This window comes from Pinus tabuliformis, chromosome 9 (assembly GCF_031772625.1).
Source record: "Pinus tabuliformis cultivar Carrire ecotype Pingquan chromosome 9, CPIR1, whole genome shotgun sequence".
Lineage (NCBI taxonomy): Eukaryota > Viridiplantae > Streptophyta > Pinopsida > Pinales > Pinaceae > Pinus > Pinus tabuliformis.
Window position 1 is genome coordinate 513,589,495 of NC_142307.1, and position 140,345 is coordinate 513,729,839.

Genomic DNA, 140,345 nt, shown 5'->3' on the forward strand with positions numbered 1-140,345 from the left:
TTCCCTATGTACAACACAGTTATAACAAAGCTCTCCATAGCTCGGCCATAGCCCCTTTCAAGTAGGCATGGGATTTCAACCATTGTGTCTCATTGATGTTGCAATGTCTCTTACAACTACATAGACACAATCTACACATGTTCAGTCCAAAGTTGATAAAGCCACCATGTTTATTGAACACATCCAGCACATCCGCCAGCGAGTTCATGATATTCTGGATAAAACCAATGCCAAGTGAGAACATCATGATCAGAGTTTCAAGTGGGCAACAAAGTTTGGTTGCATTTGCAGAAGGAACTCCTTATCGGAGCCCATCAGAAGCTTCAACCACTTCAATATGGTCCGTACACCATCACCAAGGATGTGGGTGACAATGCTTTCGAGCTTAATGTTCCCCCATTGCTTGGCTTGCACCTAATGTTCAATGTGGATCGCCTTTGTCCATACTTTCCACCATTGTTGGACACATCAGACATTGTTGAGCAACTAACACCAATAGAGCTAAACCCATATTGCATGGAACAAGCCATGATTGATCGGAGCATGGACACACAAATTAAGAACACTCACCAATATAGGATCCCACTGTATTGGGTTGTCAAAGTCGGCTAGCTCCTGCACCAAGGCAAGTGGCTCACTGAGGACCAAGTTCAGCAGAAGTTTCCACATTTCATGGAGGCACTCAACACAATTGGGACCATTGCTGCCTAAGGGGGTAGGACTGATCCAGGTGGATATTGGTGGCCACCCACCTATTCCACTTGGACCGCCAACACTATTTCCTTTCAATTTCCTAATTTCTAGCACAATTTACAATTTTTAACAACTTTTTTGGGTCCTGAATTTCTTAAGCCGTTTTGAGGCCCTAAACGGCATTTTTTGGAAAACAGGCAAAACCCATAGTCTATGATAAGGGTTTGTAGTTGAAAATTGTTATCTTTAGACAAATATTTCTAACAAGGTATCGTGCGCACCAAATGGAGATCGTATGCCAAAGTTACAATCTCGAGAAGTTGATGTTCTAACTAACCCCAACGAGGCCCACAAACTTTTGATGCTTCATCTCCTAGGTTAGGTTTTGGATGTTTAGGGTTTTCCCTTGTTTCTTGATGATAAAAAATCTTGTGATCCCCATTTTAACACAAATCAAAAGGCATGTAGTCGTCACATCCTTTCTCAGAGATAAACTACCATTGCCCAAGCTAGTTTTTTTCTCTTATATATGCAAACAATTTTCAGTAGTTGTTATTTATTAATTGAAGTTTCGTTTTGCTATATCTTTGTGTTTTGGTTTGAATCTATATTTCAATTCGGTTCTTCATAAGTCAGGATCAGTTGCATCCATAGAGGCTATGTTTGACTCAATAACGAATGTTAACTCTATAGATTCAATTGTGGGACTCCCATTCATGTGGTCACTTACGAGGGTTGTAAGGATATGATTGCTCTACTTCTCAGTAGAGGAGCCAACATCAAACCCCAAGATCAATGTGGAAACACGAAAAACACTAAGTGAACAAAGACCTTGAGTCATCATTATATTAGTCGAAGCCCCCATTGTGGACCCCTAGGATTAATATTGAGTTTATAGAGTCATTGTAGATTCGAAGAGACCCTTCATGGGTTTTCGGTTCATGTAAAAAGGTTTTGTGTCAAGTCAAATATGAAGTATGTGTCCTCCACATCATGTCAGCCTAAGGAAGATCAAGTCGGCATAAGGAACCCCATTCGACCCACAAGAAGCCTATATATTGAAGGAGGCCAAAGCCATTTGGAGCACTCACTCTCTCAAACAATTTGATATCTCTAGAAGAGTTGGGAAGTGCAAAGTTTACTACCGGGAGGAGAAAATGAGTGTGAGTTTGGGGGAATCTCTAGAGAAGAAGAAAATCAAGATTTTGGCGTCTCTCTCTCTCTATTTCGTGGTTTGGTTTGGAAGATCAGAGTCTCCTAGGGTTTTGTTGTTGTCGGACGCTGCATATTGCTGGAAACTACTGCTAGTTGAAGTTATTGGAAGGGGTCGAAGATCTTGGAGGCTAACATGGTGTGGAAGGAAATTATGGTCTTGGTCTAGGGTGAAGAGTCTCAAAGAATATTATTGAAAGGAAGAATTATTTTGACAGGGTTTTCCCCTCAAGGGGGGTTTTTCCCCAGCACGTGCCTATATATTGTGTCTCTTATTTTGTGATCTTCATGTATGTATAATTGCTTGATGAAAGATAAGATAATAAATTAAAAGAAGCCAACACACTCACAAGTAATTATTAAGAAAGGAGAATCAAACCCTAATATAATATCTTTGATTTTCCAACAATGACTACGATGGTGGTGGCTGCATAAGTGGTAGAAGGCCAATCCCTACTTTTTCGTGCTCCTATGCCCTCAACCCTTGTCTCCTAAATTATCTTTTTAGATCTTTCTCAAGCTTCTCTAGGGGCATTCGCTACTCCTTGGGGTCTACTCCACAAATTTGGTATGGGACTTCAAGCTTTCCCTAGGACTCCAAGTGGGTATTGCCTCTATAATGCAACTACTTTTTGAAGGTAAGCAGTCGGACAATTCTTCCTCTCTTTCAGTCAATAATATTGGAAAATATGCCACTGTTGTTTTGGCCCTTTGTTTATGAGGGGGTTGGGTGCAAGCCTTCGACCTCTTAGGATTTTTCTTATAAAGATGTTGTGCATGGACAACCCTCTCCATAGGCAACTAAATCCCAGGTGGCTCCTAGGTCGTTTTTGGTTGAAAAATCTGAGGAAGTTCACTTTATAGAAATATTTCACCATGCTCTTGACAACCTCCAACAGATCTATGTAGAGGCAATGCTTGTCATTTTAATGGTTTATGGTCTCGCTTGGTCGATCTTTACTAATGAATCCATTCTTCATGGACCAAGAATTGCAAGTTATTTTCTACTCAAAAGTCTTCATTATGGTGTATGTTGAACAAGAAAACTACCAAGACGGGAAAACTACCAAAAAAAATTCTCTAAAGAGCCTTGGTTCTGGGTCAATGTTGGATTGTTCCTAACCCCCTAGTTTCCAGATTTTAACCCTTATACAATAGTCATTACCAAGCTACCAATATGGTTTCGGCTTCCTAATATTTCTACTCACTTGTGGCACTACTCAATCTTTCAAGGCATTGGAAACTCCCTGGGCCATTTCCTTGTAATAAATATTTCTCATGGGCAACTAAGTGTCTACACCTATGGCCGAATTTGTGTTGAAATCAACATCAACAAAGGGTTTCCATATAAAAACAATTTTAAAATAGGTGATTTCATTGGACCCAAGCTCTAGACTATGAGAATATCGCTTTTTGTTGCCACTTATACTAGCGAACGAGCCATTTACAAAATTATGTTCCTGTCTTCAATCTCGCCAAAAGAAAAAAATTCGAAATTATAAAGCTAAAAGATGGAAGCCCTGCAACCCACCTCCTATGGAGGACGAGACTTTCTCTATTTCAAACAATGATGATGAAGGATCTAATGATGAAATGCATTCAGTGGTCAATGTCCAAACTTCATATCCTCAAAAGTCTTCTTAGGATCATGTTGTGAACCATGCTCCTTCGGCAAGCACGGAGATATTGAATAACAACGCTTCTTTGGGTGCACTAAAGCTAGCTCATGAGTCGGCTTTTTCGTAATCTAAAAAGGATTCTCCTTCAACAACCAATGATAATCTTCAAATTGCCTTGATAAACTTGCCCTCAAAAGGCAGGGTCAAGGTTTTGAAAAATAGAAGAAAGAAAGGTCGCTCCAAGGATCAGCCCCAATTTGGATGATTCTCTTTTCTAACCGTTTCTTTTGTTCCTCTATGCCTCTTGTGCTATTTTTAGTCTCATACATCTCAGCAATGTTCATGTTAGTAAGAAAGAGTCATGATTTTATATGTGATGTATTTCATTTTTTATTGATCAACAGAATTCAACTTACGAAAAATTATTGTTTTTACATTCCATTTGTCAACTCCATATTAAGAAGTGAAGGAATTAAATATCTCCCTCATACTAAAAAATAAATTAATTATTTTTATTTCAATTACTTTATTTCTCTATATAAAGTTTGATGTAAAATTATGTTGGAAATTAAAGTATTTTATGTATGGTCAACATTAATTTTTTTATTAATATTTTTTTAATTTGTTAATGTAAGTATTATTTTATTATTTTTAAATGTAATGTTACGAAACAACATCTCCCTCATATTAGGTTGTAGAGCACCTCTGAGTGCAAAAAACATACATGTTGAATATAGCTTAGTCATGGATTGTTATAACTTGACTTGATGATTATGTCACGCATTTCTTTAAAATGGTTGGAGATCTATGTAGCACGTTAACATTATGCACACAAAGAGGACTTGGCTCCTTGCTTGGGAGGAGGACCCACTTGAAAGAGGACCCTTAGGCATTTAAAAGGAGGGCATTCAACCCTAGGTAGCATGGGGACACTTCATTACTTATGTGGAGGATTGTGCTTGAGTTGAGAATCCTTGAGTTGAGGAGTGTTCGTGGAAACATGATGAACTCAGATGAGTATGTGGCTTAGGAGGTAGCATCAGAGAAGTAGTGGATGTTTTTTTCTAAAGTGTGTGTCTCAAGACCCTTGCTTGATGGACATGTTTCCATTGTAGTTTAACAAGCGACAACCTAGATTTGGAGCTTTGCACATCCAAGCTACCTAGTGAGTAATTAAGTTGATTGCTTATGGACTTTGTCCCCTTTATTATAAGTGGCCTCCTACATCTAACATATATAAAGAGGCAAGAGAGTCTTTTCACCCATTTATCAAATCACTAATTAATGTGAGAGAACAAAATCACATGTTTTGTTTGATTGTTTATTCATTTGCCAAATGCATTATGGTTCTTCTTTTGATGTAAAGGAAGGCATTTGAATTAGGGCATGTCATAATAAGACAAGGGAAGTTGGAGCTAAGGCGAAACCTTAAAGAAGCGAAGGGTATATTTGTTATGTGGTTTTGTGTGAGAACAACACTAGTGTTTATGTAAATAAGATAGTGGAAAATTGTGCTTTACTCTTTTGTGAGTAAAGTATAGGTGCCAAAGAGGACTTGTCAATGGGTACACTCGTTAGTTGTGAATCTTTGGTGGTGCATCTAAGTTTAGTTTGGAATGATTCCTAGCTAGGAAGAGTTGGTCGCAAGGATTTAAAAATTGGTGTGATTGAGGTTGCCATAACTAGGGTTTGGACAACTAGTAATAGTGCATTATCGTGGTTCATAGTTAAGCCACCCCCGTCTTAATGTTCCGAGAAAAAGTGGGTGATCCCATCAAGGTTTCCTTGGAAACGAAATAGTAAATAACTTTGTATTTGTCTTGAGAAATGAAAAGAATCGCCTTCAATCAGCTTAAGGGAACCAAGTTCATGTGTATTATATACCCATGATTCAAGATCATTAAACAAATATTTGATATTTGTGTCAAGTTGGTCTTTCCAATGAATTGCCACATAATGTATTTTGTCATGAGCTCTAAATTTACTTATCTCAATTACTTTTGTTCACCAATATAAGGCTCTATCTGATTAGAGGAACCAAATTAAAAAGTATCATATTCCTAGCAGACAAAGTTGTCAAAGAAATATTTGTGTCAAGTTGGTCTTTCCAATGAATTGCCACATAACACACTATATTTCATGAGCTCTAAATTTACTTATCTCAGTTACTTCTGTTCACCAATGTAAGGCTCTATCTGATTAGAGGAACCAAATTAAAAAGTATCATATTCCCAGGAGACAAAGTTGTTAAAGAAATATTTGTGTCAAGTTGGTCTTTCCAATGAATTGCCACATAACACACTATATTTCATGAGCTCTAAATTTACTTATCTCAGTTACTTTTGTTCACCAATTTAAGGCTCTATCTGATTATAGGAACAGAATTAAAAAGTATCATATTCCCAGGAGACAAAGTTGTTAAAGAAATATTTGTTTAGATATTAGGGAAAATGAGGTGCCTATATGATCAAATGCTTGTAGATTGCTAGACTATGAACAAAAAGAGTCGTTAAAAAAACAAAAATACAGAGAGTGATTACACAATTTTAGATTTCAATTATGCAATTAATGATCAACTTAACATAAATTATCATTTAAAGTAATGTATAACACTTCATTAATGTCCCCCAACCGAAGTGATAGCAATATTAAACTGCCAAGGATGGATACTCGTCCCCCGAGGCATGCAGTGGGGGATCCTTGTACTGCAGCCATCTGGCAACCAGTGGAGGTTTTAATGAACATTAAGTTAGAAAAGGAGATATTTTCTGCATGTGCCACCCGGTTATTGTCGAGAGCAAGTTTCCTGTGTTGCACTAGGAAAGCTAGAGGTTGAGACCTTTGCATTGTTGAAGTTTCCGTCTTGTTTTCTGGGGAGTGCCTTAGTCCTCTAGACCAGGTCTCCCTATGCTCCTTTGTTTGCAATTATTGATAGCAGTGCAGGTTGGCGCTCATCTACTTTGTCAAGACTACTTCGGTTGCTAAGCATCTTTCAGTGTTTCTTATCAAGATAAACTCATGACTCAATTTTGGTCACGCTAGGTATTTTTTTGAACAAAGACTATATATTTCCGCTTATAGTCTAGTTTCCCAAGTGGCAGACCATACTGAACTCTCTATGATTTAATCTGATTTATGATTAATGCAATGTTCGTGTAACTTTAAAACAAAATACTTCATTGATGAAATAAATGTTGTACTTATATGCCCAAATACTTGTAAATTAGAAAGAGCAAAGAGTAGCGAAAATATATCATAAGAAAAACAAACAAACAAATGTATTATAAATAGTAAGAATATGAAACTTGGAAAAGATTTTAAGAAATCAATGTTGGTTGTCTTGTCTTAACAAATAATACGTTTCAATGCTGGGCTTCTTGTGTTTCCACCGTATCATCTGCCTTTTCAATATGTTCTTTACATTTTCTTTTCTTATATAGCATTAAAGGATATATTCTTGATGGCATTCTAGTTTATTATGAAAAACACATACGTGAATTAATTAATTTACATAATTAGTGAACAGGTATAAGATCGAACTCTAAAGTGTTAAATAATTGGATTGTTGTGTGCCCAAAGTCAACTTTAACCTAAAACTAACGAAACATTTAATCCAGGTTCAATTAACAAAATATTTAATCCACGTTCAATTAACTCTTGCATTGCTAATAACAAGGTTGGGATATGAGCTAGTTTTACCAAACAAAATGATTGGAAAATCATAATGGGAAATAATTACCAGGGCTTAATTTACATCTCTCGCATTACTAATTAAAAGAATGGAATATCCAGTACTTCGCCGAAAAAGGATTGAATAGTCATAATAAAAAATTTACCTCTCTGCGATCTAACAATTCAACAGGTTAGACAGACCTACTTTCTAATGAGCAAATTTTGTTTATAATTTATATTCTATATTAATAAACAATGCAATTTACATTACTGACTTCGCCATCCTTAAGTAATTCAACACAAAAAAGGAGTGTTTTTAATGTGCACATTTTAAACGTCAAAAAATGTTTTTAAATTCAAATCAGTCGATAAAAGGTCCAGCCTCATCTTTTCTACAAAATTCCTTAAATGTAAATCCAAACCTTACCCTATGTAACAAAGATCATAACGTCTTTCAAACACAACGAAATGGAAACAGATCACTTTCCTGGAAACAGCTTGGAAAGCAGCTATGATACCACCCTTCCAGGCACAAGTTCAACATTAAACAGATTCATTCTTGTGTAACAGCTTTAGAATTTTCAGTATAATTGAGAATGAAATTACTTTTGTACTAAACTAATTTCTTGAATGCTTTTCACGTAATTTGGCATTTTTCCTGCTGGACTGAATTCCAGTTTCTTAAGTGTTAACTGAAAATGCAGTCATATAAGTTGTTGAAGAGTGTAACTAGGTTCGGTCTTCATAATGACATGTAATTGTGATTTTATGTAAGAGATGTAAAGAAGAAAAATAAAATTATTGTAATACTTGCATGATGGGTTTCATTAGCAAGAGATTTTATTTTTAGTTAAGGCTCCCACTGTGAGCCCTTAGGGAATTGGGCATCTAGTCATAAAAGTCTAAAGAGTCATTGTCATGTAATGAAGGCATGTTACACATTGTAAAGAGTCAAATTTGTTTTGTAAGTCACCCTCCAAGACCTTGTCATTAGCCCTCACTCAAGTCGGCCTACAACGAAGGGATAATTCTGCAAGATGAAGTCAGCCTACTCTAGAGATCATGTCGACCTAATGGACATGGACAAATGACTATATATAGCAGTGCTCAGCCTCATTTGGAGAACATCAATTCGGTGAAGCAAGTCTCCAAGAAAAAGTGCGAAAATCATACTAAGAAAGAGCCACAAGATCAGCGAAGTAAGACGGAAGGATAGCGAAGGAAGTAACATTGTTGGAGGACTGTTTATGGGCTATTCCACCCTCACACATGCGAAGATCACAGATCCGAAGGAGGCCGAAGATTGCAGTCATACATAGGTGTTCTTGTTTGGGTGGAAATATTCGCTGAAGCAAGCCAAGTAAGATAGAGAAAGAGTCTCTCTCTTGAAGAAACTATTCAAGGAACAAATCTGATCTAGGGTTTCTGTTGTTAAGAAGAGGGACTGCAGACCTTCAAGAAGAGGCCGAAATTCTAAAGGAAGCCGAGAAGAGGAAGAGGAAGAGCAACGTTGATCTAGGGGAGAAGTGGAGACTTGAGACTTGGTCTTGGAAGGGCTCTAGTGTCAAGGGTCTTTGTCATGGTCTTGGTATTCATCAATTGAATGTTCTACAAGAAGAATTTTTTTGGGTTTTCCTCCCAAAGAGTGAGAGGTTTTGGCCCTGGCTGACAGCCTATATACTGTCTCTTGTTTCTTTATTGTTCATGATTTGGTAATTGTCTTGATGAAAAGAACACAACAATAACTCAAGAAGAGGATCGTAATCAAGAAGTAAAAAGACTATCACAAGCAATTATCATAAGTAGAGAAATCACCTAACTGTTGATGCCCTAGATTTCTCAACATAAGTGCCCTAAATTGAGATTACTCCAATAACATCCTTGAGTCAATAGAAAAGGGTGAACAGGAATCATCAAAGGGTAGTTGTGCACAATTAACATTACCCCCATATTTTAGATTGCTCATGTTGCATGCAAATATAGAGTGGGGAAAACTTGAAAAGTCTACCAGCGATATTTTCTGTGGTATGTGTGGGGTTGCAGCTTGCAGATTACATTCAATACCTAGATAGAACATACTAGACTGGACAGTGAATTGCATGATGTTACGTAATCAATTTTAGTTTCACTAAATGAACAAATATCTCAATACAGCCGTTGGGGAAGAGTCAAAATGAAGCGGGCATGCATGCAAATTGGACTTGAACCATTCCTTATCAAACAGCTCTTTTATAATATAGTACCATATAAACAAATCTGCCTCTGGAAATAATGTCAACCATTAGAGTCTCGATGACATAGACCTATTGAAATAAAGTATTATGAAAGTCGGTCAATCATACAGGAATTGGAGAAGCAGGAGTTGGAGAAGGCAATGGTTGAAGTGCCTTAAGAGGATTTGCAATGACACCATCAATAAGGCCATAGTCTTTTGCCTCCTTTGCACTCATAAAGAAGTCCCGATCAGTATCTTCAACAATCTTCTGTATGGACTGCCCTGTGTGGTATGCTAGATAACCATTCAGATTAGCCTTATGATACAATATTTCATTTGCCTGCAACCATAAAGCACCATCTGATCATTACCCACCACTCTGTGAGATGAAAGCGATTGCAAACAAATAAGTTTCCAAATGTCTAAGGTTTTAAAAGAGACTCCAGAAAACGTATGGAACTATCTGACAATTACTACCTGAATTTCAAGGTCTGTCTGTTGACCCTGACCACCTCCAAGAGGTTGATGAATCATAATCCTGGAGTTTGGTAAGCTGTATCTTTTACCTTACCAATTCATAAATCAATTATCAGTTAAAAGACACTAGATAAAAATAACTTGCAGGAAACAAAGGTTGCTGCTCTTTAGCTTTTTCAGGGAAGCAGGCTGAGTCGATCAGTCAAGTACCTTTTGTACCAGAACTGAGTAGAAAAGCGCCCATACTGTTAAGAAAGCAAACATTACTTTGGGTGTCAGTGACAATCACTTCCGATAGCACGTATTACAAGGAATTTTCATCTTCAATGTCTACAAAATACTTTAGGTATGTAAACAGACCTTAAAGAATATATGCTTCTTATGAAGCATGGTCAACTGCAAGAAATAATGAATGTACACATCAAATAACCAGTGAATTAACCAGACAACTGAATGGCAATGAACGTTGCAAGATCAGCGGAATTATTTTTCTCAACAAAATGATTTTAAATTTGAATTGCAAAGCATCTTACTGGATTCTGGAAAGATGGAAACTTATATTTGTTTATAAATAATTACAGTAATTTGTCATTTATCAACAGGCTAGATGACTCTAGTTTTGATTAGAATATTTTGTAACCAACCAGTAACAACCTTTCTATGTGCAATTAAAAGGATCAAACTTAACCTGACATGTGCATTTTCAGCCGACATTTCTATGTCATCATCTGAAGAAAAGCTTCCTTCATATTCAGAAAATAAATTCCAGATGCATTAAATGACAGCAGCAATCCTCACTTTTTTTGCAAAATTAAGCTGACACTCAAAGAAGATACGAGTAAATTCCTCCAAGAGATACCTTTCTAAGTGCTCAAACCCCAGCAGCTTTTTGATTTTATATTTTAATCTTTACTAAATCAAACAGATAGACAATCCCATCAACACCAATGGTAACATATAACAAGAAGGTATAAGCCCTAAACTGAACTAAATTCACATAGGGCCTCTGGGATACCTTTCTAACTGCTCAAACTGCGCCATCTTTTTTATTTTATATTTTAATCTTTACTAAATCAAACAGATAGACAATCCCATCAAAATCAATGGTAACACATTACAAGAAGGTGTAAGCCCTAAACTAAAATAGTAAAATAAATCAACATGGGACCTTTTGGACACTTTCCAGCGGTGAACAGACTAATATAAAACCAACATAGCTTTGGTCTATTATTTAGTATCTTTGCACTGCGATTCAGAGAGAGATGCTTGCGTGTGATTTCAATTATATTAATCATTAAGCATTACTCAAGTAAACTCATAAAGTACTTTAAAAGAATTTACAGGCCTGTGGGTGAGATGGTTCTCCCAGCCTCTCCTGCTCCTCTGGGGCTCCAGAAGGCCATAAGCAATGTTATCGGAACCGAACTTGTGATTGAACCGGGAACCGGTTGGAATTGAACCAAAACCAGTAAAAAAAAGGGCCAAAAAACCGGTTGACCAAAAACACATAAAATACTCAAATTTTAAAGAAAAACATATATATTCATGTGCATCCATATGAATCCAAACCATTTATACACAAATAAACAAAAGTTCTCATTCATATAGCATGTAAGGGTGCACATAACCAAAATAGCACTGAGTGCCAGCCTACTTGCTAGAACAAGGGAAGAGACCAACACGTCAGGTGCTAGATTACTGTAATGGTAAGTTGTAACACTCCTGATAGACATCCTTCACCAAATCCCTGCCCTCATGCAAAAAAATCATCACTAAGAATATAACCTTTCAGTAAATTATCTGCAAATAAATTTTTGGAACAATTGTCACTCTAGACAGCATCATCAGGTTGATATAGGAAGATTCTCCCTGCGGGATGTAAACACCGGCTTTGTTAACGATGCAACCTATTGTCTATGATGCCCTCCTCGATATTCATATGAGAGGCCTCTGATACCATAAAATATCTTGGCATGAACATAAGTATATAACATTCCTCTAGCCAAAGTCCATCTAAGAGGAAGTACCAATTGACCGAAGAGAATTATGAGTCATAATTATCTATGAATGGGCAAGTTACATAAAGGTAGGAATATCCAAGGATATTCTCATTATAAAATCGTTATAGTATTGCTGATGTGATTCACTATATGAGAATATCTAGAAAATTCACATATAAAATACCAACAATAAGCATGAATAAGGATAAAGCCAACATATAAGGCTTAATAAATTGTCACGAATAGGGATGTCAACCATATCCATTCCTATAAGTACCAAGAGCCACAACTCATAACAATACCAGCAAGGTCCACATATAAGAATGCCACGAATAAGCACTGTAAAAGTGCCAAGAGTCTACACATATGAGTTTCCTCAGTTGCCACATATAAAACAAATCAAGAGTTACAATACAAGAGACATTTATGGTAGGAAAATCCTCGTGTATGGGGAACCTCCACTGTCATCGGTCTCTTTTAGTAATCACTAAACCCTCTTATGGTGAAGTTTACAGAACCCATCTTGCACAAAGCTCTACAATGATCCACAAGGCACGATTCTAGATTAAGCTACCTTGGGCAAGACTCTACATTATTCCATCTTCATGGATGATCCACACCAATGGACAGATAATATACCAATAACATGAAGCCTGTGGATCATCCATTATGGAACAAGAGTCTTATATAGCAGCAACAAAAGCCTGACATACCAATAACATGAAGCCTGTGGAAAAGTAACTCCCTTGGAACTGAGTCAATGGCCTTTCCTAAAGTCAACAGAGCAACATAGGACCTTTGAATTTTGAAAAGCGTTGTCTCACCTGCTTGATCATAGCTCAGAGAGTGATTAAATGATGAATGGTTTGGTATTCGCTCTGAAAAACTTGTATCCCTTAGCTCTGTACTTCTTCCTCTCCAAGCGATCAGAAAGCTACATGTTAAGCACCATGGCATAAAGATTGGCAAAGGCATATCCAATTTTCATAGTTTGGTAATTGTTAGGATATTAAGCCTCACCTAATTTGAAGATGGGGTGAATGATATGTTCAACCATAAAGTAGGAAACCCAATGCAAACTTGATTAAAAATATCAGAACTGTAAAATTCTAGGGAGCACTTATCGTGCCTCAGTAATTCTGTCTGAAATCCTTCCTCATTGGCCACTTTGCTGGTGCTCATAATCCAGACTGCTCTCCTAATGCCTTCAAGCAAAGAATAAATGACTGGAGGGTGGGGAGGGGATACAGACTGAAGATCGAACTACTAAATCATAATGAGAGGTGGTATGTAGGAACAAGGACTGTTGATGTCAAAAAGTAGGGTGTATTTCATGGATGATCCACACCAATGGACAGATAATATACCAATAATATGAAGCCTGTGGATCATCCATTATGGAACAAGAGTCTTATATAGCAACAACAAGAGTCTTATATACCAATAACATGAAGCCTGTGGAAAAGTAACTCCTTTGGAACCGAGTCAAAGGCCTTTCTTAAAGTCAACAGAGCAACATAGTGACCTTTGAAAAGCATTGTCTCACCTGGTTGAATAATCAATGGTTTGGTATTTGCTATGAAAACCTTGTTCCCTTAGCTCTGTGGTTCTTCATCTCCAAGTGATCAGAAAGCCACATGTTAAGCACCATGGCATAAATATTGGCAAAGGTGTGTCCAATTTTCATAGTTTGGTAATTGTTAGGATATTAAGCCTCACCTGACTTGAGGATGGGGTGAATGATATGTTTTACCATAATTAAGGAAACCCAATGCCAACATGATTAAAAATATCAGAAATATAAAATTCTAGGGAGCACTTATCGTGCCTCAGTAATTCTGTCTGAAATCCTTCCTCATTGGCCACTTTGCTGGTGCTCATAATCCAAACTGCTCTCTTAATGTCTTCAAGCAAAGAATCAGTGACTGGAGGGTGGAGAGGGGATATAGACTGAAGATAAACCACTAAATGATAAAGAGAGGTGGTATGTAGGATCAAGGCCTGTTGATCAAAAAGCAGGGTGTATTTCATGTATGATCCACACCAATGGACAGATAATATACCAATAACATGAAGCCTGTGGATCATCCATTATGGAACAAGAGTCTTATATAGCAGCAACAAGAGTCTTACATACCAATAACATGAAGCCTGCGGAAAAGTAACTCCCTTGGAACTGAATCAAAGGCCATTCCTAAAGTCAACATAGCAACATAGTGACCTTTGAAAAGCATTGTCTCACCTGCTTGATCATAGCTCAGAAAGTGAATAAATGATCAATGGTTTGGTATTGGCTATGAAAACCTTGTATCCCTTAGCTCTGTGGTTCTTCCTCTCCAAGTGATCAGAACCACATGTTAAGCACCATGGCATAAAGATTGGCAAAGGTCTGTCCAATTTTCATAGTTTAGTAATTGTTAGGATATCAAGTCTCACCCTAAGTCACCTGACACGGGGACACGGGGCACGCAAGACACGAGGATTCGAGTGTCCGACCCCCCAGAACAAGACACGTTAAGACACGTCATATATATATATATATATATATATTAAAAATTAGATATTTCTTACACAAATTCTCATTCATGATACAAATTCAAACATAGATCTAGATTCTACATTGTAAATTTAAAATTTGTAAGTTTTACAAAGTAACATTATGCATACAAATACAATTGTGACAGATTCATCAATGATCCAATAGGAGAAAGACAAGAAACTGCAGTTTTCTCATTAAGTCATCAAAATCAAAATGTGTTACATAGGTAGTAGCAATGCCAATGGCAAATAGAAATAGCAAATACAAAACAACTACAAGCCTCAAGGCAGTAGGTAGCTCATGAGTCATCAATCATCATCATCAAAATCAGCATCACTGTCATCATCATGGTCACCACTGCTCTCCTTTGTTGCATCCTATTCCTTTACATCCAATGTCATCTTTGCCCCTGCTAGTGTGGTGGATGACCCCTCAACAGTATCACCATCATCAAAAGTGACAGGCTCTAGCACTGGCTCATTCAGATCCAAGTTGGCCAATGCCAACTCAGCACTATTGTCCGAACCCATATCATCAGAAAAGACATCCTACATCTTTGTCTTTCCCTTCAACCACTCATCTCTCTACCTATAAATAAGACGAAGGTTGGTGTGCACATACACCATTGTCTCTGCCCTAGACTGCTCAAGCCTGCTCTTCTTGACACTATACAAATTCCCATATGTGCTCCAATTCCTCTCGCAGTAAGAGGATGAAGTCAGCTGAGAGATGAGCCTCATGGCTAACTGTTGTAGAGGAGGGCTTGTTGCCCCATGAGTTGCCAACCAACAATAGGGCTTCTTAGCCCCCTAACTCTAATCACATCATAACCTGCAAATCAACCAGTGCCAATGGAAAACTCTGCAAAGGCATCCTCCACCTCATCAAAGGATGCTCTATCCTGAAAAATCCACCTCAATGCATCTTTCCTCCCCTGTGAAATTTCACCATCCATGTGAGGAAGGAATCTACAGGAAGGTCCACCATTTAACCACTCATGGTTGTAGTATTTTGGGTTCAATGAGTGAGCCGAAAAATGCAAAGGTGTGCAATTATTGTCCCATCTACTAACAAGAATATCCTGTATGGTGGTGAAGAAGGCCTCTGATGATGTTTCATACTCAGGGCACTCACTTTGTAAGATAATGGTCCTCACTGACTCAACCATGGAATCCCATCCCTCATAAACCTCTCCTAGGATGGGTGGGTCTGGATCTACAAATCGTAGCAAAACAACGATAGGGTCCACGACCTTAATAAGCGTATCTACCTCCTCCCACCAAGCATCATCTAACATTGTGTCCTTAACTCTTTTTGAGGCTGCTTGATCTGTCTTCCTCCAAAAAGACCAAAACTCTAAAATAACCATGGCTCCAAGAGCGGTCTTGACCTCCCTCAACCTCTTCAACATGATGAAGGAAGACGCAAACTTTGTATCTGCAATCTTCAACAATGATAGATTGGTGTACTCCTTGTAGACTGTGAGGGCATTTGTATGATTTTGTATAAAGTTGTGGATATGACGTGCATCCTCAATAATACTTCCAATCCAAAACACATCAAAAGCAATAAATTTATGTGCAAAATTCAAGGAATGGACAATGCAAGGTGCCCAAAATACTTGTGGATATTTAGCTTCCACAATCATGCCAACAACCTTGCAAACAGGGGCATTATCTGTAATGATTTGCACACAAGAATCAACCCCTACATCTTCAGTAACTTTAATGAACAACTCACCCATATATTGTGCATCCTTGTATTGCCCAAGTACATCCACTCATTCCAATAAAACTGGACCATTCAAGGAAGACACTATAAAGTTGATGAGTGCGTGGTGTGCTAGATCTGTCCATCCATCAGAAACAATATTGTTGGAAAATGTAACTAGGTTTGGTCTTCATTAATGTATTTGAGTCTTCATAAAATGTACTTGTCAAAAGAATAAAGAAAATATTTTTTATTATTATATCAATGACTTATTAAAGCATGGGTTTCATGCTTGGGTCATCATTATATTAGTCAAAGTCCCCATTATGGACTCCTAGGATTAATATTGAGTTTATAGAGTCATTGTGCATTCAAAGAGACCCTTCTTGGGCTTTTGAATCATGTAAAAAGGTTTACTAATGAGTCAAATATAACTTATGTAACCTCCACACCAAGTCAGCCTAGAAGAGATCAAGTCGGCCTATGGACACCAATTCGACCTCACTTGGAGCCTATAAATAAAAGGAAGTCGAATTCATTGGAGCATCTCTTCTCAAGATAGTTCGATATCCCTAAGGAAGATGGAGACGTGCAAAGTGGGTATAAGGAAGTGCAAGTTGGGTCAAGTCTAAGTTGAAGAAGAAAATTGAAATTTTGGAGCCTCTCTCTTTGTCTCGTGCCCTAGTTTGGGAGATCGAAGTCTTCCAAGTTTTGTTGTTGCATAATGTCGGAAGTTGCTGCATAGTCGAAGTTGTTGGGAAGGAAGTGTTGCTGGAAAGAGGTCGAAGATCTGGGAGGCTGACTTGGTGTGGAGGGAAGGTTTGGTCTTTGTCTAGGGTGAAGAGTCTCAAAGAATACTATTGAAAGGAAGAGAAATTTTGACTGGGTTTTCCCCTCGAGGGGGGTTTTTCCCTGGCATAGTGCCTACACCTTGTGTCTCTTGTTTTGTGATCTTCATACACACATAATATGATAATTGCTTGATGAAAGATAAGATAATAAAGAAGTAAAAGAAGCCAACATAACTTGCAAGTAATTATCAAATAAGGAGAATCAAACCCTAATCTCTTTGCATTGATTTTCCAAAATGGTATCAGAGCTAAGGTCAGGAAAAGTTGAAGATCACTTTGTTGGCATGGATTCTTCGTCTTAATGAACTACATAAGAATAGGTATCAACATTGTTGGAAGCTGGATCAAGAAGGTCGTCCATTACTTATTCAACAAGGTCAAAAGTCAAGGATCCTTGGTTGCTCTTACAGGTTCTCTTAATGATGACAATGCATGGATCATTGATAGTGGAGCATCAAGACACATGACAGGAGAAAGTAAACAACTTCATACACTATCAAAGGAGCCATCTTCTCATGCAGTGGAATTGGGTGACAACAAAAGCTATGTTGTTAGAGGCTTGGGATCAACATCAATGAAGCTAGAATATGGAAAGAAGTTGCACCTCAACAACATTCTATATGTTCCAGGTTTGAAAAAGAATTTGCTTTCTATTTCTCGTTTATAAGATAAAGGGGAAAGAGTTGCTTTTGTTGATGGAAATGTATTGGTTCAGGGAAAAGACTCTAGCATTGATAAAGTTAGGGTTATTGGAGTTCATGAAGGAAGCATGTATAAAGTCATTACACCACCTCCTCAAGCTTTGGTTCATGTGGAAATCAATCCCATTGAGCTATGGCATAGGAGGTATGGTCATCTACATTATAAGGTCATCCCTACTCTTAGTCAATTGGTTCATGGAATCTGAAGCAGAAAATTTCTGATACGCAGAATAGATATATAAATATTTTATTAAAAATATGAATAGATAGGTGATGATTGATTACAATGGGGTTTCTGGCTTATATACCGCCATGGCACCCTTTGGGAAAGGGCATGATCTTATGATCGTGCCCTTTCGTCTAACTAAACCTAAAATTAACTAATTTTTTACATAACATTGCCTTCCTCTCGAAAGAATGCTTTGTCCTCAAAGCATACGCAACGACGGATGTTGTTGACAAAATGCTTCATTCTCCCAAGAAGCGTCTTCTTCGGTAAGTCCTTCCACTTGATTATATATTCCAAGATGATCAAGGTCCCACACTTTAAAAGGTCTTGGATTAATCTCTCAATTTCCGTTTTTTGGTGATGTGAATATCAGTATGGCTTGATGTTGACGGGGTCTGATCTTGCCTTGACTTCTATTGTATGCTCAATTTCCCTATTAGGCGACATCTTCATAGGTAGGTCTTGAAATACTTTTTCATGCTTCCGAATCAGATCTTGTATCTCTGGTGACTCTTCTCTGGTCATATTTGCAGATAACATTTCTAATTGGTGACATTGTATTGCATAAGCAGGTGCTCTTCTTCGACTCAGCTTCATCATTTGAGATGATGATACAACTTGATTTTCTGGTGCTGGGAATCCGTGTAGCTTGTACTTCTGACCTCCCCATTTGAATTTTATAAATTGTACTTGATGGTTGGCGGCATAAGTACCTAAAGTTCGTAACCATTGGATACCTAAGACTACATCTACTCATCCTAACGGTACTGTGAAGAATGGAGACTCTAGATTAAAGTCTTGAATCTGCAAATTGACCTTATGGCATTTCCCTACCTTTTCAATCTTCTTACAATTAGCTACCATCACTTTCATGTTTGGTAAGGGAAATGAAAAGATATTGAGTCTCTTTGCCACGGTTGCATCTAAAAAGTTGTGTGTGCTTCCAGAGTCGATGAGAACCACTACGTTGTTCTTCTTTATGTGTCCTTTTAACTTTAAAGTCTGATGTTGTGATATACCTGTCATAGCTGATAATGACACTTGCGGAATACTTCCGTCATCTAATTCTGGTGAGAATTTTGGGGCGTCTTCTGTGTCTTCTATGTCATAATCTTCACTGTTTGAATCATTGGTTGCTTCAAAATTATATAGGTTCTTTGGTTCTTTTCCTTTAGCACATCTATGTTTGGGGTCCCATTTCTCACCACAGCGTTTACATTTACCCTCTTTTATCCTTTGCATTTCCACATTAGATTTTTCATCTTCACGACGATGCGGTGGAACGTATCTTGTATTATTTGAGTCCACATACTGGGGTATCCTTCGTCTTGCATAAGTTTTTTCTGCTTTTGACCAAAATATTGGTTCGGATTTCTTTTCGGTTGTTTTTGCTTTTCGTCTTGCTACTTCTATAGATGTAATGTCATGCATCTCAAGTTCTGCTTGTAAATGGGTTTTGAGTCCCAAGATGTATGACTGAATTAGACGAGATTCTGATAACCCAGGTACTCGTGTTACTAAGGTCTCCCATTCTTGAGTGTATTCATCCACACTTCCTTTTTGTCATAACTTGATGAGTTTTGAAAAGAACTCTTTTTCTCTTACACCTTGGAATCTTTTAAAGAATGCATCTTTAAATTTTCTCCAACTAATGACGTGTGTTGTTTTTTTCCACCACATATACCAGTTATATGCTTCTCCCTCCATTTTCATGGATGCATGCATGAGCTTTTCGTCATCGTCATTGATGTCATATATCTCAAAGTATTCTTCTGCTTTATTTATCCATGCAACATTGTTTTTTTCGTTTCCATCGAATTTAGGCATCTCGACTTTTGCCCTTCGTTGGTATGTTGCTAATGGTTGAGCGAAAAAAGGGTGTTGATTGGTAAAGTTATCCCAGAGTTGCTTGTTTGTAAAGGCTGTGTTACTCGCTTCTTGGTGGGGTGTCGCTGATTTTTTTGTAGATTCAACCTTTTCATGAGAGTCTGTTGACTTTGTTGAATCTGACGAGATGTGTTCTTGATTCTCTCCACCTTCTTTTAGTAGTTGTTCAGGTGTACAATTCGACCTTTTACACAGAGTTTTCAGCATTGTTAAGACCTCTCTGATGCCTGCTTCTGTCTGAACATGGTAATTTTCCATCTTTATTTCTATTCGATTTGTCGTATCGTGAAGATTTTTTATTTCATCAGCTTGCTCCCCAAGCTTGATTTGGAATTCATTTAATCTTTTATTTACCTCATCGTGGTTGCTATTTATCTTATGCTCTGCATCCTACAATTTTTTTTGGAAATCCGCCATTGTCATTGTCGACATTGAGCGAGTTTGCGGGGGCGTGTATTTATTTGCCAGTGAAAATATTTTTCCTCCCTCTTTCTTTTTTTTTTAATTAGCTAAAATAAATTTTATACATAATTAAAATAAATTTAATTAATTAAATTAACATATACATATATAATTTTAATTAATTAAATTAACTATTTATATATATAAAACTTATAACTAAATTAAATTATGTATTATATATAACATATATATATAATTATATTATTTATTATATATATATATATATATATATATTTATATGTATATTTTTGATGTTAATATTATATATATATATATATAATATACGTCACGTTATATCTATTTCAAGTCTTTGCCGACCGTCACGTCCGCCTGTGGGGTCACCTCCGGCAGCAAATGACACTTACAGCAGACCGATTAATATAATCGTGGTGGCAGAGCTCCCACAGAGGTTATTCCACGCAGCTACAGGTCACCCTCGCTGAATCACTGCAGAGATTTATTCCGCGCAGCCGCGGGTTCACCACACGGAACCACCGCAGCTGGTTTGTATGAGGTTTTGGTCACCCGGAAACCAAGTGTGAGCCGCAGAACTGAGACCGTGTACGAAAAGAATGACAAACAGCGGAAGTTTGAATAGGAATGAAGACAGGGACGTGGGTACGGGCAACGTTGGGGTGGACGGGTTTGTGTGGAGAATTGTATGGCGGAAGAAAAATTGGCGTGAACTGCAGAGATGGACTATAAGCACAGCAGAAGTGGGGGATAACTAACCCGCTCTAATACCAATGAAGCAGAAAATTTCTGATACGCAGAATAGATATATAAATATTTTATTAAAAAGATGAATAGATAGATGATGATTGATTACAATGGGGTTTCTGGCTTATATACCGCCATGGCACCCTTTGGGAAAGGGCATGATCTTATGATCGTGCCCTTTCATCTAACTAAACCTAAAATTAAACAATAAACCTAAAATTAACTAATTTTTTACATAACAGAATCCCCAATATGAAGTTAGATCATGAAGGTGTGTGCAAGGGATGCTCTTTGGGAAAACATATAAGAAAGCCATTTCTGAATAGTGAAACTAGGTCTACAGAATATTAGCCTCATCCATTTTGATGTTTGTGGGACCATGTCTGACAAATCACTTGGAGGTCATCTCTATTATGTAACATTCATTGATAACCATTCTGGAAAGACATGGCTCTACCTTCTCAAAACAAAAGATGAAGTATTTGATAAGTTCAAGGAGTTTAGGTCCGAAGTGGAAACACTAACCGAAAGAAAGATAAAAACTCTAAGGTCTGACAATGGTGGCGAATACACTTCTAAGGAATTGATTGCATATTGTAAGGAAGCGGGTATGAAGAGGGGGCTCATTGTTCCCTATTATCCTAAACAAAATGAATTAGCCGAAAGGAAGAATAGGTCAATTGAAGAAGGCATTCGAACTATGCTCCTTGATCAAGACCTACCAAAATTCTTATGGGGAGAAGCAGCAATGACAGTCATGTACATTCAAAATAGAAGTCCTCATAAAGTCTTAATAATACAACACCCGAAGAAGTATTCACAGGAAAGAATTTGAGTGTGGATCACCTCTGAATCTTTGGAAGTCCAACATACATCCATGTTCCAAAGGACAAGCGAAAGAAGTTGGACTCTACAAGTATCAAGGGAATATTCGTTGGATATAGTCTCTCCTCAAAAGCATATAGAATCTACATTAAGGAAGGAAGACATATTGAAGTAAGCAGGGATGTCATATTTGATGAAAATCAAGCATACAAGAAATCAAAGGATATTCCTATTGATTCTGATGACGAAGAAGTTCCCATATTTGAAGAAGAAGAAGTTCATCATGAAAACCCTACTACAAATCAAGAAGAAGAAGAAGGACCAAGTGAGCCTATTCAATCGGTGGTCATCCCAACCACAAGGAAAAAACCAAATTAGTTAAAAGCTACATTAGAAGATGTTGAAGGACATGAAGTTGCGAAAGGAACCTTCAAGGAAAGTACGAAACTAACAGGATATTATGGTTATGCCACAAACATGACAACGTTAATTGAAGCCAAACCATCTACATTCAAGGAAGCTGCTCATCAAGAGTTTTGGAAGAAAGCAATGCAGGAAGAATTTCAATCCATCATGAAGAATGAGGTTTGCGAAAGCATTCCAAGACCTAGTGACAAATCAGTTGTCACCTCCAAATAGATCTATAAGATTAAACATGCTATTGATGGAAGTATAGACAAGTACAAAGCAAGATTCATTGCAAGGGGTTTCTCTCAAAAGGAAGGCATTGATTATGAAGAAACCTTCTCCGCACAGCACGGTACGCTACCATTAGATCTTTGGTTTCATTGGTTGCTACAATGGGTTGGAATATCCATCAAATGGATGTGAAGATCACATTTCTAAATGGGACCATTGATTAGGAAGTGTATATCGAACAACCCGAAGGTTTTGAAGTTAATAGCACGGACTCTCAAGTTTGTAGACCTAAGAAGGCCCTATATGGTTTGAAGCAAGCACCTAGGGCATGGTATACAATGATGGATGCATATCTAATTAGAATTGGGTCCGTGAAGGGTTTTGTTGATCTGAATCTCTACAGCAAGGTCGTGAATAATGAGCCCATCGTTATTCTACTATATGTGGATGATTTATTCATCACAGGTGTGGAACAAAGAATTCAAGAATGCAAGAAGATGTTGGCAACTGAATTTGAAATGAAAGATCTAGGACTGATGCACTATTACCTGGGTCTAGAAGTATGGCATAGACCTAGGGAGATATATTTGGGGCAAGGAAAGTACATCATCAAGTTGTTGCAGAAATTCGGGACGATGGATTACAAGTCAATGACTACTCCTATGATCACCAATCTCAAGAAATTGAGGGATTCTGGCTCTAGTCTCATGGATCCTACCTCCTATCGACAATTGGCGGGTTCCCTAATGTATCTAGTAAATACTAGGCCAGATATATGTTTTGTAGTAAACATTCTTAGTCAGTTTCAATTGGATCCTCGTCATGATCACTAGATAGTTGCCAAGCATGTATTGAGGTATCTTCATGGCACTATACATCGCTGCCTAAAGTATGATAGTAAGGAAGTCAAGCTAATTGGCTTCACATATTTTGATTGGGCTAGCAATGAGACAGATGGAAGGAGCACTACCAGAGGATGTTTTAAGTTTGGGAGTTGTTATGATCTCATGGATGAGAAGGAAGCAAGGTCTTGTTGCTTTAAGTAGTGTTGAGGCAGAATATGTGGCTACATGTGAAGTAGGGAAGGAGGTTGTTTGGTTACGGAAGCTTCTAATAGATTTGTTCAAGAAGTCTTTGGATCCTACTGTGATTAATTGTGACAATCAAAGTTGTATCAAGATATCTGGAGATTTCGTGTTTCATGCTAGAACGAAACATATCAACAATAAGTTCCACTTTACTAGGAACCTGATGCAAAATGGGATCGTGAAGTTGGAGTATGTCTCGACAGATGAACAGGTAGTGGACATACTAGCAAAAGCTCTTCCTAATAAGAAGTTTGAATATCTAAAAAACCTGCTTGGTTTAGTAGATATTGTTGATTGTATTGATGATAAGAAATTGGAAGAGATTTGTTGAGGATTTGCGAGTGAAGCATTCCCTAGGAAGACATATGGTCGGCACTTTGTGTTGATGTCTAGGTCCCAAAGTAGGGAAGGTGGCATGGGTCATAGAGCTCTGACCATGGCTACGCACCTAAGTCCCTGGGTTGGTGGTTAGAAAGTAAGCTCGATCGTACCTAGAGGTGTTAAAAGCTTGAGTCCACCTTATTCCCACTTAGATAGATTGCCCTAGTCAGGAATCTAGTCCATGGCATTGCAGTGCCTAAAGTTCTTCATTGTTCATATAGTTTGAGATCTTCCATTGTATTTGTATATTATGAATACCTCCCTAGTTAAGAGGGAGTGTTGGAAAATGTAACTAGGTTTGGTCTTCATTAATGTATTTGAGTCATCATAAAATGTACTTGTCAAAAGAATAAAGAAAAGATTTTTTATTATTGTATCAATGACTTATTAAAGCATGGGTTTCATGCTTGGGTCATCATTATATTAGTCAAAGTCCCCATTGTGGACTCCTAGGATTAATATTGAGTTTATAGAGTCATTGTACATTCAAAGAGACCCTTCTTGGGCTTTTGAATCATGTAAAAAGGTTTACTATTGAGTCAAATATAATTTATGTAACCTCCACACCAAGTCGGCCTAGAAGAGATCAAGTCAGCCTAAGGACACCAATTTGACCTCACTTGAAGCCTATAAATAGAAGGAGGTCGAATTCATTTGAAGCATCTCTTCTCAAGCTAGTTTGATATCCCTAAGGAAGCTGAGAAGTGCGAAGTGGGTCTAAGGAAGCAAAAGGAAGTGCGAGTTGGGTCAAGTCTAAGGAGAAGAAGAAAATCAAAATTTTGGAGCCTCTCTCTCTCTGTTTCGTGCCCTAGTTTGGGAGATCAAAGTCTTCCAACTTTTGTTGTTGCCTAATGCCGGAAGTTGTTGCATAGTCAAAGTTGTTGGGAAGGAAGTGTTGTTGAAAAGGGGTCGAAGATCTCGCTGGCTGACTTGGTGTGGAGGGAAGGTTTGCTCTTTGTCTAGGGTGAAAGTCTCAAAGAATACTATTGAAAGGAAGAGAAATTTTGACAGGGTTTTCCCCTCGAGGGGGGTTTTGCCCTGGCATAGTGCCTACATCTTGTGTCTCTTGTTTTGTAATCTTCATACACACATAATATGGTAATTGCTTTATGAAAGATAAGATAATAAAAAAGTAAAAGAAGCCAACATAACTCACAAGTAATTATCAAGTAAGGAGAATCAAACCCTAATCTAACAATGATTTTCCAACAAATACTAACCCCAGATGTTTCCCATGATGATTTAATAGGCTCAAGCATTTTGTCCACCTCTTTCTTTGCCTTAATCAACAAAGTGGTTCTAAGCTTCTCTGACCCAAGAGGCACATACCCTGATGGAGCCCCTTAAGTTAGAGCTCGGCACATTTCAATAAATAAAGGTGAGCGTGCACCATTAAAGGATATGAAGTTCTGATAGAAAAAAAAATGCAATGGTGAGATCAAGCTCTTCCCATTTCTCTTTCTAAAAAATCTTGTCCATTGGACCAAGTACCACTACCTTTCTTTTTACTGCTTGTCCTCCACCAAAACTCTCAAATAAAAATTTGTTGTTGTTTTTCCTCAAGAATGGAAGGGGATCATCATTCTTGTTTTTTTAGATGTTGTAGCCACCTTTGCCACACCAACATTGGCCTCTTTTTCCATATATTTCCTCTTAGCTAACAACATCTATGTACATGCTCCAATTCCACAACCTAGTAAAGCCAATAAATGAGCTTTCACATGGTAATAACTTATAAGTGCTCATGAAATGATTGTTGCAATAGTTGCATTTCCAAGCAACATTGCCTTACCCCTTCAACATTTTGCCTGGCCTTTGCTCTCTTGTGACATACATCCACAAGGGATATTTGTTTTCTTGAGCCTATTGTGTTTCTAAATTAATTTTTCCCTCAACATTTGAAGCCATTGTTGAAGTGCCACTTCCAATAGAGGGAACACTTGCAAACCCCTAATGAAATTGGAACAGGAAGGGCATCTCCAATGCAGGCATTCTTCCCCTTTCTTTGCCCCTTCTTTGCTGCCCTTGATTGAGCCACAAACGTTGTAAAAAAATAAAGAAAAAATGCACAACTTGTAAAAAAAAAAAAGAAAAATGGCACAAACTTGTAAAAAAATGCACATGCAAATTGTTGTAATAAAAATGCAAAAAAAATAGAAGCAAAATGCACTTACATGTTGCTTAAATTGCCTCCAAAATGCTCCCAAACCCTTTGCTAGTCGCTCCCACACACCCACAGCAAGAGAGATGAAGAATAGTGAGGGAGAAATGACCCAAAATCGGGCTTTATGGGCCACACGGCACACAATTCCAGGGGACACGTGTCCCGAAATCGGGACAGGCTAGGCACATTCCTCGAACACTCCTGGACAAGCGTGGGACATGCTCAGACACATTCAGAGGACACGTGTCCCACCGAATCGTGTCTGATTCGTCGGATTCCGACACGTCAAGGGTTTTCAATGAATCCAATTTCTTAGGTCTCACCTGATTTGAAGATGGGGTGGATGATATGTTCGACCATAAAGATGGAAACCCAATGCAAACATGATTAAAAATATCGGAAATGTAAAATTCTAGGGAGCACTTATCGTGCTTCAGTAATTCTGTCTGAAATCCTTCCTCATTCGCCACTTTGCTGGTGCTCATAATCCAGACCTCTCCTAATGTCTTCAAGAAAAGAATCAGTGATTGGAGGGTGGGGAGGGGATACAGACTGAAGATTGAGGCAGCGAATCACGAAGAGAGGTGGTATGCATGAACAAGGACTGTTGATGTCAAAAAGGAGGGTGTATTTCCTAGGGAGTAGAGGATGTCAAAAGACTTCAGGAGAGTCACAGAAGGCCAAAGGAAACTCATGTTTCCTCATGGAAAGAAAGCTATGTTCCTTACAACAAAGAAGATGCTTATAGTCATTCGCAAAAGAGAGGATGGAACTAGGATTATAGATGAGGACAAAACAGAGATGCTTATGCATGTGTACACTCTTCATCGTACCAATAGTTCATTTTGCTTCAATGATATTCACTGTGCAAAATTCAGATGAGGGATACAGTTACCTAAATTAGTTGCAAAGCACTCAAGACTCATAGTAAACTAGATGAATACTGTGATTATTCAACTATGACATTGTAATTTCTTTGACATCAAAAATTCTAATTGGAGAAATATTCTTGAAGGTTCTACCTTGCAGCAAGTCCCACACAAACTGTAGAAACATCTGGACGGATATGCCTCATGGTATCAAATACAGCCATCCCTGACAATTTTTTCAGAAAATACAATGCAAACATCCCAGAATAAGACAAGGAAAACATGATATATAGATCAACAGCATAAACAGCAACAATCCACATTTTTCCTTGCAACACAACATAGTCAACAGTTTTCATCACTGTGGAAGAAAATTAGCAATTCATCTCATCTGAACATACCAGCAGTAACTGATCCTCCTGGAGAATTGATGTACATTATAATATCCTGTAAAAAATTAAGACAATTTTGAATGAGTACGAATTTAATTGAACTGTTGATGTCCAATAAAAGCATAAATGCTCACTAGATGATCTTAATAAAACTGCTAACTTCCCAAGTTTATTTACACAGCTAGACATTACTTTAAACTATTATATTTCATAATTCCTCCAAGGTCAGGATATTGTAAGTTAATTTTGACGCTGCCCACAAAATAAATTCAAGGAAATCAGCTTGCGGAGGGGATATAAGAGAACAAAAAAGCAACATAAAAGTGGTGATGGGCATACGGCAAAGGCACAGGTATGGCTACTAGCAATCAGGCAGACTTTCATGGCCTGATAAGAAGAATCAAAGTCTGTACTAGCAGGAGATTTCTAAACAATGAAATTGAAGGTGACACAAAATTCATATAAGAATCACTCATATCAGCCAAGCCTAAGCCAGTCTGGGAATTGGAACCTAGATTACATATGAAAAAAGTGTCTGCTGAAATCTTCAACTATAACACTGATTCATTTTAAACAGTCCACAAATGACCCTGCAACCATACACAATTTTGAGAGCAAATTTACTATGTGGGTAAGTATGAGTTCCGCAGTATGAAACAGCTTGTAATGAGGCTGACATAATTAGAAAATTCCTGATAATGGAGGGAGGTTCTATCCCATCTCACTGCATGATTTTGGGATAATGTAATATGACCTTGCTTTAGTCAGGAGAGGAAGGGAGAAAAATCAGAACATCATCATACTTGCAGCAAAATTAAGGATGTTGGACTTGCAACACTTGGTTCTTGGAAACAACTTGGCCATTACTTCAGTTCCAACTTCTAATGGGAGTGTCCTTTGTTCATCGAGTTAACATAGGGTTTTGTCAATAGACTTCAACTCCTAGGGGGGCTCACTAAGGAAAAGATGAAATAACTTCAGAATGGCTGCAGAAACAAGCAGGGAAATTGTGCCTACTAATGTTTCATGTTTCAGCAGATACAGGAGCTATTGGAGGATAGAGGAAATGAAACTGAATCTGACCCCCTTCAACCTATCTGAAAGCCAACCCTTGGCACTTTCCCACCTTCCATTCAAGGGTGTGTAGGGAGTTGGGTTCAGGGTGCCATGCAAGTTCTGTTGGAGGGAAATTTAAATATTGAAGAAAAATAGGGATCAAGGGAGAAGATTTATAATGGTATGGATTTCAAGATATTTGTGTGAGCTGTATACAAAAAGACTCACATGCATAATGGGTCAGGCAGAAGAGCATAATATTATTAAAGAGGCAATTGAAATTTCAGACATTAATAAAAGTAGGTATCAAGGTGGGAGACATTAAAATGGGATGGATTTCAGAGCATCAATGCAAGTTGCATGCTGCAAGAGTCACATGTATGGCTGCTAAGGGAATTGATATGTACACAAATACTGTGATGTTCTCTGGGATTTCTATTCAAGAAATTATCATGCAAGATGTAGACAATGTTCAAGGAAAAGCATTCAGGATACTGAGTGAAATGTGTGGGAGCAAATGTGATGTTAAAGTCCTGGCTGACTTGATGAGTGGAACTGTGAAGGTTATAGAAATGTCCTGGCTGACTTGGTGAGTGAAACTGTGAAGGTTATAGAAATGTGCTTGTGTATTAGGATTGTGGGGCAAGTGTATGAAAATGGAAGAAGAGAAATCCTTCAACAGCCAAAATTGTTTAGGGGAGGAAAAGTGTTAAAATTGGCAATTAGGGCCAAACTCCATGTGGGTCATCTTATTTATGGCAGCTGATATTTTTCTTGGATTCCTCTCATTGAGAGGTGTAGGATTGATCTAAAGATCATCCAATTCCGATAAGTATTCATGGAGTTATGAATTTTTATTTGTTTTATAAGACAATTCAACAAGGTCGGCCAGCAACCAAACTGCCTTCACTTGTGCTCAACGTTTTAGTATAAATATTAAATAGAGGTGGCCTTCAAGTCATTTTCACACACTCACACTCTTGTGATCTCTCTCTTCATTCGATTTTGGGTTTTGACGAAGGAGAGATCTAGAGGGAGTGTCCTAGGCTCTACGCTGCCCTAATGAAGAAGTCCCAACTCCTAATGCAGTCAATGAAGAAGCCTTAACACAGTCATGGAGGAGACTTCTATAGCACAGCAAGGAAAAGTTCTAACTGCCCTAAACGCAGGTCTAGAAGAGACCCTAAGCAGCTGTCCTTAAAAGCCCTAAACGCTGTACTAGGAAAATACATCTAACCGCAGAGAAAGGAGGGTCATGTTGTGCCCTAACCATGGACAATAGAAGGACTAATGCAGCACTATAGACGCAGATTAATGATGTACAAAGGAGGCCTCAACCTGCCCTAGCCGCAGCCAAGGATGAGGCCTAATTATACGTGGAAGACAGGCCCTAAACGCTGATGTATGAGGCTAAATCCGCAGTTCAGTTTGTGCCCTAGTCACTGTCCAGGTGTGCCCTAACCGCAGGCCTTATGCCGCAGCAATAAGGACTGTTTTAGGATCATTTGGAAGAGTGTTGGGCTGCCACAGTCAAGAGGAGACTTGATATAGCAAGCCACAGCAAACAGAGGAAGGCCGAAGTTGTTGATGAGGGATAGACTGCCCAGAAAATGCAGTATAGGGTCTCCTCCTCTCTTAGAAGGGCAGCTGCAGTAAAGGAGGGCACTTCTAGGCAGATTGAAGGGTTGTTGGAAGTACCCTAACCAGTCCAAGATTGCTGCAGTCAAGGACCCTAGAACTGTGAGCTGAAGGAAGTGTTAAGGGCTGCCATATGCCCAGAACAGCAGTGTTTTGGGCATGACTGTTAGGTACAGCTGTTACAGCAGTAAAACTAGGACAGCTAGGCAATGGTACATACATTTTTAGAGCAACGTGAGTATGTTGGGACAGCACAATGAGTATGTTGGGACAGAAGCAATGTTGGGTTGCTGGGATAACAAGCCGCAATGGGACAACAATGATGAGGCAGTGGCACAACGGGACAGCAATGACATTGTGCAGCAGTGGCACAATGGGACAGCTAGCATGCACAGCATGGTTCAACATGGCAAGCATGGATAGCATGGCAAGCATGTATAGCTGTGGCAAGCACATGAGACATGTTGTATGACAACATGGTTCAACAATGGCACATGGGACAGCAGTGCAGCATAGCGTGCAACATGGTGCAGCATGATGATGAGATGCAGCATAATGATAGGTGAAGGAGTTACCTTGGAGAATCAGTTGAAGCAGCATGTCTTCAACTGATCTCATGTATCATCTTCTTAGAGATGATCTATGCTCTTGTCTAGATAAGTCAAAGTGTTGACTTCTGTTGTAAATGTACTCTCTCTCTCTCTCTCTCTCTGTGATGAACTACTGAAGAACATATAAGAAGAATTGATCAAGCGTTTCCCCACATTGGGGTTTGTCCTTGGCTAGCGCCACATCTTGTGTCCACTTGTCTTGGCTTGTCTTCAGCAATTTATGTTTACGTTCTATCTGCAGTTTACTTTAATGCTGATGTGATTGCTAATTTGTAAAAGATATTGAGCTAACTGTGAAAATTGAATTAAATTGCTCTAAGCATAGAACATACCTAAAATTAACAAAAAGGCCTCAAACAGAGAACCAAATTGCATTGTAGTGACTTAAATAATCAAGCCAGGTTTGTCGCTGAATTCTGTATGGTATGCAATATGGTTTCGAATAATCGATGTAACATATTTGTCTTGAATATAATTTAACATTCTCGATGTTCTGATACTTTAAATTCTTTTGAGTATTTTATATCATTGTCCCGCTTCTAACAAACAGAAACCCTTTCAAAACAAGTCACTTTTTGATGTAGCATAGGATTACTTCATTCTGTAACTGATCTAGTTGTATTTTTACAGGGATTCTATTTATCATTTTAGGATCTTTATTCAAGATAGTAGCAATTTCTCTTCAAGGTACCATACAAAATCATCTACGGGTGGTGAGACGGTACCAATTTTCAACAAAACGTGTGTCCAAGGGCCTTTACTTGGTTTACAACTTCTAGTGCTCCAGAATGATCTAGTAGTGTGGGTCCCAAAGTAGGAGAACCTCAATTCATCAGCTTACATCCATATAAGATTCCCATATTAGTTGCAAAATCAAATAAGATGTTATACCTCACAGCTTTTGGCATTCTAGAATGATATTCTAGGTTCCAAAGGGGGATTAGCCTCTTTGTTTCTTTGAGTTAGCTCCAATGCCTATACTTGGACTGCAGTTTCTAGTGCTGCAAAACGACACAGCAATCCATGGCTTGGAGTTGAACTATCCTCAATGTTGAAGTTGTAACTAGGTTCGGTCTTCATAATATATATTTATCATTGATGTATTTATAATGTTTTTGTCAAGCATGTTGTTCATGCTAGAGTCAAAAGAGTTTACTTTGAATCAAACGAAAATTTATTTGTATCATATCCCATTTGGACGTTTAGAAGAAAAAAAATGATTTTATTTCTGAGTCTATAAGTCCACACAATGACCAGGTCGGCCCTCCTTGAACAAGTCGGCCTAGCCCTCCGAGTGGCACTTATTCGACCTTCATGGACAGCTATATATTGGAGACATATTAAACCTACTTGGAGATCATTCATTCATCACATCATGGGAAGTATTTTCTGAACCAAGCAAAGGAAGAAGAGGCTGAGTAAAAAGACAGAGAAGACAAGTCAAAGCATAGAAGAATATTCCCTCATTGACCAAATTTTCTGACCCACTGCAGGTCGCACGTGTGGACTTTTTTCTATGGAAAAGGCCGAATTTTCTGTGGTTATTGCAGGCTGAATTTCGGCTCCAAGTTGCAGGACCAGAATTTTCTGAGTTTGACCAGATTGGAACAGATTTGACCAGCATTGACTTTGACTTTTGGAGGTGACTTGAAGGAAGGGTTTGACTTGGTATCTTGGTGACAGTTTGGTATTGTTCTTGACTTAGATATCTCCTAAGTCACAGGACACGTCCTCCAAGGTCCCATGTCCCGTATTTTACGTGTCGGACACGAAAACGGCCCTAAAACGTGTCGAAAACGTTTTTCATCGTGTCCTGTAAAATGTAAAACGTATACGCCGGTTTTCGTCGTGTCCTGCATCTAGAAAACGCGTATTCCGTTGATAGAAAACGTTGCCTGCATAAGCTGCAATTTTTTTTGAAAGAAACAAATAATTTTTGAGTGGGGCAGCTTAATGATCAAGTCTAGGCCCTAATATTGATATGCTATTCATGGTAATGTTAAATTCTTAAAGTAAAAGTGACATTCTCCTTAATTTTTGAGTGGGGCAGCTTAATGATCAAGTCTAGGCCCTAGTATCGATATGCTATTCATGGTAATGTTAAGAATATGTTAAATTCTTAAAGTAAAAGTGGCATTCTACTTAATCTTCATTTTCATCCTTTTACTTAAATTTTTAACATTACCATGAAATGACTCAGGATGTTTGAGAGTGGTTCCAGCCTCATTGGATTTCATATGGAGAAAGTAGAATTTTATATTTCATTCAAAATGCAGCAGACTTATCAGTTTTTCAGGATTTCAGGATTGGGAGATTGTAATGTTTCCAGGTGACACCACCTGCCCGGGCTACCCCTGCCACCAGTAGAGGACATGGTCTAGCTCCTATAGCTCCTACTTCTAGTTCTTTAGGGCCAACTCCACCAGCACCAGCATCTACATCTAGAGGGAAGGGAAAGCTGTGGCATTTTCTCGCAAGGGGGGCAGAGGAAATCAATAGGATTAGACTTCAATTATTTTCTTATGTGCTTGTAAGTTGTACATGAACAATGAACATTGAATATTCAAGAATCAAGACCAAGCATATCACATTCTAATTTCTAAACAGTAAATTTTGATTCTATTTATTTTTTTAAAGTGAACTATGAACTTTGAGAAGTAATTATATTTCAATTTGATTAGATAAGCTGCAACCTGCAATTTAATATGGATAAAAAACTATATTTTGGCATATATATATATATATATATATATATAAAACGTGTCCCCCATGTCCTGTTTCCAGGTCGCTGCATTTCATATTGAATACTCGTATTTACGTGTCCTCTGTGTCTCGTGTCCTCGTGTCATGTGACTTAGGATATCTCTCATTTTGATCTGATTATATAAGGAAAGGATTGTTAGGTTTTCCCCTTGTGGTTTTTGCCCTGGCCTCTGGTCTAATTTCTGGTGTCTCTTGCCTCAATGTGATCTCTATTTTTTCTTGAAAGATTGAACAAATGTATAATTGTTTGATGAAGAAGACACTTGAAGCAATAAGAAGACATCTAATATTAACAAGTAATTATCAAGAAGAGGAATTAAGTGTTTGACTACATTGCACTTGGTTTTCAACACTCAACATTTTCGAAATGAAAATAGAATCAAGAGTGGAAGTTGTACCTACCACCTTATAAAGATGTAAAACAGTGCCGTTGCAAGCAAGGGAAAAGCACAATGTGGAAGTGGGAGTGGAAGTGTGAAGCACCAATTTCCAAGAAACCCCAAGAGTGAAGCATCATGGGAGTGCTTTTTATATAATATAAATTTAGTCTATACGTTAGCACTAATCAATTTGGTTGCCTTCAACTTATAAGCCCCAAACAGGTGATATCTATTCCACTAAAATCGCAAGGACTTACACCTGGCCCCAATTGACTCTGTGCGTGCTAGCGCTCATCCCCAAGCATGAATATGTCAATGATAAGACTTGAACCCTGGTGGATGTTATATTAGCCACCATTGGCCATTTTTATTTTAATATATTATGATGCAAATATATCGAAAATGGGATGCAAAATGTGAAATAAGTAGCAGATAATATGAAAATGTAGATTTTTGTGCTACTTGTAGACAAATGCCATATTTTCAAGAAGCCAAAAATGCTATGTCGCACTGGTTTTGGGGACGGAGGAGCGGTGGGGGGAGGGGACGAGTCCCCAGAACAGCTAGAGCGCGCCCCCAAATTTTCAAGGGGCGGGGGGTTGGGGATGGCGATATATATATATATATATATATATATATATATATATATATATATATATATATATATATATATATATATATATATGCAGCAATCAATATTAACATTTGTAGTTGTTTCAAGCTAGTATTATACACAACCATTACACTTGCCAATTAAAATCTCAAACAATTTGAAAAGGGGTTGAGTGACATTCCATTAATGGCCATGTGTAACTACTTTAAATTTGTAATAAGTTCCATGAACAATCTATCAAGGAGAATTGTCTTTATATTAGTTTTTTTCCTCATATTTCGTGTTAATAAAGACTATGATAAACACAAAAGGCATTCCCTTTTCAATAAGTTTTGCAAACTTTTATAGCTGTGTTGAAAACTACTATAAAATAATTTTGTTTTCTAATGATATTAAATTCATATTTCAGATTAACAAGGGGATTGAATAGGAATTTATTTAAACATTTAGTACTCAACCCAATTCACAACTATTTGATTGTTTTCACAATGCTTGGGGTCGGGATGATGGAAGCACTAAACTTGAATGAGTTCTCGAAACCCACATACATTATGTAAAAGATGAGATGATCTTAAGAAAGAATAAGCAAAATAACCACAAGGATCATCCTTTTAAAACGTTATATTTTCTATTTTCTTGACGTGGAGGGTGTTTTTGATAATTTTACCATTGAAAATCCAATATCTAAATCACTAGAAATCCAAAATGAAACCCATCATATAAAACCCATGTTTTGAGCTGCAACTGGTAGAAAAAATTTAGATTCAATGCATTCCAAAAAAAATGAATGGGAAAAATGATCATATTGTTCAATCATCAATGTCCATGATTGTCAAATTGAAGCTCTGTGCTTGGATTATCCCTAAAAACTTCCCAAAACATCCCTGAAATCTTCCCAGAAAACCCTTGAAATCTGCCAAAAACATCCCTGAAATCTGTTCGGAACATCCCTAAAATCTGTCTAGAATGTCTTGGGGATGGCTAGCAAGTCCCCAAGTCCCCAATGGAGTCCCCAACAGTTTGGGGATGTTTCCTAAGCGTCCAAAAGTCCCTGAAACGAGGGAACGCAGGGCACGTGAGTATTTTTGGGGGGGGCGGGTCCCCATGCAACATAGCAAAAATGTAATCCATAGTAGATTAGAGACAATCATTAAAGCATCAACCATTTTGTATAAAGATAATATCAAACATCTAACAATTATACATTTGTCATCCAATGATCAACCATAGCGTCAACATTCAAGTTTCAAATTTCAATTGATAATATTTATCATCAACAAACTGTAACAGATATGTTATGAATATAAATAATTAAAAATTAAATAGTAATAATGATTTGTATACTAGAGAGGCATGTCTCTAAGGACATGATCGTTCATAAAGGGGCATATGCCTAGGTATATAAGTAGGCCCTCATTTGTAACAATCTCATATCTCATCTCACTTGTATTGAACATTCTTATATAAATATATTATTCGTCCCATGATGGACATTCTTATATTTCAGATATTTTGAATATTCTGCTGTGTATACGAATTTTGTTTGTAACATTTTTTTGAATATTCTACTCCTGCGTATACGAACTTCAAAGATAACATCAACCATGAAATGTCATCAGGCACAAAGGCCAAATCATTGTAATATGAAAACAAATTGTCATATATATTTGACCATAATAAGGACAAATAATGCTAAGTTCTAGAATCTAAACTTAAAAAGAAGAATAATTTTACTACCTCCTATTATTTCTTCTTGCCACAAGTAATTTCTAATTTGTTTCCCATCATCTAACAACAAAGTAGTAGGAAGTGGCCTTGGAACATCGAGACAAGCACCACCTAATGCTATGCAGCCCCACAAACCAATGTTATCAGAACCGGACCAGAACTGATGGAACCGCTCGGTCTGGCCATTTAGCCCAAAACTGGTCTGAATCAGAATTGGTCAATTCAGTACCGAACCGGCCTATTCCACCGAATTGCCCAATTCAAGACCGGTTTTGTTTTGTTTGTCCCTTCCCAAGTCAGAGTAAAAAAAATTGCCTTTTTTTCATAAATTGGTTGGCCCAATGCCCTTTTTTTTAAATTGGTTGGCCCGCTTCTAATTCTCCCCTAGGCCAACCTAATATTCAAACCTATGGTCCTATCGTTGCTATGCATTTTATGGTAATGGTAAAAATTTAAGTAAAAGGATGGAATTGAAAGAATTAGAAGAATGTCACTTTCATGGTAATGTTAAACTCTTAAAGTAAAAGTGAAATTCTACTTAATCTTTTATTTCCATCCTTTTACTTAAATGTTTAACATTAGCAGGAAATGACTCACAAGATGTTTGAGAGTGGTTCCAACCTCATTGGATTTCATATGGAGAAAGTAGAATTTTATATTTCACTCAAAATACAACAGACTTAAAAAATTTTCAGGATATCATGATTGTGGGAATTGCAACATTTCCATTGGATTTTGTCATGTACAAGGGTAAGGAACTAGTATTTAATAAAGAGCACCAATCCCTCTATGTACTTTGATGTTAGTGGTAATGGTTGTCAAACTCCTCTATCATGAATCTACTAAAAATGTACCCATCACTAAAACAAAATCTTGACTTGATATGCTATGCTTTTTCTATCTTATTTTAGTACTTAGAGGGTTATATTGATGATAAGGATCCCAATATATGCAATGATTGCAGACTTGGATGCTACTCATTCTTCAAATGAGGATGAGGAGGATGATCAGGATGATGATTTTGATGATGAAATTGACAATTAGCACTTGTAGGCTGTAGTTCTAGTATTGTCGGTTGTAGTATCATACTATCATGCTATTTTGGACTATAAAGGCCTTTTAGAACTTGTTGCTTGATGTTTTTTGGTTCATAGATGTTTTGCACTAAGTGCTATTTTGGTTACATGCACTGTTACTCGCTATATAAATGAGAACTTTTGCATATTTGTGTATAAATGGTCTGGATTCATATGGATGCACATCAATATATATGTTTTTCTTTAAAATATGAATATTTTATGTGTTTTTGGTAACCCAGTTTTTTTCTGGTTTTTACCGGTTCTGACTGATTCCCACTCAAGGTTTTTCGGTTCAATCACCAGTTCAGTTCTGATAACATTGCCACAAACCAATGGAGGTTGTGATGATAAAATTGCTACTTTGGAATCCTGCCAATGCCCACAATGGAAGTGGATGAAGATGGTGTCTCTTCTACATGATCAACATCGTGAGCCCCATCAACCAAAATCTTAGTGTCCAAGTTCTCTAAAGTTATGGTTCCGTCTTTCAAATTATCCTCCTCTTGATCATTGTCCCAAGTCTTATATGATCTATCATTCTTCACTGTCCCACAATAATAGCACAAAAACCTCATGTTAGCTTTTGACCTAGTCCATGAATTCATGTTCATTCTCCTAACATTATGGATAAAGTTGCAGGTACTCCAACACCTCTCTATAAAAGTGCTCACAACATGTGAAAGCACTCTTACAACCAATGTATGCAAGATGTGTCATAGAACTGCCATACGTTTTCCACCATTCTATAAAACTCATCAGACTCATCCTATATTGATCTTTAATTGCATCAATAGAATCGAAGATTCCATCGCCATTGATAATCAAAGCTCATGTCAATTTGTCTTTATCACACCTAGCCTCATCAAAAAATCAATGTGATTAATGCATTCATATATCCACTTTGAGTTGGCCTCTCTGAAGCTCTACGCAGCTCCCAGCTACCTCTATGTGGCCTTGCGTGCTTTGAGTTGGCCTCTCTGAAGCTCTACGCAGCTCCCAGCTACCTCTATGTGGTCTTGCGTGAGCTCTAGCTGCTACTGTATCCCTCTCCCCGGCTACTACGCTGCTCTCCCGGCACTATCTCTGGCTATCTGTCTCTTTGTACTCAATGCCCCTCAGCTGCAACTCCGATCACTGATTCTATCTCTCTAAGCAAACCCCGCTCTAGAGAATAGAATGACTAATCACTCTGGTGTGTTATCCAAGTGACCCTCAAGCCTCCTCTTATACTTTTCTCATTGACATATCAACGGCCGAGATTAAGTCCCTAATCAACGGCTAAGATTAGATCTAGCTTGATCCATGTCTTTTGGACCATTCTAACACAGTTTCATATTAATCCACATCAATATTTTAATTTCCCTAAGTTTAGACGTAGGGACTCCATTAAAAATATTAATAATTTTAATATCTCCTGAACTGTTTAGAATCTACCCAAACCCTTTCTGGGTATTGGAGATCTCATGTGCCCCAACCTCTCCACCAAATTCGTGGCTAGAGCACATCCGATGCTACCCCAAATCAACACTCCCTCTAAGCGAGGACTGTGCTCTAGCAATACTCCTCACTGAGTATTACTCTGATCATCCGACATTGGTCCCTATGCTGATGCTAGGCCTGCTGCCCACCATCCTCTGCACTGTTGTATCCTATACTGCTGCCCATGGTTCTGCCACTGCCACTGTTGCATATGTATGACAGCTCCCTCTGCATCTGTGCTACTGTTGGTCCTTTCTCCCAGCACCTCATCCGCACTGCACCTCCTCTCATCATGTTGCATCGTGTTGCCCGCTTGATCCAATTGCACATGTGTTCGAAGTGTCGTCATCAGTGTTCATGAGTGTCATTCAGTGTCGTCGTCGCTTCAGTTCAGCTTCGACAGATCGACATTATTGGTTATGATCAGGTTCAAGTAATGTTATGGTTTCATGGCATTCAGTTGATGTGGTGTTGTCCTTGGCTGTCAACTTATGTCATCAACAGTTCCGCCAGGGTTTGGTTGATGACATGTGTTTTGTCGTTCAACTTTGCAGGATTTATGGTTGATATAGTTGATTGTGTAAAAGGGTTCAAGTTAAAGTACCTGGTCGACGACATAGTCTTGTCATCACCACCAGTGTCAGTTTCAAAGATGTGATGGTCGTCATCGTGCAATGTTGACGAATGTCGCACGGAGACCACAAGGATGTACCAGGGTCGATCGTCCAATAAAGGCTTTAGTTTCGCCGATGTCACTGTGTAGAGTCGACATGGATCTTGAACAGTTAAACGAAACTGTTTACCTAAGCCTAGACCTAAACCCTAATGCCTAAGCTATCCTATTTATCTTTGTTTACCCTAAGAATCACTAATGCACTCTTACCCTAAATCTAAGCCCTAAATCCTATTCTACACATCCATGTTTAAACCTAAAGCCATGCTAAACCCTAATACAAATCCATGTATTAATCCTACATTGAAAACCATTAAACCTAAGTCCTAATCCTATGTTACACCTCTCGGCCTATGTTAAACAATGTAATGCGAATACATTATAAAACAAACATAAACCATTCCACAGTCCCTAACCGCCAGAGAGAAATCGCAGCAGGACCGTGTGTTATGTGACCACATGTAATAATCCGTCGAAGTTCGGCTTAACCACAACGGAGTTGTTACCGTGTGGGAGCCGAAGTCATGTGATAGGTATACTACATGACTGCCAAGGTTACGGTTTATAGTTTGCAGCGCGGAGTTTCTTAACGGTTAGCATAACCATGGGATCACAGTTAAGGTGCCATGTGACAGATGTTAATGCAACCGCTGCCAGAACCGCCAGGGGAAACCACAGAGGTGGCACCTGGTGGTTAGACTGCTAGCGCTCACAAGCAGCGGTTACACCTCCGACCGGTTAATGCTGACCGATTGTGGTTTTCGGGTCATAATAAAGTTTTCGTTTGGGTTTTTAATTGAAAATTGATTTTAATTAATTCGAATGCCTAAACTAAACCCTAAGGTGTCTCCTGAGGTGTTAAACTCAACTAAATCAATAGAAGAAGTCAGCACATTCATGCCAAATTGATCCTGAGTTGGTTTTTATGCATCCAAAGGCCTTTAAAAGGCATATTTGTCCTTTGAAGAAAGGAGGAGAGTTTTCAGCTTTTGTATGCAAGTTTTGGAGGTTAGAGGCGGATTTTGTTTTCCGTGCTTTTGGTTTTCATTCAATTCACTAATGGCTAATCAACTCTATATCAGTGTTTAATATATGATCATATCAGATCATATAATTTGGTATCAGAGTAGGTTTTCGATTGTAGAGTTGCCATTGAATGTTAACCAGGTCTAAGTCGCAACGAGGAGAAGGAATCCTTGAGCAGATCGATCCAGAGATTGGAAAGCGACAATTCGTTCATAAAGCGACCATGTCAAGATCTAATGCAGGAGAAAACACTGAGACTAATATGAGTGAGGAACAATTTCAGCAGGCGTTCTTAACAATGCAACAGATGTTGGGAGAATTGTACGAAGACAAGCAGGCGAGAGATGTAGCATCCTCTTCGAAGGCATCGAAGAAGGACAAAGGTAAAGGAAAGGATGATAAACCTGCTTCACCTCCATCATCTCCATCATCCTCTTCTTCTTCTTCTTCTAGTGCAGCATCTGAAATGAATAAGAAACCTAAGAAATCATCTCTTTTGAAACTTGTTGTTAAATTTGAGTTACCTGTTTATGATGGTGAAATGAATCCTAAAAAGTTAGATAACTGGATAAAGCAGTTAGAAGTGTATTGTCACATTCAAAACATTTCTAAAGAAAATACTAAAATTCAATTAGCTACACTTAGAATGAAGGGAACGGCTTTAAACTGGTGGGAAAGCAAAACTCAGTTGATGTAAAGCAAACAGGGAAAGTCATCTCTTCATGGTCTAAGTTTTTGAAAGCTCTTAGAAAACAATTCTATCCTTTAGGATACATGCAACAAGTTGTTATTGATTGGCCGCATTTGAGGCAAGGTAAAGGGTAGAGTGTTCAAGAGTTTACTCGGGAGTTCAGGAAGAAAGCGTTGGCGCTTGGTATTTCATTAGATACACGTGAAACTTTGTTAGAATACATCGGCAGTTTACATTCATATTTGCAGCATTTAATCCTGATGATTTTGATGAGGTGTGTGTTTAGGCCATACATATTGAATCAGGTGGCAGACCATTCAAGTTGTCATCTCAGTCATCCAAAGAGATGGAAAACAGAGAATCCAGAGACAGTGAGGGAAACATTTCAAAGAGAAAGAAATCAACGATCGTTCAAAAGATCTACCTGTTCTCATTGCCAGAGAATTGGTCATGATGAATCGAAGTGCTGGAAACTTCATCCAGAACTTTAGCCCAAAAAGTTCCTTAAGGTGAGGGATGAAAAGAAGACCATTGCAGCAATCCAGCAAGACCTCGGTTCAGATTCAGGTGATGAACGGAGAATAACCACCATGGTTACGACAGGTAAAACTTCTGATACTTTAAGTTCGAAATCTAATGTATCTTCTGATACTTTAAGTTCGAAATCTAATGTATCTTCTTCAAACATAAATCCTCCACATGAGGATAAACGAGTTGAACTCTTCCACATAAGGATAACTTCTAAGCATACAAATATTGACACAATGTTTGACAGTGGATCGCAAGCAAATTTAATATCTGAACATATAGTTAATCAATTGGGATTGGAAACACAAAACCATCCAAGACCATACCCATTTGGTTGGATTAATAAATCAACTCAAATACATGTCACAAAGCAATGTCGGTTAAAATTTGCAATTACATCTAAGTACATTGATGAAGTGGAGTTAGATGTGGTCCCAGTAGACATTTGTGGAGTTGCTTTAGGGAGTCCTTATCTTTATGACAGAGATGTAGTCTTTTATAGAAGAGAACATAAATATCACCTAAAGAAAGAAGGGGTTGAATTTATTGTTAGGGCACATAAAGTCAAATCAAACTTGGATTTAATTGTTTCAAATCCAGTTAAGTAGTTTATAAGTTCAAGTAAATATGTATTCATGGTTATTAAGGAACAACATCAGGTTGATTGTTCGAGATGCAAGATTCAGTTTATAGATCAATTGGTTAAGGTGGTTAATTCTTTTCCAAGAAGTCTTATTCATGAACAGGATAAGCAACATGAGATACATTTAATGTCCTACGAACATCTTCTTAAAGACAGAATGAATCTCAATTCATTCATTCAACTGAATTCTAGAAGCTATCATCATCAGCAGTGTATTGCAGGGAATGGTACATGTGAGTCTAATCAGAGACTTGTTTCAGATGGTATGTTTATTTTCAGTTTCAGGGGTGCAGGTCAGTATTGGGGAAAGTCAGTGTCACATTTCTTTAGTATTGCATCATCATTTCATGCTTTTAAAAGTAATGAAACCTCTCTTCAAGTGGAGAGGAAGTCTATAAGTTTTCATGACAAAGCATTTTCAAAAGCAGATCTAAAGTTTCCTTACCAAGGTTTGAAAACTAATGCATTAACTGAAAGTGTTAGTCAATGGAAATATCAGTTAATAGACATAGTGATTCAAGTAAATCAACAATTACTTAGATACTTTTAGAATCAAACTAAGTTGCAACAGTGTTTACATCACAGCTGGATGAGTTCTGTACAACAAGTTCACTTAGTAATCAGTCAACAAGAAAGTAAATCAAGTCAAGTAATTGATGTGAAGTCAAAATCAAATGAGTCTTTAAATATTTCAATTATTCCGGAAAGTAGATTGTTAATACCCATCAGATGTATTAAACAAATTTCTACAAATACTGTTTTCAAAGATGTTTCTAAATCACTAACTCATGATTCATCGAGGAAAGAATTCAATTGCCATGTTGATAACAGGTTGTTTGTCCATCGTCGCAAGTTGTTCATACTGTGGATGGAAGGAACAAGTCACTGAATCAAAAGGTATCATGGTTAGCATCATCAAGGTCATCATCTGCATGTGATTGATCAAATGCATTGGTACATCGTCAAGTCAAGATGGAAAGACAAGGAATTCTACCCTCATCAACTATTTAATTAGTCAAACTTTTGGGGTCCAAAAGTTTTCAAGTGGAGAGGAATGATCCAGGAGGATCCATCAATCCAATTGCACATATGTTCGAAGTGTCGTCATCAATGTTCATGAGTGTCGTTCAGTGTTGTTGTCACTTCAGTTCAGCTTTGATAGATCGACAGTATTGGTTATAATCATGTTCAGGTAATGTTATGGTTTCATGGCATTCAGTTGATGTGGTGTTGTCCCTGGCTGTCGACTTATGTCATCGACAGTGCAACCAGGGTTTGGTTGACGACATGTGTTTTGTAGTTCGACTTTGCAGGATTTATGGTTGATATAGTTGATTGTGTAAAAGGGTTCAAGTTAAAGTACCTGGTCGATGACATAGTCTTGTCGTCGTCACCACCAGTGTCAGTTTCAAAGATGTGATGGTCGTCATTGTGCAATGTTGACAAATGTCGCACGGAGACCACAAGGATGTACCAAGGCTGATCGTCTGGTAAAGGATTCAGTTTCGCCGATGTCGCTGTGCAGAGCCGACATGTAGGCCTTGAACAGTTAAACGAAACTGTTTACCTAAGCCTAGACCTAAACCCTAACGCCTAAGCTATCCTATTTATCTTTGTCTACTCTAAGAATCACTAATGCACTCTTACCCTAAATCTAAGCCCTAAATCCTATTCTACACATCCATGTTTAAACCTAAAGCCATGCTAAACCCTAATACAAATCCATGTATTAATCCTACATTGAAAACTATTAAACCTAAGTCCTAATCCTATGTTACACCTCTCGGCCCATGTAACAATGTAATGCAAATACATTATAAAACAAACATAAACCATGCCACAGTCCCTAACCATCAGAGACAAACCGCAGCGGGACCGTGTATTATGTGACCACATGTAATAAACCGTCGGAGTTCAGCTTAACCACAACAGAGTTGTTACCGTGTCAAAGTCGAAGTCATGTGACAGGTATACTACATGACCGCCAAGGTTACGGTTTATAGTTTGCAACGCGGAGTTTCTTAACGATTATCATAACTGCAGGATCACGGTTAAGGTGCCATGTGACAGATGTTAATGCAACCGCCACCGGAACCGCCAAGGGAAACCACAGAGGTGGCACCTGGTGGTTAGACCACCAGTGCTCACATGCAACGGTTACACCTCCGACCGGTTAATGCTGACCGATTGCGGTTTTCAGGTTATAATAAAGTTTTTGTTTGGATTTCTAATTGAAAATTGATTTTAATTAATTCGAATTCCTAAACTAAACCCTAAGGTGTCTCCTGAGGTGTTAAACTCAACTAAATCAACCCAAGAAGTCAACACATTCATGCCAAATTGATCCTGAGTTGGTTTTTATGCATCCAAAGGCCTTTAAAAGGCATATTTGTCCTTTGAAGAAAGGAGGAGAGTTTTCAGCTTTTGTATGCAGGTTTTGGAGGTTAGAGGCAGATTTTGTTTTCCGTGCTTTCAGTTTTCATTCATTTCACTAATGGCTAATCAACTCTACATCAGTATTTAATATATGATCATATCAAATCACCGCTGTTGCACTGCAACTCAATTACTGAGAAGTAAGTAACTGATCTCCCAACTCTAACCTCCCTGTTGGGCTAGAGACCCTCCTGATGCTGAAGCTCCCTCTGTCGTTGACAAGTGCTCCCTCTCTGACCTCTGCACTGCTATAACAACTCCCTGCATCTCGCACCGTTGCACACCTCTCTGTGCCATCCTGCATTGGTGCAACACTCCTATGCCTCTCACATTATTGTAGCCTGCTAGCCTCGCGCTGTGTTGGGACTCCTGCACTATAGCTCTCTCTACCGCTCCATCCGCATCCATCTCTACCCACATCAGCCAATCCTACTACTCCTCTTTGGGGCTCCCGTAGCAAGGTCTAATCCAAGAGGTTGAGTACCTCGAGGATCTTGCCCCCATCGCTTGTAGTCCACCTAACTACAGCTCGATGTCTCCCCACTTCCGCTCAAGTGGTGCATGTGCACTCATGGCATAGTCATCGTCTATCAAAGCTTCCTTCTCTGCCCTTGCTAGCGCTACCTTAGTCTCGGAAGACTCTCCCTTACTCTTCTTCCTTGGACACTGGGTCGCATAATGACCCCGCTCCCCACAGTGGAAGCACTTGATCTTGGAGAGATCCTTCTTCTTTCGCTTCTCCTGCTTTCCCTCAAATGCTAGGGCAATATCTTCCTCCTCCTGCTTCACTTTCATCCCCTTGTTGCTGCTACCCATCTTCGACTGTCGTCTGATCTCTTCTTGGTGAAGAGTAGCCCACATCTCATCCCAAGGTGGAAGTGTCCCTCTGCCCAGTATACTCTGGACAAATACCTCCCAGTCTTCCGAGACTGCATTTAGGGCCTTCCTCACCATCAATTCCTGATCCAGGGTGGCTTCTATAGCAGTCAACTGATCTCTCGTTCAATCCTCCAAGGAAGGTGTCAATCGGTTCTTCGTTCTTCATCTGATACGACCTCAATTGATTCTCTAATAACATTCTTCTCTGGACAGAAGTATGCTGGTACAATTTCTTGAGGACCTCCCACATCTCATACGTCGTTTCCTTCTTGGCAATGTGTGGTACTACATGGTCCTTAACCCCGTCAAGGATGATGCTCTTGGCCCTCGCCATTGCCTCCTCGTACTTGTCGTTATCATTGGGGTCGATTGGGATAGCTATAACCTTTAAGGCGAAGTTCTTGACACGATTTTTGTCAAGTACGAATAAGATTATGGCCTTCCAGACAACGAAGTTTGACGCACCGTCCAATCTATCCTGGTCTCTTACTCTGTGTAGTGCCATGATGCTCTTCTACTTCCCTCCTGGAAGTTCTCGATCTAACTCCCTCTAAGTCTTGATTTCCCTCCTGGAAATCTCATGCCGATGTCGAGATGCCCCCTACTCTGATCGTCTGTGCAACTGCACCATTGATTCAGGTTTCTCAGCTAGAAACCCTCGGTAGCAACTCCCTCCTCTTGGCCTTGCTCTGTCAGGTATTGTTCTGACTACAGTACCTCACCAACTCCACTCTGCAATATTCCCACAGCCTTCTAAACCCCTGCAACCTGAAGGTGAGAGCTCCTAGGCTCTGCGCAATGCTGACACTAGCAACCCGTCCTCCTCAGCCAATTGTGTCAGCCCTCCTAGCTTATGCGTGAGGCTCCCTTTGCCTTCCTTAGCCTCTACTCTGCCTCTTCCTAGCTCACCCTTGATGATGCAGGCACTGCGTTACCCTTCCCTTGCCACTGCTCTGCTAGAAACAGCGACTGTCACCTCGGGGCAGCTATTTTCTGCTGCTATTGCTCCGCTCGGCTAATGTCCTCAGTCTTCCTGTGATCTGCAATCATGCTTTGATACCATGTTGAAGTTTCTAAGTCCACTTAGTTAGAAACCCTCTATGCACTTTACCTGATTTATTCCTACCTACTTGTTTCGTCACTTAACAAGTTATTTACAATGTAAATACTGAAAATAAACACTAGTGCATGCTCAACATATTACAAATCAACAACTGAAGGAAACAGAAACAATCACACCAAATGACACCATTATTTTTGGACCAATGTCCACGGAAAAACCCAATGTGGGAAAACCAGTGCAACTATCTGAGGGTTTTCTTATTAAGCAATATTAGAGTACAATCTAGGTGACGAAATTGGCCTACCCAATAAAGAATTTCCTTGGCAGTAATACCTCTTAGTTTGAGACAAATCTCCAGGTTGAAACCCTAGATAATCCTTCCGGCAGCTCCTCAACTCCAATCTGCCCCAAAAACCCCAGGGCCTGCCTTTCTAGACTGTGTCAACACCTCTCTGCCCAGCGTTGGCCCTGTGTCACCCTGGATGGGTCTGCGTCAGCCTTAGGAAGCCATTTGTCAGCCTTCTGGCCCTCTGCGTCAGCAACACTAGCCTCTCTGAAGCTCTGCACAGCTCCCGACTACCTCTGCGTGGCCCTGCGTGAGCTCTAGCTGCTACTGCGTCACTCTCCCCAGCTACTAAGCTACTCTCCCGGCACTATCTCTGCCTCTCTGTCTCTCTGTACTCAATGCCCCTCAGTTGCAACTCCGATAACTGATTCTATCTCTCTTAGCAAAGCCCGCTCTAGAGAATAGAATGATTGATCACTATGGTGTGTTCTCCAAGTGACCCTCAAGCCTCCTCTTATACTTTTCTTGTTGACATATCAACGACAGGGATTAAGTCCCTAATAAACGACCGAGATTAAGCCCTTAATCAATGGCTAAGATTAGATCTAGCTTGATCCATGTCTTTTGGACCATTCTAACACAGTTTCATATTAATCCACATTAATATTTTAATTTCCCTAAGTTTAGACTTAGGGACTCCATTAAAAATATTAATTATTTTATTATCTCCTGAACTGTTTAGAATCTGCCCAAACCCTTTCTGGGTATTGGAGATCTCATGTGCGCCAACCTCTCCACCAAATCTCGTGACTAGACCACATCCGATGCTACCCCAAATCAACACCCAAATCTATATAGCCCTGCAACTACACTCCACCAACTCGGACATATCGCAGTGAAAAGCCCACTATCCCACAAACATACCTCAACAAATGCTTCACTGCCACCCAATGAACCCTCCTTATTTCCACCATGAACTAGCTAAGTGTATCGATAGCAAAACATGTATCCATCCTAGTATTGACCAAATATATCAATGACCCAATCAATTTCAATGTGGGATCCACCAACTCACTCTAAGAAGCATTAAGCTTCCTCAAGTTGGTAATCGTGGGTGTAGACATCATTGTGTAATCTTCCATCATGAATCCCTTTCAAGATCTCAATTGCGTACTTGCCCTACCATAGGAAAATCTCTCTTGATTCTTGCCACACCTTCAATCTCAAAAATTAGTCCATCAATCCAATATCCTTCATCTCAAACTCTAAAGCAAGGTCCTCATTGCATGTCCCTATGAGCCTCTTTGATCTTGTCAGAAATAGATCATCAACATACATTACCAAGATAAGCAGCTCACCATCAACAAGTACGTAGCAAAAGTTGGAGTCCACCTCACTCTTAGCCAACCCCAATCCAAGTAGGTACCCATCAATCCTAGAGTCACATGCACAAGATGCCTGCTTCAGTCTGTATAAGGCCTTTTCAATCTACATACATGGGACTCCCTCCCATGCATCTCAAATCCCTCAAATTGCTCAATATACACCTCTTCCTCAATTACCCCATTGAGGAAGGCAGTCATCACATCCATTTGACGAAATCCTCCATCCCATCTTTGAGGCAATAGATATAATTTCCCTAACAGATGCATATCCTGCGACGTACAAATTGTTGAATTTCCACCACAACATGTTGGATCAATCAACGAGGCCAAATCAATCATATGCACAGGGTACATCTCCCCAACCACAAACAAGGTCTCTCAGCTCACAGCATAAGGGAGGACTCCCTATCTCAATCGTCAACCATAAACAAGGTCTCTCGGCCCATAGCCTAAGGGAGAGAACTCAAGATCAATGTCCCCAACCAATCCATAGGTCTCTCAGCACACAGCCTAGGGGAAAGATGACAAACTCAATGCCTCGGAACCAACCTCCACAACCAGACTCACTAGTCTCTTAGACCACTGCCTAAGGGAGTGACAATCTTCACGACCAATCCATAGGCCTCTCAACACACAGCGTAAGGAAGATTGTCAATCATATGATGTACAATCGGTGCTCGCTCTCTCTCAAAGAGGGGTTCTCAACAACTCCAAGTTACTCTCTGAAATAAGCAAACTTCATCCGAGACAATGGCTTTGTCAACACATCAGCAACCTATTCATCAGTAGGGACATACTCGAGCCTCACAGCGCCCCTCTGAACAATATTCTGAATGTAATGATATTTGATTTCAATGTGCTTCAACATGTCATGGAACACCGAATTCTCATAAATCTTCGCACAACTTTGATTATCACAATATATAATGGTTGATTCCAACACCTGATTAAACAAACCAAAAAATTGTTTTCAAAGCCACACAGCTTCACAATAGGCTAAATATGTAGCTATATACTCAACTTCAGTTGTACTAAAAGCAACAAAAGTTTGCTTTCTACTAGACCAAGAAATCATAGCGAAGCCCAAGCCAAAACAAAATACAAAATATAGAAGTGCTTTTTCTATCATCAGAGCTTCCATCCCAATCAGCATCAGTGAATCCATGCAATTGCCATTCACCATTAGAGGCATATCTCAAACCATATTCAATTGTACCACGCCAATATCTCAGTGTATGTTTCATTGCAATCCAATGCACATGTTGGGGGTCAACCAAAAATTGGCTCAACGTTTCACAACATAACAAATATTGGGCATGGCGTTCACAAAATACTTCAACGAGCTAATCAATTTGCAATACATATAGAGATCAATCAAATCAAAGTCACAGTCCCATATCTTCTTCAAATTCGTCACCATAGAAGTGTCCATGGACTTGCAATCCGTCATGCCAAACCTTTGAAGGATCTAAATAGTGTATTTTCCTTGGCCAACAAAGATTCCATCAAGCTTTTGCCAAAATTCCAATCCCAAATAATAATGCATGACACCAAGATCCTTCATCTCGAATTCAGAAGCCAGCTCCCTCTTACGCTAGACGATTAGAACTTCAACCCTTGTTAGAAACAAATCATCTACATACAACAGCAACATCAAGGGCTCGCCTTCAACAACTTTGAAGTACAGGTTCAAATCATCATTGCTCTTCTTGAAACCAAGACTTAGTAAATAGCCATCAATATGGAAGTACCATGCACGACAAGCCTACTTCGGCCCATACAAGGCTTTCTTCAATTTGCAAACATGTGTTTCTCTATCATGGACCTCAAAAACTTGAGGTTGCTCAATATAGACTTCCATTGCAATGACTTCATTCAGAAAAGTAGTGTTGACATCCATTTGATGTAACTTCCAACTTGCAACAGAAGCAAGAACAATGATAGATCTAATAGATGCATACCTGGCAATGGGAGCAAACATGTCTTTGTAATCCTCTCCCTCTTTCTGGGAGAATCCTTGAGCCACAAATCTTGCCTTGTACTTTTCAACACTTCCATCAATTGCAAGCTTGATTTAGTAAATACATTTTGAAGACACAATGGACTTCCCTTCAAGGCTCGACATGATTTCCTAAACATCATTCTTCATTATAGATTGATACTCTTCGATCATAAAATCTTTCCAAACTTGATCCTCAGCTACTTCTTCATAGGTGGATGGCTCGGACTCAATAATCCTATTGATTTTTAATGTACCTTGGACAAGTGGTTTCCCATGGGTTCATGCACAGTGGACTCTGGGACCAGGGGCGTGCCTTCTTTTTTGTAGGTTGTGGTTACGATGCTTGTGTTTGGGACTTAGGGCTCTTCAACTCTGGTACTACAAGTGCAATTTCATTCGGTATAGTCAATTCAGAATTGTGTGGTGTGTTTCTCAAGGCAGGAAACACGCTCCCATGGTGGTGCGGCCGATTGTGGTGGTGTTGATTGTATGCCTCGACAACGAGGGCATGCCCGTAGAGGGGGAGCAGACCCATGTGTGGACGAACACCAGCCACTTGGAAAGCCCAGTTCAGAGTCTGAGATCACTGAGAGCCACCACTCCGATGCGAACATAGCCATGTCCCCAGGTGGCTCCCTAGGCCACGTAGAAGCTTCGATCACCTTGGAGTCCATTGCAGCCCAATGGAACAACATCCAACTCAACATTGATACACTGAGGGCGCAGAGATATGATGATAGGAATGAATTGGTTGCTTATATCAATGACCTCCAACATATGCAAAATGAGACCCTGGACGTTGTAGAAGGGCTCCAGCGTCAGCTCCGACGCACAAACAACAATCTCCACACCTTGGAGACTCGAGTGGAACACATAGATTATCATACACACGAATGTGTTGCTTTCTTTGCTGCACCTCTTGCGTTTCCCCCCCAACCTCCCTCCTTAATGTGTATTTCCAAGATATGTATGTTTTCTCTTTTTGTGCCGGCAATAACCAAAGACATCGGCTGTCTTGGCTCCTTTTCAGGCTTCTTACTGTTTAGAGCAAGGCCTATGCTAGCTCTTAAGCTTGTGACACTGTATTTTGGTGCAGTGGTGATGTATTTTGTTGACATTTCTGCTATGATAATATAATGCATGTTTTTTGACCAACAAAAAAAATAGATATAATCAGTCTTCTTTTATCATTCCAATCATTAAGCAGCGAAACATGAAAAACTTCAACCATTCAATTTCATCAATAGAGCAATAGAGATCACAATGAACAGTAGAACAAGGGACAAAAGACAACAAAATTAGGCTCACGGCCAAGGAAAAACCCACGTGGGGAAAACCCAACCAATCTTTCCTTGTGAAAGATAAATTATGTTCATCAATAGTACATTAGAATATTCCAACAAGATTCCAAATCTGACCTTAACATATGGCGAGTCAAAACCAGTCAACGAAGAGAGAGAAAGAGTCAATTCTGGTCAAAATCTGATCTGCTACAAAAGCACCGAATTTCAGTCAACAAACTCCTGAAATCTTTAGTCAAAGCTACTGTTAACCCAAGTCAACGAGACAGAACTGGAGCGAAATTTCGGTCAAAGATGGTCAACATATCGCTGCAATTTTCGGCCACTTTCAATAGTCAAAATCTCAATCAAACAGAAGCAGATTGGCCCAAGTCAACGAAAGTCAAACAGAAGAATGTATGCTGGTAAATGCAGAACAGATAAGTCTCCTTGACTCCTTCAACAGTGTTGCTGTACATCTGCAATTTCAGATCGAATTGAGTAAAATTATGTGTGTCCAAATGAAACCCAACAAGCCTCTATTTCTATATGGTTTTGGCGGCGTCTTTTCTCACATGTGGGGCCAACTTGTCCTCTTTAGGGCCGACTTGGTCAAACTTGATAATTTGAATTTTCTCCATTAATTGCCAATGAAAATACCAACCATAGCTACCTATTTTTCAACACCAATGATGTGGATCTTTGAATGATAAATAATCATGATTCTAGGAGTCAATCTTCAAGTTCTCCACATATGTTAAAATCTTAGCCATATGTCATTGGGGTTGAACAATTTTGTTTTCCCTATTTTCATGATTTCCTTGTGCAACAATATCACCTTTAGGGAACCTCCAATCTAGGTTATATAAGAGACTATCTTCCATGGAATTTTGTAATTATTCCATCTTTTGATCCCTTTCCATTTTTTATTTATTCTTGCAAATGTGTCAAATCAAGCTTCTTCAGACTTCAACACAATGTGACCCATTACATTATACTGGTTCCTAAATAGGGATATATGTTACCCGAAGTCTTCACTTTCAAGTGTCATTTATGAGTTCACTAGAGTTCAGCCAAAGTAAAAAAAATTGTAGAACCCTTTGTTATGTGAGAAAATAAGAATACTCCTCTTTTTCTCTTTAACACAATTTTAGAATCACTCAAAAGAGATATTTCAATAAAAAGTTATGCTAATTTGAAGTTAACATACATTTAAAAACCCTAGTTTATAGATTGTCTTGTTTGTCGACCTTGGTTTTTAAGTATCTATAAAGTTTAGTCACCATTGAATTTGAAATTTTGATCTGTAACGACCTGATATGTCTTCTCTACAACGCCATAAGTTTCACCAAATACAATGTGCCAAAAGAAAGTTATGGTAACTTCTCTTAAAACTTGTTGTTTTTGCCTCTTTCTAGATAGCAAACTTGTAAGGCCTAACAGACATCCAATGTCTCAAATCTACTTCTGAAATTTGGACTCAAATTACTACGATTTGCCTTCTTTCCGCTGGAACTAACTGTTGAATTTTGGTAGCTATGGTCTGTATTCAAATCAGCCCATGGAAGAAAAAGAAGCAGGGAAAATTAAAAATTCAAATATTGCTCAAGTTGGCTCCTCCAGTCCAAGTCTGCCCAGCTAAGAGTCATGCCCCTTTGAGCACCTCAAGTCAACTATAAATACACCTTGGCCTTCCTCATTAGATCAATCAATTCAGATCATATCTACTGCTCGGTTCACTTATGCGAAGAGGAGATTTCTGGGTTTATTCACCTGCAAAGAGGAGAATTTGTTAGGTTTGTTCACATATGTGACGAAGAAGACTTCTGGGCAGAAACAGAGACCTCGTTTTATCTTTTTGCAGTATGGAGAAATCCCGACCAAGACTTTGTTTTATGGTGAGTCAAAGAAACTAAGATCTGTGTTTCAGGAAGGCCAATGTATCTGCTGTTTCAAGGAGGCCGAAGTTCATATTATGCCATTGAAGTTCTGAATTTTTGTTCTGTATTGATGAAAGAGGGTTGAATCCCTAGAAGAAGACTTGTAACCTCAGGACCAAGACCCTGAAAGAAGAATGTTATTCATGGAAGAATGGTTGGTCAAGCCCTAAAAGTTTGTTCATGGGAGGACTGGTCAAGCCCTAGGAATTCCCAGGTTGTTTTATAAAACTCAGATTGAGCCTTTGTTGAATTGAATAATTTCTCCTAAGAAAAGATTGTTGGGTTTTTCCCTAGTTAGGGTTTTCCGAAGGTAAAATTTTGTGTCTCATGTGGTTGGTTGTCTCTTCATGATCATACTGTCATTATTGCATTGTAGTTGAGATTATCTATCTATAATTCCTTAATGAAGAAGGTGACATAAGATGAATAAATTAAGATAGCATTGGAAAGTAATTATCATATTAGAAATTCAAGAAAAATCAATACTAATAGGCTCTCAATTTGGATTTTTCTAGCTTCAAAAATGACAATTTTATCAAAAACATCTATTTGAGACTAGTTTCAAAAGCATCCAATAACCCTAACTTCCACAGCTTACTTGTAAAAGTATAACAAACCAAAAGATCAAAATTTTACAACGAGTTCTTCACTATATCTCCTTAGTGTTTCAAAAAATGTCATTATTCAAAATGTCCTAGAAAAAAAGTTACAACAAAAATACCAAAATGACTCGTTTGATACTAATTTCAGAGCTAATAAAAAACCCTATTTTACATAGCCTATATTTTTTTGATGTATAGCGAATGAAAAATTTGAAACTTTGACTATGGGTACTTCAATGTCTCCTCAAGCTACTAAAAATTTCAGAGTCTAAAACTTTCCTAAAAAAAACTTATAATGAAAATACCAAGATTACCTGTTTGAAGAAGCCAAACACAACTCACGCTCTGAAACTCAATGTTCAACAACAAACGCCAAATAGCATAAAAATAAAGAGAAGTAACTCCACACTTTTACAATTAGATAAAGAATGAATGAGAAGCCTCTTCAAGCGGGCAGCCTTCTTTCACAATATTACAAATGCACAAAATAAGATGCTCACTAAAACTAGATCTCCTTGGTATATATAGGAGACAAAGAGTATAATTACAGATGAAGGGTCCAGCAGACCAATAAGGACAACACTACTATAACAACAAAAATGTAATAGCTCAATATCTAGGGCTTAACATTGGAGCTCTTTGGTTGAGCTATGGATTTCCTTCATTTTCCTTAGCTAGTGTTTTGGAGAGCTATAGTCGTTTGTACTAGCCTTGCGAGAAAAGGCTACGGTATGGACATGAACTTCATCTCAAGCATATTAATGAAGCTTTCAGCTCATAAATAATATAAATGGAAAACTTATATAAATCTCCATTACTGGTGTAGCATTTCTCGCATATTAATGAAGCTTTCAGCTCATAAATAATATAAATGGCAAACTTACTTATATCAATCTCCATTACTGGCAGCATTTCTCCATTCTGCTGCACAATCGATGAGAGTTGCCTTCAAGGATTAACTAGCACCTCCATGATGAGCAAAGTTTTGTTTCAGAATTTAGTGAATCATCTTTGGGTGGGAAATTTAATATTCTATTTAATCTGTGGGGAACCCAAGGAAAGCAATTTAATATTCTAATTAATGGTTGAGTTCGAGTTGGCAACAGCTTAATGGGCAAAGGGGTTCTAAGAGTGACCTAAGGACGAGTATAAGCAGCCAAAGGATAGGCTAGTCACAAGATGTGGAAGTAGACACACTTGTCTGTAGAGGGAAGCCTCCAAGAGGGTCACAGACCTTAGAGAAAAGACGCAGCATCAAGGAGAACAGCACCACACGAAGGATTCTGTTTTAGGAGGCTGAGTGGACTATCCAACAATGGCAAGTAGAAGTCGCAACTAGAAGTGAAGGTCGACGGTCTGAAGTGGAGGGCCACAGGCAGGGCCGCAAGCCCGCCGCCTAGATCATGGGGTTGAGCGCCTATACTTAGGCCATAGTCTATAAGGAAGCAGGCCGAGGTTGTTGGGAATTGGTTCAATGACCTTGACAGAAAGGAAAGGGGCTGCTACAGAGGACATGTAGGGGCTACTAAAGTGGATTTGTATACAGCTGCAACAGTGATTACAGGAGGACTGGTTGCCAAGGACCATGAGCTAAAATACAAGTTCGGTGAATTACAGTTGTATGTGTTAATTGTCTTTTTGGGCAGATGAGAGCCCTAAGGGATAAGGCCTCAGCCCTGGGTTATTGGTCAAAGGATTGACCTGTAGTTTGGCATTGTATTGGAGAGTCTAAAGGGCCATGATCCCTAGTATGGGAGCATATGGTTTTCTTATTAAAGGACTGATAAGGAACAAGATTTGGGCATTAAACTGATGTGTACTATTATTGATCTGATTGTTGTTATATTTCCATTGTGCAATTTGTTTTGAAGTTGGGCACTGTTAGTGTGTTCATGTTACCTAGCTAAGGCATAGACAAGATCTGGGGTGCGTGGATTTCTCACATGGTATCAAAGCTGCTTTAGAGCAGTTGGGTCAGAAGTGTGCACAGGGATCAACTCTAAGAGGGAGTAGAGGGAGTTGAATTTATCTTGTTGAAGGAAAGACAGCTAGTCAAGATGGTTTCTGACTTAGGTTTGAGGATCGGCTGGAAGGGTTTTCCAACTACAATTCACGGAAGGAAGGGATCAAGCTAGTGTTGTTGGACAATGGTATGTGGAATCATGCCGAGACCAAGGTCGCAAAACCAACAGAGGCGGTAGATTTGGCTCCATATAACCTAGTAGAGGCCAAAGCCAAGTTGATCATTCTCGATGGAGTCAAGGATCACTTGATACCTCATCTCGCAAGAAAAAAGACTACATGGGACATGTGGGAAACTCTGAAAGCATTGTTTCAAAACAAGGACAAAAGCCAAAAGATGGTGTTGAGGGAGAAACTCAGGGACATCAAGATGGGAAGTTCAGAGAACGTGACTTCGCATCTCACAAGGATTATGCAAGTTCATGACGAGCTTGCAACTATAGAGGACGATATGGAAGAATCAGAGTTGATGAGAACTGTGATAAAGGGCTTCTCAAATCAGTAGAAGCCACACATCAAAAGAGTCGTCTCGCGAGAGGAACTTCCAGATTAGAACAAGTTGTGAGGTAATTTTATCCAAGAGGAACTTCAGGACAAAGCTTTCGCAAAAGACTGATGAAGAGAACAATTCCCTTGCTAATAAGCTAAATAAGGGCAAAGGGAAGTTCAACAATGGCAACAAGAAGAAGGATTTATAAGCTAAGTGAAATGCTTTGAATGTGAAGAGTATGGTCATTATGCAAGCAAGTGTCCATATAAGAAGAAAAGACGGAAAGAGAAGAGGCCTCAGATGGAAATGGTTGTTGTAGCTACAATGGATGAGGATGATTTCACCAAGAGGTTTGAGGAGGAATTTTCTCTCATATCTCATTTCTACAAGAGCACCATTCGTGAGGGTGCTTGGTTCATAGATAGCAGAGAGTCAAAGGATATGACTAGTTCACAAGAAGTATTTGAGAGCCTAATTGAGTGGGACTCTAAGTTGCATGTGAAGATTGGTGATAAGAGTCAACATGCAATCAAAGGAACAGGGATTATACTATTCAGGATGGAGTCAGGTGGATTGTTGGAAATCCAAGATATACTTTGGGTACCAAAGCTCAGGTGCAGCATGCTTTCAATCTCAGCAATCAAGGCAAAGGGATTTGATGTCATATTCCAAGAAGGAAAAGTGATACTTAAGCCCAGTGGTCCTAACTCTACCCAAGGAGTGGTTCCCGAAGGTAAGGAGAATGGTTTGTACAAGCTAAAATGAAAGCCTACAGACCAAGGGAAAGAAGAAGGTTACATAGACTCGGACACAGTCAAGTTCCAAAGGGAGTTCGCAGATTCAGTGGGAGAATTCGCAACCCCAGAAAAGTTTATCAAAGGAGACTTCTATATCAAGGTGAATCTTAGTTATCTTATTTATGTTCTTTTACTTAGATCTTTTCATCAAACAATATCAAGAAACAGCAACAACAAAAGACGACACAGATGTAGGCTCTAAGCTAGGGCAAAAACCCTCCAAGGGGAAAATCCAGAAACTCTTCTCTTCTTAGAATCTGCTTCAAATGAGATACAAAGACCCAATCCCTAGACCAAGTCCTCCTCCTAGTATCAAGTCAACCCTTCCTCAAGTCCTTCTTGAATCTGCACCAAACTGCTACACACTGCAACTTCGACCTACCAGCGACAACACTGCTACTCGATCTACAACTTCGTCCTACAATTTTGGCCTTCTAGCTCAGGAAGAAACCCTAACTCGACCTCCTTCTAGGGCCTACCAAGTGCAAGACAGCTCTTCCTAAGGTCAGCGAAGTATAGATAAAGATTCCTTCCTCCCAGCTAGAAGATGTTGCACTTTGTCTTATTGCAATTCGGTTTTGCAACTTCAACCTCTTCTTGCAGCCCAGAAACCCTAGATTTCCGCATGTGTGAGAGATATAGCCCAAAAACCAAGAAAATATGTCCTCCTTCTTGACCTTTCTTGAGATATCGAACTTGTGAGTTGTCTCCAAATAAAGTTGAACTGCTCTTTATATAGCCTTCTCAAGGGGTTGAATTCCCTCCTTTAGGCCGACTTGAGGATCCCAGGGCCAACTTGTACTCTTGGAGATTACAGGACTTTCTAGACTCAAAGTAATTCTCTTATACAATTACAAATTTCCCGGAAGAGTCTTATAAAAATGTTGACTCCTTTGACTCATGACAATAAATCTTAAGACCTAACAAACCCTAGAAGCACGAAGAACAGGCTTTTACATAAAAATCCATCAATAATGAGCATGAAACTCATGTTTTAATAATAATAATTTTTCTTTTATTTTTCTTGTTTGTTACATAGGATAGATATTGAAATGAGTACAACAATTATGAACACCGAAACTAGTTACATTTCTCAACACTCCCTCTTAACTAGGGAGGTATTCATAATTGTACAACCAATACAACATCATATCTCAAATTGAAGAGTTCTCAAGAAGAGTCGGATTGATAAGCCATGTTGTAAGCATCATCATGATGACCAACAATGTCCCTGAGGCCTAACTAGACAAGTTCTTTAATCAAGAGCATTATGTTGGGAGGCTTTATGTGTGATACCACACTACCTCTCCAAGGTACATACCCCATCTAGATGTCCACAACGTATTTCCTTTTAGGACTATTCTTATCTTGGATCTCCATACCTGAGTCCTCAAAGAATACCAGTCCCTCTTCGAGCAGACTTCTTTTGGATTCCTATCCCATCCTCAAAGAGTGTTGGTACAAAGAGTGTTGGTACCATTCCTTTCTTGGATGTTATATCCTCAAGGAAACCACAAATGCTTATCCAATCCTCTGTCATTCTCTCTTCATCACCTAAAAAGGAGAATGCTCCAACATCACTTCCTCTCAACCAAAGAGTACATCCCTATTCTCCCTTCATCTTGAGACTAGAACCTTGCTCCTTATTCACGAAGACTCCTTCTGCTCCCTCTCAAACTAGAGGAAATTACTTCCTTACAGATTTCACAAGCCTTACTGCTTGTCTTCATGAGAGTATCAACTACTTGATCTTCATAGCCATGTGGCTCCCTCTTTCTTTTGCATCACTTGTTTTCTTCCGAGGTATCATGGATCCATTTCCACTCTTTCGTTCTTGTGACAGGATCTCGGTCATCTTACTTGCTCATCACTTTCTTCTTCAATCATGAATGTAGTGCATTGAGCCTTCCCACTCTTCAATCTGATCATGAAAGTGATCTTCCTTGACCTTCAGGTTATCTTCTTGTACAACTACCCTTTCACTCCCAAGATGGATTCATCTTGACTTTACAATTGCAAGGTACCAGACATTGAGCTCTCAACTATCATCACGTATTCTTGCAATATTCTTTTCCCGGTAGCCAATAATGTTAACCAGATAACCAAACCATAAATGAAATAGACTTACCTCACCATGGTGAGCTTCTCATACCATCAACATCCACATTGACCATCTCCACTTGTTTACTTCATGCATCAAAGTGCCCAAGGATTGAACTTGATTACCAAGTTACAACTTTTCTTCTGAAGATTATACTTGGATGTTTAATTATCATATTACATATTCTAGAGATAGTCCTAATATTCTATACATTCTTAAGTCAGAGACATTCTATTCTTTTCCAGCATCGTTAGTACTTAAGCATATCTTTATAATCAACTTCATTTCATAAGATTCTTGCACATATGAATCTTATCTAAAGTTTACTTTTCAACATACATTCCTCTGCTTTCATCCAATCATCTAGATATCCATATATCTCACAAAAAGTGTGTATCTTGACCCATTGCAATACTTCATCCATTTTTGCCAGTATCCTTCCACATTTCATAGAATACATACTATTCTTGTCATGATACTGTTTCCAAGGACTTTCCAAAATGATGGACCTTCCCAGATCACTATGATTCATTTTAGCAAGATGACAACTTCTAACATAATGCTATATAGTATCTTGGATGAACAATATGCAAAATGGTCTAACATTATATCCTAGATGATTTCTACTAAGCAGCTTAAGCATGTAAATTCCAGACATGCTACTATCATATGTTTCTATCCTATGATGCTTATGCAAAACATATTATCTTAAAAGAAAAGGAACCGAGAATTCAATGAACCTTCTTTCAGTAGTAGAGATCCTTCACTTCTTCCTTCTTTGCCTTCTTCTCAGGTTCTCCCATTGCTTCGGCTACATGAGCTTCACTTCTATCCTTTCTCTTATTGTTCTGTTGATTTGGACAATCCCTCTTGTAGTGTCCAAACTCACTGCACTTGAAGCATTGCACCTTTGACATATCTTTCTTCTTGGACTTTCCAACCTTTCTTCATCTTCTTGACTCGAGCTAGAAAGGCTTGAGACTACTCATCTGATCCAATGTCATCCTTGACCTTGACCCTTGATTCTTCCAGTATGCATTGTGCCCACAATTCATCGAAGGGAATCGAATACTTCTTGGAGTAGATACTTGTTGCAAAGTTGCTCCATTCTAGTGGCAATGCATTTATAACACATATGGTCACCTCTGAATCAGTGATTGGTACCCCAAGTCCTTGTAAATGGTCTCTTAGTTGAGAGACTCCCATGAGGAAGGATGCCATATCCTCATCTTTTAATTTCTTCATTCTATATAGCTTATTATGCAAAGACATTTTCTAACCTGTTGTACTTACAAAATACAAATTCACTAGCTTGTCATACATTGCCTTGGAAGTCTTTAAATTTGCCGCAAATGGAACTGGAGAATCATTAATTGATTCAATTATGATCCTTTGTGGCCTCACTTCCCCTTTCTTGTACTTTGCTAGTTCTTGTGCCCTTTCTTTGCTAGTTTTAGTAATTTGCCCAGTGACATATTCCACACTTCTTGTTATGTTAGTATCAAGTCAATCCTCTTCTTCCATTCCAGATAATTTGATGCCTCGATGAGTTTACTACTCTCCTTGCAGAAATAACTTACATGACTTGAAGATTCAGCCATTATGAAATAGTGTGATACTTACTTGAATACCACGATTCTTCTTGATGATGATATCTCCATCCTTCTTGATGTCTTCAAGATCCTTGAGGAGATTTCCTTCAAGGATGTTTCCTAGAACAGCTTCCAAGATTGATGCAACCAAGTAGACTTCTTCTTGCAAGATCGACACCCTTCTTGCGAGATTCTTGTTCTTCTTTAATGTCAAAACCCTTCAAGAGACAATCTTCTTCTTTTAGGCTTTGAGAGTTTTCTATCCCTTGGTCAACAGTTCTTTCTAGTGTCCTTCCGACTACCTTCCTTGCTCACCTTAGCTCTGAAACCATGTTAGAAAATGTAAAGTGGCAACTTATTAAACTTATTTTCTTTGACCTTGATACTTGTTTGTGAATCTTAGTTATCTTCTTTATTTTCTTTTAGTTAATCTTTTCATCAAACAATATCAAGACACAGCAACAACAAAAGAGGACACAGATGTAAGCTCTCAACCAACGCAAAATCCCTCCACAAGGGGAAACCCAAAAACTCTTATCTTCTTAGAATCTACTTCAAATGAGATACAAAGACCCAATCCCTAGACCAAGTCCTTCTTCTAGTACCAAGTCAACCCTTCCTCAAGTCCTTGAATCTGCACCAAACTGCTACACACTGCAAATTCGACCTGCCAGCGACAGCACTACGACTTGACTTGCAACTTTGTCCAGCAATTTCGACCTTGTAGCTCTTGAATTCCCTCCTTTAGGCCGACTTGAGGATCGCAGGGCCAGCGCGTACTCTTCGAGATTCCAGGACTTTCTAGGCTCAAAATAATAATTCTTTTTACAATTACAAATTCCCTGGAAGGGTCTTAGAAACATGATGTTGACTCCTTTAACTCATGACAATAAATCCTAAGACCTAACAAACCCTAGAAGCACGAAGAACATGCTTTTACCTAAAAGACCATCAATAATGAGCATGAAATTTCTACATCAAGTATCATGTGGATTTTGAAGATAAGAAAATAGCAGACTCGTAAAAACATGCCCCCTTATTAAATATACCCCACAATCAGCTCATCAAGTTAGCTTCAGTACTCAACATCGAGGAGTTGATCATACCATGACTCGCATAAATTTCATAGACAGGAGTGCATCACTGAAATTTTTCCCTCTTCGGGGGTTTGTAGACCCCAATTGTTATGGGATCCCCACACAGGAGATCCCAACTTCCTCCCTTATAGCCCAATTGGCTTCCTAGAGTATCAGGCTCAGTATCAATGACTTCAACTTTCTGCTCATGATTTGGTTGGCATGCTTTCTCCAGTTTCATCTCTCTATCTGTATCTTGCACTGCAGGGCAGCTTTACTGCACTGTCAAGACTTTACCCAGTCTAGGTTTAACACCACTATTGTCTATCATCATGTCATTTGTTTTTTTCTCTTTTATGCACGAAAGTCATAACTTGCTCCCTTTATCTTCCTCTCCACGGCAGCTTTACTGCACTGTCGAGAAATTACTCAGTCTAGGTTTTACCCTGCTATTATCTGTTATCATATCATTAGCTTTTTATCTTATATAGAGCATCAGTCATAGGCACTTTTTTACGTATCTTTTTTGCTATTGTTACCTGTTGTAGTTTCAAGTTCTAATAACATGTTTTAATCATTAGTGAAAAATAATTTACTTTGGTTTTAGGTAGTCATATCATTTACTCTGCATCTTGCTCTACTAGTCCTAAGACATCTTGACCTAACTGATTAAAAAAGTGTGATAGTCACCCTTGCACACAAGAGGCTACCCCATGAAATTCTCGTCCTAAGTCATAAGCATAAATGTGTATAAAGATATATGCAGCAAATCGAAAATGTGATCACCTAATCGCTGTCCAACCTCTCCATATATACCCCTAGCATTAAGGCTAAAGCTTTCACCAGGAACACTGAAGACATTAACAAAGTTTGAAAATTTTAGTTGCCCTTATATAATAGTTTACCCCATGACATCCTATCCCTAAGCATAAATGTGTATACACACATATATGCAACAAATTGAAAACATAATCACCTAATCATTGTCCAAACTCCATAAATATCTCAAGCATTAAAACTAATGACTTCAATGAGAACATTTAAAATTATGAGAACACTGAAGTGAGGGACAAGAACAAACCCTATTGGGATCCGATGCATCAAGATACAGAAGTTGAGCAACAATGAGATTTGCCATGTCATCATCCACAGCTCCACCACAACGAATTATTCTCTGGAAGTAAATTTTCAAGGCTTAATAATTTTGATCATCAATTTGTGATCCATATTTCTGAACTTCTTTAAACCAAGAACTACTAAACACAAAAATACACAATGCAAGCAAAGATCATAAAAACAGAAGAATACAAGAGATAAGAATTTTACATGTTGAAAAAGCTGGGTAATAACACTCTGGAAACGTTCCTGCATCATAGGAGGAGGACCTTGCCCCCCTTGCGCATAAGTGCCACAATATAATGAAGAAGGTACCTCCAGATCATTCCTGCTTTCAGTTGCATCTATTAAATTTGAATGATTGTCACAGTTCAAAATACTTTTTGGCCATGATTCTCTATGAAAATAGTGGCAGAAGCACAATATCATTATAACATTAATAAGTAGAAGTGGTCCAACCTTATTGACCATATACCACTAGACACAGTGGACTCTGGAGACCAAAAACCTTCTGATTGTATGCTGGAGGAGGAAGAATAGTAGTTGTTCGTAGCATTGCAAACTGATCTAAGTTTTCTGCAGTGACTGTCATATAACAAATCTTAAAAGTGACAAAGAAAGAAGCAGTAAACAAGAAGTCATACATTTTACTTGACAATGCTATCTTGTTAAGTCACAAACTTAGATCTACAACTCCAACTGAACCCAAAAATAGTTGCAGGGATAGAGCCTTACAACTACAAATAAAATTTGAAAGTAAACATGGCAAAAGAAAGTGAAGGGCCTCACTGAAAAATAAAAGTATAAAATGGTTATATTTTATTTGGTTTTACCAGCTGTACTTTATGATCCTAATATGTAATGAGACAAAAATATTAATAGAGATCAAAAGAAACAAGCAAACAAATCTCTGTAGTTTAACAGCCAAATCTACAACTCCAAACCTACAAAATAATTGATAAAAATCCTCACAAAGTATGGATGGTAATGAACGCATTGGATCAACAACACGGGAGCAATAATAATTTTGGGCTACCCGATTGATGCAGATCAAGGTTCTCTTTTTCGATGTAAATCCACTTGTATAATTACGGCGTGCATCATGTGCATGAAGAGAAATTTCAAATACATATTGTTGCCAACTGCCACTGATTGCCAAAATGAAACTCACACTAATCATTTTGAGCAATTTGAAAATTTTGTGCTGATTTTCTTGGGCTGATTTGGAGAAGTTTTTAGATGAGTTCCTTGGGTTAATGTGTTGAATGGAGTTAGAGGAAGGGTTCAGCCAAGTTTAGAGGTGCACTAAACTTAGCAGGGGGGCCCACAGGTGGACGAAGGCACAGTTTCACACTTTATCTCATTATTTGATTTGGGAAAACTTATTTTTCCCATATTCAAAAATTGAAGTGATCTCAACCATCCATCAATATCTAATCTCAGCCCTTCATGGAAGGGGTGGGACCAGGTCAACTTCATAGGGCGAAAGGGCACAGACTTGGCTCATTATGCACCAGACAACTTGTGTGTTCAGTTCAGCACCTAGGGTTTACAGTTCAGCGCGGCTAGGGCAAGAAAGGGAGGCCAAACAACATCAGAACCTTCCAGCTAGCATTCATCTTCAGCCAGGCCAATTCCAGCAGTGCATAGGGGTCGTATTCAGGCCATAAAGACTTGTATGATTTCTGTACAGTGTGCATGCAGTGAGGTCGAGAGGGAAAAGAGTGCAGATCAATTTGTGTAGAGGGATCTGCAGAGTGAAGGGATGTCTTCCCTCCTCTTTGAAATCATTTTCTGAATATTGTAAATCGTTGAAGCATAATAAGAACACACAAGTTTGCAGGTTTTCCACGGAGTTGGGGTTTCCAGTGTAAATTTTTGGTGTATTGATTTTTTTGTGGTGTACTTGTCTTCAGTTTTTCCGCTGTGCATGCAAGTTAGGAAACTCAGCATAACATTGGATTTAAGTTAAAGTTTCAGTTTCAGTTGCTTTGCTTTAGATATTCAGTGTTTAGGTTATGGGTTTCAAGAAAAACTAGCATGGTAGCAGAGTTGATCTCTGATTGAAGACCAGAAAAACATGTTTATTTCCTCAGGAGCAGGTTAAAGGCAGAGAAGGCACGGTTTATCAGTGAGAACCTGCACAAGGGTTTCAGAAAGAGCTCCGCACAAGGGTCTTTTTTCTCCAACAGCTCTGTACTAGGGTCTATCATCAGATCGAACAACAGTATGGCATATTTGGGGCTGGGATTTGAGGACTGCCTTGATGGGACCTCAAATTTTTGTTCTTGGAGAGAGGGGATTGTAGTGTTGGATAAAGGAGTTTGGGAGTTTCTGGACAGTCCCCCAGCCCAACCAACAGACCCTCAAGAGCTAGCTCGGAACAATAAGAAATACGAAAAGTCCAGAAGAATTATCCTTGAAGGAGTCAAGGATCCTATCATACCTCATATGTCCAGTAAGAAGACAGCTCCGGCTATGTGGGCAGCTATCATAGGGCTGTACCAGGGTTCAAGTGAGGCCAGGAAGCTGGTACTCAGAGACAAACTCAAAAACATTGGGATGGCGAAGTGACAAGTCTAAGTCTGTGGTCTCATATCTCACCAGATTAACCTAAGTGAGGAATGAGCTAGCTGTATTTGGGAGACAGTCTCAAACATAGACCTTGTCAGTTTTGCAGTGTTGGGCTTTTCCAAGTCATGGTAAAACTTCACTAATATAGTGAGTGCCAAAGAGAAGCTTCTACATTGGGAGTGGCTATGGAGTGATTGGGCATCCAAGAGGAGATTCGAAAGCAGACTAGATCTGAGTCTCATGTCAAAACTAAGGAAGAGAGCTGGCAAAGGGAGCAAGGCCAAGGGCAAGAAACGCGCAGGAGGGGTCAAGTCCAGATTCAAGGGTGAGAAGAAGAAGAAACATCTCAGCAAGATAAAATGCTTCTCTTGTCATTAGTTTGGGCGCTACTCTACAAAGTGTCCAACTAGGAAGAAAGGGTCCAAGAAGGACCAAGTGGCAACGTCAACAAAGGTGGAGGAGTTCACATCCCACTTTGCAAGGGAGTACTCTATCATAGCTTGCATGGCAAGCTCAGTGGCTAGCAGTGTGCGGTATGTTGACAGTGGAGCCTCCTGTCACATGACCAGGAACAACGAGTATTTCGGCTAGTTGACTGAAAGGACATGCAGTTTACATAGAATTAGGAGAAGATGGCAGGTACCTAGCCAAGGGCGTGGGTACAAACCGTACAGTGAAGTTTGAGAGGGATTTCGGGAACCCTCTCTACCTCAAAGATGTCCTCTACGTTCTAGGGTTGAAGAAAAACCTTGTTCTGGTCTCAACCTTGGAGAACAAGGGTTATGAGGTTATCCCTTCCAACTCCAGAGCAGCTAAGTGTTGATTGTTGGTGATCTTCTTATCTGATAATTACTTCTTACGATTTCTTCCATCAATCTTTTTCATTTGCATTCATCATAAAGCAATTACACATAAGATCTCAACAGTAGAAACATAAATGACAATAGAGATAGCCAAGCACAAGAGACAAGCATTTACCCAAAGAAAACCCACATGGGGGGAAAATTCAGCAACCTTTTCCTTAGAGAAATTATCAAGTTCAACAGAGATACATCAGTCAAATACAAGATCAAACAAACCAACAATGTAGCTAGGTCAAACCTAGTCATGCTTTGTTGAAGAATCTAGGGCAATTAGTATTAGTAGGATTCTTCTAGACTTGATAACAATTTGTGAAGTGCTTTTACAATTTATCTTAGCTTGATCTTCTTCTTATTATTAGTGTGTGTGTTTGCTTCATCAAACTGCTACTGAAACAAAGAGACAAGAACACAAGATAAAGCCTCTCCCTCTTGGAGAGGAAAACAAGCACAAAATTCTTCTTATAGAGATTCTAATTGACGAATACCAAGACCTTGACCCTTGACATACTATGCCACTCCAAGACCAAGACACCAATCCTCTTTGAAGTCACTATTGAGATTATCATCATAGTTGTACCAAAATTGCTTCTTCATCTAGATCATTGTTGCATCATGAGCGCTCCTTCATTTAGATCACTGCTACACTTACTGAGAACATCATCGCTGCATTTCCATAGAGATCTTCACTGTATCTACAAGGTCATCATATCGTTCTTCATTATGACCTTATCTTCGAAGAATTTATGATCATGACTATGTAAAATATGTTGATAGAGAATTGCACTAAAACAATTTGTATGCTGAGATAGTGTATGTCTTTGTGAGAATTGTTCATAAGGGATGTCGAGATTATGGTTGTATTCTGAAACAGAGATCTGAGACTTTCTTCCTTTCACCCATGCCACGACTTATACTTTTGTGGTATACATCTGTAATTGCTTCACTATTTGTTATCCTAACTGTGATGATCCCATCCTGTAACCATCCAACAGTCATGGTGAATTCGAGTCTCTATCCTTATCTGAGCTTGTAGATGAGTCTGAATTGATACCTTCCTGTAATGTGGATTCTAGTCCTTGTTCTTCACCAAATCATCTCAGAAAATGCAAGTTTTGTACTTCATTTTTGTGTTGACCCTAACTGGGTATATATAGTGGTTATGCCTCCATTTTTTAGCCGACTTGAACAAGTGAAGCATTGTGTCATTTATATGAGCTGACATGTCATCTTTTAGTTGTTTAATTCATTTTTGTAGGCCGGCATGATGTTCTCTTCATCGTTTTTCTTGTAGTCTTCTTTGTTGAAGAATGGTGCTTGTCTTGGAGGGCTTCTTGACACTAGGTTGACCCATGTACCTTACATAAATGCTTATAAAGAGCTCTTTAACATAATCTTGACTCTTTGCCTTTCCTAGACCTATGGAATGAGCAAGAAACTCATTCATATAATTTTATAAAAATAATATTTCTTTTTCTTAACAAGCACAAAGATCGAAATTACATTGACAAATACCGAACCTAGTTACACTTTTCTTCAACATGCTTCACTCAAGTCAAGTCAACAATCTTCTCCACAAACTTGTTTTGATCTGCTGCCTTTCCTTGGAGATTCAGTCCTGCAACCTAGCCTCAGAAGAATTTGGTCCTGCAACTTCCTTGCCTTTGAAGTTCGATGTTGCAACTTTGTAGCAGCTCAGCCCTATTGTTTCACACGTGCGAAGAGCAACACAAGATGATATCATACGAAGGAAGACAAATAAGAGAAAGAGATCATCAAGCTATTCATTCTTCTAGCCTACTTCGCTAGAATGAACAAAAAATCTTCTTAAGTGTGATCTGAATTGTGCTTTTTGAGGAGGTCAAATGACACACACATATATACAGTCATCTTTTGATGTCAAATGGGTGCCTCTTTACAGGGGCCAACTCCACTAGAGGGGAGCCTACTTGATTTTTTTTGGAGCCAAAATTTCAATTTCAAAAATTCAAATTTTCTCTTTTCAAAAGGTCATGAAGAACATGCCTCAATATTTTTCTTTTTGACGGAATAGCATGAAGAACATGTTTTACATTATTTACAAATACATCAAGAATAAAATATTAATTATCAAGACCGACCATAGCTACAAAATTCAACACTAAGTAGATTGGAGTTATGGTGAAGAACCTCTACAAGCTTTAGTTTGAGACAGTAGCAGCCTTGAGAAGCAGAGGAGTTAGTGAGCAAAGTCGTGACCTTGGGGAGCTTTGGCATAGGCATACGGGTCACTTACACCAAGCAGCATTGGAGATTCTCAGGCAAACTGCCACAAGGTTGCCATAGTACAGCATAGACAAGCATGACATGTGCAAAGGTTTCACACTTAGCAAGTATGCCAAGACATCCTTCTCCAATAGCGACGACAAGACCAAGAACATCTTGGAGCCAGCTCATTCAGATGTTTGTGGACCATTTTCCTCTCCATCCTTTATGGGATATAGACATTATGTTACCTTTATTGATGACCACTCGAGAAAGACTTGGATCTTTTTCATGAAGAAGAAAGATGAAGTCTTCTCGAAGTTCGTGGAGTTCAAAGCCTTGGTGGAGAACAAAACCAGTAGAAAGATCAAGGCACTGAGGTTCGATAATAGTGGGGAGTGTATGCCCAACGCTTTCAAGGACTTGTGTGCGAAGGAGGGAATTAGGAGGGAGCTCACCGCACCTTATAATCATCAACAAAATGGGGTGGTTGAGCGCAAGAACCGAAGCATTGTTGGAGTGTTTACGGCCATGTTGCATGAACAGGGGCTGCCAATGTTTCATTGGGCAGAGGCATGCAACATTGCAACCTTTTGCAGAACACGAGCCCATATAGGGTACTAGGCAGAGTCATACTAAAGAAGGCTTTCATAGGCAAGAAGCTTGATGTGTCTCGCTTTTGGATTTTTGGCAGTCTTGTTTGTTGCCATGTGCCTTCTAATAACCAGATGAAGTTGGAGACCACAACAGAGAAGGTCATTTTTGTAGGCTACAGTGATACATCTAAGGCATATGAAGGAAAGACAATGATCAGGCGTGATGTGCATTTTGAGGAGGAAAGGGCTCTCAGGAAGTCCTTGGAGCATAAGCAGTGTGCAACACAGAAGGAGCAGCAGTATCCCAAGCAGGAGGCTCAGCCAGCTCCTCAGACTTCATCACAGCCAATTATTGGGCAAGCCAAGTAGCACGCAGATGAGGAGATAGCGCAGGAATGGGAGGAGAGAATAGAGCGAGTGGGGCCCACTCAACCAATGACTCCTAGTTCAAGGAGAGGATGTTCCAAGTGGGCAGATCAGTTGATCAGGGAGGCGCAAGAAAGAGTTCGAGCCCCAAGCTCCACATTCAGACAAAGTAAAAGTGAGAGATACACAAGGTACATGGCACTAATCACTGAGTTGATACACTCATAGCCTTCTTGTTACATGGAGGCAGCCTCTCAACAAGTATGGTGAGCTGCCATGGTGGAGTATTCCTTCATCATGATGAATGACATTTGGGAAATAGTCTAAAGACCAGTTGGAAATCAATGGTTGGTTCACGTTGGGTATATAAGATCAAACACAAAGTTGATGGGAGTGTGGAGAAGTGCAAGACTAGATTTGTGGCCAAAAAGTTCTCTTAGGTTGAGGGGATAGACTACGATGAGGCATTTTCACCCATAGCCTGATACTCATCCATTAGGACCATATCGACGATTGCAGCTTAGATGCAGTGGAAGATCCACCAAATGGATGTAAAAATTGTCTTTCTTAACGGAGTTGTTGAGTAGCCTGAGGAGTTTGATACTTTCAGTAGAGACACACATGTTTGCAAGCTAAAGAGAGCTCCTTATGGGCTCAAGGAGGCATCGAGGGCACGAGATGCCCAAATAGAAAGCTACGTTCTAGGATTGGGCTTAGAGTGAGGCAGATCCCAACTTGTACTCCATTGTGGTTGTGGATCTTCCACTCATTCTAGTGTTGTACATGGATTGATACTGACAGGAGCAGATAGCCTGATCCAAGATTGCAAGAAGGATCTTGCAACGGAGTTTGAGATGGAGGACTTGTTGCCACACAATCTAGCAAGAGTCCTAGGAAGGGAACAAAAGGGACAACTACTAGACCACATGACAACAATGGGGCAAAGACCCACTGTCACCTTAGTCAATGTACCCTTCTCTTGATGGGCTTTCACCAATGGGAGGAGTCCCAATATGGAGGAAATCACTTGTAATGATGGGATCAATGATAAGGTATGAAGTGACTCCCAAGGCCTAATAAGGGAGAGACTCAATTAGGGCTCAAATCTTCAAGAGAAGTTACGGGCTCTCCAAGAAAGACCTAGGAGGAGGATATAGACCTAAGGTTAGAGACATCCAATGATGATGAGTATGCCTAAGGTCAGGTCTTCCAATGTGATATAGGACCTCTCAAGTAGCTTCGCAAGATAATTAGACACCTTTAATAAGCTTTCACTATCCTTGAGAGACCTAATTGGGGATTACGCAAACCCTAGGCTTTAGGATATATGTGGTAGGAAAATCCTCAAAGGTCCTTCTATGTCAAGGTAAGACAGAAGAAAGGGTCTCTTATAGTTTATTCCAATGAATACTAAGCTCATATGACCCTCAAGAAAGCCACCAATCCAATATACTCAAGCTAGGTCACCTTTCTAGCGCACACCTAAGGCATCAAATTTATGGAGAATTCACCATGGGAACTCAACCAAATTTTAAGATCCTCTAAAGAAACACTAAGGAAGAGTCTTATCCAAACGGTTTCCTAAAATTCTCTCTCTAATGCAATTCACAGGATGCCCTAGCTAGAAGCCTAAAAGAGGGGTCAGAGATTTAGAAGAGAGAAGAAAGAAGAAATTCGTGGATGGAGGTTAAAGATGACCATTAAAGGATATGGTTAGTGCCTAGACCATTGGGTATATGGAGTCATAAATGCTTTAGATGAGCTAATTAGGTCCTTAAGGAGGCCAAAAGTAGAAGCCCTAACTTCCACTTTCAACAATGACCCTCTTCAAGCAAAGTCAATGGAGTTTCATGGACAAATTACAAAAAAAATCCACTAAGAATGTTCATTTCATATTATCAATGAGTAACACATGCAAAATTTCCCAAGATCACAATTTCGAGCCATATTCATTGAATAAGGGCACAAATCTTCACCATAAGAACAAATTCACATGAAGTTATTCAACAAAAAGAAGCACTTACTAGACAATATGAAGTATATCCATCCATTAAACCATGAAAAAGAGGCTCCAAAACGATGCAAAACCAACTATAAATGTCAAAGTGCATCTATAAACATACAACACAATCCCAAATTGCAGGTCAAAATTCTTTTTGTAGTGCGAAGTTCGAACATCCCAAGTCATGATGCTCTCTCACAATGAAAGAGAGTTTTATTTATATGAGACCCTTCCTAATTCGAACTAGCCTAATTAGCCCCAACAATAATAAAATAATGTGCCCACCAAAAAGCTCATAAAGTTATGAACAAGCCATCCATAAGTGAGACGAAATGATGAAATCGTGTTGTAGAAGGGTCGTTGGAAGGCCGAGTTGAGTCCTCAAGGTGCCATAATGAGGGAGAGGGCTCCATGAATGATGGACAAGGGGTTGGCCCCTTAATCTCTATGCACATGATCATGTGGTGCTCCAAAGTGGCCCTGTGGCACAAGTAATGGCCTCATGGGTCTCATGATGAAAAATAAGCCTATAGACTGCTCCAAATGAGGGCACAGAACATGGTCTTTTCCCTCCTATGTCTCAAGGATGAGACAAACCTCCTTTGGGCTTCGGATCAACTACCAAACCCTATATATACTGCAAAGACAGCTAGGGGCACTTCTAGTCCAAGTGCATCATCTCACATATAATGTGGGGCAATGAACAAGTTGTTGAAGGTGTTGAGGGCGCCCATAAGATGAGACAATGTTATATCACATGACGGAGTCCCATGGCTCTCAATACCAAACCCTATATACTGCTAAGACAGCTAGGGGCGCTACTAGTCCAAGTGCATTATCTCGCATATAATGTGGGGCAATGAACAAGTTGTTGAAGGTGCTGAGGGTGCCCATAAGATGAGACAATGTTATGTCACATGGCCGAGTCCCATGGCTCTCAATGCATCCCCTACAAGTGTCAATAGGATCCTCTAGTGGGCTTAAGCCCTAGTTAAGTTGCCCATCCCCTAATGAAACCACTTGCCAATTATGCATAAGATCCAATTTGTCTCCTTACCCTTACGTATAATAATTCATTACTGCATCTAAGTGAAACAAGCTTGTTAGTCAAAGGACACAAATGAATCTTCATAATATGTTTCCCTTCCAAATTTGGGGCTTTGAGCAGGTAATACCACATGTACTGGTATTACCTCCCTAGGTAAGAGTGGCTAATGAACAACCTTATTAGGTGTTCCCAACCCTTGGAGGGAAATACATGTCCAAGGTACATCCTTCAAGTGGTAGGTGTCATGTGGATAATGATGAGGTGGATTGGGTCACAGGGGTCTCAAGGCCAAATGCCATGGGCTCAAGGGTGGTAATGATGAGGGATGTCCACATATTTGGGTGTTTGGATGTGGGAGGGAGCTTTTGGGCAGGAGTAGAGGAGGTGTGTGCCATTTCAAAACCTTTGGTAAGGGTTCTTCGATTGGTTGATGGAGACAAGCCCGCAATAGGACCTGCTCATAAAGGCCATAAAACAAATGGCTCAAAGAAATTATGTAGGGCAGGAATACGCCTGCTCTGATACCATGTTAAACACACATGGGTAGCAAGAGAATCTGAAGGATAAAACATGAGAATACAATTTTTATTAACAACTGATATACATTTATAGTACATATTGTGACCGTTGGGTTTCACATCCCAAGGTCTCTTGGACATCCCAAGGTTCCACACTAACCCATTGAGGATTAGGTGTCCAACGTCGCGCAGCAAGAGGACACCGTGGAATGGAATAAAGCGATGTGTGCAAAGGATAATGGCCATTAGGATTTTGCAGGAGGAGCCGACCAGTGGGGGTCACGGCTTCCAAGCAGTTGCGGATATTTTGAGGCAGGAAGCACTATGCATTGTGGAGTCAAGATCAAGCAAGGGATATTTTATGACAATTACACCACGCATGGCACAGCTCAACAAGAACCAAAGAAATATCTCAATGGCCTGAAGAATAGTTGGACCTCAATGGCCTGAAGAATAGTTGGGCTGGATGGCGGGAAGGAGGGAGACTTCGAGAAGAACTCCTTAATAATATAAAATGGCCTATCCAAGACCGAGGGGGGTTTGGCGAGAAGAACTCCTTAATAATATAAAATGGCCTATCCAAGACCGAGGGGGGTTTGGCGAGTAGTTGGCTATTGGTTCTCAGTTGTTGATTGTAGTGCCCTGTAACTCGAGTCAGAGTCAGTCTTTGTACCAAGCGTTGGGTCGATGTAGTGCGAAGACAATGGTCAAGTCCGTCACTGCTCATCAGCGTTATTGTAATCAGTGTTACTTATGGAATATATAAATGTTGTTGTAGATAGTTTTTTTTCTTGTTTTGATGATATCACAAATGGATGGAGAGCCTGATAGTCGAACATGTGTAACTCTAAATATTTTTGCCCCTTTTGGCTAATATATGAACTAGTGTTAAAGGAATTATTGTACTTCTTTTATGGTTGTAAATTGTTGATGGAAAAACCTTGTGTTCCTTCTATTTTACTGCATGATTGTGTGAGCGTATGGATGGATTTCAAAACTATATGAATGTTATATATATATGGGGCAGGGGCTGTGTCTGTTATTTGAGGTCGGACAATATTATCATTAAAGGTTTCTAGTTTTGTTAATTAGTTCCAATGCTGATATTAATGATATGCTTCATCATGGTAACTTATGTGTTTCTGTATGGTCCTATGGCGTTGTGGTTATTGAGCCCAGTCAGGTAGGCATAAGTGTCATTTGTCCGTTACTGTTGGAATTGTCAGTCGGTGCGACCTGTGAATGACGGTTGTGTAATTGTTGAACACCTGTTAGTGTGTTCATTGGGTTCTATCACAGTGTGCATGGTCATGGTGGGTTTGCGCAGTAGTTAGGTGAACTGGTGTCTAGCGCGAAGCACAACGCATGATAGCAGCAGGGTATTGTAGTCTCTGTCGATTAAGAACAATGCGTCGTAACCTTAAGACAATCCTATCCGACTATAGAAACCCAATTCCAACAGTCACCCATTAGCGTCTCAGGGTGAGACTTCACTCACTCTGTGGGTGTGGTCGAAAGGGTTGATGCTAAGCAGGTCTTTGTTGGCCATTGTGTCACAAATCCTGGGTCTGTCAGTATCTCGCACACCAACAAATGGTTCCTGTTGTCAAGACTGGGATGGCTACATGATGGGATTGTCTTTTAAGAATGTGGAAACCATGGAACCTTGATAAAAAGGAGATCACTTGTTGGCTTAAGCGAAAAATACATGAGTTCGCTACGAAAAAAATAGGAGACAAGGGTCAGAGCACAGAAAAATGGATGCAGAAGTACAAGTATATTGATTTCCATGAAGCTTTCTTCAGATAATTTCCTAATATTTTGACAAAGTGGGATCAAAGGCTGAAGGATAGTAATCCCACACATTGGCACAACAGGCCAAGGAGGTGGACGCCAAAAGAGGTACATCAGCTGGAAATGGTATGCAACAAGATTTTGCGCATTGTTGATTTTTGGCTTGAGAGTGTGTTAGAAGGATATATTATGGAGTTTGCAATACAATCGACGATATCCTATACTAAAACGTAGTGAAAGTTCCTCAAAGGACCAAGAGGTAGATTTATAAGATCACTGTCATTGTCATTATTGATTAAAATGTTGTTATATGACCATAGTGTTTTGCCATTGGGCTCTGACACCATGAGCGGCTAAGTAGCCCACGCGGACAAGGAAGTGGGGGAGACCCAGGAGGTGGTCTGAGGAACGAAGGACAGAAAGGAGAAAGTCGGTGGCAGTAGAAGCTGTGAGTGGACCCTAAACTACGCATAACAAAGGAAGGGAAAAGGATGGAGCAGGAGAGTTACGAGGATGACAAATTATGGAGTGACAGAAGATATCAATAGGGTGACGCTAAGAGTGACGCAAGACAGGAAGTAGTGCTAGCGACCAGAGTTATGAAGGGACGCAGTTTGGTATGCCACATACGGAGGAAGTAGAAAGAGAACAGTTAATCCAACACACCCAAAGGATTTAGAAAAGGAGCAACAACATCATATCATCACCGGGGTTGAATCCACCACCCTACGTGCATCGATGGACCAAGAGGTAAGCACTCAACACACTCATTCAACTAGTATAGGAGGTCATCATAGTCAAGGGGGAAGAAATAGTAGTAGTAGTGGAGTTGACCTGATTGTAGGAGGAACCACACAAATATTCAGATTCAAAGTGGTGCGCAGACAGCCACACAGATTTCTAGTAGTACAGCAAGCGCGGGAGGGAGTACTTCATCTAGGAGTATCGTGCATACCACCATTGTAGGAGTAGATCTCATGATGCCTATGTTTCATGGTGTTGGGATTGAAGACCCAGCAAAACATTTGCTCGTGTGTGAAGTTGTTTGGACAACTAAGCAGGTCCAGGATGAGGCCACCAATATTGCGCAGTTGGAATCCACATTCAGGGATCATGCATTAACGTGTTACATGAAGTATATGGGTGCGGCGTCAACTGGAGAAAACAAGACTCTGGTGCGCATTAAGCAGGCGTTGATTAGAGAATTTCAAAAGCCCAAATCGGTGTCTCATTGCATCACAAAACTCAAGGAAATTAAGCAAAGTTTAGGGAAATCAATGTGGGATTTTGACCAGCGATTCAAGGTGTTGAAGGATAGGCCAGCGTTCGAAATTCTAAACACACAACACAAAGAATGGTCTATTATCGAACTATTGCCCCACATCAGAGTACCTTTGACGCAATAGAGGATTTGTACGCAGTTAGAAGCTTTGGAGTTGGCGCTGAAGTTAGAAGCATCGCGAGCAGGAGGACATGAGAACAACGGGATGGCGAGGGTGTAGTCCCAGTTGGTTGTGGTAGCTTCACAACTCCAAGATTTGTTGAAGGGGAAGGCAAAGCGAGAGGATGTATGGTGTACCATTTATCAAATGGAAGGTCACCATAAGAACGAATGTAAATTATTGATTGACTATATGCAACTCGCACAACAAATCCCCTTGCACAGGGCAGGGGAATGTGGTGTGAAATATGTAGGGTATGGGGCCATATACCACCCTCTAGTTGTCGAACGATGCAAAAATACGAGGCCACTACGCGGACATTGTTCTATACCTTCTGCAAGTCAGTCGAGCATGACATTCACCATTGTCGCGCGATAGAGTTAATCTACGAATGATCCCTAGACTCCTTCAGAGTGCAAGGGTTAGAAGAAGCAGAGGCCACGATGAATGGGCTTAATCAGCCTGGGTACGTTTAGGGTGGACAGTATAATCAGCAGGGTCGAGGACGTGGCATGGTCGCCAGAGGGCCTGGAGGGCCCGGTAGGGGAAGAGGAGGATTTGGCCAAGGGCATAGCACTATAATTTGTTATAATTGCAGACAACGAGGACATTTAGCTCGAGATTGCACCAATCCATGTTGCACGTGTATCTATTGTAAGTCCCTAGACCATCCCACAAAGAATTGCCCTCAATTGATTGCCAAGTGGCAGGAAAAGAAGGTATCTAATGTTCAGATGATGGTTGTCGATGTTCATCTGATAATTGTCAAGCCGTGCAGAACTCAATAGCTTGTCAGTACGATAACACGAGGAGGTGCTAAGACAGGAGTCGACGCTGCGATCCCTCGAGAACAACAACCTTAACGGGTAAGGAGAGCTCCCAAACCGTCCGAAATTTGAGCCTATCAAGGAGAAAGCCACGTATAAGGAGGCTCGGCGAGAAATAATCACGGAAGAATGGGAGAAGCCAGAGACTAAGCGTGAGGCTTCTATGCAAGCGATATTTGATACTACAGTAGGAAGGGAGCGAAGGAGTGTGGTAGACCCAACTCAGAGCCTGTTGCAGCGGTGTTTGGAGTTGGTCAAACATCCTCGGGCATTTGATAAGTCTCGAAAGTTACTAAAGCAGTGCATAGGGATAGAGAAGGAGGTTGTTGAACCTTCACCGAAGGTTGTGAACCAGGTTGCTTAACGAAAAAGGGCCAGCAAAGAATTTTGATTTAGGGCACTAAAGAGTACGAGATGGATAACGTTATTCTGGATTTGGGGTCAAATGTAAATATCCTATTAAAAAGCACCTGGGAAATAATGGGAGGCCAAAGTTGATGTGGTCTCCAATACAACTCAGACTGACCAATTAGCATTGGCTTTTTTCGATCGAGGGTCGTCAAGGGTACAAGTGGACATCGATTGGGTGTCAAGCACGATTTATTTCGAGGTTATCAAAATCATGGACGATATTGATCCCTATCTAGCTCTTCTTGGGATCAATTGGGCCTTTGACAACCAGGTAATTATCAACATAAAAAGAAGGCAGGTGATTTTCGAAGAGGGAGATATTCGAGTCATTGCACCATTGGATCCGCAGGAAGGGGATCGCTACGTGGAGCCAGTAAAGGGCAAGCTTACCAAGGAGGGGATCTAGATAACATCTATAATGTTACAGCTCGACAAGGTGATTATGTAAACCCAACAGCCAACAGAGTGTTGAGTTGGCGCGGCATTGGGTCCTGCGCATCAAACTCAGAGGAGGCTCTAGAGAATTGGCAAAATCAACTACATGAGGTCAGTACTAGGCGATGCGCCCACATTACGAGAATGGTGCGTTGGATTGGGACTAAGATGAACAATCCACCTCATTTTGATGGGTTGTCTAAGGTAGATATTTTTGTACAGGAATATGAAGAGAAAGGACCCAATTGCAAGAGAATTCCTGCGTTGAATGTTGCATTACGCGTTACACTAGCCAGATGGTGAGTTTTGCACAGGGAACAAGTCACAGGATGGCGACAATGCAAGGAACTGTTGAAAGTTAGGTTTGGACCTAACTCTAGGATCCCCAAACAAAAATACTCAGGAATGGAGTGTCCCAAAACTCACTTGAAGCAGTGCATCGCAGCTTGGACAAAGGGAGGAGTACCTTAGCATGAATGGGTACACCGTTTTATCCATACCTTAGGTGTTATACCAGGGAATTGGTATATTGAGTTAGAAGTGCATTGAGGAACTCGGGATTGGGACAAGCTGGTGCAAAATTTTACTCCAGATTTCAAGCAAACGAATTTGCGCTAGAAGAGGCTCTAAAAGAGTTGCGACGGACAATATTTGCAAAGGATGACCCAATCTTAATCAGGAATGGGTCATTGTGCAACGCATCTCAACACTCGCAGTGGATGCAAGAATTTTTGGAATGTTGCAATGTGGCAGAAAAGGGAGAAGATGAGGAAAAGGATCCTCGAAATATCCAGATTCAAAAAGTGGAAGGTGAAGGCACAGTGGAGGGACTGCCTTTACAATTTAAAGAATACGTACAACCAATTAAAACAAAGAAAATTAATATTGGAACCGAGGAACATTCCTAGTTGGCAATCATTGGAAGCTACCGAGATGGTAGTAACATTAGAGGAGTCATAGATCGATTGTACCATCAATTGACTAGTAGCAATGGTTGGGAAATCGGGGGTATTGACGAAGCCAAGATCGAAGACGCAGAGATTGGAATAGAAACAGTTAGCAGTGCATCGATGGGAGCAGTTGACAACTCTGCCACCCTTCAGGAGGTGGACTAAAAGTTGAGACAACGAAGGAAGAGAAAAAGGGATGGACTACCCCCTATGTACATATGAAAGTTCTGTAAATAGGTTAAATTAAGAATTAGAAGGAATGGAGCCTACCCAAAGGTTACGTAGGTATAGCCAAAGATAAGCAATGTGTTGTGTTAGGGGTGGCATCGACTCAGGTACATGAGTCATTACAAAGGATGGCACTGTAAGATAAATAATGGCAACAGCATAATTTGGCATGTAAAGGCTCAGAGGCATTGATTATGGTCAAGATAGCAAGGGGAATGTTACATCATAATGATTTACTCCTTCAAGGAAATCTTCGGGGAGAGAGAAAGCAGTGTTCTACGGGGTTACGTCCACCTGCCTAGGGGTCGAGTTTCCGAGCTCCCTTGTGCTCCAGGGACTTGGGGACGACAAGGGGTCGTTTCCCCACACGCCCAAAAAGTAGGGTATGCGAGGAATCACGGGAGGGACGTTTCCTTAAAAATCAGGGATGAATCCATAAAATGGGGTCGTACGGGGACGGCTGGGGTCGTTTCCTTTGCCAAAAATCGACTTTCAAAAAAATAAAAATAAAAATCATTGAATTTAAAAATTAGAATTTAGAATATGATTTGGGTTTCGCTTTAGGTTTCCATTTTACTTTTTATTTGGGCACCACTGCAAACCATTGTCGCCATCGACCATTGTTTCCGCTGCAAACCATCGTTCCATCGACCATTGTTGTCGTTGCACCATGCCACCATCGCTGCTGGACAGTGGATTTCACGATTTGCTGGACATTGGACAATGGAGTTCACAAGTTCAAACTTGACAGCCGCTGGAGGATTGCTCTGGAACAACGTTGTCCCATTGCTGCCATCGTTGCCCAGTGCCATTGCAACTCACAGCTCTGGAGTGACTAGTCCGCCGCTTGACCACAATGAGTGCGGCTAACAATGAACACTGTATTTTATTTTATTTATAAAAAAATTGTAAATTTAAAAAATTTTAATATTTATTACGTGTAGGCTCAGGGTTGTAGGCTGTTGACTTGACTGTCACTGTATTTTAATTTATTTATTTTTTTGTAAAACAGTAAATGTTAAAACTTAAAATTTTCAATTTTTTATTTTTCAAATTTCAGAGTGTTGTTGACTCTGTAAAATACTAAAATCCTTTTAGTATTTTACACAGTCAACAACACTGAAATTCAAAAATTAATAAAGCAAATAAAAAAAAATAAAAAATAAAATTAACATTTGTCATTTACTGTTTTACAAAAAAAAACAAAATTAAAAAAATAAAACACAGTGACAACCTTTTAAGTTTTTTGTAAATTTTGAATTTCAATTTTCAGACTGTTGACTGTGTAAATACTAAATAGTAAATTTGTATTTTAATTTATTTTTTCATTGTGTATCAGTATGCATATGCGACAATTTTTTTATTAAAAATGAAATTTAAATTTAAAAAGTAAACCAGAACCCTTCTTGCAGGTTACAGCCTACAGGTTACATTGAACTTACAACCATGAGTTATTCTGGGAACCGTGGGGACAGTGACAACAGCTACAATGGTAGTGAGTCACATGATGCCCAAGAAGAAATAGAAATTGAAAGCAGTCATAGGAGGGCAGGAACTGGAAATCAGAATAGGCCTTTGCATGGTATAGATTTTGAAGACCCACCAAGAGATCTGGATATTTGCAAAGCGGACATTTAATCCTCTAAAATCACTTCTAATCTATGTAACCAGACTTACGAAAAAAATCCAAAAGTTGGTGGTGGCTCACGTGATTGGGTCTGCAATATTTGTGGGCATCACTTTGTTGGCAGCTATACCAGGGTGAAGCAACACATTTTGGCTATTACAAGTAAAGGAATCAATATGTGTCGCTCAAAGAACCTGAATTCAGCTCAAAGAGAGCAACTTTGGACGCTAGAAAGGGCAAATTAGCAAATTTCTTTTTGCCAATGGAATTCCCTTCCATGTTCTTCGTTCTCCTTATTACAAAGAAATGGTCCAAGCAATTGCAAGAATAGGGCCTTCATATGTACCACTCTGAGAACATAAGCTACGAACAGCAATTTTAGATAAACAAGTGTCCAAAATTAATGTGCAAAAAGAAAGAATAAGACAAACATGGTTGAGGTTTGGTTGCTCTATTGTTATGGATGGATGGGCTGACATCCGAAAATGCCCATTAATCAACATCATAGTGACATCTTCAGAAGGTCCATTCTTTCTTAAAGTTGTTGATTGTTCTAGAAAGCGCAAGGATGCATCTTTCCAATTTGAGTTTCTTCACGAAGCTATAGAGGTAGTGTGGTGCAGGTTGTAACAGATGCATCAGCAGTTTGTAGATCAGCTAGGTTATTGATTCAAAGCAGGTATCAACATATTTTTTGGACTCCTTATTGTGTGCATGCACTCAATAATGCACTAAAGGTCATTGGCAAGATTCAATGGATATCAGACTTGGTGACAGCTGCAAGAGATGTGCAGAGATGTTTATCTGCAACCACCACACACCCTTGGCCATGTACAGGGCTCACACGAGGAAGGAATTCCTCAAGCCCACTGATACTAGATATGCTAGCTATTTTCTCTTATTGGAGAGGATGCTAGAGGTACAAGCATCTCTACAATCCTTGGTTGTGAGTTTAGAGTGGGGAAGGTGGTCAAAATCAAAGACAGACACGAAGAAGAAGGTCAGGCTTCTCGTGTTAGACAATGATTGGTGGGCAAATTGTTCTTATTTGGTGTCATTCTTGGACCCTATTGTGGAGGTCATTCGTTACATTGATTCAGATGCTTCTAGTCTTGGAGAAATCTACAAGACCTTTGATAGCATGTTGGGTCGTGTGAAGACAGCCATTCAACAGAGAGAGCCCTCATTAGAGTTCTATACATCCCAGATTCGACCCATCATCCAGAATAGGTGGGATCGCATGAACACACCTTTGCACATGGCAGCATATGCATTAAACCCAAAATAGTATGTTGAAAGACCTGGGAGGGTGCTTCCTATTGATGATCTTGAGGTAAAGAATGGTTTCCTAGATGCAATTGCAAAGATGTACAAAGAGGAGGAGAGGGCAAGATTTCGAAGACAGTTTGTTCAATTTGCATCTCTTAGTGGCCCCTTCAACACACGTGGTGCTCAGGCAGATCACATAGATCTAGCCCAAGACGACCCGATTGGTTGGTGGAGGATACATGGGGATGGTGCTCCAGAGCTCAAACATCTAGTTATGCATTTGTTGTCTCAGATTGCTAGTTCCTCTGCAACAGAGAGGAATTGGTCCACATATAGCTTCATCCACTCTATCAAGAGGAACAAGCTTACCTCTAAAAGAGTTGAGAAGTTAGTTGTTGTGCACAGTGCCCTACATCTTGAGCATAGGAAGACACCTAAGTATTTGAAGGGACCAACAACAAGATGGGATGTTGATCCAAAGGATGACGCACAAGTAGATATGGAGGAGAGACATGATGAGAGACAGATGGGGTTGGTTGGTGTGCCACTTAGCATGTTTGAGAATGCAAGTGATTCAGATTCAGATGGTGATATGGTTGATCCTGATTTATTCATGCAGCATGCAGAGACTGGCGGGGCATTACCTTGAGCAAAATTATGCTCGTTTATCTTTTGATATGTTGATGTTCTAACTTCTTATGTTATTCTGACTCTATAAAATTTTGACTCTTGATGTATCAGACTTGACTTTTATAATTTTATTTCAATAGTCAGCGTTCAATGTTCATAGTAGGAAGTGGAACATCAATATGGTTTAATGATTACTCATAATGTATGATGTATGATTATAAATTATAATTTATATGATAATGATATTCATATCAATGATCATGCTTTGCAACTTTTCATTTTAAATTTGTTTCAATTATATGATTCATCGATTTATATATTATATTTTATATTTATAAGTTTTTAAGACCCTGACGTCCCCCCACGTTTCCTAAAAATTGGTGGGTAGCTTTTGCATAGGCCGCTCCTGCGTATCCTCGCTCCCTCGCCTCCTCGTCCGGGAAACTTGGTGGAACATTGGAAAAAGGTGGCTGGATAGATTACCAAAACCCATCCGGCAACAAGGGGAGGCCTGCAAGTGGTACATCCACCCATGGATTATTGGGACGTTGTCATGTTATTATTATGAGAGCCAGACCTAAAGTGAAGGAAGACCAAATCAACTAACGCTAACTAGGGCGAGTCAGTGGCTCGTGTGAACCATAGTATCGGACAAACTTGAGAAAAACGACTATGGAGTAGATTGTTGATAATCGAGGAGATTCGAATCCGAACTCCATCATAACCAAGAGAGCATACCCGCAGACGTGATGGAGAAAGCAGAGGGGCAAAATTAGCATAAATAATCACCCAAGAACCGAAGCAGAGCAAGTAGAGTATTTGAATATTAAGTTAGGACCACAAACAGATGGAGAGGAAGGTAATCCTTTGAGAGTGGAGACAGAGGAATTGCACAGAAGTGATGCACTGATGAAAGGGTAGATAGAGGAATGGTGGAGGATACCACCCTGAATAGAAAGGTCGATAGGAGGATGCGTTGTGGAATAAGAGGTTCCGGCAAGGAGACTTGGGTGACAGAACTAGGAAAGGGAGGTATAGGTCCGAGGGCGTGGGAAGAGTTCACTGGGAAGTCCAGATAAAGGAGAGTTCCTGCCACTTGCAAGGATGGTTCACACATGAGAACATAAACGCACAAGTAAATTTAGCCAGACACCGTGAGACAAGGGGAATTGTAAACTCTTGGAACAGAATGGCGACGCTATAGTCCACACTAGAAGAACTATAGCAGAAAGATGGGGTTTTGTCACGAGGCATGATGGCGAAAATTGAAGAAACACCGGACAAAGCCCAGGTCTTAACATAGGGGCAAGGCCAAGGCCTACATCATGAAGGAACCAACCACCTTCAGGCCTTGTCCCATGGCACCAAGGGAAGGGTTGGGTACGGCTGTAAGGAGATAAATGCCAGAGACAAACATAGAAATCGGCCTTAGAGCAACAATGGTAGCCAAGTATTTCTATTTGAGTGCACCAATGCGGGGAAAGGGGAAGTGGTTGATCCCTCATCGAGTGTTTTAAGAGCTCCAAGGTGTCCAAGTTCTATGTCTTTCCCTGCGACAGCCATACCGAAGGAAAGGAGACAACCTCAGTGATATTAAGGGTCCTGAATCCATGGGGATAAAAGAGGGACTGAGTGGCTCGAGGACGAGCCACATTTTTGTGTTGAAAGCCTGTTGGGACCCAGAAAAATTTTGGAAAAATTTTGACAGAAGTAGGACCGTGCAGTAGAAACAGAGAGCACAGAAAAGATAAGGTAGCGCGCAGCACAGGGCTAGCGCAACATAGGGTTGACGCGAGGATTGGGGCGCAATGAAGGCGAACACCGCGCAGTAGGAGGACACCGGCAAATGGAATAAAGAGTCGTGTGCAAAGGATCATGGTCGTTAGGATTTTGCAGGTGGAGCAACTGACCAAGGGGTCGTGGATTCCAAGCAGTTGTGGATATTTTGAGGCAGGAAGCACAAGGCAGAGTGGGGTCGAGATCATGCAAGGGATAATTTGGGACAGTTACAACATGCATGGGACAGCTCAACAAGAACCAGAGAAATATCTCAACGGCCTGCGGAACAGTTGGGCCGGATGGTGGGAAGGAGAAAGACTTCGAGAAAAACTCCTAAACATATTAAAATGGCATGTCCAAGACCAAGGGGGGGTTGGCATGAAGTTGGCTATTGGTTCTCAGTTGTTGATTGCAGTGTCCTGTAAGTCGAGTCGAAGTCAACCTCTATACCAAATGTTGGGTTGGTGTAGTGAGAAGACAATGATTGAGTTTGTCGCTACTCATCAGCGCTATTGTAATCGATGTTAGTCATCGAAAATATCAATGTTGTTGTAGATAGTTTTTTGTCTTGTTTTGATGATATCACAGATGGCTAGAGAGCCTGATAGTCAGACATGTGTAACTCTAAGTATTTTTACCCATTTTGGCCATATATATATATATATATATATATATAACCTAGTGTTAAAGGAATTACCGTACTTCTTTTATGGTTGTAAACTATTGATGGAAAAACCATGCGTTCCTTTTATTTTACTGCATGACTATGTGAGGGTATGGATGGATTTCACAACTATATATATGTATATATATATGTGTGTGTGTGTGTGTGTGTGTGTGTGTGTTTTAAAACTCCGACTTCGACTACGACTCGGCCGAGGGTCAACTCCGACTCAATATTGACTCGGCATACTCGATTTCAATGACTCAGTCGTTGTAAAAAATACATTAAATATTTATTTTTTATTAAAAAAAAACATAATTTTAAAGATTTTCATTCATGTTTCCAAACACACAACATTAGAATATAGATAGAAGACAACATATGATCAAAGTAGGCTCATGAATATATCCATTATATCAAAATGGCACCCAGTGCACTGCCCAATACATACATGATGATGATATAGAGATCAAAACAAAACACATAACCAAGGAGGCTAGAAATGGCATTATCCTCCAAAATAGATTGTAAGTCATCAGGGAACTAATACAAGGGTCCAAGAGTGTTCCTCACTCCAAGAAAGTCCCATAGTGCATGTGTACATCTTCAAAAGGTGCATCCTCCACCATGATGTCATCTAGGAGAGACCCTATGTCACCCTTTTCAAGCATGTGACTGACATGGCACCCCTAAGGGTAAGCATTGGCATCAAAGAGGGCTGTGATAGCCCTCCTAAGTGTTAGGATATTCCGACACATAGGAAATAGTTAAGTACAACTTGGTCTAGTATAGAGTTAGGTATAGAGTTAGGTAAAGTGTGTTTCTTTACCGTTGTACATTTTGTAACTTACAATCTGACGGTCACGATATGTAGTGATCCGACGGTTCATTCTCTCCTCGGTATTACCGACACTTGATCCGTGGCTTGACACCCGATTGGTCCATGAATTCTATTTAAAGCGCATGGAGGGTCATTTGTAGGGAAATCTGTGCATGAGAGAAGCTTATGTAAATTTTCATTCTTTGATTAATAAATTGCCTGAAGTGGCCGCGTTGGCTCAGGCCGTGGACTGTTTCCCTCTTTAAGGGTTTTAACCACGTCAAAAATACTGGTGTATTGATCTGTGATCTGGTTGTGAGCGGTGTCCTTTTGGTGTTCTTTCTGAGGAACTTACCCTGTAAATTCCTACATGGTATCAGAGCTATTTGAGGGCCGCGTCCGTTGGTGATCCAAATCTGAAGCCGGTAGAACTGCATCCGACTGCCGTTTCCTAGATCTGCTGTTTCTGACTGCTTTCGGGCCGAGAGGACTGCTCTGTTGTGTTCGGAGCATCTGTTCCAGTGAGGAACCCCTTTCGTTTCACGCGAAAAGGTTTCCGGTAGCCCTAGTTGCGTCATTTTTAAGATCTGGAGGTATACAGTCTTTATTTGCAGTTTACTGTTATTTTCTCTCTGCTTATTTCGGTTTCGGTTTATTTAGCTTTTTTTTTTTAACCGGATCTATACCTTTCATTTCTACGTATGCTCTTTGCCCTGCGACTCTGTGTGATCTGGGCAAATCAGAAACAGAAAGGAAGGATTTTTCTCATGCGTATGCTCTTTTCCCTGCACCTTAGTGTGATCTCGGAAAATCAGAAACATTGAGAAAAATATTTAGTTTTTCGGCTAAAGCTAACTTTGAGCCACAAGGTTCAATTTTTGAAAATATTTAGTTTTTTGGGTAAAGCTAACTTCGAGCCATAAGGTTCGTTTTCTTTGCATGTCCGCGTTGGGTTTTGTGTTTTTTGTTTTGTAGGGAAAAAGAGTTTTCTCAAAGCAAGCACGCAACCCAAGGCCCCCCCCTCTCTCTCTCTCTCTCAAATTTTTTGTATAGATCAATTGGTTCAAAGCTATTTTAAGAGAGTAGAGGTCTTGGGTTCAAGTCTCCATTTTGTGGGGGCGGACTTTTTCATTTCCACACATTCCCGCACTTCGTCGGCAACTTCAACAACTTTTTTTTCAAAAAGCCATAACTTCTTCATCCGGAAGCCTTTTTCAGAGCCGTTTTTTTTAAACCAGCCTAATTTTTCGAGATCTATCCATTGGAACACTTACTTTCAGCATCTTCAGCTTCAGTTTCTGTTGAAATGGAAAGTCAATACCAAGTTATCCTTGACAGCACCAACTACTTCCAATGGTTGTCCTACATGGAGGATTTACTTAGAAGTAAAGGTCTCTACCGAATAGCCACAGGCCAAGAAAAGAAACCGAAAGATGAAGACAAGGCTGCTAAATGGCAAAATAGACAAGATCAAGCACGTGGTTTGATAGGGATGTCTATTTCTCCAGATCTTAGATTCCATATTGTAGAACTTGAAACTCCTCATGAAGCAATGGAACAAATCAATAAAGTTTTTGGGATTAAAAATGAAATTAGAGCCCATCAACTTGAAAATGAGTTGCTTACATTGGACCCTAATAATTTTTCTTGCATTGAAGATTTCTTGTCTAAGTTCAAGACCCTTAGATATCTTTTGGAAGGTGTTAAGGTTAAGAAAGAAGATAGTAACCTTATTTATTCCATCCTTACTAAGTTGGGACCAGCCTACTCTGTATTTGTTTCCACCTTCCATTCTACAAGGGAAGCCTTCATTTCTCAAGGAAAAGACTATAAGCCTCCTTCCTTTGACTCTTTTTGTGATTCTTTAATAAGAGAACAAGAAAAACTCTTACACCTTGGTCTTCTTAATCTTGGAAACTCTTCCAAGAAAGCGTTAGCCGCCCAGCAGCAACCAAATTCAAAGAATCCTAAGAAGTCATATCCTAAAAAGAATGGTCCTAGACCAAACAAGGGTCCTAAGCAAACTCAGCCTCAAAATGAAAGATCATTTCAGCAAAATGATAAGACCAATAAAAACAAATGGAAGAAGACTGACAGACATTGCAACTTTTGTAATCGAGATGGCCACTTAGAATCAAAATGCTTTAAAAAGATGGAAGCCTTGGAAGCAGCAATGAAGAAGCATAACATCCATTTGGGGCAATCTTCAACTTCAACTTCATCTTCAGGAATGGCACTTTCTGCATGTGGTTGTCAAGCATCTCGGTCTGGTTATGCGTTAAATGTATCTTCTTCTTCTCATTCTCATGAGTGGCTCATTGATTCTGGAGCTTCTTATCACATGGCCAAAAACAAAGCCATGTTTTCTTCTTTAAATGATTGTAACACCAAAAATATATATGTTGGTGATGATAGATCTCTTAATGTTGTAGGGACTGGAACTGTTCATCTAGACAATGGTCAGTTTAATGATGTATTATGTGTTCCAACCTTATCCTGCAACCTTCTATCTGTATATCAGATAACTCATTCAGGTGAAGGTAAAATCGTTGAATTTTCACCTCATGATGTTGTAATCAAGGACTTAAAAGATCCTAAATAGATTTTGGCTACTGGCATTGCTGATGATTCTACAAGGTTGTATAAGTTTCACAACTTTGGGTCATCAAATCTTCCCTCAGTATTTGTTGCTCATAACGATGAAGTGAGCAAACTTTGGCATGAGCGATTTGGTCACTTAAACTATCGCTCCCTTCAGCATCTATGTAAAGAAAATATGGTGACAGGTCTTCCTATGGTATCTTGCAGAGATGGTGTTTGTTCCGGATGTGTACTCGAAAACATCATCGGGACAGTTTTGAAAAACGTGCCTCTTGGCACGCCTCAGCCCCTTTACAGCTTGTGCATAGTGATTTATGTGGTCCACTTCCTGTTGCTTCATTCTCTGGCTGCAAGTATTTCTTAACTTTCATTGATGATTTCTCCAACGCACTTGGGTATACTTCTTAAAACTCAAGAGTGAAGTATTTAACACATTTTTGGTCTTCAAGGCCTTTGTTGAAAAACAATCTGGACATCAAATTCTTAAGTTAAGATCTGATAATGGCGGAGAATATGTTAAAAACACATTCATCAACTATTGCACTGAGAATGGAATTCAAATGCAACATACTGTTCCATATACTCCACAACAAAATGGTGTAGCTGAAAGGAAGAATCGCACCTTAAAGGAAATGGCTAATTGTATGCTACAATCTAAAGGACTTGGTCTTAGTTTTTGGGCAGAAGCAATTAACTGTGCAAATTACATAATAAATCGCACTCCTACTAAGGTTCTAAAGAATATCACTCCAGAAAAAGCATGGAGTTCAATTAAACCAGATGTAAGTCACTTTCGTGTTTTTGGAAGTGAAGCATGGGCCCATATTCCAGATGAAAAGCATAAAGCTTTAGAACCTAAGAGTGAAAAATGTACTTTTGTTGGATATTCTGAAGATGTAAAAGGCTATAGACTTATTCCATTTAAGTCCAAAAATGTTATCATTAGAAGAGATGTAAAATTTGATGAAAATATATCGGCCTGCGAGCCTAGTCCGGCGGATGTGCCACCTCTCTCTATCTCTTCTACTTTTGAAAACATTTCTTCTTCAGATGATGAAAGTGAGGATGACAATCCTCCCCCACCATCTCAGGATCCTCCTTCAGCTCCTGAGCTTCCAAAATGGGTTCGTGCTACTCGAGATGCAGCAGGTGATCTTGCTGGTGATCCTACAGATCAGCGACGCACACGTTCTCAGTTCGACAGAGCCTCTTCTTTACTGGCTCAAGCTCCAGTAAATTATGATCCTGACACCTTTGCAGAAGCTTCAGGCCATCCAGATTGGGAAGCAGCTATGAATGAAGAATATCATTCATTATTGGCAAATGATACATGGGATCTTGTTCCTTTACCAAAGGGACGAAAACTTGTTAGATGCAAATGGGTTTATAGAATAAAGCTCGTCTTGTTGCTAAGGGCTTTTCACGGGTTGAAGGCATTGACTACACTGAAACCTTCTCCCCTGTTGCCAAAATGAACTCTATCCGCCTTGTTCTTTCCCTTGCTGCCTCTTTCAAATGGGAAGTCCATCAGATGGATGTTAAATCTGCCTTCTTGCATGGGGACTTGCATGAAGAAATCTATATGGAACAACCCATTGGCTTCATACAAACAGACTCCAGCCTTGTTTGTCGACTTAAGAAATCCCTTTATGGTCTCAAGCAAGCTCCTCGGGCTTGGTATGCCAAAATGGATAGCTTTCTTTTAGAATCTGGCTTTTCTAGGTGTCATTCTGACAATACTGTCTACACCAAGAAAGTGGGCAACTCTCTTATCATCCTTGTTCTTTATGTTGATGATCTTATCCTTACTGGTAGTGATCCCAACCTTATAAACCATGTGAAGTCTAGCCTCAAAAGGAAATTTGAAATGACAGACTTAGGACACTTACACTATTTTCTCGGTCTTCAAGTCTTGCAATCCAAGGAGGGTATTTCCCTTTCCCAGTCCAAGTATGCTTGTGATATTCTACGTCATTTTCACATGGAAGACTGTAAGCCAGCCCCTTCTCCCTTTCAGTGTGGAGTCAAACTCTCAGTCACTTGTACTTCTCCTGAAGTTGATGCTACCTTATACCGTCAACTTGTAGGAAAACTTTTGTATCTAACCCATACTCGTCCTGATCTTTCCTTTGCTGTTGGCCTTGTTGCTCGGTTCATGCAAAACCCCCGTGAAAGTCATTGGAAAGCAGCTAAAAGAATACTTCGTTATGTTCGAGGTACAGTTCAGTTTGGGATTCATTACAGTGCCGAAGCAGCTCCTCTATTGGTTGGTTTCACTGATTCTGATTGGGCTGGTGACCCTGATGATCGGAAGTCTACTGCCGGTTATGTGTTCACTCTTGGTTCAGGACCTATTACATGGGCTTGTAAGAAACAAGCTGCCATTTCTCTTTCATCAGCAGAAGCAGAGTATCGTGGTGCCGTAGAAGCTAGTAAGGAAGCCTTGTGGCTTCGTCAGATCCTGTCAGAATTTGGCTTTCAGCAACAGCATCCGACTACACTTTGGTGTGATAATCAAAGTGCCATTCAGCTATGCAAAGATCCAGTTCAACATCAGCGCAGCAAACACATTGAACTGCACATGCACTTCATCAGAAAGCTCATTCACGACCATGTTCTTGAAGTGCAATATTGTTCAACAGATGATCAAGTTGCAGACATCTTCACAAAGGCTCTCACAGAGGCGAAGTTCACTAAACTTTGATTTATGGTTGGAGTTCAGGAAGTTGTCACTAAGGGGGGATAGGCTCTAGTGCCTCCTTCCTTCTCTTATTGTGTCATATTTGTAAATCCTTCAATCCTATCCCAAGTTGTTCTTAAGGGGGGATGTTAGGATATTCTGACACATAGGAAATAGTTAAGTACAACTTGGTCTAGTATAGAGTTAGGTATAGAGTTAGGTAAAGTGTGTTTCTTTACCGTTGTACATTTTGTAACTTACAATCCGACGGTCACGATATGTAGTGATCCGACGGTTCATTCTCTCCTCGGTATTACCGACACTTGATCCGTGGCTTGACACCCGATTGGTCCATGAATTCTATTTAAAGCGCATGGAGGGTCATTTGTAGGGAAATCTGTGCATGAGAGAAGCTTATGTAAATTTTCATTCTTTGATTAATAAATTGCCTGAAGTGGCCGCATTGGCTCAGGCCGTGGACTGTTTCCCTCTTTGAGGGTTTTAACCACGTCAAAAATACTGGTGTATTGATCTGTGATCTGGTTGTGAGCGGTGTCTTTTTGGTGTTCTTTCTGAGGAACTTACCCTGTAAATTCCTACACTAAGGCATCTCAATGATAACCATCCTCATCTGTGCTTTGGAAGAAGGCACCATCCACCAAAATAGAGTCAAGGCCAGCCAGGGGGCATCTTTAATCCATTTGCGCATATCATCAAATAGTCCAACGTCCAAGCTTTTAAGTTTAGTGTTTTAGCATTTGGAGGCTCATCAAGGGGTGTAGCATCAAGTGGAATCAACTCAAGGCTCGATGCTCATCTTTGGAGGGCCAAGGTTGGGGCCACAAAGTTAGGTTTGCTTTAAGAAAGGGGCAAAGAACCTATTGGAAGCTTTTGAAGAAGAATGAAGCTATCCCTTAAGGAACCTCTACTACATATGTGATACCAACTAAACAAACCTCTCAAGATCAAGCGAGATAAACTTATTTAGGGACAAAAAACCATTAAAGCATCATCGTGAAAACCTTGGAGTCCCCCAAAAGCAAAAAAATTATAAAAAAAATCGTTGTTTTTTAATTCACGGGCCGCTGTCATCCAACCCGGCTGAATAGGCTCAGACTCAACCAAGCCAGTTGGGTTATTACCGAGCCGATCAAGTTGTTAGACAACTCGGCCGACTCGATAATAACCCAGCCGGCCAAACCGGTTCACTGGCCGAGTCGACCCGGTGAGGCCTTGACTCGAACCAACTCGGCCGAATCGGTTCCGAGCACGCCGAATCTTAAAACACTGATATATATATAGTTGTATATATATAGAGAGAGAGAGAGATATATCTGTGGGTGTATGGAGCAAGGGTTTTGTCTGTTATTTGAGGCTAGACAATATTGTCTTTAAAGGTTTCTAGTTTTGTTAATTAGTTCTAATGCTCATATTGATGATACGCTTCGTCGTGGTAGCTTATAGCAATGATGTGTTTCTGTATGGTCCTATGGCGATGTGGTTATTGAACCTAGTCGGGTAGGCACAAGTGTCGTTTGCCTTCTACTGTTGGAAGTGTCGATCGGTGCAACTTGTCAATGACAGTTGTGTAATTACCGCACGCTTATCAGTGTGTTGAGGGTTCATTGGGTTTTGTCACAGTGCCCATGGTCATCGCAGGTCTGCGCAGTAGTCAGGTGAATTGATGTCTAGCGCGAAGCGCAACACATGATAGCAGCTAGGTATTATAGTCTATGTTGATTAAGAACCGTGCGTCATAACCTCAAGACAATCTTTTCTGACTGCGGAAACATGGTTTGGCAGTCACCCATTAGCGTCTCAGGTGAGACTTCACTCACTCTATGGGTGTTGCCAAAAGGGTCGATGCTAATCGGGTGTTTGTTGGCCACTATGTCGCAAATACCGAGTCTGTCAACATCCCGCACGCCAACAATTGCCAGCAAGCAATTTCAATCTTCTAGGCAATACATGTTTTGGGAACCTACAACAACCATTCCTTGTGTGTTTAAGTGCATAGAGCACTCTCTTGGTAGTCTTTTCTTTTATCATTAGTTAAGTGGAGTATTGTTGTAGTCTTTGGGTTTGTACTTGTTGAGAAATCTAGGGCATCAAGATTAAGTGATTTCTCTTCGTTAGATAACTGCTTGTGAATGTTTTTTACTCTCTTAAATTAGGATCTTTTTTTACTTAGGTTATTATAGTGTTCTTCTTCATCAAACAACTACCAATGCATCAACCATAAAGAGCCAAGAGACACAAAGTATAGGTTCTTAGCCAAGGCCAAAACCTCTCCCACATGAGAGGAAAACCCAAACGAATTCTTCTTCTTATAGAAACTTCAATTGACGAATCCCAAGACCAAGACCCTTGACCTATTTGCTACTCCAAGACCAAGACACAAAGCTTCCTTGATGAGATCCTTCTTGCCTTAGTCAACAATAGTCAAACTTCTGCTCCTTCCTCCTTCTCGGCTACCTTTTAACTTTGGTTTCCTTTTGCTTCAGACCTGCACCTTATTTCGGCCTCCTTGGAAATCCTAGTTGCAGCACATGAGAGAGATATATGATGATTCAATCCCTTAATCTTCTTCGCTTGGACTGAATGGCTTTCTTCTCCAACTCGGCTTGATGAATTGACTCAAATACTTTTTGATTCAACTCCTAGCATAGCAAGACATACTTCAACCTTTTCCACAGCAGTAAGTCCTTTTCTTCGCATGTGTAAGTGGAGATCAACCCTAAAACAATCCTAAACAAGCTTGCTCTTCCTTCCTTCCTTTCGCTAGACTCCTTTCTAAGTGTTTTTCACACACCTAATTGCAGACTTGCTTTATCAAAAATCTCTTCCTCAAATGGAAGTCGAGTTGCACTATTTATAGTGATTTCCCCATCAATTAGGCCGACTTGAGTGAGGGTGAGCCGTCATGTCTTTTGGTGAAGATCGTTCACTCCATTTTGTAGCAGACTTGAGGGAGATGTTTTTGCTTGGTCTTGGAGGGCCTTCTTATTCATTTAATGACATAAGAAGGCCCAAGAAGGGTCCTACATACATGACATTGACTCAATTTGATTTTTATGACTTGATGACAAAACCTAAAGGTTCACAATGGGAATCTTAACTAAAATAAAATTCCTTGATCATGAAACCCATGATTCAAGTACTACAAAAATAATTTTATTTTCTTCTTTTCATCAATTACATAAAATCACAATTACACATGTCGGTGTGAACATTGAACCTAGTTACACTTTTCAACAGTACTTCCATATTTTTCATTGCAAATTTGGTTTTTTTTTCAGCAGAATGGATTCCAACCAAACCACTTCTCTTCCTCCAACTTCCAACTCCAACAAAAAGAATGACTTTTGTCCTCTTCCAAGGAATGTTAAGAAGATTGCACGAATTTCCAGTGGTGGTTCATGGGAATGGAAGTGCAACCTTTGTCATCTACCATTCAAAGAATTTTACCCAAGAGTGAAGGCACACCATTTCAAGGATTCAGAAAAGGGTGCTGATGTTTTGCTAAAAAACAAGAGACCCAACTGAGAGGGAGAAGTATGATAAAGCACCGAATGATGCTGATAAGATGAAAAGAAAATGTGGACAGATTGCCAATGCTACTACTGAGGCTCCTCACACTGAGCCTAGGGTTGTGCATGAAGCACGGAAGAGGAAAGCAGCACACAAGAAGAAGAAGCTAAAATCATCCTATCATGAATAAGTTAAAATTGTCCTTCCACGCTTTAGAAGGTCCTACTGTGCCTCACGAGAGCACAATAGCTAAAATGGTCAACATTCAAGGGAGAGAAGAACCTGAAACAAGAGTGGCAAGGGCCATCAAGGCTCGAGGTATCCCTCTTAACATAGTTCAGTCACCTTATTGGCAAAATACAGTGAAGGCAATTCACACAACTCATCAAGGGTTTAAGGGGCCAAACTATGAAAATCTTTGAACAGGTCTGCTCAGAAATGAGGAGGAGCATGTTGAGATTGTTCTAGCACCTATCCGTGCTTCATGGACTAGCCCCAAGGTTTCCATTTTCTCAGATGGATGGACAGATACTAGGTGTTGGCCATTGATCAATATCATTGCCACATCGCCAAAAGGAGCAATGCTTTTGAAGGCCAGAGATTATTCAAGAGAGCTAAAAGGATGTTCCTTTCATGGCTGATATTTTAAACAAAACTATTGAGCAATTAGGTCCTACTAGGGTGACGCAAGTTATCACCAATAATGCACCAGTTTGTAAAGCGGCAGATTTGATTGTTTAAACTTTAACGAAGTATGACCACATTTTTTTGACCCATTGCATTCTGCATAATTTAAATCTGCCTTTGAAACAGTTAGAGAATATAGTTCCATGGATAAAGGGAGCTCACAAGGCAGGGTAGTGACATAAACAAATTCATCACCGGTCACAAGCAAGATTTCAAGAATACTCCATACTGCAGCTGCTGAAAGTTGTTGAGTGTCGAGACAATATATACATCAAACTGCATCATTTTGGGCTAGATTATTGTTGAAATTTCACCTATAATGTGATTATCTTTTGGGATAGCTTATTATTGAAATTTCACCTACAATGTGATTATGTCATGTAGTAATTTCATCAAACATTTAATCAACATTCAGATTTGTGATTTCAATAAAAACTTCAACAGTAATGTATTTTAACCCAAACACATGCAATCTGATGTTTATGAGTAGAAACATCGAAGACTAAATCTGAACTTTAAATGCTAAAGATAACAGTAAAAGCCACAAAAATTGACACGTGAGGTTTCTGGGCAAAGCCCCTGGAAAAACCCTAAAGGGAAAACCAGTGGAGAAAAGGAAATTTTATTAAATGCTCAGAGAGAAATTTCTGAGTTTACAAAAATTATTTTCCAGCAAAAACCAGTTGTACTTATCTCATAAATTGTGCCCAATATTCACTCGAAAACAGTGCCAAATGCTGTCTAAAATTCCATGCCTTTGCTGTATGGACTGTACAGACTGTTGGAAGAGCACTAAATGCACCAGAAAACAGTCTCGAAAACGGTGCCCTTGTCTCGATTTTTGTGCCAATTTTTCCTATACAAAACAGTAGTATTTCTCCTTGAAGTTCATGCCCTCTCAGCTGAAATTTCATGCCCAGATTTACTGTTGCACAGCCTACATTAATGGTCGAAAATCTCTTAGAAAAGTGTGCCCTTTCTCTACTGCAAGCTGCCTTGAGAAATGTGCCCTTCTCTTGCTGTTAACTGCCTTGGAATTTGTACCCTTCCTTGCTGCTCCTCCTCTTTTTCTCTTCAGCCCACTTTTCCTCTCTCTCTTGAAAAGTGTGCCTTTTAACTTCCCCCATCTCCTTTTATAAACTCATTAATTACTAAAACCATTAAATCTTGCCATCTCAAGATCAACAGTTGTGACTTAATCTCTCATTGAGATGACTTAAGTCACTTTTAGAAAAAACACTTTCTAAAATCACTCAAGTCACTCAAACTTTATAAAATCACTTTTAGAAAAAACCACTTTCTAAAATCACTTAAGTCACTTTTAGTAATTAAATATAAAAAACCACTTTATAAATAAAGTGTCTAGGAAGTGACACTTGCTCAGTCACTTCTGCAGGCTAGGCATTGCCACTGCAGAAGTACCCCTGAGCTACAATTTCTAACACTTATTAATGTTGACTAAACATTAGTAATTCTACGGTGGTGAGTCATCTTTATATAGCTACGTGGAAACACGTAGATTGAAATCAAAGAAGTCTGGTGTTCAAATTAGGTATTGATGTGTTGGTGAGAATTGGTGGATCAAGACAAATTTCTTGTCCAAGTTCACAACCCCTGCATTTGAGCTTCTTCAAGCAACAACACAAACAAACATCTTTGCGCAGAGTTTTGTGATGACATGGATACCATGGTTGAGAAAACTATAGAAATCATTTCACGAGTATCCTCATCATTTATTTGTTGATGTTGATTTCATTGATTTTGTGAGGTCAATAATCATTGAGATGTCAAACCAATTCGACACTCCATTCCACAATTTAGCCCATGACCTAAACCCAAGATTTTATGATAAAGACCCCATTGCATAACATCGGGATAAGAAGGTGCCCAATGAAGTGAAAAAAGCCCTTGTGAGAATATTTCCAACTTGTGTACACAAGGGAATAAGGGAAGAATTTGCTAGTTTTTCTGCTAGATTGGATGAATAATAAATATATCAATGATGGATGGGAAGAGCACCATGAGTCCAACTAGATGGTAGAGTTATCATGGAGCAAATGGTGAACAATTGCCAACCCTTGCCACGTGTATTATTTCATAAGAGGCAAGCTCTAAAGCAATGGAAAGGAATTGGAAGCACCTACAGTTTTATTTATTCCATAAGGTATAACATGTTGGGTTCACGGGGATCCCGTCTATGTGCATTCTACCCTTCACCTTGCTCTTGCAGGGGTACATGGTATAACAATGGCCTTATAAAGATTGGGATGTGGATCCAAAATCCCTTGACTTTGGACATGTTTGGTGTTGCACTAAATCTTAAGGAATCTTGAGGTGGAATGTGTAATACTTCTTCCACTACACGATCCTGTTATGAAACCAACTCATAAAATAAAATAAAAGTTAGATCAACGACTTAGAAATTAGCCTCTTCGAGGGGGTAACCTCCTTTACATTACATAAATGAACAATTCTTGGATGATACAAATGATAAGACCTCCTTGGTATATATAGGAGTTTAAGGGGTCACAATATAATCAAAGCCTACATAACAATAATAATGTAAGGGCACAACAATAACAATAGTGGACTTCTATGGGGCACAACAATAACGATAGGGGGCTACACTAACAATAACAATAAGGGGAATACATTAATATTATAGGGACCTAACATGCCTCTCTCCTTCAAAAAAATGTTGTTCTCAACACTTGAGTAGTTCTGGATGCTTTTGTATAAAATTATCATCCTGAGGCCATGTGGAATCTTCAGCAGGTAAGTTCTTCCACTTAATGAGATACTCTGAAATTGATCAATTTTGTAGTTGTCGGGTTCTTGGTTTCGTGATTGCTTCAGGGTCAAATATGATTTTTCCTTCTTCATCAAGTTCTAGCAACACTATTTGAACTAGGAGCTTGTCACGATAACCTTCTTTAAGCATGAAACATGGAAAATTGGGTGTACTCAGGAAGATGCAAGCAACTCCAATTTGTATGCCATAGTACCAATCTTTTGTAACACCTTGTAAGGACCATAGTAGTGTGGAAAAAGTCCCGAAAGATCGCGATTTATTCCTAAAAATCCGATTTTTTGGGCAAAACGATTAAATCGAGCGATTTTTTGGTAAACGAAAAAATTGCGATGTTTTCGTATTACCCCCGATTTAATCGGGAGTCGACCCAAAAAATGGCCATCCCTTCTCAACCTGTGTATAAAAACCCACAAACGTTTAATTCTTTGTTTTTTCGTTGTGTATTTTCATTTTGGCATTTGGCTATGGCAATACGAGGGTTTGAACTTTGAACTTTGCGGCTTGCCATTGTGTTACGAGGAGGCAGGAGCTCAGCTGCCAGCGTTAACTTTTAAGGTATGTTCATTGTTTCTAGCCATAGCCATAGCCATAGCCATAGCCGCACAGCCAATGCCATAGCCATAGCCACATAGCCGGATTGTAATATGAATATCATACCTGTAGGCTGCCGCTGTAGACGTTTTTTTATTTTATAGTTTATACTTTAAACTTTAAAGGGTTAATTCAATTGTTTGATGCGTCCCCATGGAACACAGTTTTATTGTTTACACCTTTTTAAAATCATATAATATATTACAATTTACAATATGCGGACAAGTTTGCAATATTTCAATATTACAATTTACAATATTTTGCTGTGTATTTTGCTATCATGATCGCTCCAAGCAATATTACAATATTTTGTTGTGTATTTTGAAATCTTTTTACCTGTTGCGTCCTTTCTCTTGTTTATAACTTTATTATTTATCTATCCGATCTGAAAAACATGCATCTTATGCCATAACAGACCACCATGAAAATGCTTCAAACCAGCTGACTGTAATTTATTTTAAACAATAAATATCAGCAATAATTTATAAATTCAGAGAGTCTGGTTATAGAATGGCACTAGGATAGTAGTCTGGAACTCAGCCTATAGAGATGGAAATAAATTATAATGCTCAGCTCAGCCCTTAAAAGTTCATATCTCATCTCTTTTAAGTTTTATCAGCCTTTTGCTAGCCCACAAACAGAGATACCAGTGGGCTGTAGATCAAACTTTTATACCCTTTTGTAGTTGCCAGATATCTGACTCTTTAAAATTTAAATTGCACTTTTTATTCTTTGAAACAAATTTCAGGAATTTGTACTTATTTTTATTAGATTTATGAACTGTCAGTATTAAATTATATTTTGTTGATTTGAAGGCTGAAGCAATTTAATTTGTTTCAATTTTTTTTTGTGCCCAGGTTTAAATTCAAGTTCAAAGTTTAAAACAAAATGCCAAGGATTTTGGACGCTATGTGGAAGTTTGGTGAATCTGATACTACACCCGAAACTGGGGGGGTCAATAGAATGTATTTGACTTGCAAGTTGTGTGGCAAGCATATGTCAGGAGGTATCAACAGATTAAAATTCCATTTGGGGCAAATTCCAGGGCAAAATGTTGAACTTTGCACAAATACAACTCCAGAAATCATCCGACGGGCCATTCAATCATTGATGGATAAAGAGGATGGAAAGGACACTAGGGCAGCACTAAAAAACCAACTTATAGGGGGCTCAAGAGTGGGGGGAATTGAGAGTGGCAGTGCTTCTTTAGCAGCATCACCTTCCTCACCCATGGGTCCCAGCCCCTCATCTATCTCATCTTTTTTTTCCTAGAACAACAACTGGTTCACAACCTGGGATCAAATTAGCAATGAAAAGAAAGGAAAAAGCAAAAGCTGATAGGTTGGTCAGTAAGTGTCTTCTATGGAGTGATGTTCCTTTCAACATTGCTAAGACAAACCCATTCTACCAGCCTATGTTTGATGTTGTTGCTATCGTTGGCCCGGGATACAAAGCCCCCACCTTTGCAGAATTGAGAGGGCCTCTTCTTCAAGATGAAAAGACTGATTGCACTGCTAGATTGGCGGAGTTTAGGGCATCATGGGAACACACTGGATGCACAGTCATGTCAGATGGTTGGACTGACCAGAAAGGTAGGCCCCTTCTTAACTTCTTAGTTAGTTGTCCCAAGGGAACAATGTTTATAAAATCTGTTGATGCATCTACACACATTAAAGATGCACGTTTATTATGTGAGTTGTTGGACATCTTCATTCAGGAAGTAGGCCCAAGCAATGTTGTCCAAGTCATAACGGACAACGCTACAAATTATGTTACAGCTGGCAAGATGCTTATGGAGAGATATCCTAACTTGTTTTGGACACCTTGTGTTGCTCATTGCATTGACTTGATGTTGGAGGATATAGGTAAGATTCCTACTGTGAGGGATATTATTGAATCATCCAAGAGCATAACAAAATTTATATATAATCATGCATCTGTGCTTAGCTTGATGAGAAGATTCACCAACAACAAAGAGTTAGTGCGTCCTGCCATTATACGATTTGCCACTACTTCCATATCTCTTCAGTCTCTGTTGAATTCTATGTGGGATGTGACGAGCATGTTTCTCTCAGCGGATTGGAATTCTTTATCTATTAGTCGCAAACCAGAGGGAGAGGGCACATGCAGACTAGTTTCATATGATCAAAGCTTTTGGGCAGGAGTAGAGGAGGTGTGTGCCATTTCAAAACCTTTGGTAAGGATTCTTCGGTTGGTTGATGGAGACAAGCCCGCAATGGGCTACTTGAATGAGGCCATGGATAGGGCCAAAGAAGCCATTCGTGCTTATTATGCAGATAAGGGAAACGAGGGCTTAGATAAACAACAGGTCATATGGAGAGTGATTGATCAGCGATGGAACAATACCCTCCATTGCCCCATTCATGCTGCAGGTATCTACCTCAACCCTGCATTTTCTTACGCCTATGGTTTCAGATTTGATGCCGAGGTGATGGATGGATTTGTCACTTGTGTCGAAAGGATGGTGTCATCTGAGCAAGAACGTGAAGAGATTTCCAAAGAAATGGAGGTCTATAAGATGGGAGGTGACACATTTGGTTTTAACATGGCTATTAAGAATAGGACGACCAAAATGCTAGGTAAGCTTCGGTTTGTTTCAAACTTTCAAGTTTAGAATTTCAATGTTTTTTTTATGTTTCTCATTTTTCTTTTAACTTGTAGATGCTTGGTGGACAAGCTATGCTGCCAGAGTACCCCATCTCCAAAAGCTTGCCATGCAGTTCCTTTGGTTGTGAGCGCAACTCAAGTGTATTTGACAAAATACACAGCAAAAAGCGAAATAGGTAAAAAGATTTCAAATTAAATTTTTTGAATTCATTTGATTAATTTTAATATTTAAATTTTCTAAGTACTAATTTACAATCTATGACCCTAATACAGATTGGAGTCCCAACGCCTCAATGAAATGACATGGTCTACGTCTACTACAATCTTCGATTGTGGGTCAGACAGCTTCAGAAAGCTACTGATGTGGAAGCCATCTCATTGGACAATATTGATACCACCTCTTCATGGAGAGTCGAGAGTGAGAGGCCGATCATGGACTCGATCCCGAATTGGTTAGGTGTGGATCTAGAGGATGTAGCAGTTGTAGGGGAGGGAGAGCCAGAGGTAGAGGAGGAGGAGCAACATCAGGGTCAGGAGGCACTAGTAGCGCAGGATGAGGATGATGAGGAGGAGGTGACACCATCTAGGATGGGCAGCAGCAGCAGCAGCATAGGACAGAGGCCACCTCTTCCATCGGCTGCTAGAGGACAATTGAGTCCATTTGATTTTGTATCCTCAAGGGCATGGCCTTCTTCCTCTAGAGGAAAAGGCAAAGCCATTCCCTATTCCCGTAAAAGGGGAAGAGGATCTCTGTGACTGATTACTTGATGACTTTTAGATGACTCGTGATATACATTTATTATATTTTTTGTTGATATTTTGACTCTTGAGAGTTGAGACTCAGACAGGACCCAAAACTCAGGAGTTGATTCAACTATTTTGATATGTGATGTAGCACTAGACTTCATATACATATTATATATTAGCTTTCTTTACATGTTTATGTGGAAATGCATTTATTTGATGTTGTGGATACTCTAGATGTTAAAAAAATAAAAAATAAAAGTGTTTTTTTAATTTTGTCGACTTTTTCAAAAAACTCCCGACTCTGCCGAGCTTTTCAACTTTTGGACCCTTGCCGAATTAATCCCGACTTCGACTTTTTCCACATTGGACCATAGTACTTGGGTCATAATTTATTATCCTTCTTAGCTTGCTCGAGGGACATTTGTTTGTATGGTTGTAGCTATAAAAATACCCAGTCACCTAAATCAAAACTTTTTTCATTGCAATGTTGATCTGCTTGTTGTTTCATTCGATTCTGCGCCAAAGTGAGGTTATCCTTTAAGAGTTGGAGAACTTGTTGTTGATGCTTGATGTGATCTTCCACTGCTTCAACCTTGGAATTTTCTCTTAAAGATGATGTGATGGATGGTGGATGATATCCATAAAGTGCCATAAATGGGGTCATTTTTGCTGCAGTATGGAAGGAAGTGTTACACCGCCATTCAGCTAGAGGTAACCACTTAACCCATTGTGTTTGTTTATCAGATATAAAGCAACGAAGATATCATTCCAAACATTTGTTCACTATCTCAATTTGCTCCCCAAATTGAGGATGATAAGATGAGCTATGAGATAATTAAGTAACAAGACAAGACAAATAGTTTCGTCCAAAAATTTCCAATGAAAATGGCATCTTTGTCACTTACAATAATCTTTGAGTTTCCATGTAGCTTTTGAATTGTTTCCATAAATGCAGTAGCAATGGTACTCGCTTTAAAAGGATAAGATAATGCACAAAAGTGTGCATACTTGGTAAGTCTATCAATAACCACCATGATGACACTCTTTCCTTCAGACTTGGATAAACTTATGATAAAATCCATTGAGACATCCTCCCAATGCTGACTTGGAATGGCTAAAGGTTGTAACAGACCCAGGGTCTTAATTGTCTCAACTTTATTTCATTGGCAAACCAAGCATTTTGCCACAAACTTATGATATCAGATTTAAGGTCATCCCAAAAAAATTCCTTCTTAACCATGCCGTAAGTTTTTAAAAATCTTGAGTGCCCTCCTAAGGGGAAGGTGTGCAATTCCAAAAGAATTTTTTGCTTGAGTTGGGAATCCTTACAAAGACATAAGCGATCTTTGTACCATAATAAATCATTTTTCCAGCTAAATGTATCAGAGTGTTCATACCTCTTCGTCATTCTTCCATTCATCCCTTTCTTCAATTATCCAATCAGGTTGGATAATAGAAATGGCACATAGCAATGCTTCCACATCCTCATCATTTCTTGAAAGTGCATCTGCAGCAACATTTTGCTTCCCTTTTTTGTAGATGATTTCAAAGTCATAACCCAACATCTTTGTGACCCATTTTGGTTGCTCTTCTGAAGATAATCTTTGTTCTAAAAAGTATTTAAGACTATCATGATCTGTTTTTACCATGAAGTGTCTTCTCATTAGGGAAGGTCTCCATTCCTTAACGGCTTTAGTCCATGTAGTATTGCTAACATTTCATTCTCATAAATAGGTTTGTGTAAATATTTTCCTTTGATTGGACAAATTTTAAAAGCAATGGGTCTTCCTTCTTGCATTAAAACAACACCAATTCCATTTCCTGAGGCATCACATTCCACAATAAAGGTTTTTGTGAAGTTTGGTGTAGCTAAGGCAAGTGCTTGGCACATTGCCTCTTTAAGATGTTCAAAGGCCTTAATTGCTTCTGGAGTCCAAGAAAATGCATCTTTCTTCAGTAATGTTGTTAGAGGTGTTGTTATTCTCCCATAATTCTTAACAAACTTGCGATAATACCTTGTCAACTCGAGAAATCCTTGAAGATGCTTTATGGTTGTGGGGATTTATAATTCCTTAACGGCTTTAATTTTGTTACGATCTACCTTAACACCCTCATGAGATACAATATGACCCAAATATTCCACCTCCTGTACTCCAAAGAAACATTTGGAGGCTTTTGCATATAATTGTTTATCCTCTAATAGTTCGAGCACCTTGTCAACATGTTGAACATGATCCTTCCAAGACTTGTTGTAGATTAGTATATCATCACAAAATACTAACACAAATTTTCTAATGAAGGGTTTGAAAATGGAATTCATCAAACCTTGAAATGTGGAAGGTGCATTAATAAGGCCAAAAGGTATGATCAAAAATTCATAATGACCCTCATAAGTTCTGAATGTTGTTTTCGGAATGTCTTCAGTCTTCATTCTAATTTGAGGATATCCTGAACGAAGATCCAGCTTGGTGAAGTAAATTGCTCCATGTAATTCATCCAACAATTCATCAATTACAGGAATGAGAAATTCATCTTTAATAGTGAGCTTGTTGAGCTTCCTATAATCCAGACACATATGTCGTGATCCATCCTTCTTGTGCACCAATACTACTAGAGCAAAGAAAGAACTTTGACTAGGTTGAATTATACCAGCCTCTAGCATTTCTGCAACCATACGTTCAATCTCGCTCTTTTGGGCATAGGGATATCTGTATGGTCTAATGTTTGGAGGAACACTTCCTCGAATCAAATGAATAGCATGATTATGATCACCAATAGGTGGGAGCCCTTTGGGAGTCTCAAATACCTTGGAATAATTGTCCAAGACTTTTTGGATATCTAGAGAAATAGATGATTTCGATGTTTGAACCTCTAGTGAGCATAATTGTGCAATTACGTCATGTTGTTCTTTCTTCATAAGCTTTTTCATGCCATTATAGTTGATTATCTTTCTTGGTTTCCCTACGATACACCTTAATTCAACTTCCTTTCTTCCCAAAAAAAAATTCAAGAAAATTTCATGAAAATTAAAAGTTATCGTCCCCAAAGATTGTAACCATTGGACTCCTAGTACAACATTAGCACCACATTGGAATGGAAAGCATTGGACTATTCAATACATATTCCCCCAGGGTTAGCTTGATATTACGGCACTTTCTAGAGCAGTTCATCCATTTGCAACCATCACTTGACACTCTGGTGTTGGATATAGGAAGCAATTCAATTCCTTGGCTATCTTATAATGACTAAAATTATGGGTACTACCCGAATCAATCAACACTATTACCTTTTTCTTCTTGATCTATCCTTCTATCTTGAGAGTTTGGGTAGTGGTAATTACTGCCAATGCATTACAAGATATGGTCAGATTCATTTCTTTTTTCTTTGGGGTTGGTTCCCAGTGTATATCCTCCTCTTTTGGTGTATCTTGTTCATTTTCTTCCGCCTCTTCACAATCTATGTAGAATAATTTCTTCTCAGCACGCTTATGACCTTTAGTGTATTTGTTATCACAACTGTAACAAAGCCCTTTTGCTCTTTTTTCCTCCAATTTTTGTGATGTCAACCTTGTAGGTTGTGGAAGGCTAAGAGCAGCAACACTTCCATCATTATAGTTGTGAGTGGTAGACTTTCTTGTTGCCATAATTTTGCTTTCAAATTTTCTTGCCACCCTAAATGCTTTCTCCAATGAATCAGGTTCCCAAAGACGAACCTCGTGTTGGATGTTATGTTTTAAAGTCCCTATGAAAACATCAATCCTATTCTCCTCTAGAATATCAGTTACCCTAATATTCAAGTTTTGGAAGTCCTCAATGTGCTCCGCCATTGAACCCTTTTGTTTGAGACTTATCAATTGGCTACAGAAGGTGTTGATTTTTGTATCTTCATAATATGCTATCATTTCTTCCATAAAAATTGACCAAGTGACAAGTGGTTTAGGAGAACAAAGTCATCAATACCATACAAACTGATTGGGTTATAAATATAAAGATGTAATGTGTACCTTTTGTGTGTTGCACATCATGTAGATCAAAATATTGCCCCATCTGTAGTATCCATGTTACCAGATCCTTGCCATCAAACTTCCTCATATCGGTCTTTGGAATGTGGTGGTGTTTAAACCCAACAATGGAATCTCTAAAATCATAATTCATATTTCTTTTGTCCTTATCATGATTTTCATGGATTGCCTTGTCACCTCCAGGAAGCCTTTTTTCTAAAACCTTTACCAAACCTTCCTTCAACCCTTCTATCTTGACATTCATCATTGCTTCCACGTCTACTTTTAAACCATCATTCAAAACTCCAATGTCCCTTTTTATACCATCTATATTAACATTCATCATGGTTTACAATTCATTTTTTGTTATTTTTTCCAAAAGCGAAATTTGTTGCACTTGTTCTCATAATTTTGATATATCATGTTGCATTTCTTCCTCTTCTTCATGCGTCATGGAAGAGCTTTCTGGTTGCTTACTAGGTGTGTCCATTTTTTTGTTTCAAGGCATTTTGGAATCAAACAATGATATCTATGCTTCACTATGCCCTTTGAATCACTTCAAACTGTTTTTTCAAACAAAAGTTATGCAAAATTTAAAAAAAAAAAAAAATACACACCTTTTTCTTGCTTTTTAGGAGCTCGACACTGAAACTGTTGTACCTTTGTAATTTCGGATCTCCAAGGTCTGAAATTTCGTCCTGTGGTAGCACTCTAAGTTTACTTTCCAACCCCACAAGTCAAACCGAGATTGGATTCTTCAAGAAAGGGTTATGTCCAATTTCCCATGATGACCTGATTATAGACTAGTTCAGTAGAGAAAACTTGTATGGAGCGTCAAGTGTTACTGTTTCGACCTTCAGCCCTGAAAATAATACATGAAAAACTACAATTTGTGCACTTTCGGTCAGTTTTTACGAAATGCAAATCCAATGCTCAGAGAGAGAGTTATGACAATTTTCCCTAGGTCACCTGTTTGAGATGGAATTTTGGAGCCTACAAAAAACCTAAATGCCCGGGATCATATCTCCGAAAATATTGCAAACCAAAATCTGAAATTCGTACGCAAAGTTCAGCAATATTTCTTCTCCACGTGGTTGCAATTTCAGCTTCTTAAGCCTCGTAGAAAAAAATTATGGCGAAAATTCCAAGATGACTTGTTTGAAGAAGCAAAACCCTAGAATGCAAAGCTCTGATACCAAATGTTATGTAACCAACTCACAAAATAGAAGAACAATTCTTGGATGATACAAATGATAAGACCTCCTTGGTATATTATATATATAGGAGTCTTAGGGATCACAATATAATCAGAGCCTATATAACAATAATAATGTAAGGACACAAAAATAATAATAGTGGGCTTCTATGGGGCACAATAATCACAGCGTGGGCATACATGGGCACAACAATAACAATAAGGGGCTACACTAACAATACCAATAAAGGGAATACACTAGTATTATAGGGACCTAACAGATCCATAGCTAAACATGCATCTTTTCCTATTTTTTTGATGCAAATAAAGATGAGGACAATGACAATTGGGCTTTAGCGTACCTCATGTTTTATTTCAATGTTCAACACATGTAGCCTCATATATATAATGGTTGATTTTGGACATGTAGCCTCATTTATAAACATTATTTTGGACATTGTATAATGAAATCAACTATGAGAAATAATATATGAATGGATTTGCTAGTAAATTGTCATTTATGTTTGTCATATAAATGCTCTTTGTTCATTTACTCTTTCTTGCAAAGCATCAAAATGTATTTTATAGATGTGTGTGTGTATGCATATATATGTTGTGTTTCCCTGCTTACAAATTTTTGTGGTGTCCCAATTAGAGCATGAACCAATCTCCTCATATCATGCAAATTAGTCTTATAGAATGAGATAGCGGCACATGCATGGTTTCATTTCTATTATTAATGACCTCCAATAGGATGTATGTTAATATTCATCATATAGCACATTTTTTCTGATCGAAAAACGTCATTGTACAAGTTTTAATATTGATAACCAGACTAATTCAATTATTTTTTTCCATTACAAAATGAAAGTTTGAAGTAGCAGCTAGCTTTTACTCACACTCAGCTCGCGAATTGTTGGAGCATAGTCTCTAAGGTTTGAAGGGGCAGAATGAAATTTTGAAGAAGCAACTAGCTATTACTCGCGCTCAGCTCGTGGAGTATTGGAGCCTAGTCGAAGGTTCACGCAATATCCAAATAGTTCACTACACAAATGAAAACCAATCCAAGCCACCATATTTAATGCGTAACGGGTATCAAAAGATCATTCAATAGAATCAACAATATTCTGTTTGCGAAGACCATCAATCTGCCATGCCCCAGAATGTTGCAGTCAATCAATACGTGGTGTAACCCGTGTCGTCACCAGTGGTCGTGGCAGAAGGTCTGAGTTGCTTTCCAAGCTATATGCATAGAGGGGGCATGAGAATCCTCATTAGTAACCTTTCTTCCATGGAGGAAAGCGATGCGGGAATGTATGTTAATATTCATCATATAGCACATTTTTTCTGATCGAAAAACGTCATTGTACAAGTTTTAATATTGATAACCAGACTAATTCAATTATTTTTTTCCATTACAAAATGAAAGTTTGAAGTAGCAGCTAGCTTTTACTCGCACTCAGCTCGCGAATTGTTGGAGCATAGTCTCTAAGGTTTGAAGGGGCAGAATGAAATTTTGAAGAAGCAACTAGCTATTACTCGCGCTCAGCTCGTGGAGTATTGGAGCCTAGTCGAAGGTTCACGCAATATCCAAATAGTTCACTACACAAATGAAAACCAATCCAAGCCACCATATTTAATGCGTAACGGGTATCAAAAGATCATTCAATAGAATCAACAATATTCTGTTTGCGAAGACCATCAATCTGCCATGCCCCAGAATGTTGCAGTCAATCAATACGTGGTGTAACCCGTGTCGTCACCAGTGGTCGTGGCAGAAGGTCTGAGTTGCTTTCCAAGCTATATGCATAGAGGGGGCATGAGAATCCTCATTAGTAACCTTTCTTCCATGGAGGAAAGAGACGCGGGAATAGATTTGGGTGCCTTCCACTCTAGCCAGGACGTCTCGAATATACTCAGCAGAGGCAGTCCAACTTTATAATTCACCCTCATGGAGAAGATATGTCAGCAAATCTTTCCTTTCTGTCATCCCAAGAAGTATAATAATCCTCGTATCTGATAAAATGTCCAACAACACTTCATAATTGCCAGTCCTGTGCGACTTGGTTTCTTTTGGTTTCATAGGGGTAAAATTAGGGTAATTACATAATCGTGATGGCATGATACACCCAGATAGCCATATTTTGTTTTGTTTATTTATCATAAGATTCTTATGCTTTTCAAAATATTGATCTGTGCATCATTTAAAAAGTCAGCTTTTACATTACAAGCAGCAATAATCCCATTTTCAATAAGGAAATTTATACTCACGGTTAATATTGATACTATACATCATTTAAAAAGTCTGCTTTTACATTACAAGACGCAGTACTCCCATTTTCAATGTAAGGAAATTTATATTCATGGTTATTCTTGTCAATGGAAGGAAGTGCTTATTAAAATATCTATTACATATGTTAATCTGTAGTCAAGTTTTTTATCTTTTATTTTTAAATAAAAATTGAAAATAGCTATTATAATCTTTTAGAAAAATTAGTAGATAAGGAGCATGTATGAGATTTTTAAAATTTTTAACAAAATGTTACAATATCTACATTATTCCACTAAAAAAAATTTGAACAAAATGTTTCAATATCTAAATTATTCTACTTGGTCATTGACAATATTAATGTGACAAAAAATAAAATTTAGAAAGCATAATATATTACATTAAATCATTAGAAAGTATTCCTCTTGAATTTTTGAGTATTGTAATTAACCATTAAGAAAGGGGAACATAACCATTTTGCCTCCACCACTAACTTTGGTGGTGGAGGCAAAATGGTTATGTTCCCCTTTCTTAATGGTTAATTACAATACTCAAAAATTCAAGAGGAATAATTTCTAATGATTTAATGTAATATTTTGATGCTTTCTAAATTTTAGTTTTTGTCACATTAATATTGTCAATGACCAAGTAGAATAATTTAGATATTGAAACATTTTGTTCAAAATTTTGTTAGTGGAATAATGTAGATATTGTAACATTTTGTTAAAAATTTTAAAAATCTCATACATGCTCCTTATCTAATAATTTTTCTAAAAGATTATAATAGCTATCTTCAATTTTTATTTAAAAATAAAAGATAAAAAACATGACTACAGATTAACATATGTAATAGATATTTTAGTTAGCACTTCCTTCCATTGACAAGAATAACCATGAATATAAATTTCCTTACACTGAAAATGGGAGTATTGCGTCCTGTAATGTAAAAGTAGACTTTTTAAATGATGTATAGTATCAATATTAACTTTGAGTATAAATTTCCTTACTGAAAATGGGATTATTTTTGCTTGTAATGTAAAAGCTCATTTTTTAAATGATGCACAGATCAATATTTTGAAAAGCATAAGAATATTATGATAAATAAACAGAACAAAATATGGCTATCTGGGTGTATCATGGCATCACGATTATGTAATTACACTAATTTTACCCCTATGAAACCAAAAGAAACCAAGTAGCACAGGACTGGCAATTATGAAGTGTTGTTGGACATTTTATCAGATAGGAGGATTATTATACTTCTTGGGATGACAGAAAGGAAAGATTTGCTGACATATCTTCTCCATGAGGGTGAATTATAAAGTTGGACTGCCTTTGCTGCGTATATTCGAGACGTCCTGGCTAGAGTGGAAGGCAACCAAATCTATTCCCGCATCGCTTTCCTCCATGGAAGAAAGGTTACTAATGAGGATTCTCATGCCCCCTCTATGCATATAGCTTGGAAAGCAACTCAGACCTTCTGCCACGACCACTGGTGACGACACGGGTTACACCACGTATTGATTGACTGCAACATTCTGGGGCATGGCAGATTGATGGTCTTCGCAAACAGAATATTGTTGATTCTATTGAATGATCTTTTGATACCCGTTACGCATTAAATATGGTGGCTTGGATTGGTTTTCATTTGTGTAGTGAACTATTTGGATATTGCGTGACCCTTCGACTAGGCTCCAATACTCCACGAGCTGAGCGCGAGTAATAGCTAGTTGCTTCTTCAAAATTTCATTCTGCCCCTTCAAACCTTAGAGACTATGCTCCAACAATTCGCGAGCTGAGTGCGAGTAAAAGCTAGCTGCTACTTCAAACTTTCATTTTGTAATGGAAAAAAATAATTGAATTAGTCTGGTTATCAATATTAAAACTTGTACAATGACGTTTTTCGATCAGAAAAAATGTGCTATATGATGAATATTAACATACATCCTATTGGAGGTCATTAATAATAGAAATGAAACCATGCATACGATCAGGGAGTTGACTTGTGTGTGCCATCTCTAGATATTCACATATAATTAGCTTTTCCCATACTTAGAAATGGTTTTCTATATTAAAGTTTGATTGTTCATAATTAGTGTAAGTAATATTTTTAGCAATAGTTCTTATTTAGAATAGCTACCTTGTATACAACTTGGATTAAATAATGTGTCCTTACCCCCAAAAGTTATCCTTAAAGGGAAAACATGCCTCCAAATATGTCAAATATGCATTGAATAATCTGCAATGTCCCATAAAGTCATTTTGATGGGCTTTAAATGTCTCCTTGCACAAAACGTCCCTCTTAAAGAGGGTATATTCATGATCAAGCAATCAAATCTTCTTTTTTACCCATCGATTGGGACCCTTCACATCACATGAACCTTATTTGACCATCCAAATGCCTTCAACACCACATGTCACCATTCTAAGCAAGGTGTTCCTTCTTTAGCTTTTTTCTTTGCCACCTATCATGCCCCAAGCTTCCTCCATGGTAAGAAGTTGTGCTCTTCTAAGTTGTCTTGCCACATGCCATGTTGTAAACCTCCTATAATGTTGGGAGTTCTTTTTCTGGGGCTATGGTTGGTCCTTTTATCACCACAAATCATACGTTGTACACTTCTTGAGGTAGGACATTCATCCTCTAGGGTTCACTTACTTGTTCACATTCCCCGTCTACTTGGTCAAAAGTCCTAAGTACGACCAGGAAACAATGTTCCTCATCAATGATGCAACAGAAGGTAGTGTAAGCCACGTAACCATGCCTCCAAATTGGTGTGAAGTATGCCCAAATACAACCTAATCGTGAAGTTTTTTCCAAAAAGTCTATGAAAACCTCCCAAGTCTCTTCTTGCAACCTATGGCTGCCACTAAACTCTAGGGATACAATGTGATGGTGGAGAAGAAAGGCCCATGAAAATGCAAAATCCATGGACTTTCAGGGGGCAACACAATGCGGAGGCACATAAGCAATGAAACAGGAATCGCCGAGTATGTCAATTACTTGTAATTCATACTCTGCTCGTTCACCAAAAGAGGCGACTCGAAACTCTATGAGTCAAACTCGCGTTGACCGAGTTTGACTCATGGTCAACGCGAGTTTGACTCACAGAGTGCCCGAGTTAGCCAACTTTGTGGCGTTTGCCGAGTGTGCGTTAAAAATCTCCGGGCGCGATTTTGATTTAGTTTTAAAGTTTTAACTTTTAGGTTAGTTTGTCTGTCCGCTGACAAACTAAGGCTAAGGCTAATGGCTCTCATATCCTCCGATTCAATTCATACCTCGATACGAGAAGCAGCTGCTACAGCGGTACCTTTTCAGATATCTCGGAATGTTTGAAATCACCCACAGGAAAACGATAAGTTCTTTGCTTCACTTTTGGCTTTGGATTAAGCACAAGATAGTTTAAATCACTCATAGAGAGAAAAACTAATGAAAATATTTCTTCAATCTATTTACTATTGTAATTTAAAACTGGTATGAACTAAAAATTTAAGATTAAAGTTTAAAAACATTATTTAATTTTATTATTGTTTAATAGGTAAAAATATAATATTAAGTTTATATTGAATTTTACAGTTTTATTTTATAGTGGTTCAAGGATATTAGGTTGTAGTTATATTTATTGAAAATCTGAGCAGATCAATCTGTAGGAATCACAATTTTGGTTGGCTAAATTAGTAATCCTAATGAGATAAAAAGAAATTGGCATTATAACTTCCTGTCAACAAAACCATAAAAAATCTACTAATTAAACTAGCCCTTAAGATCATAAAAAATCAACTAATTAAATTAAACTAACCCTTAAAATCATAAAAAATCAACTAATTAAACTAATGCTTAGGCTTTAAACATAATATTACATTATATTAAATTTTAAAGTTATTAAAATAAAAAGACATCAGTTCCTTTTGCATTGTCCCTAAAGTCCATATAGATTTCATTGTCCACATTGTCCCCAACGTCCACATAAATTCTCCTTTCTTCTTCTTTCGATATTCATTTACAATTCTCATTTATTTCCTAAGGTAGCCTGTAGCTAGATAATTTTCTCTTATTCTTCTGAAGTAAGTTCGTCCCTATTGATGTTTGGTCTGAGGCAATTCAGCGAACGCATACCACAACTTTTTCTTCCGCGTGTTAATATCAATTTTTTACTCTGTAGTCACTGGTTAGGAGTCAAGACTCAGTGTTTTGGATCATGTTTGGACTCATAACATATATGAGATACTTATTCATTCATGATATGTTGGACATCTATTGATAATAGATAATATGCATTGTTTGAACATGGCTTTACTAAATATCAATGAAAAATGTTGTTGTTGTTGTTGTTTTTTTTTTTTTTTGGCTTTTCTGAATATCAATGAAAAATGTTGTTGTTGTTTTTTTTTTTTTTTTTCTTTTTGGCTTTTCTGAATATCAATGAAAAATGTTGTTGTTGTTGTTGTTGTTGTTGTTGTTTTTTTTTTTTTTTTTTTTTTTTTTTTTTTTTTTTTTTTCCAATATATGTGTATATTTTGATTTATTGAATTCCCCATTTTTCTCTCGAGTTGATTAAAACTCTTCGCTCTTTTGCCTCGCCGATTTATTGTCGATTCCGAGTCTGGTAACATTGCATATACCTCAATACCACCCAGTACAACAAAAGAGCCAAGGTAGCTTACTCAAACATTACAAGAGACAAAAGGGCTAGTTAGAGTTCCAAAGACCTCCTTTCAAGTGAGGAATCCTTCTAAGGAGTTTCATAGTTATGTTGCATCAATGTCTCCATCAATGATTTAGAGCCTTCCAATGTTGAGAAGGAAAATTCAAAGCGGATGTGGTAGGATGCCATAATTGAGGAGTTAACTCCATTGTAAAGAATGATTTCTAGGAGTTGGTTCAAGACCAAAGGGTGAGTCAGTGATTGATTTCAAATGGTTGTACATGGTAAAGCATGCACAATGCAACTAATGGTAGCATAGACAAGTACAAGGCTAGGTTAGTAGCAAGAGGATTCTCCAAAGGAGAGGGAGTAGACATTGACGAGTCCTTTACTTCAATTGCAAGGTATACTTGCTTTAAAACCATTATGTGTCTTACATCAGTATGGATGTGAAGACAACTTTTCTTAATGGAGTACTTAATCAGTCAAGGGATTCTAAGGTGCATGGTCAAGACCTGTGTTGCACGGGTACCTGCACCCGGGGGTGGGGTTCTCGAACCCGTCCCGGGTTCCCGCACCCAAGTACCGGATTCGGGTACGGGTTCTTCCCAGACGAACCCAAAAGAACCAAGTTCTTCCATGAAGAACCGGGTTCCTCAAAAAAAAAATTGGGTTCTTTTCCTTTAACGGGTTCTTGGGTTCTTGGGTTCTTGGGTTCTTCAGGTGCTTGGGTTCTTGGGTTCTTCGGGTTCTTCGGGTTGGGTTCTTTGGGTTCTTCGGGTTGGGTTCTTTGGGTTCTTCGGGTTCTTTGGGTTCTTCATAAAAAAAACTATATTAAAAATTTAATTTTCAAATAAATTTTTTTTATTGAAATTTAAAAAATAACTTATAACAAAGGTAAAAAACTTTAAAAACCCTAAATCTTTAAGACTTTAGCTCTTTACACAAGCAAATATCTGATAGACTGATACCGTGATACGTGATTATTCTTGGCGGCAGAGCACCGCGACATACCAGAAGAACAAACACCGTGATCACTGATTACTGATTTCATTTAATTTTTAAGTTTTTTCCATTTGGTTGAGGCTTGAGCCGTCCCCGTTTACGATTTCCGGAGGCAGTGGGCAACTTTAGCAGCAGTGGGCAGCTTCAGCAGCAGTGGACAGAGCAGCTTCAACGGCAATGGTATTTACAAGTTTTTGTTTTCAATTTTATTATTCCATGAAAAAGTTTCACAAGACCCGCGTGTGAAAAATATAGGTGCATTATAATTTATATTACACATTTGAACAGTGAACACCCACAGGGGCTCAACTACATTAAGCTGCATTACACTTTCATTGTAAGTGGATCGCAATTGCCCACTAGCAGTCACTACTGCAATATCCCTAATGCCATAGGTGTTCGTGATTACTTAAAACCAAAAATCCAGGCCTGTAGACCCGTGTTCTCTGTTCCAACAATGAGCTTTGTGGAACGGAACATAGCCACCATCTAATTTGCAAGGCTCCTTGGAGCATATTAGCAAGTTTAATTGCAATGTTTTCCATCGACACGTAACATTGAGCTGGCAAAACATATAATAAATAATTCCCTTCTCTATACAGATGGACATTCAATTGTAACAACTCAATTTAAAAGCTAAATATGTCACATATGTCAAGAACATAGAATATATGGCATCGAAACCAGAACTGGAAAAGAGACCTCTTACTCTGTAATTTGAGCCTGCAGATTCTTGTAAATCAATTTGGAATGAAACATTCATTCCCGAGCCAAATAACCATCAAATTATAGACTGTAAATGCACACATACATGTTCAGACATTTTCGGTCAAATAGAAAGTAGGATTGAGACCAGCCATAAGCTGTAATCAGCTGATGTTGTTAAATGGCGAAGGGCTATTTTGGACGATGGCTAAATTAAGTATCAAAATCTGCCAATTTCTCACAGCATTCTCAAAGTTTTCTTGTTTAAAGTTGAAAAAATATACAAATTCATATATATTATTAATTATAAATTTATAATTTATAAAATATAATTATTAAAATTTAATATTATTATATTACCCGACGAACCCACGCACCCTGTTTCCAAAAATGTCGTCCCCGTCCCCGTCCCCGCACCCACGTTTCCTGGCAACATAGGTCAAGACACATGTGGAGCATGAAGAAATCCCTTTATGGGCTAAAGCAAGGACAACATGCATGGTACTCAAGAATAGATGATTAGTTATCGAGATTGGGCTTCACCAAGGCTGCTGCAAATCTTAATATATATTATTTATTAGATAGAAATCTGATCTATGTGTCTCAGTCATATATGTAGACAACCTAATAGGCATTTTGAGAAGCTCGTTGAATGGTGCAAGATAGAAATGGCCTGCAGTTTGATATGATGATCATCAACCTAATGCATCACTTCTTAGGTATAGAGTTTGGGCAGGGTACAAATGAGGTCTTCCTTAGGCAGAGAAAGAATCCATGGAGATTCTGAAGAGATTTCATACTATGGATTGCAAACCCTTGGCTACTTTATGGTTACAAATCTTAAGTTATTAGTAGATACAGATTCATATTTGGTCGATCCTTCATTCTATAGGAAATTAATTGGTTTCCTAGTGTATCTAGTGAATTCTAGACTTGAGAATTTGTTCAATAATTGAAGGGTACAGTTCATTATGGTTTGAGGTACGTGGGAGATGGTGAACCAGTGCTAAATGGTTTTGTCGATTCTAACTGGACACGAGATGTAGGTGATGGGAATTATTTCAGGTTGCTGTTTCAACTTGGGTTCAAGTTTGATATCCTAGTTGAGCAAAAAAGCAGGTAACAGTGGCACTCAATTCAGTAGAGAAGTATATGGCACCCAGTTCTGCTAGTTATGAAGCCATCTCGCTTCACAAGTTGATAGCAGAGTTGACGGATCAGATTTTGGTGCCTACAGTTGTGTATTGTCACTTGTGCAATTGAAGTTGCATCAGGCTATCTGAGAATCCAGTATTTCTTTATCGCTCCAAGCACATTGATATCCAGTAACATTTCCTCAAAGACAGTTTACTTGAGAGCACCTGGTTCTTGAGTATGTTCCTTCAGATTCACAAGTGGCAGATTTTTTGACAAAGACCCTAACAAAGGTAAAGCTTGAGATCCTGAGGGAGAGACTAAGCTTAGTGGAGAACACTTTCCTTGCAAGGAGGGAGTGTGAGATTTTTATTTAGGTGTTGCTCACTCTGTGTTCCACAGCTCTGATTGCATACTTCAGCATTAACAGCAGATCACTTGTCCTCAATTCCTGTGCATGACAGAGATGACTGTGTATCTGAGGTGCAGCACCAGTTCTAGAAGACATTTTAGTCTTGTTGAATGAGGTTAGGCATGCATGCCCCATCTGTAGAGACTGAGTTATGTTTATCATTCCCTACTTAAAATTGCTTTTCTGTGTTAGAGTTTGGTTTTCCAGAATTAGCATATGTTGAAATTGTGTAGCCTTAGGAGGTACTCCCGCAAGCCCTGGTTGCTAGGCTTGTGAGGAGAAAACATCACAAAAAAAAGAGTTTGTGGGTGAGGCACCCAAATTTGGGGTTTTGGACCCAAATGAATGGGCTTGGAACCCAAGAAAGTGAATTTTATACTCTAATTTATTGTTGAGTTGGTGTTGAAAGTTTCTTAATGGACAAAGAGCCTTCCAATGGGACCTTTTGATCAAGTAAAGTACAGGCCAAAGGAGAGGCTAGAAGACAAGAGCAAGGAGCACATTTTCTCTTGTAAAGAAGGCAGCAAAGGAGCCGCTGGTGTGCCTTAGCCGCAGGAGTGAAAGGACAGCTGTGGAGAAATTCTGGGCTAAAGGGGAAGACCAAATTCTAGAACAGCTGGACAGTGTTTTGGTTGCAGGCAGCTAGAGAATTAGAGGGTTGAGCTCAGTTTGCAGGCCTTCTGAAGGCCGCAGCAAGAAAATAGCTAGGCCGCAGGCCTAAAAAGGGATGGACAAGACCTGATCAGGCTGCAACAGAGAACTGGCAGGGGCTGCTAAAGTGGACTGGTTTACAGCAGTAACAGTGATTGTAAAAGGACTGGTTGCCAAGGACAGTAGCAAGCCAAGGACCATCAGCTAAAGGTACAAGATCCGGTAATTACAGCTGTATGTGTTAATTGTTTTCTTTTTTTGGGCAGATGAGAGTCTAAGGTATAAGGCCTCAGCCCTGGGTTATTTGTCATAGGATTGACCTGTAATTTGGCATTGTATCGGGGATTCTAAAGGGCCACGATCCCTGGTATGGGAGCCCTGTGGTTTTCTTATTAATGGACTGACAAGGAACAAGATTTGGGCATTTAACTCATGTACTACCATTGATTTAATTGCTGTTGTATTTCTGCTGTGCAAGTCATTTTGAATTTAGACACTGCTAGTGTGTTTAAACTTTATGTTCCTAGCTACGGCATAGACCAGACCAAGGTTGCAAGGAATTCTAATGGAAAAAGTGTCATTTTTAGCAGCTGTTCTTATTTAGATTAAATGCCTTGCATAGAAGGGTTCCAGAAATAGCTAGGGAAAAGTCTCCAAGGTAAGAAACGCTCTATCCTAGGAATTACTGCATACAGAAAGGGTGCACTTGGGAAGATTAGGGTTTTTGTCCGCTCTTAGCCTGGGTGCACTGGTGGTGTGTTCTATTTTCGTAATCTAGCCTTTCTTCTCCTATAAAAGAAAGCAAGGGTGACACTGAGATATGCGGCCATTGCTGTGCAGTTTTCTTTCTTTTTGGTTATTAAAGAAAGCAGATGTGATTTTGAGTGATGCAGATTTCTTCTAGCTTCTGCTGTTCATAACTGAATCTTGATGCAGCACAGCTATAAATTGCTCAAATTGGATTAATATTATCATTTACTAGTTTTCACTTCAGATGCCAGAGTTGAGCACTCAAAAACAGCCAAAAATTCATTGTGGTAAAACAAAGATGAACAACCATTGATTCTAAAATTGCTCAAATTGGATAAATAATAAATATTATCGTTCATTGGTTTTCACTTCACATGCCCAAGTTAAATACTCAACAACCGCCAAAAATTCTTTGCAGTAATGCAAAGGTGAACCAGAGTTCATTCTCCTTGCATGTTTATTGAATTCATATTAAAAAAATCTAGTAAAACATTTGCCGCTTTGCACGGTAATCTATTTAAGAACTCTATTACAATTAACTCCAGTTAAATTTGAGTAAACTGAATGCATTTCCTTTTCCTTAGACTACCTATTAGTGATATACTTAAAGAAATGACCTTGCAGATGTTCTCATCTACTCTCTTGAGAAATGCCCTATTTGATTAAACTGCCAAATGAACATATGCAAGCCAGCTCTGAGTCTGTTAAGGACCTTTCGATTAACTAAGTTAAACTAAAATAGCCAGAAAAAACTAATAGGATTTTGCATAGCAATCTCTCAATAAGGAATCCTTCTATGAGTTTGTATATTTCGATGATGCTCCCAAATTACAAACGCAGCAAGCATTACCTTCCATTATGGAAATATTTCTATGAATTGTAGTCCGCTGACAATAGGAATAGCTGGCTTGGGATAGGAATACAGTCCCCTTACAATAGGAACGGCTGATTTACCATAGGAATACCTTGCATTATCCACACTCAAAAGCACTTTGGCTGCGACAATGCGACTGGGGTATCTATTCTAACAAATTCATCCAGGACTTGCACCTGGCCCCATCCACGAAAAACAGCCTTCATATGCAGGTGGGATGACCAACAAGAGGCGAACGTGTATTTGGGAATTTTGAACCTTGGTGGGAGGTATGAAACACCCCCACTTCACCATCAAATCAAGACCTGTTGATAATCCTGAAATGAGTTCGACAAACTGAACCCGGCTTTGCCCTAATTTAAGGAATTTCCGGCACTTCTTTTGTTTATTCTGACCTAAAGGACCTGATTGAACTAAAGTGAGAAAACAGCCAGCCGAAACTGGTGTAAGTTTCACCATAGCTAATAAGATCCATACATACAGTATTGCAGTTTTTACTTAACAGGCCAAAGCGGTGTAGTTGAGTCGGAACATTTCAGAGGCGCCCATTTTTCCCAGTAAAGCTTACTTTCACTTCATAGTTCACCCTAAGTTAGGTTCCTTTGCATTCTATTTAATGAATCCGGATGCCACTCCGTCTCAGTGCATTTGCAGATAGTTTCAGTTCCCATGGAAGAAATAAATGCTTTCAGATTTATTAAAAATGTGTAATCAATACATACCTAAGGGATCGATGCGGCAGAGACGGCCTGAAGGAAGTTGAATGGGACTTTGCAGAGGAACCCTTGGGGATTAAATCTCCACTGGAGAGCAATCTGAAAGAAAGGTATGTATTCCCCGCTGCTACGGCCTGCGCCATGGCTTGTGCTTGGAATCTGCTCTCAGCTGCTTCCCTATTGAAATTTCAGTCTGAAGGCATTTATATGAGACAAAATACACGGAATCTTATAGCCAAGCTATTCTTATCTGCTTGATTGCTAAATCATAAGGCTACATTTAACTACTAATAAAACCTAATCTTCAACAATCCTGGTACAAAATAGTATAGTCCTGCAGTGAGCAATTTTAATAGAATTAAAGGCGTTTATGAAGGTTCGATTCTTCTAACGGGTAGAACAATTTTTATAGAATTAAAGGCCGTTTATCAGGGTTCGATTCTTCTAACGAGTAGTGATTAGAAGTTGTAGGTGATTTTATGGAAAATTAAAAATGAACTAGCAGGAAGGAGTTTAGCCTTTAGGGTTAGTTTAATTTGGTTGAGTTCCTGCGAAAGCATTTCGTACCCGGTGATGCTCTTGAAGTTAGGGTTTGTTAATAAGCTAATAGGATGTGATCTATTTTGGTGAATTTTTCTGAATATAAAATTAAAATAAAAACCAAGAAAGGAGTTAGATGTAAGGTTTGGTTGGAGTTGAATGTAATTTTTAGGTGTTTTTGAAAAAATAAAGATTAATTTTTGTATTTTGAAGTTGTTTGCATTATGGAGAAAGATGTGGTAGTGATGTGCTAAATGAGATATTGTAATAAAATATTAAGTCGTATAATAATAATAATAAGTATAACATTTTTTTAAGAGCAACTTAATTGGTAATTGAAGTAATGTGAATTTTGAAAAAAATTGAAAGATTCAAGGTTTAAATCTTGACCAAACTGCAGACTCGAGAGGTTTATAAGTGGTTGAAAAATTAAATTGATTCATTTCAATTTATTTTATTATAATTGATGCAAATTGAAAATAGTATTACAGCTTCTAAATGGTTTGACTATGCAAGACAACTCTATGAGCAAGATCCCAAGGTTAGCCCTCCCCCCTTGGTCAACACTATGAACTCTTCATGGTGCAAGAGGTAGATATGGGTATCAAGAAGTTGGGTGTTGGAAAAGCAAAAGACTTAGTTGAACTCCAAGCAGAGTATCTAAAGTGGGGCTCAAAGATTCTTGCACCTCACATTACAAAAATTTTCAACAACATCATACAACAGGGGTTCCCCACAGATTGGACAACTAGTCTGGCAATACCTCTTTTCAAGAGTGGTGACATCAATAATCCCTCCAATTATAGGACCATAATGATAAACCCCTTGTTTGCAAAGTTATTTGGAAGCATGCTAGAAAATAAAATCAGCAAGTGGGTAGAAGAAAGAGATAAGCGTGCTAAAGGGAAAGTAGGTTTTAGACCTAAACATTCCATAGTTGATCATTGTATAACTTTAAGGCACATCATTGAAAAAGTTTGGGAGGAAAAGGAAGAAGTTTTTTGTTGCTTTGTAGATTTCATAAAAGCGTTTGACACGGTTCCTAGGGATAAGCTTTGGCACGGAATGGAAGAACTTGGGGTTCTTAAACATTTGAGAGCAGTTGTGCATAGGCTGTATGAAAAGGTGAAAGTCAAAATTAGAACTTCAGCAAGCATTTCTAAAAGTTTTAGAAGCGATGTCGAGGTCAAGCAAGGTTATCCATTATCTCCTATACTTTTTGGTTTATATATCGAGAAGCTTGAGGAGTGGTTAAATTTGCAAGGGGGTGATGGTACCCATTTGGAAAGTTTGTTATAAGGCTTCTTTTGTATGCAAATGACCTTATTCTGATTGCTAAATTTGCTCTTGGTTTGCAAGAGCACTTACTATCCCTTGAGCATTTTTGTCGAAGGGTGGGGATGCAAGTCAATATTAGCAAAACGAAAGTAGTGGTTTTCTCTATAAAAAAAACATAACCATCATAAGTTCTACTTTGAAGGCAACATTTTGGAAGAAGTTGCAGATTACAAATACCTCGGAATTGACTTCAACAAAAATCTAAGTTGGGATGGATGTAGAAAGAAAAGAACTTTGGGAGATTGGAAAGCATTTTATGCTTTACAAAATAGGTGTAGGGAGGCAGAGCTATGGAATGGAAAACCACTCAAACTATTTTTGGGCTTCTAGTGATTCTCTATGGTTGTGAGCTGTGGGCCAGTAGTACATCTGACATGCAGTGGAAACAAATTGAGAAAATCTAGAAGCGTTCAATTACAAACAAATTTAAAATTAAAAGTGTAGTTCCTTATGCTATCTTGTTAAGTGAAATAGGGGTTGCTCCTATTGAAGCAATTGATATGGTGCGAGTCCTAAGGTATTTAAAAAAAAATGAGCAAATGGAAGAGGGAAGATGGCCTAAAGTTGTCTTTAATGATGTATTGTGCAAAAGAAAGAAGACTTGGATGCAACAAAGTAACAAATGGTTTAGTAAATGGGGTATTTGCTTGAACACATGTCCCATAAACATTAAAGAGATAAAATCTTTTGTTATGGATAAGTTCCACAAGCGTACTTGGGATAAGGAGCTATGGAAAAAAGAAAAAATACTATATTGAAGTGTTTAATCCCACTCATAATCATCAAAAAAAAGTGTACATAGAGGCCAATATTTTTTGGAGAGCCAAAATTCTTATTGCTCTGTTAAGCATTAATTCTCATCAACTTCATTCTAAAATAGGGTGTTGGAAAAGGCCAAAAGAAGTGTGGGAGGAAAGAGTATGTATTTTTGTTCTTCTGGAAAAGTGGAAATAGAAAAGCACTTTATTTTAGAATGCAAGACCTTCAAATACAACAGGTAAAGTTATATAGATATTTTGACAGCTAGCTCTTGGGATGTTTTATTTAGCGAGGGGTTTGTCGAGAAGCTAGGAGTGTTTATTGTGAGGATCACAAGGAAAGGGTCGAATACATCAACCAGATGAAGAAGCAATCTATCCTATAGGTTATCTTAAGCCTCGTGGATGTTAAAATAATTTTCTTTCTTTCTTTAATGAAATTATAAATAAATTTTTACAGAGGATATTTCATCATTTATATTTAAATTTAATTAATTAATAAATAAAACTTGATACTTACAATAAATTCTTTTAAGTTAGTTATGTGTCTGTGTGAAAAATCAAGATTGCGTATAAAACATTAAAAAATTATAATTATTTTGATGTGTGTGAGAGAGAGAAAAATGCCAAACACATATGTATATAACTACATGTATTATTGAACCATGTCAAGGGTGATGATACATGGAAGAGAAAAGGGGGAGGATGGTCATCTCACTGTCACCACGAGCAATTATGAAGGGAGGTGTGGTGACCACCCTCCTTGACATGACACAAATTGGGAGCGTTCATTGTAATGAATGAGCTTTGTTAAAAATATAATTGTCAATCCATAGGCTTTAGTGTGGTTTTATTACTAGCTTAATTTTCCATTAATGGCATTTGATATAGGGTGAATTATGATAACTTCCCGCATATGTGGTCTTTTTGAATTACCTCTACTCCAGCATTGGAGAATTGCCACTTTTTCTTGGGAGGGTATATGGCTAAGTATGGTGACTTTGAGTGCTTCTCTGGGAAAGGTCCACGCCCTCCCAGCCTAAGCTCCCCAGAATGTATTGAGCATCTCTTTTCTAAACCAAATTGGGAAATTTGAGTGCAAAATTCAACGAAGTGATGAGTTGAAATTGTGGTGTACTAGTGTTATTTGTCTAGTCTAATTGTAGGGAAAGAACCACTCTGTGGCTTCATGTCACACAAGGGCTATGTCAAATATTATGTTCATTAATTTGTTATTTTATTTTTTATGGGATGTCTCTCTTTGTTGGCTCAGTTTTTGGTGTAAGAGCTATAAGGTTGGTTGTTCACTAACTCTCAGAGTTAGCTTTCTTTAGTTGTGAGCCCTCTCTTGAGTCTCTCTTTACTTCAATTCTCAATTGCACTCTCAATTGCACCTTGAGTGGGTTTTCTTGGGGGGGCGGCGGGGGGGTTGTGTGTGGGGGAGGGAAGACAAATCTTTGTCTCCTCAATATTATTACACCCTATGCTTGGATGATTTCTCATGAAGAGAGTATGTTGGTTAAGGATATCGCTCACCTCAACTTCCTTTGTTATGAAGCATGCCTTAACATGTCAAGGCAAAGAATGTCGCCCCGACAGGGAGCCAACAACAGAAGCACACATATTGGTTTTCAAGTTGCCACTAGAGCTCAATCTTCGACTCGATTATACAGAGTGTATATGAACACTTCGATTCTAAAGTGTTTGTTGCAGTTGAAGATTGGATTCCAGACCCTAGGCATGCCTAGGGAAGACAAAACAATACCTCCTTATTGTAGATTTATATTGGCATGTTAATTCCCTACCTGGAAAAGTCCTCCTAGATAGGAATGACACCAAGGTTGAGATTACCTACTAGCTAGAGGGAATTTAGTGATATTTGGCCAACATTACTAATCATCTGGTTAAAATGGATCTTTGTCTATCCTACATAGAAGGAAGGCTAAAGCAAGAAAAGGAACCAACTCAGCGGGCCAATCTAGCTAACCTTAAGCCTCTAAATATCTCCACCTCACCCTAATGGACATCTGTAGTCACTAGTATATCTATTTTTTTTTTTTCAGTTTTCATTTGTCAACATTATCAAACATGTAAAAAAGTAAATGACCTAGCCGCGCGCTGCTCTGCACAGCGGACTCGCATCAGAGCCACAGCCGCCTTCGATCGAAGCAGCCATGAGCGGCCCAGGGGGCGGGGAGGCCGCTCCCACCCCTCCAATCTCATCTGCAGACGCATTTAGGAGCCTGTTAAAACAGCAAGGGAAGAAACGCAAACCTGCAGAGGCGCCGAAGTTCATTAAGAAACTGGAAGAGATACCTGAGATTCCTCTCCCAGAGGAACAACCGATCAAAATCGCTCTGGCTCTGGCTGACAGAGGCCTAGTAGGGCAGTTTATGGGCCGCTGGCCATCCACAAAAATCACGGACGAATGGATTCAGAGGAACTGGAGACCTCAGCTGAAAAACAATGTGATCTGTTATGCTGTGGGACGAGGCTACTTCATTTTTGAGTTCACAACCAAAGAAGATCGGGATCTGGTGTTCAGAAACGGGCCGTATTTTATGGGAAATCAAGGTCTGTACCTAAATAAATGGAGCCCCGATTTCGACCCCTCCGTAGATGTCCCTAAGGAGGCGCCGGTCTGGGTTCGCCTCCCTAACCTTCCGATACATTGCTGGAGCTATCAATCCCTGCAGAAGATCGGAAATGGGCTGGGTCGTTTCATTGATAAAGCTGACCATAAGGGCCAATATACCTGCGCCAGAATCTGCGTGGAAGTCGATCTGGAAGCCGGTCTGCCCGAAGCGGTCAAGCTTTCAGTAGGAGACTGGCAGCATTATCAGAAGCTGGATTACGAGCAGTTGCCGTTCAAATGCCGAACCTGTCATGAGCATGGACATTTCCAGCGTGACTGCCCAAAAGCCTCAGCAGAGACCACGGTTGAAGAGGAAGGATGGAAAGAAATTAAAAAGGGAAAGGTTGTCCCAAAGCCCCCGGGGCAGAACTCCTCTGCACCGTTGGGGAAACCTCAACCTAATCCAAAGCCCAATGTTGATTTTAAAGATGGCCCCTCTTCAGGAGAACAGGTGGAGACCATGGAGACACAAGAGGAAACTGGAAATAAGTCGAAGCAAGTGAAAGATTTTGAAGGCGAATCATCGGCTCCTCCAGTTGATGATGGTCAGCAGGGGAAAGAAGGAAATGAAGAGCATATCAGCCTCGCCTCCGAATCTGAGGAGGACTCGGAGGAAAGAGATTCTGATTCAGATAACTCGCAAGTCACCCCTATTAAATCGACAAGGGGCCGGAAATCCAAGAAGAAACAGCGGGAGGAAAAAACTTATCTAGATGTCCTCCAAGGTTCTCAAAAAACCCTCAAAGGAATGATGAATACGAGATCTGGGCGCAAGAGTAACAGGGCTCCAAAAGGAGCCTCAATCCCCCAAATCAGTAAATAATGAAATACGTCTCCTGGAACTGTAGAGGATTAGGCAGCAGGTTGAAAGAGGAAGCCGTCAAAGACATAGTGAGAATATATGCGCCTGAAATCCTTCTCATCCAGGAGACTAAGCTGGAGGAACCCCTTCTCCTCCAATCCAGTAAAGTATTTTGGCAAAAAGGTCAAGGAAGAGCGGTAAGTGCAAGAGGTGCTTCTGGTGGAATAGCCACCTTCTGGAACAGCTCCATTTATGATCTCATTCAAGAAAAAAGCAGTCCTCATTGGCTATTCACTCAGCTCCTTCACAAAGATTCTGGTCAACAAGTAAGTTTGTTTAATTTATATGCTCCCGTTTTGCCAGTGGAAATTTTTTTTGTTGGAACTCGCTTCATTCCTTTCTTTCAGAACAAAATCCAGGAAATATTATCATTGCAGGGGATCTGAATGTCACCCTTGCTCTTGATGAGAAAAAGGGAGGCTCCATTGTCAGGGACCCTGCTAGAGAATGGGTTGAAGATATTATGCTGGGCTGGGACCTGGAGGATATAAAACCTACTTCAGGCAAATTCACCTGGTCCAACAAAAGACTAGCCCCAAATCATATAGCTGCCCGTTTGGACAGATTCCTTGTCCATTCTTCCTTCTTGACTTGCGGTCTAATGGCCACTTCTAAAATTCTACCAAATCTCACTTCTGACCACAAGCCCATCCTCCTTGAGCTTTCACTGGATGGCAATTTAGGCCCCATTCCATTCAGGTTCAGCCCTCTGTGGATACAGCAAGAAGGATTTCAAGATGTTGTTTCGGATGCCTGGAATAGGACTGTCCATGGTTCCCCTTTCTATGTGTGGGAAGAGAAAATTAGAGTTTTAAAAAGAAGCCTTAAGGAGTGGGCAAAAAGCTTGGAAACACCAACTGCCAAAAGAAAAGAATCTCTCAACAATCTTGCTGCCCATCAATCAGCAATGGAGAATAGTCCTGTAACTCAAAATCTCCTTCAAAAAGAAGTTGAGCTGCAAAAAAAGGTTCACAAATCTAGCAGGGAGGAGGAAGAATTTTGGAGACAGAAATCTAGAAATTTATGGTTAAAATCCGGAGATAGGAACACCAGCTTCTTTCACAAGCAAGCCGAAGCCAGAAAGCACTTCAAAACAGTTTCTGAGATTCAATACCAAAACACAGTTATAAAGGATTTTGATGGCATTAAGAGAGCTGCTTACTCTTTCTACAAAGATCTTTATTCGGCTCCGGAAGAAAACCCTATAGATCCCCAGGCCTATCCGATGGATTTAATCCCCAATAGCGTTAAGAATTCGGACAATGCCATACTGACTGCTCCGATCAGCTTGGATGAAATTAAGCATATTCTGGACTCTATGGAGCCTGATAAAGCCCCAGGTCCTGATGGGTTCACTGTCAGGTTTTTCTTGGCATGCTGGTCGACAATCAAAAAAGATTTACTGAGAATGGTCAGAAAATCCCAGAATTGTGCAAAGCTGGGAGGTGGCATCAACTCGGCATTTCTAGCACTGATCCCAAAGGAGAAAGGCGCTTCCGACTTTAGCAGATTTAGGCCCATATCATTGTGCAACTCTAGCTACAAGCTGGTCTCCAAAATAATTGCCAACAGGTTAAAGAATATTTTGCCAGCCATCATCCCTGAAAATCAAGGTGGATTCATAAAAGGAAGAAAGATTTTGGATAATATTGTGCTGGTGCAAGAAGCTGTCCATTCAAGTTGTCAAAGAAAAGAGAAAGGTATGGTTATAAAACTCGATCTGGCTAATGCTTTCGATAGGGTAAGACATGATTTTTTGTTCAATGTAATGAAGAATCTAGGTTTCTCATCCGCCTTCATAAACTGGGTGAAAGCCTGTATTGCCTCGCCATGGATCGCACCTCTGGTCAATGGCCGCTCAACTGACTTCTTCCAGGCCTCTAGAGGCCTCAGACAAGGCTGTCCCTTGTCTCCTCTCCTTTATGCTATTCAGGCCTCGGTTCTCAGTTTCCAGCTTGATCACAATCAGAAAACTCAAATTCTTCCTGGTCTTAGAACGACTCAGAGGGTGAAGGATATCAACCATGCACAGTTTGCAGATGACACTTTGCTGCTTGGAGGAGCCAGCCTAATCTCTGCCAGATCCTTCAAGAAGGAGCTGGACATTTACAAATCGATCTCAGGAAGCAAAATTAACTACCGGAAATGCTCAATTTATGGCTGGAACTGCACGACTAAGGAGCTGTCTGACATTGCAAGGCTTTTAGAAATGGATGGAATTCGTAATTGGGAGTCTTTTAAATATCTCGGGATCCCAATCTTCAAAATCAAACCCAAACTGGCCCATTGGATGCCGCTGCTCGATAAGTTAAAGAACAGAATCCAAGCTTGGGGTGCTTCATGGCTGAATAATGCAGGGAAAGTCATTCTGATGAAGTCAGTCCTTATAAGTATGCCGTTGTACCAAAATCAGTTTTACTCGCCCCCAAATCCTTTCTCAGCAAAATGGACAGTTTGTTGAGAAGATTTCTATGGGAAGGTGGGAACAACAATGACAGAAGGATCCATTTAGTGAACTGGGAGACCATCAAGAAACCTCTTCTGGAAGGCGGCCTTCATCTACGTAACTTGGCTGCCCAAAACCTTGCTATGGGAACCAAGATCTTGTGGAATTTAGTCTCCGGTAAATCTAGTTGGAGCAAAAGAGTCATCTGGAAGAAATACTACCAAGGACATCGCTTGAGATGCCTGGACAACCCTCCAAGAACCTTAAAAGGATCCCCAATCTTCAATCTCTGCAGTCAGGCTATGGAGCATTTCAGCCAGCATCTTTATTGGATCCCAGGTAATGGGAGGAAAATTAAAATCTGGGAAGATTCAATTATGGGAGACCAACTTGATTCAAGTGGAGGGGCTTGCCAATATCAGAGCTTGGCTGCAATCCTCCAACTTGCACACTTGTGGGACATATCACTGGAAGAACGACCCTGATAGGCTCTGGGATTGTTGGAATTTGGGAGAGATTCCTCATATATTGCAGGGGGAAGCTTCACTTCTGCTGGATCTGCTTCAAGGCAAGTCTCCCTCAAAGGCCAACTAAAGACAAAAGAGGCTGGGGCTCCCTCTCAGGCTCTTACACAGCTGCCGAAGGTTACAAAAGAATTCTGGCTGTCCCTTCTGCTCCTCCTAACCCAGCTATTGGAAATTTATTTGGGATTTCCCCTCTCTCCCTAAATTGACTTTTTCTGTTGGACTGTTGCGCACAACAGCATCCTCACCAGAGACAATTGAGAAGAAGAGGGATGGAAGGGCCCTCCAACCCCTTTGTGTGGCTGCCGAAGAAAATGTCAATCACCTGCTGTTGCTCTGCCCTTTTGCTCAGGTAGTATGGAGGGGAGTTCTGAGTTTAAATCATGCAAATGTTGTTCTTTCAGAAAACATCTCTGATTTATTCCGAACCTGGGTCATTCTATCCCTTTTGCCTTAAAAAAAAGTCTTCTCAAAATAAGCTGGATGTGGGTCCCTAAGTTTATTTGCTGGAAGCTGTGGTTGGAGAGAAATAATAGGATTTTCAGAGGAGAAAGCTGCAATCCTACACGAGTAATTTCCAAAATCAAAGCTTTGCTAGGCGAGGCTCTAGAGGCCAACTCTACTTCCAGGAATGAATTGAAGTTGGTCAAAGAAGAGGAGCAATGGCTCCAAGAACTAGCTCCGAATCTGAACGAAAGATCCACACCTCCTGTCCCTATCCATGCCAATGGGAGATCAGACTGGAGGAAAGGAGTTTATAAAGTGGAGATCAACCTTAGATGATTACTGTTTGTTCTTTGATGGGGCTTCAAAGGAAACCCTGGGGTGGCAGGCAGTGGTGGTGTTCTCTTGAAGCCTGGAGGAACGACAGAATTTCGATTCCATTGGGGACTGGGCACCGAAAAATAATAGAGCAGAGGCTCTAGCACTGTGGCAAGGGCTGAATCTGGCAATTAACCGAAATATCCTCTCTCTCTGTGTATTGGAGACTCTAGGCTCATCATCCAGGCAATGTCCTCTCATAAGACTCCTCATCAGATCCATTTAGACACTGTCATCAAAAAATCCAACTCCTTCTGTCCAAGTTCAGGAAAATCTCCTTCTATCATATATTAAGGGGGCTAAACTCTGAAGCAGATCTGGAGGCCAATCTTGGCTCCTATGCAATCGAAGAGTTCTGGTGATTAATTCGAGGGAATCCTACTGTCCTATTCCATAAGGTCTTGCTGTCGATCTGCTGTTTCTGATTCATTGGTTATTTCGATGCTCTGCCCTCCTCTGCTTCTTGGGTCATTCCTCAGGGTATTTCAAAGCTGTAAGAAGTCTTGATTTCAGGTCAGACCTATTTTCAATAATCCTACACTCTGTCAAATCTTTTCTTGCGGATTCAAATCTCCCCTAAAGTCTTTCAGAACCAGATCTGATCCTATCCGACACCGAACATTGATTTCCGCTCAATTCGCTCAAATCCCTCAAAGCTCTTAATCCCCTAATAGAGGCACTCGTTCTGTAGTTTCAAGAAACGCATTTCTGTGCGATGAAGATCCTCAAGCCATCTGTATTTCTGTGCGATGAAGATTCTCTTAAGCTCGATTCTCCTTTGCTAGCTGGTACAGGGATGGTCCAAAGAAGTCCATTGACATCAGTCGTTACAGCGTTCATAGCCGGGCAGCTCCTTCACCTATGCGGATTTCTCTCTTATCTTTTCATCTATTGCTACTATAATGAATCGTCTGTTGTGATAATTTCTGTGCTAGGCGTTAGTATTGACAGAACAGTTCCTTTGCTAGCTGGTACAGGGATGGTCCAAAGAAGTCCGATGACCTCAGTCGTTACAGCGTTCATAGCCGGGCAGCTCCTTCATCTTTGCGGATTCCTCTTTTCAAATCATCTGTTGCTGTTGTAATGATTCGCCATTGTGTTAATCCCTGTTCTAGGCGTTAGTTTGACAGAACAGCTATGACTTTTCTCCTTTTGTCAAGCTGAATTGTAATTGCTTGCGGCAGGCAGTTTGCCGCCATAAATAAAATCTTCAACCGTTACTGTCAAAAAAAAAAACATTATCAAACATGTAATTTATTTTAGTTACTAGCCAGTTATGCTACTTAGGTAGCCCCAAGGGTTAGCTCAACTGGTCGAGTCCCATTGTTAAGTACCTCGCTGATTGGGAGGTCACAGAGTCAATTCTCCTCAACGCCCTTGGGGTTAGACCCTGCTAGTTTGGCTGACGGGCTTTAAAAGATTTCCTTCGGGGTTGATCTGTCCAGATTTTCGTGGATGTAGCAGCCACCCAGTGTCCGTGAACCACCCGTTAAAAAATAAAATAATAAAATAAATAAAAAAAAAAAAAAAAAAAAAAATTATGCTACTTAGGCATCCTTTTGATATTACATTATCACGTATATCAGGTTATGCTTTGGACTTTATGTTACTGTTTTAGACAAGATGCTCTAATTTTGTCATTGATCGGGTTTCCCATGTGGATGACCATGACAAAAGGAGGCAGCCGTGTTCTAATTTTTGTATGATTTAATAAAAATACAATATATATATATATATATATATATATTTTATATATATATATATATATTATATATATATATATATATATATATCAAGGTTTTAATAAAAATAAAAATAAGAATATGTGTGTGTAATTTACACATAATATTAGTATTATTAAGAACTAACATAGATATGTTTTAATTTATGATTTTAAGCATCGAGAAGAATCAAATCTCTTGAGGTGCAAATCATTCCTCAAGTTTTACATTTAAAATGAATTTTATATCTTGAAAAATTTGATCCCTATTAATACTTGATAAATCCAAAGTTAAGATGGATCTATGTTGGTTTATTAAGATTCAATTCCTTCATAAATATAAGTGATTGAGATAAAATAAATAAATTATATGCAATTTAGACAAAGTAATAGGTCATTTATCTAAACTCAAATCTTTTAAAAACGAAAATGAATTGTTAAAATTAAGTAAAAATCTTAATTAATTTGATTAGATAATTAATGCACAACTTTCTATAAAAATCACAAATAATTGTAATCAAATACAAGTCTTGGATAAACATACTTGTGGTTAGTGGAAGTCCCAAGTGATTTTAACAAATGACTAGTAACTATAAAAATCAAGATTAATAGTTGCAACGCAACATAGTCCTACCTCTACGACTAATTAATTGATCAAGGCAGTGTGGGTCTGTGTTTTGTCATTATTCGAGAATGCCTATTATGAAATTGTTTTTGTAATCTCTCGTTATTCTCGCCTCCACACCCACTTCGCGAAGAATGGTGATTTGTTTGCACTTTTCCGTACTCTTGCACAGTGAATTCCTTCGCACTCTAAAGGCTTTTCAAACCACAATACGCACAATGAACTATGCACAAACAAGTTAATACAAAAGGTGTTCGTTGTGCGGAGAATGAGAAAATGTCCCTCATTGCCTGCTAAATGCAACATAGTCCTTGCCTATATTGCCAATTAATTGATTAAGGCAATGCAGGATTCATTTTGTCGTTATTTGAGAATGATATGTTTCCGCAATCATTTCTACAATCTATCATTATTCCCACCTCTGCATACGCTTCCTCCACATTTTGCACAATTTAAAGCCACCTCCGCACTCACACTCTACACAATGAAATCCACATTCGCACTCCACATAACTAAAGCTTCCTTCGCACTCTGAAGAAGCATGATAACAAACTAAGAAAAAGTAGAATCATGATAAATTGAGATCTTCAGGCTTTTAGAACAATGGTGGTCATATGGTGAATTTATTAGCTATTGACTTTAGCACCTAGACTCCTTAGGAAATGTCCATCACTTTCATTTCTTTTTCTATAGGAAAATGAATTAAGATGAGTTTTGCCATCTTCTATAGGAAGGAAGTTTGGTCAATCTGTAGATCATTTCGCTAAGCAATAACAATTTCGAGGATCTCTTTCTTCCTTCATGGTTTGAAATCCCACAACTCACAAAGCTCTACCTAGATAATAACATGTTATCATATCTTATTCCAGGGTTGTATCACAAGTGTAATAATTTGTTGGCTTTCAATGTGTGGAGTGGGAAGCCACCTTTTCACTCTACACAATGAAAGTCAGGGAGATTCCCATGCTAAGAAGAAACAATATGGATAAATCAACGCTTGACTTCTGCCGCCTGACAACACTAATCATGACTATTTCTAGTGTTTGTATAGATGTACAACAACTAACACTACAACCCATTAAAAGAAAAGAGAAAATATTTGATATTTCCAACATTAAAGGAGATGTTGAGACTATGTGAGCACGATAAAAATATTATGCTCTTGACTGCGAGAAATCCAGAATACAAAAATATGAAGAAATATAGCCCAGAGCACAGAACTATCACATGAAATGAGAAAAACTGCAAAGTATTTTTATTCAGAAACATATTCAATTTTCACTTGCCTCTTCAAGGGGGCAACCTCCAGTAGAGCAGAACTTGATTACAATAAGACTCTGCCTGTTTCCTTACTAACTAAGACTATTTATAGCTAAATGACATCTAAATAATAATACTAGTGGTCCCTTGCATAACACAGGTTAACCACTTTATTTATTTACTATGGCCTGTTTTTAACTAACCGTGGTCATTTTCTCTAATGTGGGTCAAACACTTATAATTATTAATACGGGCTTTATTGACTCTCTAACTAACTATGACTCTGACTCGACCCATTGGGCTTATTACATAAATAAAGGGAGTAGGGTTGGACCCTAACATGTCATCCCCTCAAAAGCAATGTCCTTAAGGTGCTGAAGCTACAGAAATGCTGAAGATATAGTGGTTGGCTCTGAGGTCGCATCTTCTGGAGAGGTGTCTTTCCACTTGATAAGGACTTCTTGATCATGCGATTGTGGAGATGTCTTTCACGAGTATCGAGGGCTTCTTCTGGTTGGAGCCAAAGTGAGCCTTCGTCATCCAATTCGGGTAGACTTGTTGAAATCTGCAATTGTTCCCCACACTTTTTGAGGCACAATACATGGAAGACCGGATGGATTTTTGAAGTGGGTGGCAAGACCAGTTTGTCGGCGATTGCTCCTATGCGTTGAAGTATCTGATAAGGTCCATAGAATTTTGTTTTTAGTTTATGGTATCTTTTTTTGAGAGATGTTTGCTTATATGGTTGGAATCGCATGAATACTTGATCCCCTTCTTGAAATGTGCGCTCGGAACAATGTTGGTATGCTTGTTGCTTCATTTGGTTTTGAGTTTGATGTTGATTATCTTTGAGATGAGCTATCATGGTTGCACGGTTCTGTAGGAATGATCAACTGCCTGTACTTTAGAACATCCAAGGATATAAGAAATAGGTGAAGGTGGGAGTTGGCCATACATTGCCTCATATGGAGTCATCTTGGTGGCTTCATGATAGTTAGTATTATACCACCATTCAGCTAAAGGTAGCCATTGTACCATTGATGCTGCTTTTTTGAAGTGAAGCACCTTAGATATGTCTCCAAACATTTGTTGACTGCTTCTGTTTGACCATTGGTTTGGGGGATGGTAGGTGGTACTTAGTTGGAGATGCATTCCTTGTAGCTTGAAATTCTTTCCAAAATTTGCAGGTGAAAGTAGGGTCGTGATTAGACATAATGGAAGTCGGCATGCCATGCAGTTTGAAGATCTAGTCCAAGAAAACTTGAGCCACCAAAGTGGGGGTAAATGGGTGTGGTAGAGCGCAAAAATGAGCATATTTAGAAAGTTTGTCCACAACCACCATGATGACTGATTTGTTTCTTGACTTTGGGAGACCAGTGATGAAATCCATGGAAACATCCGTCCAGACAAAGGTAGGGAGTGGCAATGGTTGTAAGGTTCTCGGTAACTTGATTGTTTCCTTTGTTGTGTTGGCACACATCGCATTCATACAAAAGTAAGAATGTCGTTTTCATGCCAGGCCAAAAGAAAGAAACAACATGCACGAGCATAAGTCTTATGAAAGCTAAAATGTCCTGAAATTGGATGAGAGTGTAGCTCATCAAGAAGCGATTTTTGAGGGTGGATGTCAGTGAGATAACTACTCAATCCTTGTAGCAAAGAATCTCATCCTTCCAAGAGTAGTCGACGTAGGAATTAGGATCTTCTCTCAAGTTATTAATGAGTTGGGAAGAGAGGGGTGGGGAGAACCATTCCTTGCAGGCTTATTCAATCCAATCTGGTATGGGTAGAGAGATTGATAATAGGGTGCTCTCATCTTGAATTGGTGCGATAAAGCATCAATACTACATTGTCAAGCCCTTTCTTGTAAATTATTCATAATTTCATCCAGCATTTTGGCAAGCCATTTGTTTTGTTATGGCGATGATAAATGTTGCTCTAGAAAATATTTTAGGCTTTGATGGTCCATGCGGATTTGGAAATGTCGCGCCCAACAAGTATGGTTGCCAGGTGTCTACTGCATGTAAGATGACCATAATTTCTTTCTCATAAGTAGATTGACCAGATGTTTGCCATTGAGTTGTTGGTTGGTGAAAGCCATGGTTGACCTTCTGCATTAATACAATGCCAATACCGGTATCGAAAGCATCACATTCAATCACAAAAAAAATTGGTGAAGTCTGGTACGGCCAATGAGAGTGGAGCACATGGCTTGTTGAAAGCCAAGAAGGCCTACTGAGCTACATTAGTCCATAGAAATGATTTTTTATTGAGAATATTAGTTAGGGGTCTAGCAATGAGACCATAATTACAGACAAATTTGTGAAGTAGCGAGTGAGACCAAGAACCCTCAAACTCTTCAGGTTTTTGGTTGGGGCCAATCTTGCATTGCTTGAATATTTTTTGGATCAACCTGCACTCCTTCACAACAATGTGTCCCAAATACTTGACTTTTTCCACAAAAAGAACATTGGTAATTTGACAAATAATTTGTGATCTGGAGCAGTTGCAATATCTGGTATACATGTTGAAGATGTTTGTCCCAGGTTATGCTGTAAATGAGAATGTCATCCAAGAAGACTAGGACAAATTTTTGGATATATGGTTTCAGTAGGTGGTTCATGAGGCTTTGAAAAGTAGATGGAGAATTACAGAGACCAAATGGATGAGCAGGAATTGATAATTGCCTTCCTGAATCGGGAAGGCAGTTTGGGAATGTCTACTTCCTTCATGCAGATTTGGTGATAGCCTGATCGAAAGTCTAGCTTGATAAAGAATTGAGCACCATGTAGTACATCAAGTAGATCATCAACAACCGGAATAGGAAATTTGTCCTTGATAGTGAGCTTGTTGAAGGCCGGAAGTTCGGACACATGACATTCTCCATCTTTCTTTAGAACCATGACCATTGGAGATGAATAAGCATTGATGTTGGGCAAATAACATCGACTTGAGGGGTTCCTTGATGATTTTTTCAATTTCATTATTTTGGGCAAAAGGATATCGATATGGGCAAACATTAGGTAGTTGGGCACCTGCGACCAAAGGGATGTTATGATCATGTTCACCCCTAGAGGGGGGAAGCTCTTTAGGTTTTTAAACCTGTTGGTGGCGATCTAAGACCTCTTACATATCAGGATGAAATATGAGGAGTAGTGGATTTAATGGCCTGGATGCCATTAAATCGGGCGAACTAATCCATGATGGCCCTTTTTTAAAAGCTTCTCCATTCAATGTTAGCTGATGATAGTAGGAGCACCTGCTGGAATCCCCTTAATGTATGAATGTGGTCATTCTACTTAAAGCTCATATATATAACCTGGAAATCCATATTGATAGGACCATTGTGCGAAGCCATTCAGCACCCAGGACAATGTTGCAACCACCATTTCAATAGCAAACATGTGGGTCTTTAGGTGGTAGTCTCCCATTTGAAGCTTAATATTTTCACAATGGCCTTCACATTTCATGGTCCCCCCATCAGCGATAAGGACTTGGAAATTAGATACCGCTCACACAAAGCAATGAACAGCTTCTGCGACTCTCTTATGGATAAAGTTATGAGTGCTGCCACTATCAATCAATACCACTATTGGTCGATGTTTAATAAAGCCTCAAATTTTGAGAGTCTGAGGTGAAGAAATGCCAGCCAAGGCATGTAGTGAGATAATCGACTCATGGTGTAGCTGTGAGATCATTGTCAGTTTGGGTTTTCTTGACTTCGTTCAGACACCTCAAGGGATGTAGCTTCCTCTATTAAGTGTTATTTGTAGCATCAATTTGAAAGAATTTTAGTTCCTTGCATTTGTGTCCAGAGGAAATACTTATCATCACAGTAGTAGTACATCCTTGTTTTCTTCTTTAGGCCATTTATGTTGATGAACCTTTTGAACCTTATTATTTGGGTGGGGCCCTGAGGCTGGGTGGGGACGTGCCTTGGCAATGAAATTTTGATGATTGGACTAGGCATTTAAAGCGATTTCCACATTTAAGGCCTTGTTGTGTGCATCTAACCAAGTAGTTGGGTGGTGCATCTGACATGGGCTTAGATGGCTTCTTTTAGGCCATTGATGAAACACTCAAAGTAGAAGTCATCTCCTAGATCGTTAGTTCAGATGGCAATTGCTTAAAGGCTGCAATGTAGTCCTTTACTATACCTGTTTGTGGGAGCTTAGTGAGACACCCAAAAATTAGATTCCCAGTCAAAGCGATCACATATGGTTTTTGAGAACATGTGCAAGTTACTTTCCCTGGATAACATTTCTTATGCCACTACCACCATTTCATATCTCTTGGTCCAAGTAAAGGGCTCCACATGTAGTTTAGTTTCATCTTCGCAGATATCATTAAGGGAGAAATATTGTTCCATTTGTGCTACGTGCTACAGGGTTAGAGCCATCAAATTTGTAGTGTCCAACGTGGGTGTCTATAGGTTGGAATGGTGGTGATTTTCACAGAAGTGAATGTGATGGTTGGATTCTCCTTCTATGTGTGCATCAAAACTAAGCTCCTTGATGAGACTTTGTCTTAAGGTCTGTTATTAGTGAGAGTTGTTTGGAAATATTGTTCATATTGTCTAGAATTCTTCAAACTTTTTTCAAGGTGTTCAACCCTCTTAGAAGCCATAACCTAAGATCTGGTACCTAGCATACCACTACAGTCAATTACTTAAGAGTAGTTTTTGGAAAGAGGACGAGCTTTGGAAGGGTCACTTGAAGTGATGTCGAAAAAAAAAAAAATTGGGATCACGGAAAATTGGGGGCTACAAGTGAATGGTACCACTGCGACATGTTATGAAACCAGTTCACAAAAAGATAGAAAAGATAGATCAACACCTTAGATTCAGCCTCTTTGAGGGGGAAACCTCCTTTACATTAACAAATGAACAATTCTTAGATGATACAAATGATTAAGCTCCTTTCTATATATAGGAGTCTAAGGGGTCATAATATAATTAGAGCCGACAATAACAATAATAATCTAAGGGAACAATAATAAAAATAGTGGGCTTCTATGGGGCACAATAATAATAGTATGGGGGACTACATGGACACAACAATATAATAAGGGGGTTGTACTAATAACAATAAGGGGTTACACTAGTAGTATAGGGACCTAACATGCCCCTCTCATTCAAAAAGTGTTGTCCTCAACGCTTGAGTAGTTCTTGATGCTTCTGTATAAAATTCTCATCCTTCCATGTGGAATCTTCACAGGGTAAGTTCTTCCACTTTATGAGATGCTCTAAAATTGATCGATTTCGTAGTGTCGACTTCTCGGTTCTGTGAATGCTTCAGGCTCCAATATGATTTTTCCTTCTTGTCAAGTTCTGGCAATATTTTTGGAACTGGGATCTTCGAACTTTTGATGAGTTTCCCCCCTACTTCGCCATTCTTCCATTCATCCCTTGCTTTGTTTATCAAATTTGGTTGGATAATTTACAACTCTACATTTCTGTAACCATATTTCATATTTCACTCCTTTGGGCATATGGATCTATAAGGCCTGATGTTTGGGGAACACTTCCTGGAATAAAATGAATAGCATGATCATAATCACAAATACACGGGAGACTTTGGGAGTCTCAAATACCTTGGAATGATTGTCAAGGCTTTTGGAGATCTGGAGAAATACATGATTTCGATGTGGGAACCATTAACAAACATAATTGTGCAATTACACCTCGTTGTTCTTTGTTTAGAAGCTTTGTCATTCGTCAGAGCTGAATATCCTTCTTGGTTTCCCTGTGATACCCCTTAATTCAACTTCCTTTCTTCTAA

At 39.2% G+C, this 140,345-nt stretch overlaps 1 protein-coding gene across 2 annotated transcripts; it reads right to left on the reverse strand.

The window, feature by feature from the left end:
- Positions 1–9,301: 9,301 nt before the first annotated feature.
- On the reverse strand, positions 9,302–121,380 carry CLPP5 (nuclear encoded CLP protease 5). 2 transcript variants are annotated; one of them, XM_089439960.1, is made up of 9 exons: positions 121,042–121,380; positions 63,780–63,896; positions 63,531–63,648; positions 63,286–63,378; positions 27,355–27,400; positions 27,107–27,179; positions 10,099–10,133; positions 9,889–9,977; positions 9,302–9,751 (listed from the first exon to the last, which is right to left on the reverse strand). In XM_089439960.1, exons 1-9 carry the CDS (start codon positions 121,176–121,178, stop codon positions 9,533–9,535), a joined length of 927 nt encoding a protein of 308 aa, XP_089296086.1. In that variant the 5' UTR covers positions 121,179–121,380; the 3' UTR covers positions 9,302–9,532. The 2 variants fall into 2 exon arrangements, with proteins under 2 accessions (XP_089296086.1, XP_089296085.1); XM_089439959.1 differs by having other exon boundaries at positions 63,780–63,905; positions 121,042–121,370.
- Between the last annotated feature and the right edge of the window lie 18,965 nt (positions 121,381–140,345).

Coding starts and splice junctions, on each gene's coding strand:
- CLPP5 (XM_089439959.1), bottom strand. CDS start 121,178: ATGGCGCAGGCCGTAGCAGCGGGGAATACATACCTTTCTTTCAGATTG. Junction 63,379..63,530: donor TTACCCAGCTTTTTCAACAT/GTAAAATTCTTA, acceptor ATTTACTTCCAG/AGAATAATTCGTTGTGGTGG. Junction 9,752..9,888: donor AGACAGACCTTGAAATTCAG/GTAGTAATTGTC, acceptor TTATGGTTGCAG/GCAAATGAAATATTGTATCA.